General features: G+C 46.9%; 2 protein-coding genes across 3 annotated transcripts; both read left to right on the top strand.

Annotated features, from left to right (window-relative positions):
• The first annotated feature begins 41,475 nt into the window (after positions 1–41,475).
• On the top strand, positions 41,476–101,571 carry Myt1 (myelin transcription factor 1). Of its 2 annotated transcripts, XM_005409901.2 has the most exons (23): positions 41,476–41,747; positions 60,840–60,940; positions 67,363–67,417; positions 68,247–68,277; positions 71,103–71,165; positions 71,943–72,190; positions 73,750–74,628; positions 76,945–77,079; positions 77,715–77,805; positions 78,974–79,087; positions 80,972–81,186; positions 82,573–82,697; positions 83,262–83,531; positions 85,980–86,134; positions 87,104–87,166; positions 87,278–87,346; positions 91,075–91,137; positions 91,557–91,640; positions 94,810–95,031; positions 96,507–96,598; positions 97,223–97,326; positions 99,647–99,790; positions 100,156–101,571. In XM_005409901.2, the coding sequence occupies exons 3-23, from the start codon at positions 67,363–67,365 to the stop codon at positions 100,294–100,296; spliced, it is 3,363 nt and encodes a 1,120-aa protein (XP_005409958.1). In that variant the 5' UTR covers positions 41,476–41,747; positions 60,840–60,940; the 3' UTR covers positions 100,297–101,571. The 2 variants fall into 2 exon arrangements, with proteins under 2 accessions (XP_005409958.1, XP_005409960.1); XM_005409903.2 differs by lacking the exon at positions 71,943–72,190.
• Positions 101,572–123,540: 21,969 nt separating this feature from the next.
• Pcmtd2 (protein-L-isoaspartate (D-aspartate) O-methyltransferase domain containing 2) lies at positions 123,541–141,838 on the top strand. The gene is made up of 6 exons (XM_005409899.2): positions 123,541–123,662; positions 127,437–127,767; positions 129,689–129,791; positions 130,720–130,891; positions 136,254–136,377; positions 139,418–141,838. The coding sequence occupies exons 2-6, from the start codon at positions 127,461–127,463 to the stop codon at positions 139,792–139,794; spliced, it is 1,083 nt and encodes a 360-aa protein (XP_005409956.1). The 5' UTR covers positions 123,541–123,662; positions 127,437–127,460; the 3' UTR covers positions 139,795–141,838.
• Positions 141,839–142,162: the final 324 nt, after the last annotated feature.

Raw genomic sequence — 142,162 nt, 5'->3', positions numbered from 1 at the left:
TGGCGTGAAGAAAGAACAAGAGGTGAAATAGAGGTGCAGGCAGGGACCCAGGATGACCAGGTATTCTTGGGGAACAAAAGGCCACAAGGTACCCAGAACTTTGGTATTTATTGATTACATCTGAGTCACGGATGGTGAGTGAAGGGCAGTGGGTGTTTCCGGGAACAGTGATGGTGACTAAGGTGGGCTAGGAAGAAAAACAAAGCAGAGGCTGGGGAGATAGTTCAGTGGTGCTGCGCCTGCCTGGCAAACATGAGTCCTGAGTTCGATTTGTGGTAGAAGGAGAAGAAGGAGGAGGAGAAGAAGGAGGAGGAGGAGAAGAAGGAGGAGGAGGAGAAGAAGGCAGCATTCTTGCAAGGACAATAATGAGACAGGGGGGCAATGAGGAAACTCTGGTTTTCCCAGGTGCCTCTCGTCTCAGGAGGTCTTACCTTGCCCTGTGAGCCCACAGCAGTCATTAGCCCTGGGGTTTCCAGTTGTGACCAGAGAAGAGCAGGGAGTTTCTGCCTTCCAAACTGGCTCAAGGGCAGGACAAGGACAAGTGTGGATGTCCGCTAGACTCAATTTGTAATTTGTGGTCCCCAACACAGCTCCAAAGTGAGTCTGTCTGTAGTGAAGGGCAGGGCAGTTCTGAGCTGAACAGATGCCTTCACCTGTGCTCCCCTGGGCTCTTGCTTGTTCTGCTGGGCCCTGCAACAGAGGGGTCTGTGATGACAGTCCTGTTGTGCAGGGCCCTGGCCACCATATTTTTTGGTACCCAAGGAGGTGAGGCACAGTTTGAATCTGGAACTGGTCCACTTACTGCTCCACCTCAGCTAGTGCCTTCAGCCATTAGTAGACACAGCCAGGTCACGGGGGCGCTGGGCAGTGTCCTCTGTTGATCCTGTGGTTTTTAAGCTGTTACCCTGAGCTAGAGAAGAGAAGTCGGGTAGGGGGACATTGCCCACTTCCAACAGCTCCTTGATCCTGGCAACTGTAGCATTTACTTTTAATAACATGTGGCTATCTTTTTCACTTCTGGAATCTTGAGCTGATGAGGATCTGGGCTTATTGGGGTTATTATTGAACTCAGGTTCATCCACTTGTTGTTCACAAAAGGCTTTTGACTCAAGGATAAGTTATTGGGGCAAGGAGAAAGGTTTACTTGGAAACCAGCAAACCAAAGAAGATGGGAGGCTACAGGTACTAAAGGCCATTATAGGGGAATCAGGTGCAGGGAAAAAGGCTTTATAGGGAGGGAAGGGGTGGGGGGAGGAAAGAACTGATGACTGGAGACTTAGATAGCGCTCCAGTGGCTTGGAGAAGGACATTGTTTTGTTTACTCTTATCCTGATGTCTTCAGCCTTGATGGGGAGGAGAGCAATGAATTAAGTTAGGTCAAATCAATATTATGTTATAGCTCTAGACAAAATATTTCTTAAATGATAAATATGTCTACATGTAGAGTTGGGCAGAAATCTGACCCCAAGGCTAGAGCAGCAAGGGAGACAGACACAATATGGAGGCAGAGCTTGGCAGCCTTTTCATTCTGCTCCAGTCACCTGTGGGGGGTCTGTAGGCTCAAGCAGAATATTAGTGTTTTTAGCAAAAGTGGCCCTCAAGTCTCTAGAAAGTGACTAGGCCACCACTGTCATCATAGCCAAGGCTTCAGGGACAGCAAAGCTAATAATATATTGCTTGGGTATGTGATCTCCAAAATTAGGTTTTTTTTTTTTTTTTTTTTTTTTTTTTTGTCTTTTTGAGACAGGGTCTCGCGATGCAGTTCAGGCTGCCCTTGAACTCACTTTGTAGCCCAGGCTGGTCTCGAACTTGCAATGATCCTCTTGCCTCAGCCTCCCGAGTGCTAGGATTACAGGCGTGCACCACCATGCCCAGCTCCAAAATTAGTTTTTTTCTGAAGTCAACTAAATGGAAATGAAGCTGGAAGGTTTATTGAGTTTTTACCCTGGTTACAGGGTGATGTAGGCTTTCATTTGGCTAACCCTTCTATGGCCTGAGGAGTTGGGACCTCACCTAGAAGTAGGCTTGGAACTGGCATTTATTGGTTGATTTAAAAGCGGGTAGGCAGACTTGGGAGGGTGTGAGGTGGTGGTGACAGGTTTAGCTTGACAGCTTTGATGCAGAAGCCAAGGCCACAGTCTGGACCAGGCTGGGAAGTAGGCAGCACATGGATGAGGGTACCTTGCTGATTGTGGTCTGGCTGGAGAGGATGCAGGACCTGGGGCTCAGACTGGAGGTTCCCTGAAGGGAGACAAGTGTCTGCAGGAGTCATGGGAGCAAGAAGCTCATGTCTGCTGTCTTGGAAGGGAGACAGGGCCAGAGGATGGATGGGCAGGAGGTCAGCATGGCCCGTTTCATGGGTCCCTAGAAACCCCAACTTGGCTCCATGCCTTAGCTTAGTGGTCACCTTCTGTCCATGTCCAGCCTGCATCACCGCCCCTTCCTTGCCCGTTGGAGTTGGCCTGACCACACAGCCCTATGTGTGTGAACTGCTGAGCATGGCCAGTGTGTCTTCTGGGCTGTGTGTAAGCCCAGGACCCCAGAGCTCTTCTTTCCCAACCTCCCCTTGGAGCTCAAGGACCTGAGTGTCCTGAAGGAGGCTGTGTGTCCTCCCCAAGTCCTTGCCACTTGTGGACCAGTAACTGCCTGGTTCCCTTGGTGCAATGGCAACTGTGTCCAGGAACATTGTGGACACAGGTGTCCTGCCTTGGCTGTACCCTCTGAAGAGTCTGACCCTGATGGTCTCATAACCTCCATTGTCCTCTGTGGAAAAGATGCCCCTTGGTTCTGGACAAACCATGTGTCAGTGAGACCTGTCTTAGGTACATGAGAGGGCACCACCCCAGGGGAAGGAGACTTTGGTAGGCTAGAGAGACTCCTTGTGGCCCAGGCTGGGGGTCTGGGCTCACTTGCTTCCTTCCACCACCACTGTGGCCAGTTCCTAAGACATGGGTCTCTCTTGCCTGTCTCCTTTCTGAAGTCTGCCAAGTGCAGGTGCTGACAGCCAAAGACATCTATACTTTGTTTTGTTCTGTACCTGAATAAATGACCTGGATGCAAAGCTGGCATGAACTCACTGGTCCTAGAGCAGCAGGAGGCTTAGCTTCCCATGGGAGCTGCCACCAGCAGCTGGCCCTAGGGGACTCCCTAGACACCCTGAGCCTGTGGCTTCCTTTCTGGGCTTTAGAGGTAGTGGGTAAGAGGATCTCCCACTAGGGAGATCCAGGCCCTGGGTGTCTCCTGGTGACCTTTTCTATCTGTAGGGACTCTTTCCCATGTCTCCAGCCTTTCAGGGGACACTCAGGACACTGGAGGGTCAGGCAGAATTCTGTCCCTCTTCCTGGCCCTTTTGTTGTTACTGTTTTCAATGCTGGGGATTGAACCCAGGATGTTTGTGCTGAGCTGCATCCTCAGCTCTTGTTTTTATTTTTTATTTTGAGACAGAGTCTTGCTAAGTCATTAAGTTGTTCAGGTTAGAGTGGAACTTGTGATCCTTCTGTCACAGCCTCCCACAGTGCTGGAGTTATAGGCCTGCACCACCTTGTCTGGTGTCCCTGCCCTCTTGTGTGTGCTGCAAGGCATGGCTTATGAGTGTGTCCGGGTGCTGCCTGTGCACCAGGCCCAGAATGCTTCACCACACAAGCTGTGCTTATAGCATGTGGCAGGGGCTATTGTGTGAAGCATGGGGGAAGAGCCCATGAACCTGTGCGCAGGACTTGGGCCAGTCAAGGGTGCTTAGTGGGGCAGACCAAGGGGTGGTCAGGAGTTCAGTGTGCAGTCAGCTTTGTCCTTGCTGTGTTATCTGGATTCATTGACCTCTCTGAGCTTCTACTTCCTTATTTTTCATAATTTTCTTGAGTCAGGGTTTGAGGAGGATGAGAAGATGCGAGGGTGCAGGTGAAGGGCTTGGCTCAGTACTTGTATACATGTGTGTGTTCTGCTACATCCCCCGCCCCAGCTGCTCTGTACCTGGTCTAGGGTGGGGTTTCAGCCTGGAGGGAAAGCTGACCTCAGACTGGCTGGGAGTAGGGCAGGAGGCTGGCGGGCTTGGTGTGTGTGCGGGTGATTTTCCAGCTGTGCAGGGAGCTGGGGAATTGCTGGCCAGACATGTGGGGCCTCTGCTGTGGAGGGGAAGCACTTTGCAGCCCACCCTCTAAGAAGGCCCTCCCTAAGGAGGCCAGTTCCACCTGGCCTCAGAGGGCCCCATTTTGCCCTGGGCTGGTGGATGAGGGAGACCCCTGTGGATCCAGCCTGGGCCGCCTCTTTCTAATGCAGCCTAGCTCTGCCCTCTAGTGGCCAGGTTCAAGCAGTGCTGCAAAAGAGACGAGAGTTCTGATAGGGGTGTCCAATCCCTGGGCCCTTGCTGGAGGACAGCCAACACTCAAGGAAGGCCCTCAGGTGGAGATTCAGGCCTGGACACACAGCACATATTTATGGGCTGCTGTGTGTGTGTGTGTGTGTGTGTGCGTGTGTGTGTCCTTGAGAATTTATGCCCCCAAGGAAATCCATTCTGGTGTTGAGACCCATGCACACAGTATGACCCTCATTATGTCGGCCCCAACCCTGATAGGGGTCAAGGCAGGGTTCCTGGGCAGGCTATCTCTTGAGCTGAGCTTCTAGGGCATGGGGTCTGCAGTGGAAGGGAGATAGGGAGAACTGGGGAGGACGGAGGGTCAGTGGGGGTACAGGCAATTGAGTCTAGTATGATCACTGTTTTGATTTAGACCTAAAATGTCCTCCAAAGGCTGATGCATTCATAGGTGTAGCTTTTGGAAGGTGACCGGATTATGGAGGCTTGCAGCTGACTTGCTGTTTGGAGGTGGGGTCACCGGGGACGTGGTAAAGAAGGGTTTATCTCCCTGGCTCTTCTCCACATGCTCTCTGCTTCTGTCTGTGTACTGTGAGCAGCTCTCCTCTGCCCTCCCTTCTGCCATGCATTTCTGCTTTGGAGGCAGCTGACTGTAAGCTGAAACCCCTACAAACAAATCTCTCTCTCTCTCTCTCTCTCTCTCTCTCTCTCTCTTTTTCTCTTTCTCTCTTTCTCTCTCTCCCTTTCTCTCTTTCTCACTCTCTCTCTCTCTCTCTTCCTTCCTTCCTTCCTTCCTTCCTTCCTTCCTTCCTTCCTTCCTTCCTTCCTTCCTTCCTTTCTTTTTTGGGACAGGGTCTCTCTATGTAGTACAGGCTGGCCTCAAACTCTAGGTGATCCTCCTGCTTCATCCTCCCAAATGCTGGGATTACAGGCATGGGCCACCATGCCTGGCTCTTTCTTCCTTTAAAATGTGGTATTTTGTCCCATTTCAGAAAGGCTGGAGTCAGGAAACCCTGAGATTGAAGGGCTGGTGGGCTAAATTGTAGGATGTGGGACTTTATCTGCAGGCAGTAGAAACTACAGAAGCTTTCAAGCAGAGGTGTGACACAGTCGTATGTGCTTAAGAACAATCATTTTGGGTGCTGGATGGAAGGTAAATGAAGGCAGGTAACCAGTGAGAAGTGCAACTGCTAAGACCCCAGAGCTGGCTGTGTGAGGACAGACTGGGCATGGTGGGGTGTGACTTGGACAGGAATTAGGGATGCTAGCATTCAAAGAGTGGGGATGCTGAACAAGTAGTTCTGATGCTGCAATACCTGAGTTGGAGTTTCATGTCTGTCAACTGGGCAGGTCACTTCTTTTTTCTGAGCCTCATTTTCATACCTGTACAATGGGGAAAATAATACCTTGTCTTTTTTGAAATACTGATGGGTGAGAGTGCTTTGGAAGCAGGAAAGGACTATCCATCTATTCATCCACCCATCCATCTGTCTGTCCATCCACCAACCTATACATTTACCTATCTACCCATCCATCTATCATCCATCCCACCCAGCCACCAACTAATTCACCTATGCACTCATCCATCCATCTACTCATTCACCTACCTACCACCCATCCACAAATCCACCCACCCATCCATCCATCCATCTATCCATCCATGTGTCCATCTACTTATTCATGTACTCATCTGTCTACTCACTCACCCACAGTCTACCCACCAACCCATCTACCAATCTCCAATCTGTCCATCCACCTATTCATCCACCCACACTAGTCACCAAACCATCCATCTATTCCGTCCATCCATTCATCCATCCATCCATCTATCCATTCATCTGTCCATCCATCCATCCACTAATCTATCCATTTATCTATCTACCCATCCATCTGTCATCCATCCCACCCAGCCACCAGCCAATTCAGCCATGCACTCATCTATCCATCTACTCACTCGCTAACCAACCACCCATCCACCAATCCACCAACCCACCCATCCATCGATATATCCATCTACTTATTCATCTGCTCATCCATCTACTCATTCAGCCACTGTCCACCCACCCACCCATCTACCAGTCTCCAATCTATCCATCCACCCACACTATACACTAAACCATCCATCTATTCCATCTATCCATTCATCCGCTCACCCATCTACCCACTCACTCACCTATCCTTTCACTACCCACCCACTCATTCATCTGTCATCCATTCATTCACTCACTCATCCATCTGTCCACTCACCTACCTACCCATCTATCCGCATATCAATCATCCATCTACTCATCCACCCACTCAAATTCCCTCACCTGGGCATTTCTATGAGCCCTGATTCCTTTTCTTTTTTTCTTTTCTTTTCACTCCTTTTTTCTTTACTTATTGTTTGTTTTTTTGAGACAGGGTCTCACTATGTAGTTCAGGGTGGTCTTGAAATCACTATGTAGAACTCTAGGCAATCCTCCTACCTCAGCCTCCTGTGCTGGGATTACAGATGTGCACCACCACTCCCGGCCCTGGTTCCATTCTCAATTTCATCTTCTGGTTCTGGGTGCACTGGGAACATCACTTGTTTTGAGTGGTGGGGCCCTGGTCCAGGTTGATGATACCTGTCCAGGTGTACCCACCTGTCAGTGGTGCTCGATGGAAGCTGAGATTAACCCTTGGGGTTTTTACTGTGGACTAAAGCTGAAGGAACAGCAGGCTCTGGGCAAGGTGATACTTGCTTTTTGGATGTACTGTGTGTGGTCCTGTGGGCTTCCATACAGAGCACCCTTTTTGTTGTTGGATGAGGACTGGAGGTCCAGAGGTAGAGAGTGCTCCTGGGTAGGTGAGTGTGCTCTCCTGGGGAGAGGGAGAAATATGAGGCAGAACCCAGGTTAAGGAAGAGGAATCCAGGGGAGTACTGGGAAGAAGCAGCCCTAGGGTTTGGAAAGGACTCAGGAGAGCCTGGTGGGGCTGTTTGTGTCCAGGCATGGGGTTGGACAGGCTGCAGAGTGTGCAGAGAGGGACATAGGCCAGCTTGGGAAAACTGGTGGAGTGAGAGTGATATGAGCAGGAGGCTGGGGAGCAGGGTGAGCTTGGCCTTCAGCCACTACAAAGAGTGGGAAAACACAGACTTGGTGGGAGCTGTCCCTGAGCTGGTTTATGTGACTGCACCACTGATACTACACCTAGCCTGAATTAAGTGAGTTTAAATACCAAAGTAATATGATAATCACAGGATTCAAAGCAGCAATTTATCCCCAACTTGCCAGTAATTTGTTTTTTTTTTTTGGTTTTTCTCTGGTACCGGGAACCGAACTCACGACCTTGCGCTTGCCAAGCAGGCACTTTGTTGCTGAGCTAAATCCCCAGCCCCCCTTGCCAGTAATTTGCAAAAGAAGTAACTTGATTCTACAGAGTAAATTAGGCTCAGGGTAAATGTGTGCACATATATTTCAACAGTAGCCAAATAGCCTTAATGGTGAATATTAAACTTCTGTTACAACCCTGTGTGCTAATATAGATGGAATATTCGTACCTATGGTTTTTCATATTGGATGCACATTAGGATCACCTAGAATGTTTTAATAAGCCATGGGAGTGGTGGCACATACCTGTAATCCCAGCACTCTGGGTGGATGAGGTGGGAGGATACCAGGTTGGAGGCCAACCTGACAATTTAGCGACATCCTGTCTCCAAAAGGGGAGGGTAGGATATAGCTTAGTTTCCCCTGAATTCGATCCCTAGTACTGGAGAGAGGGAGAGAGGGAGAGAGAGAAAGAGGGAGAGAGAGAGGGAGAGAGAGAGGGAGAGAGAGAGAGAGAGAGAGAGGGAGATGGAGAGGGACAGGGACAGGGAGAGAAACACTGGGCTCTGATTGCTTGGGGAGTGTACCTGGGCATTGTCTTTTGATTTCTAAGTGCTGCTAATATGTGTTTGGGGATGGAAACCACAGGTTTATATTTCAGATATGGCTGGAGTCTTGTGTTTTCTACATCAGAGAGCTTCTTTTCCAGAATTCTCCATCCTTGGGGCTGGTGACTCTTTCTAGAGTCCAGTGAAAGCTTGGTGATCTCTCCTATATAAGAAAAGAAGCATTCCCATATAATTTTTTTTGGTCTTTTTGAGACAGTGTTTCACTCTGCAGTTCAGGCTAGCCTTGAACTCACTTTGTAGCCCAGGCTGGCCTCAAACTTGCAGCAATCCTCCTGCCTCATCCTCCGGAGTGCTGGGACTACAGGCATGTGCCACCACACCTAGCCTTTCTACATAATTTTAGGGGATTCTTCAATCCCTAAAGCTTCTCTAACCCTCCTCCTCTGCAGATTTCTTTTGTGGTTTCATAATAGATCACACTGTTAACATATGATGATTGTCACTGTTCTACTTGTTCTACTGCCCAAAACTTCCATGTTTTAAATTTATTACCCACATTGGGAGACTAATAATTTGTTAAGCCTGAAACTGCTATCTTCCATTCAGTCCAGATCACATGTTCTGGGTTTGCCCTGGCAAATCAGCTCTGTGTCTTGGTTTTCTAGTTTGTGAAGTGGGATAATGATTGTACTGGCTCCACAAGGCATACAGGAGTGGACAAGCTCTTGTGGGATGAGCAAAGAAAAAGGGGTCTTTAGGACCCAACCTAAGTATGGGAGAATTCCTGAGCTCCACAAGGTGCTGGAGAGCTGCTGAGGGAACAGTGGGGGTGGCCTGGGTCCCCTCTGTTTACCCAAAGCAGTGGCCTCACCTTGCCTGGAGCTCTGACCACCTCTTATGTGCCCCCTTCCCCCACAGTGATTGACCTGACACAGGGCCTGGACAGCAGGGCCTCTTGAGGTAGGAGGAGGGGACAGGGGCTGCCTGGCTCTTGTTGGGTAGAGAGGAGAGGAGGTGGGGTGACCAGAGGTGATCTTGTGGAGCTGAGTGAGGAGATCAGGGACAGTCTTGGTATTCCTTCTACATTTTTATGCTTGAATTTGTTTTATCAGGAAAAATTGCAAAAGACTTTGAAATGTCAAAAAAACCCTGTGGTCTTGTTTTGGCTCCCTGTTATGGTTTATACCGAGAAGTCCCCAAGAGCCTCATATGCTCATAGGCACCTTCTGGAAGGTGACTGGGCTGTGGGACTCATAGCGGACTTGCCCTTAGGAGGTGGGGCCTGGTTGGAAGCCACGGGTCAGTGGGGCGTGGCCTGAAGGGTTTATTTCTGTGCCTCCCTTCTTCCTTTGTTCTCTATTTCGGCCACCATGAAGCCAGCAGCTCCTTTGCCAAGCTCCTTTCCTGTGCTCTTTCTTCTTGGGAGCCAGCTGACTATGGACTGAAACAAGTCAAAATAAACCTCTCCTTCTTTAAATTGTGGGTGTTGAATTTTTTGTCCCAGCGATGACGAACATCACTAAGATGCCTCCCTTTCCAGATATTGTGTGTCTTTCTGTATTTTTTTAAAATTAAACTTATTGGTACATGTTAGATATATATAATGATCATACTCATCATAGGGAATTTTTATCCATACATGATACATTTTGATTTCTCTTTTTCCCAATCCCCCTTCCTCCCTTCAACCCATCTTCCTCTCCCTATTTACAAAGCTTCTTTCTGTACCTTTGAACTATTTTATAGCTCTGTAATTGTAGAAAAAGGATAGTGATGCAATCAATTCTTGTTCATAAACATACAAAGGAGCTCTGCCAGGAGAGTTCAACTGGGAAGTGTGCTGTGCACACTGATCAGTTCTGTGCCTGTTTACAAATCCACTTCAATATCTGTTTTAGTCTCTTGTCACCGGGACACAATATCTGACACCCAAAAATTAAATGGGCAAAGGTTTGTTTGGAACACAGTTTGTAGAGGTTTCGGTCCATAGCTGGCTGGCTCCAAGGCAGGGCTGCGTGGCAGGGTGGCACTGCAGAGGAGAGCTGCTCACAACATGGCTCAGAGGAGCAGGAGGAAGGGCAGAGCCAGGAGGGATATGGGCCTTTCAGGTGCAGCTTCCAGGGACCTGCCTCTTTTGGTCAGACCTCACCTCCTAATACCAAGCCATTTGTAGCCTCCATAACACAATCACTTTTTCCAAGCACTGCCTTTGAGCACATGAGGCTTTAGGGGGACATCTAGATGTAAACCATAGCAGTATGCTTGACTGTGTAAGCATGTGTCTGCTTGGATTCTCCTTTCGTGCTGGCTATAACCTTTGATTGGCTCCTGCGTTGGTGAGTGTGTGGCCTGAACTATCCCCCTAAATGGTTCATGGAAGCCCTAGGTCCCAGCATCTGTGAGGGTGACTTCGTTTTGAAGTAGCCTCTCTGAAGATATAATGAGCTAATTTGGGGCTGTGTTTGGTTGGAGTGTCCTACTGAAGAGGAAAAATTGGATATAGACACCAGGGAGACTTTCATGTAAAGACACAAGGGAGTGCGGAGCAATGTGTGTTCAAGCCAAGGAGTAATTCCAGCACCCTGGAAGTGGGCAGAGAGGAAGAAGCATTGACTCCAGCCATTTAAAGGAATTTCTATGTGTTTTCTACACATAAGGGTTACATTTGTTTGGGGGAGTTGGTGTATGTGCACAACACATCTTAATCTTTTTTTTCATCCCTTACCCTTCCCCATGGTCCCTGCTGCTTCCAACTATTAGTTCCCATTTACAAAAGCTCTATTTCCATTTTTCTTCAATTATCTCTTTGGCATTCCCTTTTGTTCCCTTTCTTTCTCCCTTGATCTCTTGTTCCTCTTCCCATTTGAGAAAGACCTTCCTCTTCCTATTATCTATCTTTTATTTTGCTCTTCATTTATACTGTATTTGGGTTTTTATCAGATAAGAGAAACCGTGCAATATTTAAGCTGGTGTGTCTGATTCACTTCACTTAATGTCATGGTCTCAAGATACATCTATTTTTCTACAAATGCCTCAAGTTTATCCTTCATGGCACAGTGGCACTCCATTATATGTAAGTACCATATTTTCTTTATCCATTCATCTGTTAATGGACATATAGACTGCACCCAAGATTTAGCTATTATAAAGTGTGCTCTATAAACATGAGTGTCCCTGTATCATTATTCTATGATGACTTTGTCTCTTTGGGGGAAGATACCTAAAAAAGGGATGGCTGGGTCAAATGGGATGTATATTCTTAGTTTTTTTGAGGAATCTCTATACTGACTTCCCTAGTGGTTGTAGTAGTTTACATTCCCACTAACAATGTAGAGGGGTCCTTTTCCCCCACAGCCTTGCCAGCATTTGTTATTACAGTAAAACCTTGGCTTGTCAGCATAATTCATTCTGGAAACATGCTTGTAATCCAAAGCACTTGTATATCAAAGTGAATTTTCCCATAAGAAATAATGGAAACTCATATGATTTGTTTCAAAACCCAAAAATATTCGTATAAAATGGCTATAATACTGTAATATAAAATAATTAAGAAAATATAAACAAAAATATACAAATTAGCCTGCACTTATCTTTGAAAACTTTCATGGCTGATGTGAGGGAGACAAGAGAGGAGGGTTATTGTGTAGGAGAATTTCACTGTCGCTAAAGGAATCACTGCTATCTATTGGCTCGATGGGATCTTTTTTTTGTACAACTTTTTTTTTGTTTGTTTTTGAGACAGGGTCTCACTATGCAGTTTGGGCTGTCCTTGAACTCACTTTGTAGCCCAAGCTGACTTCAAACTCACAGCAATCCTCCTGCCTCAGCCTCCTGAGTGATGGGATTACAGGGATGTGCCTACATCCAGCTTGTGCAACTTTTAACGAGGAACCTAACCAGTGACACTTCCTTTTGTTTCCTTTTGAAGATTTCGTGGAAACATGACAGTGCATTGTTGTTAAACAGATTTATTGCTTGTTCTGCTACAGACTTATTCAGGTAGTGATTTCCTAAAAAATTTTGCAGTGTTTCCCACATTTTTACACATTTCCTTCATCTCATTTGAAGTGGGGAATTCCTGTGCTTTTTTTCTCCTCCTTCTCTGCAGATGAGATCTCCAGTATAAGCCCTTGCAGTTGGGAGATGACCACCCACAATCCCATAGAGAGACAAGGAAGGAGGAAGGAGAGGGAAGGAGGGAGAGAAAGGGGGAGAGAGAGAGAGGGAGGGAGGGAGAGAGACTATTAGCTCAGTCGTGAGCATGTGACATTTAGCATCGCATATTACTCTACTGCAAGACATCCCTGACTTATTAAGCTAAAATTTATTAGAAATGTTTGCTCATCTTTCAGAACACTTGCAACCCAAGGTTTTACTTTGATTTCCTGATAATGGCCATTCTCTCTGGAGAAAGATGAGTCTCAGTGTTGTTTTAATTTGCATTTCTGAAATGGCCAGTGATACTGAGCATTTTTACATGTATTTTTTGAATTTCTTACATGCATTTTTTTTGCCATTTGAATTTCTTCCTCTGAGAAATGTCTGTTTATTTCAGTTGCCCACTTTTTGATTGGGTCTCTCGTTTTGGGTTCCTGAGTCTCTGGAGAGGTGGCCCTGCCAACACCTTGATTGCTGGTCTTGGCCTCCAGAATGGCAAGACATGCCCTTCTGTTGTAGTAAGCCACACTGTCTGCGGTTCTTGCTACAGTCACCCCAGAGAAGGATGCAGCACAGACAGGAAGGGTCTCAGGGGAGGCGTAGGAGAAGGTGGGGGTGGCAGGAAGTGCCATCCACAAAGAGCAGTTTGGGCTTTTTTCCTGAAGTAGGAAGCCTACAAAATGCTAAAGGCACATGCTTTAGGGTAAAATCATGTTATGTCATTGTGTCCCTGGGTAGAGAACAGGGTGTGTGGCCTTGGAACTGTGCCTCTTGGAAGACTGGTGGGGCTCTGGGCCTCCTGGAAGGTCTATCTATGGGAAGACACGGACTAAGAAGACCATTGGGAGTTGAAGGTGACATTTTAGTTCATTTTCCCTGGACCGTGGACACTTTATCATTCGGCCCACAAATGTCAGTGGAAGAGGCCAGCAGGCCCTTGCTCCAGGGGTATACGTGTATGCACTGCGTGTGGGGAGACACTGCAGTGTGGGTGCACTGGAGGGTGGAGACACTGCAGTGCGGACCCTCAGAGCAGCACTCCGAGAGCAGGATGGGGGTTTTTTGGTCTGCATAAGCCCGCCCTGAGGTATTTGGCTTGTGGACAGGTGTCCACAGGGCTGTGGGCTCCCATAGTAGACCAGGGTGAGGGCGGCCTGGAGGGTGAGAGGGTGGGGCAACCTGCCTGGTCATGTCCTCCCACCATGAGATGCTTTCTGGCCCTTTATGTCCTGCAGAGACTGCTGCATGTCCCCATCCCTTTTGGGACCTTGGGGCAAGGAGGTTGGGCTACCTCTGCACTCCAGAGTCCCGAGACTTGAGCCGGATCTTGATCCATAGCCACGACGAAAAGAGCCCCATCCTATTGCTCTGCGGCGCCTCTGGAGAGCATGGTAATCAGTCCAGGCAGATTGGGAGGGACTAGCCCTTGGCTATTTATTTATTTTGAATCAAAGCACAACAAACACACTGACCACAAGGGTGTGGGCCAGTGGACACTCTCAGCAAGCCCCGGCTCACGCAGAATTTGGTTCTGGAACGTGGCAGAGGTTTTAACCCAGTCTTCAGGACCTTCCAGCTTCCTGAATTTTGTGTCTGTTTCCTGTCTACCAGCAGGAGGCAGTGTCTGCTTAGGCTTGCCACCTGGACACCCGAGGGATTGTTTTGTGTCAAGGTCTTGCTAAGTCACTCAGGCTGGCCTTGGGAACCCAAAGGAAGGTTACTGGCTATTCCTTTCCCCGCTGCACTTAAGAATCACTCCGGAAGCTCCCCCAGGCCTTCAGTCAGCCTCTCTGGGGTGGGCTGCAGGATCTGGAATTTGGAAATGTATTTTAAATATTTTTTTCTTTTTTGAGGAAAAAGATGTACATATAGATAATTCAAAAAGCAAAATACTTAAACATAAATAGTTTTAGAGCAGACCACAAAGGAGACACAGTAAAAAGACGGGCCTCTTCTCTGTGTTCCTCAGAGGGATTCTGGGGGGTGACAAACATACCATGCTCCCAGCCTGGGTGCTTTCCGAGAAACACTGTGGCTTGAAGTAGCTGGGGCATAGACCACCTGCTCGTAGGGCCCTGCCCTTGGCTGGCTTAGCTCTGAGCAGCACTCACCCCACTTCCAGTCTTACTCTTGGACATGGTGTGATGCGCCCTTGAACTAGTGTGCTTCCCACATGGTGAGGCTCTAAGGGGCTGCTCGGTGTGACTCTTGGAGGAACTGTGGCCACACCACCCTCCAGAGCCCATCCTGACCTTCTCCTACAGCTCTGACAGTGCCCTTTCTCCTGCACCTCCTGACGTATCTGTGGTGCCACATCTTAAGGTCTTTGCCAATAAGAGTGAAACAGGGAAATTCCCTACAGTTTAAACCTGCATTTCTCCCACCATGAGTCAAATTGAACAGATTTTTATGTCTTATTTTTTGCTTTTTGCTCTTTTGAGAGAATCTTACCATGTAGTTTAGGTTGGCCTTGAACTTACTGTGTAGTCCAGGCTGGCTTCAAATGTGGGATCCTCCTGTCTCAGCCTTTTGAGTGCTGGGTACAGGGGTGCATTGCCTTGCTTGGTCCCAGCTTTTTAAGTTAAATAGTCATTTTCCCTGTTCTCTAAACTATATCCTTAACCCCTTAGCTTTGGGTTGTTGGACTTTGCTTTATTGATTTGAAAGGCTCTTTACACATATAAAGGCTTCATTCTCTAAATGACTGCAAATATTTTTCTTGGTTTGTTACTTGACTTTTGCCTCTGATTAAGGGAATTTTGCCACATAAAATTTTTCTATTATGTGAGATAATTACTCTTTTATGGTTTGTGCTTTGTGAGCTCATAATATTCCTTCTCTCCCATGCTTTCTTCTAGTACTTCTGTGTTTCTTTGCAAAACTTTAAAGTCTTTAACCCATGTAGGGTTTATTTTGGTATAAGATTTGAGTGGGGAGTCTAGATCAGTTGGAGTCTAGATGTCACCCTCAAACTGGGAAATCTGAAGAGAGCTGAGTAACAGGATTAAGGTGTGGTCAGGGTAGAGAAATGCCCACAATTAACTACCAAGGACGATGCCTTGTGGGTCACCCTCAAGCTTAGAGGAGCCGGAAGGGCTGTGTGACCCATAAAGCTGAAACCTGTGGCAGGGACCTGCAGAGAAGGTGGGAGGGACCTTGGCCACTTGCTTCTTCTGCTTCTAGGGTGTGGACAGGGTGCACATGGCACGGGTGCCTCTGGCAGATGATGAGCCAGTTGCTGAAGCAACATGATACCCTAGTGAATGGCTGCTTCTGAGGTACCTCAGGGGCTTGGATGCAGCTCCCTGAGTTGCAGGGTGGGGTTGGGAGCCGGAAGGCTCAAGCTTGGCTTGGGAGAGGTCAAAGGGAAGGGCCGCTATGGGACAAGTCAGTGGACCTTGGTCTTGGGGCTAGTGATGCAGCAGGGCCTGTGGGGTGCAGAGGGTGAGTGAGGCTGTTGGTGTGCATGAAGTCCCCAAAGATGCACCCCATCTGCTCATGCATTCAGCAGACACCATTGAGCCCTGCTCTAGCCAGACCCTGGAGCAAAACCATGGGTGCTTAGACACCAATGGTTGTTTTTAATGTGCACTTACTATTTGCCGGCCTCTCATGTTTATTATCTTCATGAGTTCACAGCAGCTCCACCTTCTAGATTAGGAGATGAGTTCAGGGAAGTTAAGGTGCCAACTCACATCCCATTGAGAAGCCAAGAGTGCCCAGCTCCAGGGTCAAAACTCCCTCTGCCCAGTTGTGCTGCAGCCCTGCAAAGTCTTGCTGAGTGAAGCTGGGCTGACTCCACTTTAGGTGCTCGTTTACAGTGGGCGGGATAGTGAGGTTGCAAGGACAGCTGAGAGGTGGGCGCTAAGGTAGAGACAGCACCCATTCATCATCCACCTATCCATTCTGTGGTCCGTTCATTCCTTCAACACATTGTGCTCAGCCCTTGCCAAAAATTTATGCTGCTCCTTGACATAAAATGAAGCACAAAGGTGTAACCCTAGCAGCCAGGAGGCTGCATTAGGGGGATTGCCTCAACTTTGAGGCCAACCTGAGCTACGTAGTGAGATCAAGGCCAGCCTAAACTATATGGAAAGACCCTGTCTCAAAAGCAAGAAAAACAACCCCCAAAATTAAACATAATGAGGAGTAAGAAGAATTAAGTTGCATTATGTACATGGGCTACAGTGAATATAATGTGGTGCAAACATGTAGTAATAAAAATTTTAAATTTTAGAGAAGCAGGGTCAAAAGTCCAAAACATCATTGAGTTTCCCCAGGTTGACTGAACAACTCTCAAAATGACAAATTCTTTAAAAAAAAACTGTTTTTGATGTCCTACTCTGATGCTTCCCTGAACTCTTGAATTGACTGTGAGAGTCAGTGCCCAGTGGACAGGCAGATGCGGATGAGATTGCACACCTGGTGAAGGGTGTGGCTGTGTCCTGCAGTCACCAGGTAGAGAGGGCGGGGGAGGGGTAAGGTGTGCAGAAGGCATGCCCCTCAGCCCTGTGGCTGGGTTGGGGAGCCCAGGAGAACTGTCAAATGTTCCTTTGAGGCACATAGGTGAGGGGATCACCTATTTTAAAGGGCAGAAAGAGGGTGCTTGGTATAGAGGCCCAAGTGGGGACTGGTCTGGGCCAGTGTCTGGGTACACTGGACTGGCTAGGGGCCAGGGTCCACAAGAGACCCCCACCAAAGCCCTGAGCCCTGGGCAGGGGGAATCTGAGGACAGAGACCAGTATACTGTGGGTGAGTTGAATTTGGAGAGTTTTTGAGGGCCTGGACACAGGGAGTGTGGTGCAGATGGTGGTGAGGAAGCCTTCCTATGGGTGGCCTGGTGCTGACCCATTGCTTGTCCAACCTTGCATCTACCACCCTGGTTTTCAGGACCCTCATCTGGCAGACTTGCTGAGCTTGCTGTTGTGTGTCTGCTCCTGATGTGCTGGCTGCTCTGCAGCTGAGAATCCAAGGCAAAGAGAAACTTCTTCCCTGCCTCAAACTGATGAGCTGAGAATAGAGTTGCTCCTGGGAAGGCAACCCCTCCACCAGGTGCCCCTGGGGCACACACCCACCCACCTGCGCCAGGTCCTGCTCTGCCAGGCTGTCCGGTCCCGGTCTTCCTTTGGTTCCTAAGTGAGGGGAAGGAGCTCTGCAGCTTCCTCTGCCTGGGTGAGGCCATCTATCCCTGGGCTCCACAGGCTGGGTAGCGCTGTGTTTCATGGCATGTTTGCTTTCTGAGGTGTTGTGGAAATCTTGAAAGCAGAGAAACTGCATTTGCACTGTCATCTCTCCTGATGTGACAGGTCCTATAAAATCTATTAAAGCCTTTAATGAAACCCTTGGTCAGAGTTGCTCTGTGCATGAATGTGGAGTCAGAATTTAAATTAAAATGTTGTTTTGTAATCCAGAGGCTTTGCCCAGGAAGAAACTGAAGGGATAGCTCGCCTCGGTGCTGCTGGAACCCAGTGTCCAGGTTTCCTACCACTCAAAGGCCATTGTTTGGGAAATGAGCATTGAGAAGGAACCAGGGCCAACGGAGGGCGGGTTCACATGAGGCAGAAGGAGGGGCTAGGTACTCCAAGCTCCACTGTGGGCATCCAGGGCCAAAAAGGACTTTTATAGGGAGGGAAGGCAGGAGCAGGACTGGGCAAATACCTGTCCAGTGAGGTGTTTGTTGCCCAGTGATGTGTTTGTTGTTATTTGTTGTGTAACACTACGAGGTTCTTTAACCTCCTGCCAGTAGAAGATAGGTGTTACAAAGGCTTGTGGATGTTCTGGACTCTGTGAATCTAAACTTAACCGTCTAGTTGGGCCTCTCTTTAGAATGCTTGGCAAAAAGGAGATGTTAAAGGATTAGGGAGGGGTAATAACCTCACAGAGCTCTGCTGTGGCAGCTCCCTGAAGAGTTGCCCTGTTACACTTGTACCTCTATTCTCAGGCTTGTGGTGCCACATAGGGAGGTCTTCCAAGTGGTGTTGGGGGGGCTGGGGGTTTAGCTCAGCGGCAAAAGCGCCTGCCTGGCATGCGCAAGGTCGTGAGTTCGGTTCCCGGTACCGGAGAAAAACAAAAACAAAAACAAAAACAAAAAAAACAAAACCAAGTGGTGTTGGGCCTTGAACCCACAGCTGTACCCAGGACCTAGCCAGGTGAAGAGGCAGTAATTGTGCTTTCATTCCTAAAACTGTTAACACCTCAGGCCCCACAGAAGATGCCAGGCAGAGGTCTGAGCAGATATACTGGAGTGCCATGGGGCTACTCAGGACCAGAGTATTTTCTTTCTTCTCTTCTGTTCTCTTGATCTCTGTCTCTGTCTCTCCTCCTCCTCCTTCTGTATCTCCTTGAGGGACAGAATCCCAAAGCACTGTGATTGGTTAACTAGTAGTCAGCTTGTAACACCCAGCTGAACTGAGTCAACATGGTTCTGGGAGTGGAAGGTCCATCTGAGGATTGCTGCCAACAACATAAAAGGAGAACTGGAGGGGAAGATAGTGTGCTGTTGATTCTCCTGGAGAAGCTTGCCATCGTGGTTCTCCTGATATGAACTTAGCCATTCCCACTGTCAGAGGAGCTTGGGTCCTGGCAGTCACTGAGGATGGCTGCTGTTCACTTCTGGGGAGCATTGGTCTGTCACTTCCTGGTTCCAGTGCAGATCCCTCAGTGCAGATCCTTTATCTTGCTGGTGCAGACTTTCTAGCTTCCTCCATTGACCTTTGTACCTTCCCCGGGCAGATCCTTGATATACACTTGAATGAGACATTGTTGTGGGCTCCAGGCTTCCAGCTGGACTTGTGGAAGATATTGCCCTGGGCTCTAGGTCTTCAGCTGGACATGTGCAGGCCATTACCATGGGATCCAGGCCCTCAGCTGAATTCTTTGGGTCTCTAGTACGTGGACAGATCTCTTATGCTCTTCTACATTTGAACTTTTTGAGTGTATATTATAAAGTGATCCTTTAAATCTTGTGTCCTGTATTAAATCTATTCCATTATAAACCCCAACTACAACAGCATCCTTCCTGGTGGGAGAGATGGATACACATGGGATGCTTGGGGAGCTTGCTGTTCCAGGCTGCTTGGAGAGGTGATATGGAGGCAGACCATGCAAAGCTGGGGTAGAGAAAAGTGCTTTGCTTTCCTCCATTTTTCAAGTTGATGACACTCCTCTGTCCTTTCTATGATGAAAGTGAATTCTAAAAGAAACTATCTGAAAATGTGAAGCAGCGAAGGGCTGCATTAGGGAGTGGCTGGGTTTCTTTTCTTGTTTTTTTTTTTTTTGGCTGGGTTTCTTAAAAGAGGCCTGGAGCCTAGTGGGAGGGCTGGGATGGTATCACAAGCAGAGAGAGGAGGTGCAGGTTCACATGCAGTTTCAGGGCTTAAGGTGCAAAGGTCCTAACCGAAGAAGGGGGAAGAACCACAGCTGGGTGTGGTGGTTGTAATGCACACTATCAGTGAGACCTAGTCCCCAAATAATGGGGAGAAATGGTCATATATCAGCAAGAAAACCACAACTAAATAAACACAGTCACCAGGGTTGAGCAGAGATGAGCTTCTCCAGAGTAATGGAGGTAGGAAAACATTTCTGGGGACTCCTGTATGCTCTTTCCCTGAAGAGGTGGCCCTGCAGGAACAGAACTGTGTCTGAGAAGCAGGAGACTTTGGCACTGGTGACCCTTCCTGAGTGGGAAGAGCCACAACAGTGGGATTCCTTGCAGTGTCTGTGGAGAATGTCCCAGGCCCCAGGGGCCCTGGAGAGCAAGAGCTCCCTCTCTTCTACCTTTTCACCCTTCCTGCCTGGAAGTTCCAGGTTCTTGGCCACCAGATGAGGAATGTGAGTGTGTGGCATCTCCTCCTCATCCACAAGGCTGTCTCTGCTCTAGATAGTATGAAAAGCCATCCAATCTCATGAGTTATCTCATGACTCTCTGGAGTCTGAATGCTTCAAGCACTGGTGAGTCATTGAGCAGTGGTGTCCCTCAGCTGTCCCTCAGTGGGAATGACCACAGGTGCTTTGGAGAGCCTGGTCTGAGGCACCCAGCAGCAGGAGACCCTGCCATCAAAATGTGCTTGGAATGACAAAAAGGTGCACATCTGTATCCCCCAGAAGGAAAGCACAGTGGTGTGCTTTGTTCCTGAGTCCAACACACGGGTTAAGATCAGTCAAATCAACTCAGACAAACTTCACTATTGATATTGAGTGATAGATGCAGCTTGCAGAGGTTGTTCTGTATGATTGCAGTAGTTTAATTTAAAAAAAAGTTCAGTGTTGTCTCTTGACAGGTGGGTAGATGTCAAAACTCTGAAAATATACAGAGATGATACAAACCAATTTCAGGGATGCTCCCTCTATGTGTCTGAACATCTTCATGCTTAAAAATTAATCAACAAGGCCAGGGATATAGCTCAGTGGTATTGTGCTTGCCTGGCAAGCATGAGGTCCTGAGTTCGATTTCTGGTACCAAAAAAGAAAAAAATTAACCAACAAAAGATTCTGGGGATATGATGAGAAGGCAGTGTGTGGAAGGATGCTCACTCCAGATCAAGTAGACAGTGAGCTGGGAGGGGAGCTGGGCAGAGGAGGACTTTGAGGGCTCCAGCAACATTTTGTAGGAAGAAGAAAGATCCTCAAAGAAAGGTGCAGTCAGGGAGTGGCTCCATGCTCCACTTCCTCCTTCCCTGCTGACCAGATGAGGCAGGTGTTCCTATTCTTTTGTCCAGGCTGGGCCAGGGCTGAGTGGTTCTGGCTGACAGAGGACACTACTTGGAGCTAGAGCCCAGCTTGAGACATGCACAACAGTGCTACTCTACAGTGACCGGGTGGCAGAGGTAACACGTGGACTGGGAGGGGTGATTCCCTCTCCTTCCGGGTTTCAGGAATCAGGTACCAACTTAGGAACATTTGGGTTGTGAACCTATACAGACATGAATGGACCCTGCATTACATAGATGTGAACAAGTCTTGGAAGTAGCTCATGTGTCTGCTGGACATCATGTCAGAGTTGTGCTGCTGTATGCTTACTGTTTGATGGTGTACAGTAGTACACTGCTCAGTCAGAGCCCAGAATGTCCAGAAGCAAGAGGAAAAGTGGTGATGATCTGGAAGTTTAGTTGTTTTATGCTTTACATTGTATATTTGTGTCAAAGGTGTATAAGAGTCACTTTGTCGGACTTATAAATGAATCCCACTTACGAACGTTCTCCCAGAAGGGAACTCGTTTGTAAGTCGGGGGAATCACTGTAAATGGACCAGAGAAGCTGCTGAATCAGGCATCAGTGAAGCTGTTTCTGAAGTGCACAGCAGCAGAGGCCAGCTCAGCGATAAAGTGCTGTTTCGTGGGGCTTAACCAGTTCACAATAAACAGAGTTAAAGTTTTATTTATGGCACAGCTGCTAATTGCACCGTAAACATTTTTCATCAAGCAATTGCTGTTTACTTGTTTGCCAATCAGCTCATTATCCAGCTACCTCTCTCCACCTCCTGCCTTCCCACTTCACAACCTGATGCTTTGATGACTCCCCTGCAGCTGTCCTCCAGGCCAGGCAGCCTATGCCACCCTGCTGGGCTCTCCTGACCATGTTCTGTCCTCTGGCTCCCAAGCCTCATTGCTCTGGCAGCCTTGTCTCCTTCTCCCCACCTTTGTCCCAGCCTGCTTGGCTTGCCTAGGTTTTTCTCACCCATGTCTTCACAAAACCAGGAATTACCTGAAAGAAGCCTGTGTCCCCAGGGCTATTCCCTATCTCAAGTGAGAGCATCTTCCTTGTCTTTAGCACCTGCTGCTTGTGTGTTGGTGTCCACCTGGCTCCTTGCGAGCTCACAGTGCCTCACAGAGTATTGAGACAGGGATTGTACTCATTCATTTGTTTACCAGTCATGGCCACCTTCCTCCCATGTTCCTGTGGTGGGGTGGTCTTGTGGAGGGGTAGCCTCAAGGGTGGAAGGAAGTCATACCCTGAACTCAGTTCACTGGATCCCTGACACCCATGTGACAAGACAATAGGACTTTAGGTGGGTGGGGACCAGAGACTTTGGATTCAGGTTTTCTGTCCTACTTAGTAACACCCACCTTTGTGACATAATCACTAGTGGGCATGTGTGTTAGTGCGCACATGTGAATGCGCACATATGTGTGCCCATAGGCACATGAACATGTGTGCACATGATGAATTCACATGTGTAAATGCATGCTTGCAGTGCACGTGCATATGTATGAATGGTGTATATGTGTGTATATACATGTTTGTGTGTATATACATGTTTATGTGTATATGTGTATATGAATGTTGTGCATATGTGCATGTACATGAGTGGTGTGCATGTGTATTCATATGTGGATATGTGTGGTGTTTTCATACACCTATATGTTTATACATATGCTCATGTGTATACTTTCACATACATGTGCATGTGTATATGTATCCACAAGGTCTCTGTGTGTGGTGTGTGGACATATATGCATATATATGTGTAGGAGTGGTGCACTTGTGTGTGTACATGTGGGGTGTTCATGTGTGTATATGTGCATATGTGTGAAAGTGGTATGTCAGTGGTGTGTATGTTCATGTAGAACTTGAGTCATGCATGTGTATAAGTGGTGAATGTGATTGTGTGTGGGTCCCTCTGAGGGGGGCCCCTGCTGGCTCTGGGGAGGAAGGCTGGGGAGACATCATCAAAGTTTGGTAGCAGGCTGAGGTTTTGCTCTCCATTTGAAAGAGCTGCCTGTTGTATGCGCAGGCTCTTTTGCATTCCCTCACTTTTTCTGACCAGGAAATAACTCTGGTCATAGACCTGGACTTCTGGCTTAGGGGTATTGGGTTACACTTGGCTGCATGTACTTGTATTTGTGTTTGTGAATGCACATATGTGTGTGTTACACATTCGTGGTGTGCTGTGTGCAGCTTTGAATACAGGCAGCTATTTTGTGGTGCATCTGTGTGCCAGAGTGTCCACTGGGGCATTGGAGGTATAGCAACAAATTAAGTATCTGGGAGTCTAACCTCAGCTATGCTTTTGGCTGGATCAGCCTTGATTTCTGTACCTGTAGGTGAGAAGGTAGGAGAGAGAGGGGACGATTTGAGGGCACTTCCCTGCCTCTTAGATTACTTAAGGGTAGTAGGTACCCCAGGCCTTGGTTTCTGATCTCTCTGAAGGTGACTAATATGGAGCCTTCTCTAGTGTCTTAGTACAGAGAAATTGGCTGAGAACTTCCAGAGGACAGAGCCCCTCAAATGTCCCTCAGGGACCCCCCTCAATGCTTAGCTCTGCTTGCCCCACCAACTCCTCCATTCTTTTTTTTTTTTTTTTTTTTTTTTTTTTTTTTCTTTCCCGGTACCGGGAATCGAACTCATGACCTTGCACTTGCCAGACAGGCGCTGTGCCGCTGAGCTAAATCTCCAGCCCAAAGTCCTCTATTCTTGAGGTCAAGCATTGTTACAGCTTTTGTGATGGACTGTAAGTGTCTTGATGGACACTGGCTGGAAAAAAATGACATTAGGGTGTCTTCCCACATAGATGTACTCCAAGGAAAGACTGAACCCAACACTGGGACTGGAGGCTTGTGGGTGGGAGACACTGGACACTGGGGCCAATGACAGAAGTCTCCAGTGCTTTGGATCTGCATCAGGCTCAAGCTGATCACCTTTGATCCCTGAGGCCCTGTGAAAGCCTGGAGGGATGGTCAGCAAAAGTGCAGAGTTACTGTTCAGAGTGCTGTTCAGGGCCAGTGTCCAACAGGATCCTTGTGGCAGCGACTGGAGCAATGCTACCCAGGCCTGTCTGGCTTCTCCCAGCTGTGGGAGCAGGATGTGCCCTCCACTGGACTAAGCCAGCAGTTCTGGACATTTGGTATGTGTTGGAGGAGGCTTCAATAGGACAGTGTAGGCTGTGTGCAGGCAGAAGGTTTGGAAGCTTGCACGCTGCTCAGAGAGTCAAGACCGCAGGACCTGCTTTTGTCTGGAGTTGGAGAAGCTTGCTTACACTTTGTCCTTCTCTCAGGGTCCGGAGGAGGACTTGGTCCCAGCCTGTGTTGGGGGTTTTCTGGCTGGCAGAGAACATATGTGTCATAACTACAATGAGAGGCAGCAGGCACACAGGAGCTACCTCCAGTGTTCCTTGTTCAGTGGAACTCTGGCACAGCAAGCTGATGTTTGTGGGATGTATTGGGACTAGCAGCCTCTGCAGCTGGCAGCCTGGGGGCCTGGTGGTGGGCGTGGGACATGATGTAGATTCTATGTATATAAGTTAGCTGAAGGCTCTTTCTACTCACACTTAAGTTCTACCAGTGTCCCATCCTGTGGTTGGATACTTGGCTTGAACTTAGCCTCTTTTTGCTGTGTCTACCAGCTCCAGCCTCAAATCTGGCAAGGGGCTCGCTGGGCCCATCGGGGCACAAACAGCCGCCTTGGCTGGGGCCCTGGGCAGCTGGAGGGTTCCACTCTGCCTTATCTGCTTGAGTTGGAGGATGGGCAGCTGGCTTCTAGGACCCTCTCCCATTTTCAATCAACTCAATTAGTACAACTTTAAAGCAATTAGGGAGAAGTAGTGGGAAGGCTACTGAAGGCAGATGCTGAGTGCTCTCCCTCACCCCCGCCCCCTACTCCCCCAGTCTGGCAGCTGCTGTGGGGACCTCCCAAGCCTTGTCCATCCTTCTCTTCCTACTGCACTCTTTCTCCTAGAGAAAGGCCCAGGCTGGCCTTTTCTCAGAGGCCCTGATACTGGAGGGTCTTGGGTCTGGGCTTGGGGCTGCTCTGAGGAGACAAATGCTGGGTGCTAGTTAGAAGCTCAGCCTGAGTGATAGTGCCAGGTGTGAATTCCGAGCCTTGAGCAGTGGCATCAATTGGCCTCTGTGTATTGTAGCCACCCACAGCTCTGGTAAGGGCCTGGTACCCTCAGTGGGGCAGGGAGCCACTCCTCAGGAGATCTCAGCACACCAGGGGGAGATAGTGCCAGTGAGACTGGGTTTCTGCTGCCTACAGCATGTCATGCCAAGCTCTTAAGCTGCACTGCCCCTCTGCCCAGGGGTACAGACCCCTGGCCCCTCTTGAGCACCCCAGACTGTTGCCTGGGGTGGGCTCCCAGACTTGCTCACTTGGGGCTCTGGGCAGGTGCAGACAGCCCTTTGTGCAAGACTCTATCTTCCGGCCCACCCCTCCCTACTCCCCCAGCCTCTCAAAGAAGGCCTGTTTTCTGAGCCTCCTCAGTGACACCCCCGCCAGCCCAGCCTCCCCGAGATGTGGGGGTGACAGCCACCCTTCCTGTGTTCTTCCTTCCGGATTCAGCTGTAATTTTCTTACAGGCTCTGAGTGAGGCACTGGAGGGGCAGACCCACCTGGCCCCTTGCCTTGGCCTGTATTAGGCAGATGGTGACTCAGTGACTTGTGCTATTGTAGCTTTGACAAGGGCCACCAAGGATCTGCAAGGAGTTTCCCAAAGAGCAGCAAATCAGGATTGGCACAGGAGATAGCAGGAGGGGATGGAGAGAGGGAGTGGTTCTGACTGTGGTAGAACTCAGGGAGCAGAGGGAAAGTTCTACTGCCTTCTTCTTGAAGTGAGGGACCTAGCAGGAGGTGCAGGTCAGAGCAGTGGCAAATGTCAGTGTAGGAGAGCACCTTTCCCCAGGCCCTAGCAGCTCACATTAGGAACCATCACTGGCCATCATGTAGGGCTCAAGTTCCTGAAAGTGTCCACACTCTGTGCCTCACCAAGCAGTGCCCAAGGGGTCTCCCAAGGAGTGGGTGCACAGCAGGACAGGCAGGGACCTCCAGACTTGTGGAGTCTAGTTCATGCAGTCTAGTTCAAAACATACAGCTTGAAGATGTCCCAGCTGGAGGAACGTCATTTAAGATCTCAGAAAACCTTCACATTGGAGACACCCAGCTCCATAAAACTCTCTCCCCACCCTGTGTGCCACTTCCTTGTTCCTTGGTTATGAGGCCAGGGTCAGCCTTGCTAGGAATCCCCCTCCTCCCTTTTTCTTCCTCTGGGACAACTTCTTGCACCTCAGCTCAGCTGAGAACTCTGCATAACCAGGATCAAATGAGGGGAACGTATAGGATCTCTTCTATCAGAGTGTTCACTTCCTGACAAAGCTATTTCCAACCTAATGGCCCCACATTGCAGGATAAATGTGAAAAATCACCAGAGGCAGGAAGATGAATACAGGTTGGATCCTCATTTGCAGAGGGCAAAACAGTGGCAGCAGCTTGCAGTGGAGAGATTCAGTGAAGTGGAAAGAGCTGAGATAGACTGGGCCTTACGAGGGCAGCTTGGCAGGGCTCTGTGGAAAGGGCACTTGTGCAGAGCTGACAACAGCAAAGGCCTAAGTAAGGGGGGTCCCCAGAGGCTCTGATCTGGGACTCTACTCAGCCTATCTTGAGGGAGCCTCACAGTTTGAGAAGGGGTTTAGGGGAGCATGACTGGCTGGGCTGAGAGGGTGGTGGAGACCAATGGGTGTGAGGACACCACCTCGGCCCAGGTTTGGGCACATTTTAAGGAGATGGCTGCTAATAGGGCTGATCTGAGGGGTCTGTTGTGGGAGGGGCTGGACCTGGAGCTCCTGAACTTCCTCAGCCCCCTTTACCCTCAGGGTGCAGGGACAGTGTGTGCATAAAGACATGGGCACACTGGGCATCTGTTGGTTCCTGCCTTGAAGCTGAAGATCCAGGTAGACAAATGTTTGCTCTCTGGCAGCAGAAGGCCTGGGCTCAATTCCTGACTCTTCTCTGGCTCTCAGTTTTGTGGTGCATGGACTTTGGATTTTAATTTTGCTCAAGGTTGCAGGAGGAACAAGGGTTCTGGTGTCAGCCTTGCCCCAGGCAGGGGCTAGTGCACATCCGGGAGTACTGTATGGTGACCTTGTGGCAGATGCTGTGGGGTCTGGGGATAGGTGGGGAGCTCTGCTTTGGGTGTGGGGGACATCTCCTCAGGTCAGTTGGCAGTGCTGCGCACAGAGCCTCAGAAAACAGAGTCCATAGGGAGCCTGAAATGTCCAGGGGAGTTTTATGGGACCTCTGGTCAAGAGGGGCGGTAACTAAACAGGGGAAGTGTGAGTAGGGGGGCAGCCAGGCAGGGTCCCACAACCAAGAATGTCTATCTCTGAACCTGGTTGTGGATGAGCTCTGGGAAATTGTGGCTGGGGATTGGGTTCCACCTACTTGGCCCACAGTGGTGTTCTCACTCATGCTTCTATTTTCATCTCAGGACCCCAGCCCTCAGGTACAGCTATTTCATGTACCTAGGCCAGAGATACTGAAGTTGGAGATATACAAAGCAATTTCAACCTGAAAGCACAAATCACATTCTCTTTCCTACAGAAGCCACTGGCACCTGCCTTCTGTGTAACAATGGGAGAGATTAGGATTATTTTTGCAAACATGGGACTGATGAGCATGCAGTGAAAAAGGGGAGACAGTGGAGTGGTGTGAGGTGGTGGGCTGCCTCCTCAGTGAGGCACCTGTGGGGCTGTCTAGGACGTTTTGTGATTTGGAAGCAGGTGGCAGAATCAGACAAGTTGAGGGGAGCACAAGGCAAGAGTGGCCACAGTGAGGGTATGGTGCACGTCTCAGTTACCCTCGACCGTGGGTGTTGTGTGGACCTGTGGGTCTCAACATGGGCTCTATGGAAGGCTCTGGGTGTTCCTGTGCTTTATGTGATGCTGCAGGGTGTCTAGTGGCTTTGAGCCTCTAAATTCTTGGTGAATGGGGAATAGGGCCTGGGACTTGGTGCACAGGGATGGGGCTCCACTGTGGCCTGATTCCTGCATAACTCATGTGTGGGACCTCAGAAAAGCCCATTAACCCCTTTGAACCCATAAAACAGGCACAATCACTACCTCAAAGCTCAGTGATGATCTGCTGAGACACTTGACAGCTGCTGCCCACCAGAAGCTCAAATGATGGTCACTTCCTCTGACACGATTGCTCACCATTACTGTTCCATGCAAATTGAAAGCTCTACCACCTTGGTTCCAAAAAAGACTTTACTGCTGTGTGAACGTAAGGATCAGCACACAAGCATTACACAGTGATGAGCTCAGCTCCACTGCAGGGCTATGCTTGATGCATCGTGTTGGCAGCTCCCGCTTCAGAAGAGGGCCGTGGGCTCCTAGGCTCAGGGTGCAGGTTTTTCCCCTGCTTGCACAGGCCTGCTCTCCAGGTCCTGCTTATTACTCTGGGGTGGGGACCTGTGGCCACACTCAGCTCACAGCTGGCACCCTGAAGTCATCTCCTGCCTGCTCTTCTCTTCAGCACCCTGCTTGGGTCTGGTCTGCTCACCACCCCCCACCCCCACCTCCCACCATGGAATTTGCATACAGGTGTCTAGTATAACAGAATGAGTGTGGGGGTGGCCAGGGCTGGAGGTGCAGGTGGTAGGACAATGGCAGCTCTGAACACAGGCTTCACTCCCTGCTGCCTCCTTGGGGTTTCTGTCTTGCTTCTGTGCCAGTGCATGAGTCGGGGGAGCCTGTTCTGTCAGTTTTCCTTCTTCCATCTAGACTCAGAGAAGCCTTGTGTGCGGGGCTGGGATGACATCATTCATGGATTTGGGAAGAGTGGAGCAGGATCAGGGAGGGAGAGGCATGCAGGGTTCTTGACTAGAGGTCCTCAATGAACCGTACCCGACCATGGCTACTGCATTTTCTTAGTTATATCAATAAACCTGATGTGCTCACCTGCCTGAATGCAGGTGCTCAAGGCTGTTGTGTCCCATCTCATCTTCATCCAGCAGGCTCAGGTTCTTGTATGTGGGCATGTGCACGATGCATGTGCATATCCACACATGCCATGTACACCTATTTACATGTGCTGTGTACGTATATGTGCACACATGTGTGTATATTAGCATATATATACATAGTATGTTTATATGCACATGTGGTAGGTGTATTTGTGCACATATATGAGATCTATGTGGTATGTTTAAGCATGTACCAGTGTATATGCATTGTGTATACGCATGTCTATGTATGTGGTATGTATATATCTATGTACATGTGCCCATGGTATATATGTATGGCATGCATATGTGACATGTAACTATGTATATGTGTATACACACATATGTATGTGTGCATCTGCAGTGCATATCATATGTGTATACACCTATGTATGCCATATATGTGCATGTACCATATGTGTGTTGTATACATATGTATACAACACACATATGGTACATGTATATTACGTGTATGTGTATATGTATATGTAGTTGAGGTGGGAGGGCTGTATGGGGCTCTGAGGTTTTTATTTTTTATTTTTTTTATTTTTATTTTAAAAATAAAAGGAGGAAAACATTAACAGACAGACAACCTTTTACAAAATAGCAAAAGAACAGTACAGACAATACAGAATTACAAACAAAGTGGAAGGAAATCAACAATGCTTGTTGTATTACATATTGATATCTTCAAAGTGCTTTCTCATGAAAACAGATAGAGACATGCAATATTGATCAATCAAAGACTCATTGACAGTTTCTTTCTGCAAAGAAATAGAAGACAGTAGAACAACTATGTTAACTACCCTGTATACACATACATACAAAATTTCTCCTTCTTTCCCTTCTCTTTTCCCACATCCCAGTTGCCCTTTACCCTTGAGCGTTTTTCTATCATTTCACAATGTCTATCATACCTCCGAGTTTAAATGAACTCTTTTAGGTTTTACACTAGTGAAACAATGTGGTGCTTGCACATGCAGGTCTGATTTATTTCACTTATGAGTATGGTCTCTAGTTGTGACCATTTACCTATAAAGGCCTCGAGTTTATCTTTCTTTATAGCTGAGTAATATTCCATTATATAAAAGTACCACAATTCTCTTATCCAATTCTTGGTGGATGGACATTTGGGCTGCTTCCACAATTTAGCAATTACAAATTGTGCTGCTATGAACATAGGTGCACATATATCACTGTGATATGATGTTTTTAGATCTTCTGGGAAAATACCCAGAAGGGGAATAGCTGGGTTGAATGGGAGCTCTAGACCTAGTTTTCTGAGGAATCTCAAAATTGATTTCCACAGTGGTTTCATCAGTCTGCATTCCCACCAGCAGTGGAGAAGGGTTCCTATTTCTCCACAGCCTCGCCAGCATTTGTTATTGGTTGATTTCTTAATGCTAGCCATTCTTACTGGGGTAAGGTGGAATCTCAATGTTGTTTTAATTTGCATTTCTCTAATGGCTAATGATGTTGAACATTTTCTCATGTATTTATTTGCAATTTGTATTTCCTTATCTGAGAAGTGTGTGTTCATCTCAGCTGCCCATTTTTGGATTGGGTCTTTGAATTGGGGGGGCTGATATTTTTTAATTCTTTGTATGTTCCAGATAGAAGCCCTTTGTCTGAGGGACAGTCAGCTAAAATTTTTTCCAAGTTTGTGGGTTTTCTTTTTACTCTGCTGGTGATTTCTTTAGATGTGCAGAAACTTTTCAGTGGAATGAGATCCCAGTTGTTGATTCTTTCAAGTGTTTCACGTGCAATTTGGTTTTTGTTCATGAACTCTCTGCCTACCCCTATGTCTTCAAGGTTTTTACCTACTTTCTCTTCCAATAGATTTAGCGTTTCGGTTTTAATATTAAGATCTGTGAACCATTTTGAGTTTGGTGCATGGTAATAGAATTGGGTCTATTTTCAGTCTTTGGCAGGTAGCAAGCCAATTTTTCCAGCACCATTTATGATCGGAGGTTTTTAGATTTTAAGGTATTCTAACATGAAGGCTGGGGTATCTGAAGTTTTTTTTTTTAAAAATGGGGTCTTGCTATGTATTCCAGGCTGGTCTTGAACTCACTCTTACTTCGCTTTCTGAGATTATAGGTATGTACTACCATATTTGGTTTGGAGCTTGTATTGGCTTGGGATCTGGGGAAGGTGTGGCCTTGAGGCCCTGGATAGAGCTATTGGGCTTGGCTTAGTTCAGACCCACTGGACAGTCTGGGCTGTACAGGCTGACCAGACCCAAGGCTCTGGAGGCCTGAGACCAGTTTCCCTCTTGTTCTGGTGGGTGTGTCCTTCAGGTACCTGTCCAGAGAACCCTTCTGCATCCCAGCTCACTCTGAACTGTGTACCATCAGATGCCTCCTGCTCAGTTCAGGGTTGAGCCTCTGTCTGGTTCTGACCTTCCTTGGAGCCTAGAACAGGACCCTTTCTGACCTGGGCCCTTACTGCCTGAGTTCCCAGTTGAGGAAAGTGCCCCAGGGCCTCTCTCTGGTATAGAACACAGATTCAGCTTTGGTGCTAGGCAGTCCTGGTCTCCAGTCCTAGCTCTGTCTCAAGAGCTATGGGCCCTTTGCCCTTCTGAGCCACACAGCACGTTGAGTTGTAGGGTCACTTTGTGGGCTCCCTGGAGAAAGGTACCAGGTAGATGTGGCAGTATTCTTGTCTTTCTTCCTTGATGGCTGGCTATGGGTATTGTGATTGCTGGGATGTTGAACCTGGCTCCACATGTGGGCTTTATAGGTCTCAAGGTTTTTGGAGGATGACAGAGCTGGCACAGCCCGTCATCTTGTTTAGGGGCTACCCCTTCCCTCTCTAGACTTTCAGCCCAGCTGGGAAGGAAGGTCCTGAACAGGGTCTGGAGTTGTAGGGTCACTCCTTTACAGATGCTGGTGGCATCCTGGAACTCCAGCAGGCTGCATGGCCTCATGCTGGCTCTTGGGTTGGTTCTATGCTGGGGATGGCTGGAACCACGCCTGTTCAGTGTGTCCCAGGATCCTGGCACCATGGTGGGAGATTTGGAAGAGGCTTTTCTCCTGACATGGTCAGGTCAGTATTGTTGTCCCTGCACCACAGCCTGGCGCCCACTGCCCAGCTTTATTCTTGATACTATGGGGTCATGCAAGTGAGGGTCTTTCTGTCCTGGGCTCTGCAGTGGGGTGCCCCTCCCCAATTCGTCTTGACTTCTGTGGGCCTCACTCTGCCGGCTAATAAGCGCGCTCTGCCAGTCCAGCCTGCCATGGCAACGGTCTTCAGCTTGCTTTCCATCCAGGCGCCTGGCGGCTTTATCTCTGAGGCCATCTGTTCTGGGAGCACAATTCCAAAGCTACTTAAACAGAGCCTGGAGTGGGGCAGCTCTCTCACATGTGTGTGTACATACACATGTACACACAAATGTGGTGTGATCCCTGCAGGGTGGAAGGTGATGACAGGGACAGTTGGGGAGATTCCAGGGGCTGTTCATTTTCTTCCTGACCTGGAGGGGATTCCTAGAAGCCCTGGAGGTCTGTGTATGTGTGTTTGTATGTCTATGTGTACCTGTCAATGTGTGTGTGTCTGGATATTGTGTGCTTTCTGTCTGTGTGCCACATGTGTCTGTGGTATTCTGTTCTGTGTGTCTGTCTCTGTGTATATTGATGTGTCTGTGTGTCTATGTCTGTAACAGCCCTTCTCCTTTTCTCTCTGTTCCTTACTTCTCTCTGTCTGTCTGTCTATTGAGCTCATCTGTGCTTAGCCTTTGTCTCTTCTCTGTCCCCAGGTCCTCTGCTGAAATACCTGCTTTTGTTTGGGTCCATTTCTGTGTTAAATCTTCCAGCCCCCTCTGTGGTCATTGCTCTGTGTATCTGGTCTTTATCTTTGTCCATCCTCCTCTCATCTCTCCTGCTGGGCAGTTGCTCTGTATGTCCTGATTTCTCTGTCCTGGCGGAACAGGACAGTTCCCAGCTCCCCAGTCAATTCTCTGAGCACACCCGATTTTCTTCTCTTCCTCCCCTGCCTCTGTGGCCAGGTCACGGGAACTAATGGACACTGCTCTCAGCTTTCTGGCTTCCTGACACTTGTGTAGTATGTCCTCAACTTGAACCTGAAGTCCTTATTCTGAGGCCCTGTCTGACCCTAGACCCACTGTTCTCTGAATGTACCCCCCTTGCCAGCTACACAGACTTTCCTCACCTGAAGTCTCTCCTGAACATCCCCCAGGAGACCATGGGCAGATGTAGCATCCGGGGCCCAACAGGTTCCTTGTATCCATGTGTGCCTTGCTTGGCTGTTGCTGCTCTGCAGGCTGCTTTGTGCTCCAAAGTACCCTTCATCAGCCTCTTATGCAGGGGACTGATGGGAAGAAAGCTTCTCTGACAGTGCTTCCTGATGTCTTACCTACATTGCTCATGCTACAGGATATACCCCTTCTCCGGCTGCAGCATACCCTTCTGCTGATACAGGTACCCTGCACCTCTGGCTAGTCCTGGGCCTGGGCTGCTGCAGAATCTGCTGTGGGCTGCCTATAGACCCTAGGATCCTGGGGCTGGGTGCCTCAGTGGCCTGAGGGCTTCTGACCAGTGTCCTTGTGTAGCTTCTGCATCCCAGAGCAATATGATCAGTGGTCTGGCTGGTGGCCCCTCAACTGTCTCCCTTGCATCTGCTGTTGCTGCAGGTGCTCATTCCCAGGTGCTCTCCTCTTCCGCTTCAGAGTAGTGGGCTAGCCTGCTTGTGGCTTGAGTCACAGCTTCTGCAAGCTCTCAGCCTTAAGGAGGTAAGGCTGAGGCCCAGGCAGGGGAAGTTTCTGGGGCTCTGTGCCCTAGGTATGTCAGGGCCATGAAGTTCTGAGAGGTCCTGGGTTGCAGCAGAACTGGCACAAGAGCCAAGTGGGCAGAACAGAAAGGCTTATTTGTGTATGTTGGGGGTGCCTTACTGAAGCACCACCAACCATGAGTTCTAGCCAGAACCACAAAGCACAGTGCTCCTGGGTGGCCAGTGGCCCTTGGAGACCACTCTGGTCTGATCACTTCCCATGTAAGCCAGTGTGGTGCTGCATGCTGGGGCTCCTGTGCAGCTGGGAATAGAGCGGTAACCGGTAGTGCCTAGATACTTCCCCTGGGTTGGATGCAGCCCCTGCTTGCAGTTGATGGTAGGCAGGTGCTGTGGCTACTCAAATCCTGGAGTGAGCTTGGGGTAACAACTACCTTTCATAACCACAACCCTATTTTAAACACAGAACTGGCCTCTGCCAGGCAGCAAGGCAAGCTCCTGGTCGTGCGGCCTGAGGTAAATGCTTCCAAACTCTGATAGGCACACAGACTCCTGGGTTCTGACATGGTAAGTGGCAGGCCCCACTGGTCCTCGAGCTTGGGGCTTGAGGACCTCCCAGGAGTAAGTAGACCTTCAGAGGCAGCACTGATTAATTCTTGACTGGTTCTGAGCATGTCCAAGAGCTTCATCCTGTGATAGATTTCCACCCTTTTTGGTTCTATTAAAAGGAAGCAACAGAGGAGTTTTCTAGATTTCCCACTAATGTGACTTCAAATAATCAATCTTAATTTATGCCACCCAAGGAACATATTTCCCCAAGGGCAGGGAGTCTTGGTCAGCTGAGCAGGTGGATGTGCTAATGTAGGCATAGCCTCAGCATTGAGTGCTAGCTGGCTGGGTATCTACACCTTGGAGCGGGATGTGAAGGGTAGTGACTACCTGCAGTATGGCATGTGCAGTGATTCCATTTGGAGTCCCTGTGCCCTCATTTGACACATGAAGGAACTGAGTCATAGGGACTGTCCATGGCCACAGTTATGGTTTGGATCTAAAATGTCCTCTAGGGTCAGGGATATAGCTCAGTGGCACAAACACCTGCTTGGCAATTGCAAGGTCCTGAGTTTGATTCCCGGTACAAAAAAAGAAGTCCTCTACATCAGTTAGAGTTCTCTAAAGGATCAGAATCAGTATAAGATATATGTATAATTATACAAAGAGACTTACTGCCTAGGCTTACAGGATCAGAAGTGGAAGAGTTATGACAGTCACCTGTGGGGTGAGAGAAGGAAGAATCCAAAGTTGCAGACTGTATACCAGAGAGCCGGAGGGACCAATGTCAGTCTAAGGCTGCAGGCCCAGAAGCTCACTGTAGAGTCACTGGTGCGAGTCTGAGTTGGAAAGCCAAAGAAGCAGGAGGCCAACATCCTCAAGCAATGGCAAAGCCGAGTTTCTCCAAAAAAGGGATATTTCTTTCCTCTGTATTGAAGGACAAGGTGGAACCCCAGGGCAATGTGGGACTCCAGAACTCCCACTGAGTTCTTCACCACTCAGTTTGCTGGCCTGTATGTCAGTTATCCACAGACACACTCAGAACTCTACTGGTTGGCTCGGTGGTTCTAATCAAGTCAAGCTGACATACCACAATTAATGATCACCCACTCCCCTAAGACTTGGTCCGCAAAGCAGTGATGTTACAGGCCAGACTGCAGTAAGGTGATTGGATCTGGAGGGATCTAAATTCATCAGTGAATTAACCCACTGATGGAGTCATAGTTTGATGGCATTATCAGAGAGGATGGAAACTTAGGAAAAAGGACCTAGTTAAAGGGAGTAAGTCCTGGGGTTGTGCCCTTGTGGACAGTATCTTATTCTCAGCCCCTACCTCTTTCATTGTCTCCTGTCCACTCTGAGGTGATTTGCTTTGCTCTACCATGTGTTCTTTGCTATAATGTCTGCTATACCACAGCCACAGAACAATGGAGCCAAGCGATCATGGGTCAGAACTTCTGAAACCATGCACCAAAGTAAATCTTTCCACTGCTTCATTGTTGTACTTAGGAGTTTTGTCACAGTGGCTGAAAGTTGATTCATGTAACCCCTTTGCCTGGACACATGGGCCACCACCCGTGAGGGAAAGTGAACTGATGGGGACATAGCCTACCAACAGCACCTGCCTCCCCATTTCCCCTTCTGCCCCTGAATTCTCCTACCTGCCACTTCCTCTCCTGTTCCACTTCCCCTCTTGCCCTACTTCTCCTCATTCTTTACTTCTCATTTTTCTTTTCCTTCCTGCCCCCTCTTCCCCTCTTGTCCCCACTTCATTCACTGCCCCCTACTTTCTCTGTTGCCTCACTTCCCCTCCTCCCACACTTCCCCTCCTGCTCCTACTTCACCCCTACACCATTTCCCCTCCTGCTCCCCACTTTATCTCCTGCCCCCTCCTTCCCCTCCTATTCCCTACTTCCCCTCCTGCCACTGCTTCTCCTGTCCCACTCCCTTCCTGATCCACTTCTTCTTGCTCCCCACATCTCCTTCTGCTCTACTTCTCTTCCTGTTTCACTTCCCCTCCTGATCCACTTCCCTTCCAGTCAGTCCCACTTTCCTATCTGCTCCTGGACTTCTACCCTACTTCCCCTCCTGTCCCATCACTGGCCTTAGCACTGCAGCCCACCATGTTCTTCTGTAGGTGAGATGACCCATCATCATTTCTAGTCTCACCTCTTGGTCCCATTTGGTTGACATTGTCCCTCAGTGACTAACAGGCACCTAGACATTGCATAGCTATCAGTTCACATCCCATTCCTTCCTAGTCATCAATGTCTCAGGTGACCCTGGGGTCCCACGTTGTCCTTGCCAGGCTCCACCACACATAAACTCCAGCAACCTGTTTGCCAAGTGTATCTCTTAACTTCTACAGGACCATCACCCCTGAGCCTCCTGGGCTTCCTCCTCACTGAAGGCCTTCTGGGAGACGTTGTACAGCTCTGAGAGGCTGTCCAAGGCTCTGTCCTACCCACCTCCTACAGAGCTCTGAAATTCTCCGTGACCTTCTCTCTGATAGCCGATGCCCCCTGGGATGGAGATGACCAGCTTGGACTTAGCCACAGGCTGTGAGAGAGGTACAGTGTCACCCCAGCTGCCATCTGTGGGGGCAGTCATCTCTGCCAGCACCAAGGAGCCTGGTAGAATGCTCAGCATGACCATGGTCACTATTCCAAAGGATTCTGGATATGGGGTGAGGCAGAAAACTCATTCCAGAGGAGCCCTCCCCAGCTTCCAGGCTGCTGCCCTCACCCTCCATCTGGAGGGAGCTGCTGGGAGGTCCAAGTCCCCAGGGTCCTGCTCCTTTTGCCTTCTTCTTACACAGCTCCTCCTCTGCCTACAATGCCTTCTAAGATATCCAGGGAGTAACATCACCTCCCATGGGTATCCAGTCTCCCCACCTCTTCCCCTGTCCTTGAAGCTTCTTCTTGGGACTGGATGGGGGCCAGTGTTCAGGGTCAGAGGGAGATTAGGGCATGTAGTCCATGGTGACTGATCCCACCTGGCTTCAGGCTTGACGTAGTCTGACAGCCCAACCCCCACACTGCCCTCTCTCACTGTTAGTGTGGGGAGGGGCACTCTCCACTCCCTTTCCTCTGGCCTGCAGGCGGGGCCCATTGTCTAGGGCTGAGGCCCATTGTGTAGGGAAAGGATCCTCATTGGTAGGCTGCTGGGCATCAATTTGTGATTATCTGCTCCAGGTTTTGATTGGCTGGCTTGTGGTGGGGGCTCTGGGCCCTGGAATACAGAAGTTTGTACAGCAACTTTTCCAGCACGAAGTGACTTGTGTCCAGGTCTTGGAGAGGAGGTTCATCCATCGGGCCAGGATGACGAGCTGTGGGAGCTTCCTGGGTGCGTACCACCCCCAGCCCCTCACACCCTTCCCTGGGCCTGTTCACATGTTTCTGCCTGAATGCCCAATCATTATTCAGTTCTCTTTTCTGGGCAGCCAGGAAGTGACAGACACATGCTCCCTCCTGAAGGCCAGCCAGGGGCCCTGGGAACCAACTGTGCTCCTCCCTCAGGACCTCATGCTTACAGAAGTGCTGCTGCACAGAGCACTGGGAAAGCTGCTGGCCTTGCAGAAAGCTGGGAGGACAGGGCAGTTGGGTTCCTCCTGTTAATTTACTCACCCTCAGGTTTTCTGGCAGGAAGGCAAGGTGGGCAGTAGGTGTCAGCAGCCCTGGCCAGCCGGGAGTCTGTGAGGAGGTGGTGGAGGGTGTGTGAGTGCCTCTTTGTGTGGGTGGCAGTGTCCACCTGGGACTTTTGTAGCAGAGGGTCTCTGGCCAGCTACTACCGTTGCAGCATCCTTATCATCCTCACAGTTGCCGTGTGTGAGCGTGTATATGCACGTGTGAGCCTTACAAACTGGATGCCAAATGTTTCCGAGTGTGAGACAGGCACACAAAGTCAGCCCACAGTGTGGTTAAAGTGGCTCCTGGTTTTGTTTGCTCCATCTGCCGGGGCCTGCCTGGGGCAGCACCCCCCAGCCCTCAGCTGTTCTATACAATATTAATGCTGACCATCTCGGCTCCACATACAACGCCCTAATTGTCGCCGGCAGCATTAAGGCAGGCGCCCATCTGCGGGGAAGCTTTCAGAAGGAAACAAGAAAACCTCACCCCCAGCTGGCCACCGGAGAAGGTGGTGCCAATTACAGATGCAGAAAGTTTAGACCAAAATTACTTGAAAGAGTTTTTATGAAGCAAATGAACTGACACTTGGAATGTCTGTGTGCAGATTTGCACACATAATTACACCTTATTTAAAATGATTTTACCAGTGAAGCAATCATTCAGCCTGCTTCCCCTACGCTCTCACAAAGCACTTTCTTATTAGCGAGGCCACAGCCACAAGTCTGATTTTGCAGTTTCCCCTTCCTTCCAGCCTTTCAGACAGCGGTTGTTTCCCTGTGGATCTTCCCAAACTTAAAACCAAAGAGACACATGCAGATCCCGCTTTGATTTTTAATGAATGAAAGCTTAAAGGAACAATGTGCTCCATACTTGGCTAAGGAAAAGAGTTTATGATTTAAAAAAGTCCCAACCCCGTGTAAGAAAAAGTTTTAGGTTATACCTTGCTGTTGTCACAAGCAGGGTCTGTTTGGTTGGGAGCCTTGTGTTGGGAATTGCCTCTCCCAGCCGGAGTTCAGCGACTGCAGACCTGGTGCGAGCTGAGAGGCTTCTGTGAGCCGAGAACAAAGGCCCAGCGCGGCGGGGGCGGGGCGGGGGACGCTGTCCAAAGTGCTGATCAGACTGCCTCGCTCCTCCACCCGCTCAAGCTCCCTCCCTGGGCGGCTGGGGAGGAAGCACTCCTGCGAAACTTGGCGGCAAACTCCTCCCTGCTTCTTTCCAGGATCCCCTCTTTGTTCTCTTGGCAGTGTCAGTGAGAGATTTTGAACCTTTATTCATCAAAACTCATCTTCTGAAATGGTTGTACAACCCTACCCTTCCAGTGGGGCTCCTAGCTCTAGATTCTACCATCAGGCGTTGATTTGAAGTTTCTGAGCACATTCTAAGTGCTCCTCCTCGCAAACCCCAGGTGGAGTTTGGGCCCCCATTCCTGACCACCAGAACTACTCTTCCAGAAGCCCTTGGTCATTGCAAGGGGGATATGAAATGCTGGCAGGCTGAGGTTTATGCAAATACAATTTACATCCCTTGAAAAAATAATGATGCTCCATCAGATTCCTTTTGTTGCACATATTGGTTTCTCCCTGTTGTGGCCTGTGTTTGTGTTGTTTCTTAAGTTAGACTATTACATATATGAAGTTAATGGCTGTCCCAGAACCTTGCATGCTGCTGGGGAGTAAGGCTGATTCAGCACCAGCCCTCCTTTTGATTCCACCTTCTTTGTGGAACAATGGCACGTAGCACTGCCCTGAGCCTGCAGCTTGGCGATAAGAGTTGAATAGAATTTCTGAATGCCAAAGGTTTGGGATGTAAAATATCCAGCACACACAGCATGTCCAGAGGAGATAGACACGGCTTTTCAGGATTGCTCTCAGCTGAATGTGTCCTTTTTATGCTAATGGATATGAGTTTGTGAAAGAATAGAAAAATGGTAGGCAGTCACTGTAGAAGCCTCAAACTGTTCTCATTTGGCTAATTAATATTTCATCTTCAGTTTGACCACTGCAGGCTTTATTTATTTCCTTTCCTCCACCTGCATAATTTTCCTGCATGCGTTTTGCATTTTATTTGTTCAGATTAAGTGTGTGAATCTAACATACTTGTTTTGGGGACGAAGTGACTTGGTTTGTGTGTAATGTGTGGAAGACAAACTGCATGTTAAAAATAATGGCTGTGTAGAAGAGGGGTTTCAGCTAACATTGGCCAAGGTTTTCACAACCTGTTCTCTTTGGAGAAAGCTAAATGCTCTAACTTTGTCTCATTCACACTTTTGCAGCCCAAGCCCTTTAGTGCTAATCAAGTAGGGTGCTATGTTCCTGCACGATTTACCATAAAAAGATATTTGCTGTCTGTTGAAACCTCCATATGAGCTTCTGAGCTGCCAGTGCTGTTGGCCTTCCAGTTGGCAGTGGGGGGGGGGCAGTGTTTTTACAGGGGTCTGAGTTCAGTTTTCACCCTGTGTTTCCAACATTTTGATTCTGATTTGTCAGTATAAGAAAGAATTTGGGGTCCAAACAAGCACATAGAAAAATGATAAGCAATGTTTGCCTGTAACACTTACTGAGGAAATTCCTGCTTTCATCCCTGATGTGCAAAAAACCCACAAATAGGCAGATGAGGAAGTAGATAGGCAGGTTGCATACAGACTGGAGAGCACTACTGGGATATGTGTTACCGTGGCTTCTCTTGTTATTCATTTCTCTTCTCAATGTTCACTGTATAGCTCATTGCAGATGGTTCAGAGAAGAGTCAGAAAAAGACAGGACACAAAACTTGAGTAGTGTACTTCCCTCCGGTTGGAATGAATATTATCGTTTTTAGGGGTAGAATACTGGTGTGCAAGGATTTCTAAGTTCTCTTTAGGAGGGGTTTGTTATTTAAAAAATTTGAACAAAAAGGAGAGTTTGAAAGAGAAAAATATCATTTTTGATCTGTTCTTTGTGTATATAACTTTACTTTTTTGATCTGTGGCCTTAGGTACCTTTTATGAACTCAAAAAATATCAATTCAAATTCCTGGTACTTGAATATGCAGATGAACCCATATGTAATACTTCTGGTTTGTTTGAGTAATAAATTCTGCAGCCTGTTCTTTATGATGGGAGGTCATATTCCTAACCACCAATAAATATTGTAAAGCACTTTCGCTGGAGCCATGCTAACCCAGGGCATCTGTCATTCCGGTCGTTGCTATTAGGAATTATTGGACTGAACCACTGGCAGAGAAAGCAGAGGGGGATGAGCATGATGGTTGTAATGCTCTCTGCCCTTTTGTGTGTTTTGCAATTTAAAAAACCTCAGTTGTGCTGCATATTGATTATGGGTCAGTATGGGCAGATGTAGGCACCTTCTATTGGTGTGGCTTGGAGCAGTGGACAGGGACTCTACTGGGCTGGGACACCTCTCACCCTCAATTTGGCAGATCCATCTTTCTGATGCTATACTGTAAATTTATTTCACCTCAGAGAGTAAACAGATATATTGGAGCCCCAAGGGTTCATGGGTAGCGTATTTACAAAGGAGGCTCCTCCGCCAGCCCGTGCCACCGCTGCTAATGAGAGCGGTCATTAAGTAAATGAGACATCGCCTTTAGCTGGCTTAGGAGTTCGCACACGGAGGGGAGAAGATATTTAATTGAAACCCGTACACAGGCTTCCCCACATGTGACCGCTGCGAGGGAGGCAGCTGCCTTCCCCTCCCCCAGTCCACCCTGCACCCCCCATGTAAATTTCATGATTGCTTTCCGTGATGTCATTTTGAAAGAGGACAGACAATAGCTGTGAGGAAAGGTAAGTCAATGTTATGTTCTTTTGCTGACAAAGGCAGACACCCAGTGCTTGGCTTTTCCCCTTGGACAGAGATGGGGGAGGGCGAGAGCAGAGTTGATTTCTAAGAAGGAGGCTCTCTCTGCAGGAAAAGCAGGTCAGGGTATGGCTTTTTAAACTGTTCTGAAGGATGAGGCTTTCTTCCCTTCCCAGTCTGCTCGGTTTCTGTGTTCCTCCTCTTTCTCTGCCCCTCCTGCATCTCTGAGATTCTCGTGGACATGTTGTGCGTCAGATAGAAAGGACATTATTGGAAGGGGATGCTGTGGATAAAGACAGGAAACTTTATGTGCAATTCTGGAAGAGGAACACAGAATGCCTCCTCTGTGTTTGGTCCATGAGTCTCAGCAGCTCTGTTCCTGGGAAGGATGCTGGTTCTTTAAGCAGAAGATCTCTCTGAAGCAGGGACCTGGTGATCAAATATCTCATGTGGGACCCCCACCCAAGGTAGTGAGCAAGATGCTCCCGGGAGCACTTTGTGTTTGCATGTCACGTACTTCCAAACTTCAGTAGTGATACTCAGGGTGTGTTTGCCTGTGGGACTGATGTGCAGAATTAAGCGTCACTTGGCTCTTAGCTCCTTCTTATGTTGTGGTTCGGGGCTTGAGGAGTGTGGCTGTGCTGTCAGTGTAACTGAATTTGCAAATTTAAGACTAAGAAACAAATTTGAGGTTTGAACATCATAATGCCATTTCCAGCCAGATAGCATATTCTGGGGCCATGGACTGGGTTCTGTCCATGGAATTCTTGTTCTTCTTCATAAAATAGGAAAATAAACAAACACTTGATGGTTTTCTGTGTGGTGTTGGGTGCTCATTGCTGGATCCTTCTGAGTCACCAGGCTTTTCTTGTCAGCTTCACCTTGTAGTCAGTGGACATCATTGGCTGGTAAAGTTGATGTTTAATTTCTGAAAGAAAACATCTAAAATGTAGGTCAGTGGCTACATGTAGCTTGGTTCTGAGGCATCAGACTGTGTCATTGTAATGACAATAATGACAATGATGATTTTAATTATCCTTTTGGGAGGGGGGGGTGAGGAATTTTGCCTCAATAGTTAAAAAATAGAGAAACCCTAAGATGTCTCTGAGACTAGTGGCCTAGTGAACAAAAGGCAGGAGGGTGCAGGGGCAAATATGAAGGGAGTGAGGGGAGCGCTGAGCTCTTGCTGAAGGGCACACTATGCTCCTAGGAGGTGCCAGAAAGTGGGGGTGCTGGGCCCTCACCCTGGCTAGGGCTGGCTGGGACAGGCTTCTCTCAGCCCCAGGCTCCATGCCACCAGGACTCCCCTCCCATTGGTCCTTGACTGTGATTATCACCTCCTTCCATATGGTCCCATTAATTAATGGTAAACAAAAGAGTGGAGAGCAGGGATTGCAGTCTTGTGGTGTCTGGCTGGGATGCTGCTGTCAATGGAGGCAGGACCTGCTTGGCTCCCTGGATGTGCTCCTGTGCAGAGGAGGCTGGGTCAGTGCTCAGAGATAGTCAGTTTTGTTTTCTAGGAGAAGGAGGCAACTTCATGAACTCTTCTGTCCCGTGGACTGGAGGCTGAGCCTCCTACAGGGTTCCACGTGGAGAGTGCTAGATCTCACAGGGATGTTTGCTGTTCCAAGTGGTTGAACAGATCCTCCAAGGCTGTACAAGGCTGGCTGGTTGGCAAGGGCCTGGCCTGCCCACAGATCAGCTCACAGCCATCAGTCCAGCACAGCTCACTGCCCCCCTCAGCTCTGCCAGCTGGACCAGCTCCCTCCAAGAGTTGGGGTTAGAGGCCTTTATATCCTAGATGGTCTTCCCTGTGCCTCATGAACCATGGAGTCCAGATGTGAGCCAGAGTGCTCCCCTAGGACAGGAGGCTGCTGTCTAAAGTATGGCTCACAGTGTGGCCCATGTGTTTGGAGGAAGCCCTGAATGTTTAGAGCTGATGCTCTGACCCCTTGCCCTAAATGCCCCTGGTGCTAAGCTGGGAGCACCCATTTTGAGGAGACCCCTTTAGTCTTGGGACTACAAAGTTGCCGTGTGCTGAAGTTGGACAGCCTCTGCTTGAGAGTCCTGAGTCAGAAGGGGCTTGCAGAGGAGGTGCTGACATGGGGGAATATGCTGGACACTCCAGGCAGCTGACTTACACCATGCCCATCCCAGAATCAGTCTGGGCATGGCTGGAGCTTGGCCTGTCCTTGGCTATGGAGGGGACTCTCCCTCGTGCTACCTGGACCTCCACCCTCTTCTCTCTAGGCCCCCAGTCCTCCACTCGGGATCACTAATGTGCAGATGATGACGTGGGTGATAGCATATATGAGTTAGTGGAATAGGGGCAGAGGGCCAGCTGATCACTTTCTTGGTGTTGCTTGTGCTTGAGAAGGCTGGACCATTTGGCGTGCTGCTTCCCTGGCCAGCACGGATGGGGTGAACCAGGTGGTGAGGGATCTGCAAACTGACCAAGTGCCAGAGACTTCTTGGGCCTCCAACAACTGCTTGCTGGTGCTGAGCATGCTGGTGGGGCCTGAGCCCTTTGGTACATCTACTCTGCAAGAAGGTGATCAGGGACTGGCTTGACCTGTCTTGGATGTGGGGGTGGGTCCAGGAGCGACCAGAACACCTTGGTCAGCACTGGGCCTGGCATGGATAAGGAGGCAGGGAACTGGTCCAGCTGGCAGAGCTGAGGGGGGCAGTGAGGTGTGCTGGGCTGATGTGGGTCAGCTGATCTGTGGGCAGGCCAGGCCCTTGCCAACCAGCTAGACTTGCACAGTCAGGCATCTTGTCAGGCATCTTGGAAATGTGCTTGGTATTCTGACACTGGAAAATCAGTCCAGAGCCCATTTTTATTGGCGCCTGTCTTGTGGCAAGCTAGGGAGGGTGTTTGCTTTCTTCTCCTTCCCATCTGCTTCTCAAGGCTCCTTCTTTTAGGGCCACCCCTCTGCTCGCTTCTTATGGACTAACTCATGAATAAACTACAAGTTAGTTCTCTACAGATGTAGTTTCAATGGGAATTTTGTAGTATGAGCTTACAGGAAAATGGCCTTTGGGAAACAGCATCATTAGAACGTTAGTCAGATCAAAAGTGCTATGTTTCCCAGAAGGGTGCTGTCCCTGAGAGCTTTCTGCTCTGAGAGCTTTCTGCTCTGAGAAGACCCCAGGGCCCACACGGGTCCACTGTCCAGCCTGGAGTGTGTGCTGGCCTCAGGCAGAAGGTACCTTCATGGCCTTTTGAAGTTCTCAGCATATTTTCTGTTGTCTCAGATGCTGAATTTCCCCAAATGTCACTTTAGGAACCCCAAACAAAAGTGAACGAGGGACATTTTCACCAGATTTCAAATGTTTTTGAGCTCAGGCTTCCACTGAGCCTGCTTCACAAAGAATAGATTAATAAATACTTGTGAGCAGAAAGTGCAGTTCGGAGACACTTTCCTTTTTATCTTCAGTGTTGCTGGAATTCACCAGATACAACTCTAAGTCCTGTTCCCCTCTGTTAATGCTGTTAAGACCGTGTGCACTTTTTTGGTGAAAACTTTGTCCCTTCATCCCTTTCTAATTTTTAAATTTGCACCTTAAAAAAAATGCAATGTCATTTTAACCTGAATGAAGATGACTCAGAGGACATTTAATCTGCCTTGAGTATATCTGTCTTGCTACGTTTAGTCCTGCCCTTTGGAAGAGGAGAAGTTGTCAGAAACAGTTGTGGTTATCTGTATGTGTGACTGCTCCTCACCCTGCAGTGCTGTGGGCCTCTGTCCAGCACCTGCCTTTGGGAGCATGGGTTTGTGCTCAGGCAGCTTCTGGGTTGCTTGTTGTAGTTTGGACATGATCATGGTACATTGAGCTTATGAGGAACTGTGGCTAGGAGCATGGTCTGTGCCAGGTGGGCTGGTGTGCATGGTGAGGAGACTGGCTTGTGCCTATATTGCAAGGTGGGGGCGAGGTAGCCAGGCAAGGTGGGAGATGTACATTTGACCCAGGCATAGGAGAAGGGAGGTGCATCACACTTGTGCCTTGTTGCACCTCTTGGTCATGTTTAGCATTGTGTTCAGTGTTGGTCTGAGGTCTCAGGCAGGCCCATGCATTAGGGAGCATAGGATGGGGTTGGGCAGTGCCTGCTCCTCTCGCCTGATCCTAAAACCCAGGACCCATAGCATAGCTGAGGTGCACAAGTCTAACCTGTTTATGCCCTTGCCTGGGGTAGGAGGGACCTATGTTTACTCTGTGGGGGCAGGAGCTTGCATGCTTTGTGACACCGCCAAGGGCTCCTTTAGGAGCCCCTGGAGGATCTCTGGTTCTCTCAGATCTAAAATTGACAGTGTTTCAAGTTTCTTTGGATGATCTCACAGGGAGGGATGTATAGCTCTGAGGTCCCCTGGGTGTATCCCTGATGTGCATCCTGATGACTTGACTTGACTTTTTGAAGTGTTTGGGTCTTCCCTGTGGGACTGTTGAATTCTGAAGGTGAATAGGCCTCTGCAATTGTCTTCTGTGGGTAGCCCAAGTAGTCTGTGACTGAAGAGCGGCCTGCTTTTTTACTAGGCTTACAGCTTTGTCTATGATGAAGTTGCCTGGGGACAAGGAGGGCATCCATCATCCTAGGGACCATATCTTGGGTGGTTCAAATTGGCCTGCTTAGTGCCCAGATTGCTAACTGAATAATTGGTTGGTATACCATCACTTTACACATGGAATTGAACAATTTCTTACACATTTTATCCTGACCAAACTTTTATTTCAGAGTAAATAGGGAATTAAGAAATCAGAAAGGCTTACAATATTCAATAATATTTCCAGAGAATGGGACCATTATCCATAAAATGGGACAAAATATGACCTAGACTGTGAGGGGCAAAGAGGCACATTAGACATTGTTTTCAAACATTATGCCCTGTAGGAGGACTCATAGGCCCTGGATGAGCTATAGGCAGGGCTTGGGGACTCTTTCTAAGGAGATTCCTCTCAAGGCCGCACCCAGCCTCACCCAGCCTCACCTAGCAGTCCTGACTGTGGGTATTGGCCTTAAGGCCCCTACAGCCTGCAGCCCAGTCCTCACCACACTTCTTGACTCTTCTTCACAACCTAGAGACATTCTTGGTCTGCCTGTCCTGTCCTTACTCTCCATCCTAAACCAGGTTATTCCCAAGATCCCTGGACATGACCCCATCTCCTGTCATCTCCTGCCACTGAATTTTTGTTTCTCTTTCAACACTCAGTACAGATACCATGATGGGTTTCTGGGCCACTGACCTGTTACTCTCATGCACTGACTCTGCTCTCATGTCACAGACATGAGTGGGTTTCCTGCCTGCCTCAAGAAGAGCCTGACCACCACTTGCTCGAGGGCAGAGGTCTCCTATTCAGGGCCTTCCTGGCACAGGAGCCTTAGTGTGTGGCTTTGAGATAGGAGGACCTTGAGTAGGAAGTCTGGGTTCCACTTTCAGCTGAGGAATTTCAAATTTAGGGTTTTCCACCATCTGCTGCTCCCTGAGGCAGGCTTTTGTAGCCACTAGAGACAGTGTCCACCCACATAATGCACAGACTATGAATCCGTGTTGAAGGGTACCTCTTGTTGTTTCTTAAATTTTTTTGGAGGGGGAAGATAATCTAGATTTTCGTGATACTTCATTTTATTTCTATGAGATCACACCTATCCCTAGACTTGGTGAGTCACAGCCTAGCCACCTAGTCATCTCCCAGATCTCATTGTTGCATCTAGCAGGTTAGCTGTGGGGTTTTCCCTCACCACAGAGATAAGACATCTCCCCAATTTTTAAGAAATGTGAAGAGTTATCAGCTTGCTTATCCAGTACTAAGTCAGGATTCTACTTCTTAGGTACATTTGTCCCAAAGGGAAAAATAAAGTGGGTTTGTTATTCGTGTTCCATCTAGCAAGGTTTTATAAGAGGCTGCAGTGGATCATGAACCTGTTGTGTAGAACTTGTAGGTAGATGCAGGTCTCCCTTTTCTCCCAGGATCTGGGCCTTTCTGTACTTCCAGCATCCAAAGGAACTAGAATAAAGTCAGTGTCTGAATTCCCATTACAGAGCCCTCTGATGGCTTTGGGCACTTATGTCAGTGTAGAATATATGGTCTTAGGACCTGGTAGGACTCTCTCTGTTGGGCCTTCATGCTGAGCAGCCATGACTTGGCCAGTCATTCAGAGACCAGGCAGCCCCTGGTATTCGTAAAGTTGTGGCATTTTCTCCCAAATCTATCATATGTTCTTTGTGTAGTGAGCACTGTGCATTCTGGCTGGGAAATAAGCACACCCCAAGCCCAAGGTTTCTAGGCCTGTGGAATAGCAGCAGGCTATTGCTGATGGAACTGTCACTCTGGGTTCACACTGGGCCTGAGAGTTTAAGCTGCAGCTGAAACTGTCTGGGAGCAGTCACCTGAGACTTTCTCTTCTCTACCCAAACAGGAATTTTGGCAGGGTTTTAGGATCAACAGACTAGGGAGGAGAGAAGGAAATGAAGTTGTTGTTTCCAAACCATCATTACCAGTGTTCTGAGGCCCCAGGATCTTCCTTCCTCACTGTGGGGTTCTTGGGCCTTTTCCTTTCTGAGCTGGAGATGAGGTTAGGTGTTAGATTCTACAGGGACTCTGGGAGGGCTCTTTCTGGTTGGATTCTCAAGGCCTTAATAAAATGTGCTTTTAAGGAAGAAAGAGTTGCCCATTTCCTTTTTTCCTGGACTGGGAGCTGGACAGTTCTGGCTAAGAAAGTTTCTTGTATTCACTGATAAGAAACAGTACAGCAGAGTTCCTGAGGTACCAGTGTGTCCTCTGAGGAGTTCCTGGCCTTGCCTTCTTAGTTCAAGGTCAAATCTGCCTCTCCTGTACTGTGTAGAGGGCACTGAGTGGGAACACACAGGTGAGTTCAGGTGTAGTTGATTTGAAATCATTTTGATCTGGTCTCTGATTGTGGTCCAGTGAGGCAGGCAAGCTGGTCAGTCTGTCTACCCACCCACCCACTTGCTTTCCTGAGCACAGGTCCAGTACTGCTTTGAGGGATAGCAGCAGGTGGGTACGGCTGACAATGTGGGCACTGTCCATAGGCTTGTCCTGATACAGGAGGCTGGGTCAGGGCAGGCAGGGACGCCCCACCCAGTGATTCTGCCTGCATGGCTGCACCTGTTTTCCTCCCTGACATCTCCTTTAGTACTTTTGTTGCAGCCCCATGTAGGCTCTTGGGAGCCCACATTTCTAGACTCAGCCTCTCCAGTTCTTTGCTGTGGAGTGGGGTGTGCATGCTGCCTCTCGGGGCACCAAGAGTGTCCTGGGGTCATGCCCACCACCAGGATGGGGGTTGGGGCTAGGATCTTCAGAAATGAGATCCTGTCTGCATCTGCTTGGAGCAGGTTTGCTTGGTCTGCCTGGAACCCAGGTGCCTCGCGTGGGTGGGGATGCTGGTCATGTGCCTGTGCTACTTGCTCAGCTGACCCTGGGGCAGATGCAGTGTGACACTGTCTGTTCTCCTGCGACACTGCCACCCCCGGCTGGACACCCTCCTCCCCCGCTGGCAGCCTCAGATGACAGGCTGCCTGAAGAGCCAGTCCTGTGATTTGGTTTGGAAAGTCATTATTACTGCCTAGCAGTTTAGCGGCTGTTTTTGCAGCATTGGGAAGGTTAAAAGAAATAATGATAATAATATAAAAAAGACTCAGCCACAGTAACTGCCTGTAATGTGCTATTTGCATTTTTAAGGAAACACTTCTTTGAGACAGCCTGGGTGAAAGGTCACTATTTGCATATAAATGGAAATACATCTGTATTATTACATCTGTATTATTACATCTGTATTATTTTCTCAGCAGTGAGCTGCTGTTGGAGAGATTAAAGGACATGGCTTGCATTTGGCTTTTATTGAATAGAGAAAGTATCAACGAGGCCGATTTAGAAGCAAAATAATGACAGAAATGTGCAAAGCTATGGAATTGCCGATTTCCCCTGCCCCCGCCTCTCTCTTCTCTCATTTTCACCTAAACTCAGCAAAAACAGGTCTGTCTTCTCCACTCAGCAAGTCTTAATTCTACTTCTGTATGGACTCCAGTTTAAAAAAAAGAAAGGAAAGCAAAAGAGCAGAACTTGCCCTCATTTTCTTCGTGGCCCTGTTTGTATTTCCGGTCAAAAGCAGTTTTAATAGGCATGGCTGCCAGAAACTTAGGGACAGAAAGCCCTTCTGTAATTGTGCACCTCCAGGGGGGAAACCAGGATCTTGCTGGAGGAAAGGGCTGCAGTCCTGGAGCTGAGGTGGGGGGTGCTGTCCGTAACCCTGTAGGGAAAGGCAGGAAAGCCAGAGAATAGAGCTGCCTGCAGTTCCCCAAGGACACCCTGCTTCTTGGGCACTGGAAGACTTTCATGGAGATTTTCAGGGTGTCCAACCATCCCAGGGCCTGGTGCCTGGCTTTCCCTAGTGGCAAAGCTTGTCATCCCAGAGAGAAATTCCAAGGGCTGGGGCCTGCGTGCTGGAAGGAAGGGAAGGAAGAATTTTTTTGGGTCAGGGACATGGGGTGTCCTGCCCAGGAGGAGACCTATGGGGCCTCTTTCCACTGCTTCAATCTGTTCTCATAGAGGTCTCCACTGGCCACTCCCTACTTAAATAACTTCCCCTACCTTTTTTTTCTTTTGTCTCTTTGAGACAGGGTTTCCCTATGTAGTTCAGGGTGGCTTTGAACTCAATGTGTAGCCCAGACTGGCCCCCAACTCACAGTGAATCTCCTGCCTCAGCCTCCTGAATGCTGGGATTACAGGCGTCCTCCACCATGCTCGGCCTTCCATCCTTATTTTTTAAGTATTATTTTGGAAACAACCTCAAACCCACAGAACAGTTTTAAGTGCAGGACAAAAGTGTTTTTGAGGGCTTGTCACTGAGATGCCATTACCCAGAACACAGGGTGGATATTTCCTACAAAGAGGGCTCTTTCCTGCCTTTACCTGCCTGTTCCCAGACCCTTCAAAGGATGGGTTCAGAACACTTGCTGTGCCAGGTCCTGGGGTCTTATCTTTATCAGTCCAGCTTAGGAATGATTGTGTCTTTGATGATTGTGAGTTTTTGAAGAACACTGATCAGTTATCCTGTAGAATAACTGTCCTTCAATCTGGGTTTGTCTGACATTGCCTGTGATTGAGTTTGTGTTACACAGTGCCCAAGTGTGAGGTTCATTGTGTAACAGGATCTCAGAGGCATACAGATGCCCAATGGCCAACTACAGCAGGAAGAAGCTTGACATCCATTTTCCTTTTGTGCTTGTCTCCTTTATGACCTTGGCTTTTTTTTTTTTTTTTTTTGGTTTTTGGTTTTTTTTTTCCGGTGCTGGAAATCGAACTCACGACCTTGGGCTTGCCAGGCAGGAGCTGTGCCGCTGAGCTAAATCCCCAACCCGCTCCTTTATGACCTTAAACTTTGGGTCAGATCGCTGTTCGGCTCTCCAGGTAAACATGTTAATCACAGAAAGAACCTCTGCCCGAAAACTGATTTATTAGCCCTACATTTACACTAAGATAAGAGTAACTAAGGCATTTTCAAGACTTACAGGGACACTGAATTGCCGGCCTTCACAGATGTCCTGTTCTAGACTTCCTAGAACAGTGCCTAGAAGACTCTAATCATTGCCATAAATTTATAGTCACTTCCGATTTCAGGAGAAGCAGAGCCTTACAGATAGCTCATTCTATGATGAGCCCTGCAAAGTGGGCATAATCACCCCATGATGGAACTGAGGCTGCCCTTCTAAGTCATCTCATGGGAAGCCATAAGGACTCCTCCAGAGCCACTTTGGAGAACCAGTCCTGACATAGTAATCAGATCACAGCTTACCAAGACTACTTATACCCCCTCCCTGTGAGCTATACAAACACCAACTTTTACCTTTGCTCCTCTTTTCTATAAAACTCCAAATTTTCAGCTAGGTGTGGTGGTGCATGCCTATAATCCCAGCACTTGGGAGGCTGAGGCAGGAGGATCCCCAAGAGTCTGAGGCCAACCTGAGCTACATAGTGAGTACAAGTTCAGCCTGAATGACATAGCTAGACCTTGTCTCAAAAAACAAAAAAACAAAACAAAAACCCAAAGTTTCTGTCAGACCCTTGAAGACAGATCTTGAGCCACTGTATTTGTCCTTCCCAGCACGGCCATGCTGATGGAAGCTCCTTCAACTCTGCTTGGCTTCTTGATTGGTGTTTTGGGATGGGTGGCTGAGCTTGGGGCTTGTGCCCTAAAACTCTGCTAATAGTGTCCCCAAACCTGATGCTGATGGTCATGTAGGTGATGAGCTGACTTTTCACTGAGTTAAATGGGCCATCCCAGGGTGTCTGCAACATCCTTTTTTTCCTTTTGCAGTTACTAAGTGTTAGAGAGAATACTTTGAAACCATGATGCATCTTCCTCATCAAACTCTGTTTGTTTATTTTTAAGGACTTCTGTCTAGATTCATGATCTCTTGTTTTATCTAGTGGGTTATTGGCTTTACTTTGATCCTTGGATTGTCCCTGATTGGCTTGGAGCTGGGTGCTCCTCACATCCCCACCTACCTCCCTCTCTGCCTCATGCCTGCAACCTCGGTTCAGAGAACAGAGGGCAGCCTGTGACCTGGAGCTGGGGAGGAGAGATGTGCTGTGCACACGCATGCATGCATGTGCTGTACTCACGTCTGTGTTTATGTTCTTTCTATTGAGGCAACTTGAAACCAAGCATTCACACTGGCACCTCTGATTCCAGTCCCACACTTCTTCCAGAGTTTTGCCTTTCTGTCACTTCTTCCTCCCACCTGGAGAAGCACGGCTTCCATCATCCTTAACATAGTTGCTGCTTGCTCTGCCCCGTTCCCTGTACTCCTGCACCCCTCATTCCACAAAAGTTCTGGCCCTGTGTGATCTTGTTCTGACCAGGCCCCTTTTGCAACCCACCCTCCAGCTGCCTTCTGTGACACCATGTCCTGCTCCCAGCAAGCCAGCTTGACAGGGAATACCTTCTCACCCTACTTGGGCTTTGGCAACAGCGAGACTCACAAGGCCAGTTTGCCCAGGACTGGGGCTCATGGGATGTGGGGTAGGACAGTCCTGAGCATGATGGGATGTTTGGCGTCTTTGGCCTCAGGACTACTCCAACTTTTTAACAAAGTGATCTGTTGCTTTGTAGTATTGCTTTGTAGTATCCCCAAAGTCTTTGTAGTATTGAGTGTTGTGTATATGTATGTATGTATGTATGTTGTGTGTATGTATGTATGTATATATTATGTAAGTATGTGTGTATGTATGTATATAATATGATACTGAGGATTCAACCAAGGGTCTTCACACTTAAACTACCACCCTTCTCCTTTTTGATTTGTTTTGCTTTGAAACAGAGTATTGGTATGTAGTTCAGGGTGGTCTTGAAATTACTATGTAGTTTAGGCTGCCCTGGAACTCACCTGCATCAGCCTCCTGAGTGCTAGGATTATAGGCGTGTACCACCACACCCAGGTTCCTTTTTAAAATTCTTTATTTTGAGGCAGGGACTTGCTAATTTGCCGAGGTTGGGCTTGAACTTGGGATCTTCCTGCCTAAGCATCCCAGAGGACTGAGATTATGGGTGTACACCACGAAGCCTGGCTTACTTATTTGTAGGGTTTCACTGCTGGATCAAGGAACACATGCCCGAAATCTTTCTCCTACAAGTCTTTTTTTCTCTTGTAGATGATTATCCTCTGCCCTACTCCCTTATGAGGGTCAGTGAGCAGTTTTTGAGGCAGGGTGTATCTGGAAGTGCTTTGATTGTATTATTTCCCTGGGTTACTATTTTAATGTCTGACATACAACTACATGCTACAGTTGGAAATCAGTCCCTTGGTTTGGAAGGCCCTCATGGCCCACTGAGCAATGTGGTGCTGTGACCTTCCCCCCTTTGGAGATATTTAATGCTCTTTTTTGTACCTCATGTTTTAAAATTTTGCAGCACTGGGCTGAGTTGAATGCGGGTCTTTTTTCATTCACTGTGCTAGGCATTTATTTTACTTTTTAAAATTTTTGTTTAATCCAAGTTTTGATTAGTATATGCTTGTAATACATAATAATTCCACTTGTTTGGGGGAATTTATTCATTTGTTTTGGGAGATCTTGATCATTTTATCTGCCATACTGTTCCCTCTCTCCCCTTCTTTTTTTTTTTTTTGGTTTTTCTCTGGTACCAGGAACCGAACTCACGACCTTGCGCTTGCCAGGCAAGCGCTTTGTCGCTGAGCTAAATCCCCAGCCCCTCTCTCTCCCCTTCTTCTTGCCCTCCTTTCCCAGATTCCTTTCCCATCTCCACAGTCTACCTATGCTGAGCATTTGGTGATTCTTTTGAAATAAAAATACAATTTCCTTTAGTTGTGGGAAATTATTTTTAGTTATTTAATTTGTACCACATCCTCCCATTTTTCTTGTTCTCTGTTTCTGGTGCTCCTAGGTCAGATATTAGGTCTCATTTTGCCCTTCTTCTTTATCTTTTCTATTGGAGTTTACATTTTGGTTTTAAAATTTATTTCTAGATTAGGGGATAGAGACACCATGGTGGTCTTAAGCCTTCCCAAACAACTCCTGTCTCTTCCTAGGCTGTTTCATCTGTTCTGTCATGGACAGTTTGCATCCAGCCTCCCTGGCCCTTCTTGTTCCTGCTGTAACCATTGTCTACATGGGCAGTGGGAGGAGTTCCTGGAAATTTCCTCACTCTTAGTGGTCAGGGAAGGGTCTCAGGTTGAACTCCAAGGAGTGCTAGACCTGGCTCCCCCTGGGCAAATGGGGGACAGGGTGTGGACCTGTGTGTCCCCAAAGGCTTTGTCTTCCTGGAGCCTGGACCTCAGAGGCCTGGGTGTCAGATGTTTTCTGAGTTCATAGAGTAGAATTCTGGACTGTGGTACCCCTCAAGTCTGTTGCAACTGTTGTTGGTTTTCTGGGTCCTTCCATTAGTTCTCCATTTTCGTTCTCATCTTTCCTTTCTATAGACCTGGGCAGCAGCAAGAAGGGAAAGGGGAGGAATTGAGATAAAAGGTAGGAAGATTTTTTCCTTTCAAGTGGCAAGATGTAATTTTATGTTCAGTTCTGGGGCTCTGCCTTTTAATTTTACTCTGTATAAGTAATGAAAGCTGAAGATGCATGACCTCTCCAGGGCAGTGGAACTCCACAGGCTATTGGCTGGTGGGATTGAGGCAATCCTTGGCCCAGCTGTAGGTTAACACTTGGCCCATCCTCTTGACCATCCTGATGTGGCCCTAGAGAAGGGGAGGTGTGTTTTTGTGTTCCCAGAAGCAGCTGTCTTGGTCTGTGTTGGCTGAATGCAGCTGCAATGGCCCCGCGGCAGGGGTGGGGTTTTGAGGCCTCAGCAGCCCTCCATGGCCCATTCTTCATTGCTGCAGAGACTCTGGATCCAGCCTTCCATGGGAAGGGAGATTGAGGTAGCAGTTAATATTTGTGTGTGGTGTGAGAGGGGCCCAGTTCCTTTTGACTGTCCATTTCTCCTAGCACATTTGTCCCAGCACATTGAAAAGACTGTTCTTTCCCATTAAATTGCCTTAGTGCCATTGTTGAAAGTCAACAGACGTTGGTGAGAAGTCTTCTGCTTTGAGGATCTGAGTCTGAGACCATATCTATGACACTGAGGCACAGATTTCTTGTATGTGCCACAGCGTTTTTTAAAAAATAGCTTTATTTGCATATAATTTATATGTCATAGCATTCACCCAAGAGAAACATATAGTGCAGTGGTTTTAGCATATTTATAGAGCTGTGCATCCATCACCACAATCTAATTTTAGAGCATTCTTATCACCCCAAGAAAAAGCCCCTACTAGTAACATCACTCCTAATTTGTACCTTTTCCTCTAATCCTAGGCAGCCATGAATCTGCTTTCTGGTTTTATGGATTTGCTTACTCTGGATGTCGTGTTAATTTGTAATTGCACAATATATGAACTTCTGCATCTGATTTCTTCAATTGATCATGCTGTTTGTAAGGTTTATCCACATTGTGGCATAGATATGCCTCATTACTTTTTATAGTGCAATATTCTGCAATTGTATTTTAACCCAGTAGTTGATGGAAGTTTGGTTTTTTTCATTTTTTGGCTAGTATAAATACAGGTGGTGTAAATAGCTGTTTACAATCCCTTGTGTGAACATGTTTTCATTTCTCTTGGGCAGCTATCTGGGAATTGCTGAGTCAAGTGGAAACTCTGTTTAACATTTTAAGAAACTGCCAGATTGTTTTTCAAAACGACTGTGCCATTTTACATTACCATCAGCAATGTGCGTGGGTTCCGGTTTCTCCGTATCCTCACTCACTGCTGTTATGTTCAAATTTTCAGTTATAACCATCTGAGTGATGATGAAGCATTGTCACATGGTTTTTATTTGCATTCCCACAATGACTAGATGTTAAGTATCTTTCCTTGGGTTTGTTGACCTCTTATGGAGAAATGTCTCCGTAGAAATTCCTGTTCTGATCCTTTGCCCATTTTAAACTTGGGTTATTTGTTTTATTATGCAATTGTAAGTGTTGTTTATTCTGATTACAAAGACTTTATCAGTCGCAAATATTTTCTTTCAGTTTGTGAGTTTTCTTTTCACCTTATTGATAATATTAAAGTACAAAAGTTTTAAACTTTAATAAAGTCATATATATCAATTTTTTCTTATATGTCTCTTATTTTTGGTGTCATATCTGAGAAACAACTGTCTAACTCCAAATCAGAAAGGCTTACTCCTGTGTTTTCTTTCATTCATTCATTTATGTATGGTGCTGGAGACAAGCACAGGGTCTCAAGCCTGCTGTGTAAGAACTCTTCCACTGAGCACCGTCTCTAGAACTTCTAATCTTCCTGAGGATTGTAGAACTTATATTTTGATCTGTGACCCACTGTGAATTAATTTTTTTGGCCGTCCATTTGTCCAGGGTGTTTGTTGAAAAGATATTTTTCCCATTAAATTGTCTTAGCGTCTTTGCTGAAAATCAATTGACCATAAATAGAAGTGGTTATTTTTCAGCTCTTAAGTCTGTTCTGTTTTTCTGTATGTCCATGCTATGCCAGTACCAAATCATTTTGATTATTACAGTTTTGTGGTAAATTTTGAAGCTGGGAAGTGTGAGTCCTACAACTTTGTTCTTTTTCCAAATTGTTTTGACTTTTCTATGGTACCTGAATTGCTACATGGATTTTAGAATCAGTTTGTTGATTTTTGCAAACCAAACAGCTGGAGAGACACAAAGTGGTCAGATTCTGGTGAGATTTGGAAGACAGATTGGCAAGACTTGGGTGAGAAGAGGGAGAGAAAATCACACATCACCTGAGAAATAGGCTTTGTAGTCAGAGAGGAGAGAAGAGGGCATCTGATGTTGGATGGTCAGGTGGAGTAGGACGAGCCTGCATGGAGACCTGGAGAGGCTGATGGGATAGGGTGGCCACAGCATTCCCTCCTGTACAACATGGACCCTCTCTTTGGGTAGTATCTGACTAGGAAGGGAGTAGAGGGGTGAGGTGTGGGGTGCAGACAGAGTGCTTTGTAAATATACCTACCTCAAGCTTGGTGAAGGTTTGAAAAGAAGGGTGAAATGCTTTAGAGGAATGAGAGTGGTGGTGTTCAATAGCTGTGAGGAGGATACCAAGCCCAGATGGACTGGTGGGCTCCAAGGGAGGGAGGCACCCCCTTTGGGGATGGAGGAAGGTAGAAGGTTGATGTGTCCCACTGACATATCAGTGAGCCCTTCTGTGGAGTGTGTTGGGTGAGGGTACCATTCCCTTCTTTGCATACTAGGGTTGCAGTGGTAATGGCTACTGACCCCAGAGGTAGCCCATAGCCACTAGAGGTACAATATGCAATGAAAACTGAAAATATTTGAATTTCCATACTCATTGCCTGGCCTCTGGCTCAGCTCTTCTGCTCTTCATTCTTATTTTGGGGATGGGAGTATTTGCCAGTGGAAGGACTCTGCTGATGTTGGAACAGGACCAGGTCTCCCAGATGGGGCACAAAGATAGTCCCCTAGCAGGCTGGATTGGCTAGAGTGAAAGTGACTGTGGAAAAGAAGACAGCTCCTCTATCAGGCTGTGCAGTTGGGAGTAGCCACAGTGCTGTTGTCCTTGCCCTGTGACAAGGGCACCATGAGTTAGGTCAGCAGTGCTTCCAGGGACTAACTGGTTCTGGTGCTGGGTCTTGTGTGCTCTTCCTGGGGATGTTGACTCTAGTGCTTGTAGGGTGGCTGGGCTCCAGGAAGTGGGCCTCGTTAGCAGGATGGCAGCTGGGTTGTGGCTCAGTTCTGAAGGTCTCTGGTTCATTGAAGAATGAGTCCCTTCTCTGTGGCCAGGCTGGGCAGTCTTGGTGGCTTTGCTGAGCTTGTCTGCCCATTGAAGCCTCACAACAGTGGATCTGGGTCACTGTGAGGACAGACACCATTGTGACATTCAGTAGGCAGGGCTCAAAGTCCCGGAACAGGACCCACAACTAGCACCACCATCCTGGCCCCAGGGACTGCTGCTGAGTGGCTCGTTATTTGAGATGTGCTTGGGATGCAGGGCCCCTGTGCTTCATTGAGCAGGATTCAGATGAACTCCTCAGAGACCTCAGAATCCAGAAGGAGGGCTGGTCCTTACTACCCTAACACCCTACAGCCAGATTCTAGATGGGAAAGGTGGTGTGGAGCCAAGAACAGTGAGAGCCATGTGCCTCACTGAGGGCTCTTTCATTTTTCCAAATAGTTTCCCTACTTTGAATGAAGAAGTTAAAGTTTCAGAGGGGCTGGGTGACCCATGGGATGGGTCTGCATGAGCAGTGAGGCCCCTTGGCTGTAACACTGGGTGGCTGAGGAGCAACAAGGCCTCTGAGTGTGGGGTGCCTGGCTCCTGAATGTGACAGTGCAGGTCTTGCCTTTTGGCTGGTGAGTCCTGCACATTGTGGTACCTACAGTTTAGTGTGCTACCAGGGATGCAGGTTTGCAGAGCATCAGAAAGGGGGGTCTTGTCTCCTGACAGGAGCATGAAGAACATGGATGATAGAGAATTCTACAGGGCTAATTTCCAGATTCCTAGGGGTAGTGAAATTGGAAAAACTGAAGTGACCTGATCATCTCCCATCAGAGAGAATTAGAGTTAGGCAGTTCCTTTCACAGGCAGTTTCCACCTGCCAGGACTCTGAGAAGCAGGAGAGACTTGAAGTAGGAGCTCCAGAGGAGATATCTTGCAGGGCATAGACCTTAGGTTCTTCCCTCTAGCTGTCAGCAAGCCATACCCAGTGACCTTGCATATTCCCTGCTACATAAATTTTGCTTAAGCCATGCACACTAGCCAGTGTACAGGTGTCTGCAGCTTCTCTTCTTCTAGATGGATGCTCAGAAAGGAAGACCTGAGCACTGCTGGGCCTGGCAGTTTCCCAGCTCTCACTGTCACAGTGGCGGAGATCCATAGAGGACCTTCCACCCCAGCTCCAGAATGTGATACACACCTTGTGACTGCAGACAGTATGGTTGTTGTCTTATTCACATCTGGAATCTTCCAAGCCTATTCTTCCTTGTTGTGTTCTCAACAGGGTGAAGTTGACTGGCCTCATCTCCCCTATGCAGGGTCTTCTTCTTAGACCCCTTACACTCTTGGTGGCATCTGTCCTGTGAGTTTTGTGTTTTGGATGTCCTGCTCCTGCCACAGGCTTGAGGACCTACCTATCTGTGGAGTAGGCTTGGTTGCACTTAGAGAAACCTCATACTGGTTCAGGATGATGACCACCAATATTACATTTCAAATAGGGACTTGGTGTTCTGGAGACCTTGGGGTGGGAAAGGTTGTGTAGCCATTCTTCACCATTCAAAGCAAGGAGGTCAAAGCCTGTCCTCATCCATACCTTGCAGTTGACTCACAGCTCAGATGGGGAAGGCACTTAGTTGGGGCTAGCAACAGGTACCAAGTCCTGGCGGGTGGACCATTTTTTTGGACACCTTGCATTATATTGTCTCCTTGATACCCAAACTACTTTCCTCTGTGTCTAGGCTCCCAAAGGAAACCTAAGGCCGTTTAATGGAATGGAGACATTTCCAGGTATCAAGATGATGCTGTGGTTTGAGCCACAGGGCTACCTGGGGCCAGGAGTGGTAGAATTCCAGAGAAAAACAGTATTTGGGGATGTGTATCAAAACATGAGTGGGAGAAGAAAGATGATGTTTATGACAACAGTGTGACTGACCTAGCTTGCAGCATTATCTAAACTCATTTTCAAGGAAAAGCAAAAAGCAGAATGTAGGAATATTCATTTCCTGTTTTTATTGTTGGTTACTAATGACCTTCCTTTGAAACTCCGCAGTTGTAGAAAGCAGGTTGTCATGGAAACAAGGAGTGACGTGCAGGGAATAGGTACACAATGCATTTCTTTGTCATGTCCAGTTGATGTATTCAGCCTTTGCTTAGATGTGTGAATTTATGTGAGGAATTAAATATTAACTGGAGGCATTGCCCTGGAAAGAAGCAGAACATAGGGAGAGAAAAGACTCTGAAAACTGGCAAAGAGTGATGGTGGAGCAGAGTTCCTTGTAGGAGGCAGAGTTGTCAGAGCTGATTCAGGGCCATGGGTGGACCTCTTTCTTTGATCAATAGGTTCCAGAGAAGTTGAGTAAAGCAATGTGTTTTTTTCTTGTTCTTTTTTGAAAAGGATCTGGGCTGCAGATTCTTTTGGTAACAGTGAGGAGTTTAGTTGTAACTGAGTAATTTACTCACTAGTCATCTAATCTTCAGTGTAGGAGAGCTTAAATGGTAGGCTATATCCAGGTGGGTCTTACCTGGTTTTCCTCCGTGCCCTTGGTTGGAACTACTGTGTTCATGTACTTCCGTACCTTACTGACATTTGTCCCTCAAAGTAGCTGCCAGAGCTGGGATGCTGGTGAAGAGGCCTTAGAAGCTCTCAAAGCGGAGGAATTTCCCTTGTCCCTGAAACAGTCATAGACCAGGACCTTGCCCATCCTCCTGGTGGATTTCAGAAATAAGAAGATTATATAAATGATGAGTAAAGTATCTCAAGTCTCCCTTTTCTGGAGCTGGCCTGCTTGGTTCTTATCAGTACTTCCTTTTCTCTGTATCTTTTTAAACTCTCAGAAAATGAGTTCCGGGGTGAATTGCTGACCCAGAGGTGGACACCTGGAGACAAGGCCAGCAGCTACGGGACCTCAAGACGCCTCCTGGGCAGACATAAGAAGGTGAGGACTCTAAACCGCAGGCTGCCTGTGCCAACATCTTCTTAGCTGCTAGGCATGAAGCACAGAGGGGATGGTCATCATTAGAGTGTGGACTGGGCAAAGAGTAAATGAAGAGTAGGACCATCAGTCACTTTAAAACAAAAGGAAGAAAAGTGAATCCATATAGTAAAACTAACATATGACAGCAGAATCTCACCTTCCAGTAGTTCTCTGCCTTGAAGTATGCTCCTGCCTGGGCTACAGAGACCCTCAGATTCTGAGAGTTGACCCTGCAGCAGGAATTGATGAGGCCTGCTGACCTTGTTTTATTGCCATCTTTCTAAGTGTGGCAGATGGTACAGCCCTTCTGAGGCCTACCCAGATGTATGATGGAAGTGATTCAGGCTCTCCCCCTCCCAGGGCCCTACCACAGCTCCAGGATAGGGCATGTGCTTAGGAGTACTGTTTCTGCTGCCAAGCCTCTAATTCCAGAACTCCCCACTAAACTGCTTTAGGCAAGACCAGCTTCCTGAGGCTGGGTGACCCCAAAGCTGGGAGTTGAGGTGGACAGTAGTTGGGAGAGCACTCCTTCCCAGAGGTTAAATACTGATCTCTAATCCTGACATATCACCCTTTTCCATGCCAGCTACCACCCAGGGCACAGTCACCAAGATGGAGACAGCCCACACACTTGATGTAAGAACTACGTTGAGGGTACTTTCACTTTATTGTAAAAGCCCAACATTTTTCTTTTGAATCTGGTGACAAGAAGATGCATTTTAGATCTGTTGTGGTTACTTTGCCAAGCACCCCCATTCTTCTTGATTCTGTGAGGTTGCCTCAGGCTTAGAATTACTGATCTTGTCTTGATCTAGAACTGTGATGTTTTGTGTGTTACAGACTTAAAAATATTATTGTTGATATTATAAAATATTGCATTAAAATATTCTTTATCTTGGCTGCTGATTTTTGGCCTCACTCCCCTCACCCCATCCTAGCCTGAGCTACACAGGAACAAGACCATGTAACCATGAAAGTGATCTGACTTGAGGCCAGGGACTTTGGGTGAAGTGTTTTCTATGATTGTCTGGCACCAAATCAGGGTTAGGTAAGAGAATTTTACCTGCCCCCTCCATGACCCTGATATGGAGCCCTCAGAACGCTTGGGATCTGGTGTGGATTCCAGGTGAATGTCCAAAACGTAAATGACATGAATAAGCCTGGGCCCATAGTCAGGCCCCGGCAGCACCATACATTTCCTGGCAGCACTAGCCATTTCTTAAGTGCTCCACTGAGAGCTGTTTGCCCCTCTTTTGGGCAGCTAGGGCCTGAGCTGCCCTTCTGATGGAAAGCTAAGATATGGCTTGGGCCAGGCATGGAGGAGAATGTGAGAGGGCTGATTGCCCAGGAACGAGGGTGCCACAGTTGTTATCTTCTGCTGAAGGAGGCTGAGAAGGAGCAGCACAGGGCAAAAGGTCCTAAGACATAGAGGGTGGGATGAGAAGGCATTGTGGGTGGTGAGTGGAGCAGGTGAGGCCTGTGCAGGAGGTGGCTACAGCCTGTGTGTCTTTGAGTTTAGCACCAAGCATGTGGACAGCTTAGCCCCTCTTGGAAGGGGCTGTCAGACAGGGTGGGAAGTGGTGTGTTGGGGAAGTACAAGCATTGACGGCAGCCTTCTGAATCCCTTCCTGACCTGTGGAATGAAGTATTTGGGCCCAAATCCCATATTAGTGGATACCCAAAGTTATGGAACTGAGGAGAAGGTGAACTGCATCCCTTCTTCTGCCCTATGGCAGTCTTGAGTGAGAATAACTAGATGGAGGCACTTGTAAGGTAGGGGGTACCACCCTGGCTGTGGCTTTTCTGACCCACCTCACTTGATATTGTTGGGTTCTACCCTGGGTATACAGAAATTCCATCTAAGGCAGAGTTTTTAACTGTTACATAGATATGGCTACTTTATCAAAGTGTCCATTATGTAGCTGTAATTTTTCATTTGGAGGTTAGAGTGAGCCAAGAGCCCATGCTTACAGCTATAAGGAGATCTCTTCTTAATGCATATGTTAAATAATGCCCAGTGGGGAAGTCCTTTCTACACCCAAAGAAAGGCTGGCCTACTCAGCTGCAAGTGAGAATGCACAGTGCGATGTCCTCCAGTGGGGACAGAACTGTCATGAAAAGAAACAGAAGGCACTGAGATGGCTCCCAGGAGAACAGCCACATGGTTTGGCCTCAAAAGTCCAGAAAATGGGAAGCAGAATATGTACTGGGCTTCTGAGGGAGCAGAGCTTTGCATTGCTGTGTGTGCTGACCTGGTTTAGAGCTCATGCTCAAAAGAAAAGGAAACTGAATTTGCGCAGGAGGGCAGCAAATGAGTTGAGAGTTGTGGGGTACCCCACTGGAATGCTTGAGGAGGGGAACAAGGCCTTAAATAGCTGCTCATTATTTCTTAAGTGGAGCTCCTCCCTGTTGATAAGAACTGGACCAGGTTAATAGTGTTTACTGTCAGAGATTTGCAGCAGTGACAGCAGAGCTGATGTCCCTCTTGGCAGCACATGAGGAAAGAAGAAAACAAAAATGAACCCTTCTCCCCTCCCTAGGTGGGTGAAGTGCTGCCAGGACCAGCAGGATGGGAGATGGCCAGTTCCCTGCCACTTCTCCACTTCAATGGCTTCTTCCCCACTTCCTTTAGGGGTGGGCTGCCCATTATCCCAGGAGTCATCAGACCCCTCCCCCAGGTCTCTGTGAGGAAAAGCATAGTACAAGAGGCTCAACCCTTTTGCAGGCCCCTGTAATCCACATAAGCTTATGGATTTTTAAAATTCTAAATCCACTCTAATTTTTCTGGAGTGCTGGCTGTTGGACCATGTTTTAAACAAAATAGAAAGCTACCATGTCACTCCTCCAGGGCTGGAATGAATTACCCTATGGAGTTGGCAGGCCCAGAGCGCCCATTTCAGGCTGTTGTGCTGTCTCTGCTCAGCTCCCTCTGCCTTTGCCTCTCCATCTCCCATTGTCAGAATTTCAGAGACAGTTCTGCCTTTGCCCACTCACTTCTGCATTCACTCAGCCATTCCTTTCTCTGCCCATCCCAGTGATGGGTACTGGGCAGCTTTCTGCAGGAGAGACAGTCACATCTGCAGGAGATGACCTCATATCTATGAAAGGATGAACTCATCTCAGAGATGATAATGGAGAGAGAGAGAGACAGAGAGACAGAGAGTGAGAGCGAGAGCGAGAGCGTGAGAGAGAGAGAGAAAGAGAGAGAGAGAATGAGAGAGAAGAGATAGAAGAAGCTTGGCCGTGGACATAGTGCTGGCCACCCAAAGGTACTCCTTCTCTGCCTCCCTGGAGTGATGTGCAAACTTTGGGGAGGCCCATTCTGGCATTTCCTGAGGCCAGGACACCTGCTGGGGACAGGCTTCAGCACAGGTCCTAGCCTTTGACCAGCCCTCAGCCATTGGCCATCAGTGCAGAGGGCAAATGTTGTGGGTGGAGCTCTTTAGCAAGACAGGGATCCTTCCAGGGGCCACCATGATGCCCCTGAGCTTGTGCTGGAAGAGGATGGGCAGTTGTAGTCTCTGGGGTGAAAGTGAAGTCAGCATAAGTCTGTTGGGCTTAGGTGCCCATGATTTCCTCTTAAAGACTAGACATGAGTTGTTTGTTTCAGCTGTGTGTCAGGTTCTGAGTGTATGCCTTACAACTGTCACAGAGTTAAGAGAAATTGCAGAATTTACTTTTAACTGTTTTGGTAGCCAAGTTTGTAACATCCAATTCAGGGGACTTGGTTTTGCAGATGGATCTAAAGGAGGGTGGTCATTGTGAGGCTGTATATGTTTACAAAGAGCTCATGTGATTGCTCTTAACTTTACTAAAAAGAAACACAAAAGAGAATAAAGCAAAAATACTCTCTTGAATGAGACTACTTTTATACATTACCAAGAATGCAAGTTGAGTGGATGGGTGAAGAGACAGTTCTCTCCAGTTAATAGATATGGCAAAACATTATGTGTTTCATTTGTAAATTATTCTCTTCCTCACAGTTTTCCTGTAGAAGGCAGAACTGTTGAAGTATTATTTAGAGCTGTAAGATGTGCTCTAGGTGGCAGAGCAGATATTGCTCTTGAGTGAGACTGCTGGGTTTGCAGGGAGTGGGGAGTAAGTTTGGCCTGTTTTGACAAAGGGTGCCTTTCATGCTTAGGGCAAGGGACCATTGAGTTATTTGTGGGCTGTGCAAAAACAGGGACCAGGTTGTTTCGTGCTTTGGACAAGTAAAGAGTTTTTAAAAAACAGATCAAAGAGAAATTGAGAAGTGTCTTGTTGCTTTACATCTTTAGAGCGGGAATTATCTCTGTGGAGAGGTCACAGGAGGTGCTGGGAGCCAATGGGTAGGTGAGGCTGGGTGGTGCCCTATCCGTGGCTGCCTCATGGGGACACTGTCTCAAGGAAGAGGAGAGCAGATCCACCTTGACAGTGCTTTGAGTCCTGAAAAGCAAAATGATATGAACTGAGTGGGGCTGGTTTCTTCACACCTTTGCTAGATACCTCAATAGCCATTATTACTGCTAGTTTCAACCGGCCCAGAGGCCTTTGTGCCTTGTTTGGTGTTGAGATCACAAGTCATTGGGCTACAAATTTGTTCTCATGTTAAAGATCCTGGCTTTTCCTCCAAAGTCCAGGTTTTCCCTCTTAAAAATCAAAGCTACATGCACTGAAGAGAACTTCTTACTTATTGATCATTTAATGCAGATAAATTGCAAATGGAAAGGTGCTCAGCAAAATGAATGCCACAGCTGTTAGCTTCATCAATGGGAGCTCACAGTTCACAAGCACTCATTACACATCCCTGCAACTGTCTCTATTCTCCGGACTTTGAATAACTTATCCGCAGGAAATCCAAATTGCCAAGGGCCACTTTAACCTACCAGAATGCTTGCCAATTTCCTTGGGAAAACTGACCAAAAAAAGCTATAGCTTGTGTTTCAGTGGACGCAGGCGCCCAGCAATCAGATGCATCAGCTCCATTGTGTGGCCTGCGTTGGAAAGCGCCGCGCAGTCCACATTTGAAGGCTTATAAATGTAATGAAGTCCCTGTGACACCTGCTCCTCTCTTCACTTTAAATGTGAACCGTTGGTCCATGGGGAGCCTTCACTTTAAAAATAGAAATTACAGTAATTGTCTTCTGTTCTATGGGAAGACTATAATAAATGCACAGCTTCGAGCACTGTGCTCCGCAGCCTGGAGCCGACAGGTTGCATATATTACCCAGGTTTTGATTTTCTTTCCTTAATAAATCACGTAAATCATTGTAAGTTAGCTTGCTGCATGATGGTGGCTCACTTTGCGAATTTCACCCTATGAAGTGGAGGGATTCCCTTTTTTCTCTTCTTAAGTGGGAGTGTAGATATTTGCCTTCTGTTGACTTTTAGTACCTAAAAGCCCCATTTAAGGCAGGGCTTCTGGGCCCTGTTTCTGTCTTCCTTGCTTTCTTTCTTCTGGGACTTCTTCCCCTCTCTCCTGTCTCCTTTTGACAATCACACACACACACACACACACACACACACACACACACACAGAGCCCTGGCTGTCAGTGGCCTGGGACATTCATGAGTTCAGCCCCCTGCTTCTTGACCTTAAGGACAAGTGCTGCATCCCAGACCAGCCTGTTTTCCTCCTGTTGTGTGCACCTGACCTGTTTAGTCTCATTCCCTGGAAAAGGGTTGTTTTGCACACCGCGGGATGTGCCAGGATTTCACCTTCAGATTTGCTGTGATAATGTAGGATGGAGCTTCTGTGTGATGGCCTTTACACTCAGGCAGGCCTTTCTGTGATTGTCACCCTCTGAGGGCTCTTTTTTCCCTCCTAGTAGAGCCACATGTGGCCAGCATCTCCAGGAGGCTGGTCAGGTGTTAGGGTTGTAGAGGGTGGAAACACGATGGGCTCAGGCAGGATAGCCAGACCCCTGAGGTCAGAAGTCATGTGGCTAGGGCTTCCTTAGGCTACCAGTTTCCAACAGTGTGACCCTAGAGTGTTAAGGGCATTAACACCTCTGCTGAGTGGCAAGGAAGAGTCAGGCCTACGGCACTTGGGGCTGACCCTGCTCCATGGGAGGTGGGCAACCTGCCCTGGTGCTGAGCACCTACTTGGCCAGGTGAGCATTGGGTATTGTATCCCGTTGTGCCAGGAGTCCCTTGTTACCAAAAACCCAGGCCTGACGATGGAGGAGGGCAGACTCTGTGTTTTGGCTTTCGTGGGCTCATGTGAACCTGGTTCAGAGAGGCAGACTTGCTGCTTGTAGTCCCACTCTTGTTATCCTGGGCCACAAATTCATCCTCACTGTCAAAGCCTGAGCTAGAGAATTGCCAGATGCCCCTGTAGTTCTGGACATGGTAGGTGCTGGCTGTGGCTTCTTATTAACATCACAGTTGCTTTTTGCTTGCAGATGAGCTTAGAAAATGACGACAAGCGAGCCCGCACGCGATCTAAAGCCCTCCGAGGTGAGTGTCGCTGCCCAGACTGAGCTCCTGGCATTGGTGCTCCTTCTTGGAAGTGCTTAGTGCCATCCTTCCCAACTGTCTTCAGGAGAAAAGCCCCACACCAAATACTCAAGTGCCTGGGGGCCCATCACTCACACGGGGGACCTGGGAGCCTCTTCATCCTTTTCATCCCCAGGGAAGTACCTAAGGGGGCTGCTGAGGGCCTTTGGTCCAGACACCTACCAGCGACAGAGATGTGGAGACAAATACAGCTCCATAGAGTGGGTACAGCAAAACTTAGTCCTTTTGTTTAGATGTGAATGGCCATTGGCCTGTCACCAGCCTACTTCCCTCCCAGAGATAGGCCTTGATGCTGGTAGGGACTGAGAGGTTGTTGGGTGGAACTGGCAATAGGGTGAGAAAGACAGGGACCCATGTTCACTCTGGTAGCACTGAACCCCAGTATCTCAGCTGGGGTGCTTCCTGTCATGCCGTACACAGGCTGTTCAGAACCTGGCATCTCAAAGATGTCTTCCCTCATTGGAGCTCTGTGCACCTTTGCAGCCAGTGCCCATCTCTTGGGGAGGCAGACACTTGCCCACCTGTCCTCTGACCAGTGTGATCTGGTGGGTAATATCTCCTGCCTAATGCTGACATCTATCTGCAGTTAGAGAGAGAAATAGTGCCTGGTCCTTGAGGATGCAAAAAGGATAGGTCCACTCTGCAAAAACTCCTGGGGAAGATCTAGATCAAACACGTGGCTGAGGAAACAGCTTCCTCCCCTAATCTTGGAGGACAGTCTTTTCTATGTCCCACATGTGTTTCCCTGTTTTTCTTTTTTCTTACTCAGGACCCCCAGAAACCACAGGCGCAGACCTCAGGTAAGACAGTCTTCCTGTTAGCACCAGACACCACCCCATGCCTGGAGATATCCTAAATGTCCCTTGTGAGCCCCTAATTTCTCTGAGGATTCTGTCTCTGTCTGTGCTGTGTCTCTGCTATCTGCACCCCAACTAGCCCATCCTTAGCTCTATGCTGCCCCCACTATAATACCATGAGTGGTGTTCCAGACTCATGTCAGCTACCCAGGCACTGGTCACCACCAGGACCTGAATGTCACTGTGGTCCCCAAATCAGCAGCAAGGTGCTTTCTTGGTGAGTTTCACAAATGCTTTATTTACAGCCTCATATGGAAGACAGGGTCTGCACAGACCCAGGGTGCACATGGTGCTCTTGAGTACCGATGATCTAGAAGTGGCTGGGTACAACTGGCAGCTCTGTGGCATTTCCTGTACTTGCTTAGGGTACAGGTTTCCCAGAAGCTGAAAACTATGTCCACTGGTGCTCACATGGCTCATAAGTGGCCATGGGTGTTCACATGAGCTCTTGGGTGCCCATGTGTTCTCATAGGTAAGCCTGTTTAAATTGTGAGGTTCAAGGCTGATGTATGCTCCACTTCAGCCTCTTGAGGACCAGACTGGATCTCATATCAGCTGTGCTTGGCACTCCTTTTGTTGCTGTGTCTCAGGAGTTTCTAGCTTCCTGCCCCAGAGTGACCCTGCCAGTTTCATCCACTTGTGCTCACAGCTAGGTCTCTCAACCTTGGAAGCTGGGTGGGAAGGCACTGGCCCACCTGGCTGGGGACCAATACTTTGAGCTGGGCTGGAAGAGTTGCTTGGAACAGGTGATGTGTTTTGGGGGCAGTGCCAGTGCCCCACAGGCCTCCATGGCAGCTGTCGTCTAATTGCTTGATTAACTCAGTGATTAATCGACTGATTGGGACCTCAGCTTTGAATCCTCAAGAACAAGGAGCTTTTTGTGAAAAGTCCCAAAGCTAGTTCTGTAGTTTTCTTAGTGAAAGCAAGTGTGCACCTGGATTTTACAGTAGGTTGGCCAGGGGAAGCAGCAGTTCCTCTGTCTGGAGAAGAATCACAGTGAAATCTTTCCCTGTACCTTTCCTCTTCCCCTCTTGCCTGCTGTAGTCCCTCCTTCCTGCTGTAGTCCCTCCTCCCTCCTCTTCTCTCTTCTTTTTTTTTGTGACCCCAGGGAATCAAACCTGGGTGCACTCTACCACTGAGCTATATCCCCAGCCTCTTGCACATTTTAATTTGAGAAGGGTTTTACTAAATTTCCTAGGCCGGCCTCCAACTTACGATACTTCTGCCTCAGCATCCCAAGTACCCTAGCTGGGATTATAGGTCTGTGTCACCATGCCTGGTTCTTTCTTCCCTTTTAACACACTGAAAATCAGGACTAGGAACAGACATGGTGTCCTGTAGGGAGAGAGTACCCCATCAGAACTCCTGTCCCTCATCACTGCTGCTGAACTTGTGAGGGTGCGAGTTGGCTCACAAACAGTTCTGGGTATCCCTGACATGGTCAGTAAATGTGACCTTCATGGCCAATTGGACTTCATGATTGTTGGCAGTCAGGCCATGGTCAGTCACAGCAGAAACCATCTAGTTGGGGTGTCTAGTTGTGGATAAGGGTGATTTCCTTTCCTGGGTCCCAGGAGCTGCCCACACTTGCCAGCCTTCACAGGCTCGGAGAAGATGTGCTGTATTTTGTGCTATAAGATGTGCTGTGTCTTAGAGGAGATATGCTCCCATTCAGGAGCTCAGATCCATAGCAGCAATCATGTTAATATAGGTTCTTCACCCTGGCCAGGGAGGTCTGGGGCCTCCCAGGGGGACTTGCACAGTTTCCCTGTTTTGCTGGTGTGCAGTGATATGGGGTGGTGGCAGCTTCTTGCAGCCCTTGACCCGTGGGTGTGTCTCAGCCCACGGCAGCCTGAAACAGTGTGGCCTCACTCACCACATAAGCCCCTCTGTAGCTGCCCTTACCAGAGGACTCTTAGGAGCACTGTAGTCTTGCTGCTGTGGTTGCAAGGCACAGTCATTGCCCAAGATTGAAAGTTTCCAGAGCTTCCTACTTGTTTGGTCACACTGGGAGACAGGTAATAGTTGAGTAAAAGAGCTCCTAGGAAGTCTTGCCTATGTCTCCCTTATTCTTCCCTGCCTAGGGTTTGGAGCTGCCCTTGGTCTAGTCAGTTCCTCCATCAGGTAGGTGGGTTCTTAGCTCATTGTCCTCCTGGCTTCCCTTCCCTCTGTGGAAGCTGGGATCGACATCAGACTACAGGTCTTGGAGCAGAGTGTAGAAGACCTCCAGCTATAGGTGCTGGCTTGGGCCACACAGAGCCTTTCCTGCCTGGCAGCCCCAGGTCAGTCTGCCTGGCAGGTACTGTAGTGTGCTGCTGTTAATGGCAACAGGTATCACAGTATCACTGATGGGCATGGAGAAGCCCAACTTTTGAGCTATAGACCTAGCCAAATGAGCAATGAGCATCCTTTAAAGAGGATGCTATGTTCTGTGGAGACTTCAGGGTATCTTGTCTTCAAAAACCTGGAAGCCTAGTGGCAAGTGGAGGAGTGCCTGCTTTGGGAAAAGGAGATGGTCCAGCAGATGCTGGCACAGAAGTCTTGCTCTTGTACACATAGATCTGTGATTAAACACTCAGAGCTCTGTCTAGCCATTGATTTATTTAAATGGAGCAAGCTATTTTGCTAATTTTTAAGCAAACTGCCAGCAGCTGTCCTGTGATAAACTATTTGGAGACCATCTCTTTCCCCCACAGGATGAGGATTAGGATAAGTCCCAAGCTCTAAATCCTGTTGCCTAAGGTGACCTCTCCTGTTTGTCTCCTCAGCTGTCCCACCCCAGGATGCACAGGCTCAGGTCATGTCCGGGGAAAATACTCCAGGCATCGAAGGTAAGAGGCTCGTTGGCTCTCTTAAGTTTCTGGGAAGGGAGTACAGGATCCCCTCCCCTGCTCTGGGCCCTTTTGTGAATTAAAAACTTTCCACTTTTGTCCTTGGCTGCTGAGGCTAGGCTGACCCCTTAGTGATCTCCTACAAGGCTATGTCCCTAGGGTGCTGGCCCTGGGTGAGCCTGGCTGGGAGTGTGCCACGAGGGAACAGCAAGATGGCCTGTCAGGGACACCTTGGTTTTCCCACTAGAGCTAGTGTAGGGACTGGATGTGTCCACGTGGCAGTGGCCATAGCAGGCCTGGTGCCATGTCTGGGCCAGCAAGCTGCTGCTCTGGTTGTCAGTGTGATCATCCTGTGATTGTCAGCTTGACCTTTGTTGTTCGTCTACCTTGTGGCGCTAGGCTTGTGGAGGGGGGCGGGCTTATGAAGAGGGAAGAAAGGGCCCCAGGTGAGAGGAAGGGGGCCAAGATCTGATGGGGTTGTGTGTGGTTTGACAGGGCAGGGTTTGACTGGCTGGGTTTGACAGGGCAGTTTGGAGAAGAATAGCCTGGCCTGATGGGCCCAGAGGAGCCAGGAGTCCTCTCTCTAGGTGTGGGCTTGGCCCACTGTGAGGTAATTTAAAACATAATCAAGAACTTTTAAATGTATATAATTAGGTGTAAAATTTTAAACACACTAGCTACAGAGGAGAAGAGGACCTTGGGAAGTGCTCCCAGGTGTCTGAGGCCTCCCATGCCCTGGCTCTGTTCTCTCCATGGCCTGTCCTCCCTCCCTCCCAGTTTACAGAGCTGCCCTCTGGCCAAGAAGAGGAAGCTGGAGGGTGCTGAGGCCGAGCACCTGCTGTCCAAGAGGAAGTCGCACCCCCTGAAGTTGGCTCTGGATGAGGGCTATGGTGTGGACAGTGATGGCAGTGAGGATGGTGAGGTGAAGGATGCCTCTGTTTCGGATGAATCGGAAGGAACTCTGGATGAGGCCGAGGCTGAGATGTCAGGACAGGAGGAGATTCATCGCCCGGAGCCAGCTGAAGGTGCTTTGTTGCTCTTTCTCCTCCACATAAAGGGCGCTTCAGTGTGGCCCTGGAGAATCACAGCCTGTGAGTGGGAGGGAGCGCATGCCGAGTGAGGGAAAGCCTTCCTGAGAACAAGGCATGTCTTGTCCCTACGTGTGCTGGTTTCCTGGAACAGAGGCCTGTGCAGGGTGCATGATCTGTGGCATGTGTGGACACTGTACCATGGGAGAGGCAGAAGGCAGATTCAGACTTGAGGCTGACTGGTGTGTGCACACAGAAAGTGTGGTACTTCCACAGCACGTCTGTGCATGTGTGAGAAACACAGGCAGATGATTTGGGGCAGTGTCTGTGGGATCTGAGATGGAGCCCTGTCGCCTAGCCCTCTGGGAGCACTGCAGGGTTGGGGGATGGTGTCTACTTGGCCCTGACACACTCAGGCGGTTGCTGAGGAATTACCTTGGGTAATGGAAGACCATGAAGTGGGTCTCCAGGAAAGCCAAGAGGGAAAGAGAGAGCCTGTTAAAGACTTAGCCCTTGGCAAATGTAGGTAAAGGTGACCCCTAAGTCCCAGGGAGGGTTCTATGTCATCCCTAAGAGAACTGGCAGACCTGTAGGTTCCTTGGGGTCAGACTGAGGCTCAGCTCCTGCTACCTGCTCCCAAAGCTTCTGGAGTCAGCTGACTTGAAGGGCTGAGATGTGGGTGTGGCTTGTTTTGGAAGCAACCTAAGCTGAGTCCCTTGTACTTCCCTCCCTCTGGAACTTGAGTGATTCTACAGCCCATGGAATGGGCCTGTGTTCCAGTTGGAAAGCTGGGCCTGTGTTTCAGCTGGAAAAGTTCCCAACCTGCCTGCTCCTTGACACAAGGTCATAGGGCTCTGAGACTCTAGGCCTCATCAGCCCTTGCTGTTGGTGGGAGTGCTGGCCCACTAGTCCCACAGGGCCTGTGGGTAGGGAGCACACCTTTGTTATTGCAGTTAAAAGATTTAAATTTGATTACTTAAAAAATATAAATTCTTTTCAGTTATGAAATAATTTTAAAAACTGACTTATTCTTTAAACTCTGTTATATAAATACAAGTTACCTGATCTGAGGTGTATAATGGAGGAGCAAAGTAATTTTTTAAAAAATCAAAGTAATTTGCACCTTTAAAAATGTAGCAGTGGGCCTGGCAAGGTAGTGTAAGCCTACAATCCCAGTGCTTTGGGAGGATGAGGCAGGAGGATTACAAGTTGAATCCAGCTGAGGCAATTTAGTGACTTGACGAGACCCTAACTCCAAAGAACAAATAAAAAGAGATTGAGATGTATCTCAGTGTGAAGGCCCTGGATTCAATCCCCAATACTGAGAAAGAAAAGAACATAGCAGTGACCCATGACCTACCTCCTAAATAAGCTCTCCAAGGTCTCTTTGGATAGAGGGCTGATGGGAACAGTCCCACTCATTCCTGCTTCTGGATTTTCAAGTCTCCTGAGCTGTGGTGTTAAAAGAGGGCAGTGGGACAGTGGGGGGAGGATAGACCTGGAGATACACCCCAGGTTGTCCTCTAGCTCCACATGGTATTTCTGATTTTGTGCAGGAAGGAGCCCCATTAAGTCCCACTTTGGATCCAACCCTATCAGCAGCCCCACCTGCTCTTCCAAGGGCAGCTACAGCAGCTACCAGGGAATCATTGCAACTTCTCTCCTAAACTTGGGCCAAATCACTGAAGAGACTTTGGCTGGGGAGGACTCGGGCCAGGTAGCCAAGCTGGGCCCCAATATTGTGCACCTGCTTCCAGAGGAGGCTGCAGAGGGGGCCACCAGTGATGAGGGTGAGAAGGACCTTTTTATCCAGCCAGAGGATGCAGAAGAGGTCATTGAAGTCACCAGTGAGCGTTCCCAGGAGCACTGTTCCCAGTCTATGGAGGATGTGGCTAAGGAGGGGTCCAGCAAGCAAAAAGGTGTCCTGGGTCATGAGGAGGAGGAAGAGGAAGAGGAAGAGGAAGAAGAGGAGGAAGAGGAGGAAGAGGAAGAAGAGGAGGCAGAGGAAGAGGAAGAAGAGGAGGAAGAGGAGGAGGAGGAAGAGGAGGTGGGGGAGGAGGAGGCAGCTCCCAGTGTGCTGTTTGAGGAGGATGCCTCCCACACTTCTGTCCAAAAGGCGCCTGAGCCCAGTCACCCAGAATCATCCAGTCCCAAGCCTGAGTATTCTGTCATTGTGGAGGTTCGGTCTGATGATGACAAGGATGAGGACATGCACTCCCAGAAGTCAACAGTCACAGATGAGTCAGAGATGTATGACATGATGACCCGAGGGAACCTGGGCCTCCTAGAGCAAGCCATTGCCCTGAAGGCTGAGCAGGTTCGTGCTGTCTGTGAGTCAGGCTGCCAACCTTCTGAGCAGGGCCAGCCAGGCCCAGGTGAGCCAGGGAAGGTGGCAAAACCCCTGGATACAACGCGGAAGAGCTGCTACAGCAAAGGTAAGCTGGAAGGGGCCTGCCCACACATTCACCGCATCTTCCTACCATACAGGGACATGCAGTCTTGCCCAGGTGTGAGATGCACACCCTCACATGCTGCGGTGGGTGGGGAAAGAGAAAAATACGGGATGAATACACACGACTGTGGTCAAAGACTGAGGAAGTGAGCTTATGCTGCTTCACATGGGGTGGATGGATGGAGAAGAATATGGAGATGAAGTGTGTGGGCTGGGACAGAGGACAGTGGGCAGGTTGGTGGTGACCCAGACATTGTGCCACTCATTCTGTCACTACAACTTGGGCTTAAAACCACAGGGTTGTGTGATAGCAGACCTGGCACTTTACAGCCTTTAGCCTTGGCAAGCTGTTTTCTGCTTGGAGTCCTGAGACAGACATAAAGGATGTCTGTCTGTCCCTTGCTAATGTGGAGGGAACCTGTGCCTAGATTTGGTCCTAAAGTGTGCAAAGCCTAGGGGCATTGTCCAAAGGCCCCCCTGAGAGGCTGATGTCCAGGTGGGAGGAGTTAAGTGGGCTGCTAGCAAGGGTTTGTGTCCATTTGTGTCTGGGCTGGTATGGGATGGGGCTGGAGACTGGAGGTCAGGTCTAATGGCAGGCCCTGAGCAAATGGTTGTAGCTACCATGGGCATTGGGGTCTAAAGGACAGGCTGTATGTGCACTGCTGTCTTCCTACCTTAAGCACATCCTTGGCCCAAGTGCAAAGCCTGAGTTTCCCCCAAGTAAGAGGCTCATGATGCTAGGGGTCAGGCCTTAGATCAATTCTGATTTTTCTTCTGGGCCTGATGCTTCTATTTTTCTAAGACCAGGGAGCTTCCCTAAGCCTAGTCTCTTCTTTCCCTGTCCCAGGTCAGGTTCTCTTCTTTGTGCCCTTCTACAGCCTCCTTCCTGGGCAGCAGGAGTCACTGTACCCTTTCTGTCCTGCTTCCACATTGAAGGGTTAGCTGACACCCAGGAAGGGGCAAATGAGGGAAAGCAGGGCTGGGGGTAACTTAGAGGCTGGAGTAAAGACCAAAAGGGTAGGAGACACATATGGGGGCAACCCTTGGGGGAGATACCTGGGTCATGGGGGAGACAGATGGGGGTGAGGGCTAGTCTCAGGCACCACAGGCAGGAGACTGAAGACATGGTGACACATTCTAGGAACATGGGTACTGAGGGGATATGTTGGGGCATGGTTCCCAGGGAGGGTGTACCTGGAGGGCAGCTCTTAAAGGGATACCTTTAGGGCAACACAGACAGGGTGGCTGTTTGGGGGCCCTGATGTAGGTCATTTCTGCCAGGTTTGGGCCTGTAGGGCCATGAGCACCAGGATACGTAGGCTGAAGGTGAGTTAGATTCAGGGACAGATGTGGGGAGTTGGGTTTGTTAGCATAGACTTTGGTGGGACACTGATTGGGAACACAGATACTCAGAAACAGCCTAACGCCCAGGTGTTTGGGGAACTGTTGACAGACACCGAGAGGCCAGGCACAAAGCATCCTGCATTCATGGCTAGATTTTGGGGTCCCAGACTCAGCAGGACATGGGCTGCTGAGCACAGCAGGCAGCACTGTCAGGCCATGGGGAACACAAGCATCCAATGTGATGGACAGTGGGACTGATGCTAGGGCAGATACACTGGGAGTCCTGGGCACAGGCAGGTGTCAGGCACAGATGTGGGAGTCCTTTAGCGCAGCTCTGCCCAGATGGGTGCCTGGATGCTTGGGAGTCTGACCTTCTGCCCTTTTAAATTTGGAGGTGCAGAGCAGGGGATCTTTTTCTCTGGAGCTCTTGGCTGAGCCTGCCTCTCTTTGGAGCTTCTGTACTCATTCTGGAGTTTCTCCAAGATTATGGCTGTGCTCTGAGGATCCTCCTTGTCTTTCTGGTTCCCACACTCAATGGTGACAGACCTGGGCCTGCAGAGGCCAGAAGAGATCAATGACTGAGATGTGAGGTGAACTTTCTGCCCAGATGTTAATTAGTTATGCCTTCTTGGATAGGTACCTAACCTCTGCCCACCTCATTCTGTCAACTCCCCACAACGTCTTCTGGCAGAGGTGTTCCCAAATACCTTTCCTGCTCTGTGCAGAAGGCTGGCCTACCCTGCTATTTGAGGTGGGAAGAACAGCCCCTGGGCTTTGAACCAGTTTCTTTACTGTTGTCTCCCTGGCCAGCTCCTGACCCTCTTGGGTTCCTAAGAAGTCTCATTTGTCTTCTCTCTGAACAACTGGAAAGGGGGTGAGAAATCGTCCCACCTCTTCCTGTCCTTACCCACTGTCCAGCCTCCTGGTTCTATGTGATATGTCTTGTATGTTCTAGATCCTTCTAGAGCTGAGAAGCGTGAGATCAAGTGTCCGACCCCTGGCTGTGATGGCACTGGCCATGTTACTGGGTTGTACCCTCACCACCGTAGCCTGTCTGGCTGTCCCCACAAGGACAGGATCCCTCCAGAGAGTGAGTAGCTACATGCAGTGTTAGCTTACCCAGTGATGTTCTGGTGTGTGTGGTATTTGGAGTTGTCTTTGGTTTTTTGCGGGGAAGCCTGCCCAGAGCCCTGACTCTTTGGATTTCCCAAATCCCTGTCTTCCCCTCCAAACGGTCTAAGCCTAAGCTTGAGCTTGATGAAGCTGGGGACACAACCTGCCAAGTTGACCAAGTAGAGATGCCAGCCTGGGTCAAAGCCCCTGGAAGACTACAGATGGGTGGGAAGGAATGGTCTGTGCCCTGCGAAAGTGGAGGTCTTTACACAGTGTCTTCTATGCTCTAAAGTCTCAGGGAGTAGACCTCTGTCCTTATCCTGAGGCTGAAAGCAGAAACTGAAAAATAAAAGAGAAAAATGATAGGTTTTAAAGTGGAATATAGTTTTTGCCTTGGGAAGCAGAGGCCACATGGAGAGGGGTCACATCTGACTGGTAGAGGATGATGCTCATATTTGCAGGCTCTAAGGGTGGTGCTACCCTGAGCTAGCTACTTCTCTACCTACAAAGCCGCAACATTTGGCTGGGCTTCTGGGTCCTCCTTAGGCTGTTCCTTGACACCCTTTTAGTCATGTGAGCACTCACTGTTTGACTTCTCTTGTTCTCTTACAGTCTTGGCCATGCATGAGAATGTGCTGAAGTGCCCCACTCCTGGCTGCACAGGTCAGGGCCATGTGAACAGCAACCGCAACACACATAGAAGGTACTTGGGTGGAACGGGGCCTACAGTGTGTGTCCCTGCCTGGATCCTTGAGCCCTCATCTGGGATGGGCTCTGGCCTAACACATAGGCTCCAAATAATGCCTGCTTCCCTGCTGTCACCCTGCATGGTGGGCATGAGTTCAGGGCTGATGGGGAGAAAGGGGCCTTTGTGTGAGTAGAGGCCAGCCTGAGGTGTCGGTACCTAGTGGTGTTGCTGAGGGAGACCCTGTAAGTTTTGGTGAGCCTCTTCTAAGAGGTCTCCACCTATGTGGAGAACCAGGTGGAAGCCTTGGATACTATCTATTTTCAGAAAACTTCTGCCCATCATTGAAGGGAAACATATGGAGACTAACAGGGACCTCAATAGCTAGGGCCATGTCAGGGCTGCCCAGAGGGTATACTGAGACCAGGTAGACACAGGGTTCCAGGCCACTGTCCATATTCAGTGGTCAATTTGTCTACCTTGATAAGAAGGGCCACATCCCCAGCCTCACCCAACCATGGGTGGTCGTGCTTTGTGGGATGTGCCAGCAGGAGAACACTCAGCTAGAAATAATGCCAGAGCTTCTGAAGTTACTTCTTTAGAAAAGATGCCAAGGTCCTGAGTAGCATGATTGTATCACCTTCTACGGCCTAAGAGCAGGTACCTAGGCTTATAGTCAACTCAGTTCTGATAGATAAAGCTGCTTTTTCTTACTTTTGGGTAGGCACTTTCTTGGGAAGCTCTGAAGTCCTTCACGGACAGTGCCCAGGTTATAGCCTGAGTCAGCTAGCAGAGCATGAGCCAGAGATGATTCCAGAATCCTCCCCAGGACCTGGGAAGGAGAGAGGAGGGAGATGAGAAGTGAGTGTGGCACCTAAATCCACCTAGAGGAGGCATCTTTGACCAGGTTTTGCCTGCCTGCAGGATATAGATCAACTTTGAGGGTCACTGGCTTAGAATATCCCAGAACAAAACTGACTGACAGCTTGTACTTTGAAAGCTGAGGACAGAGATGGGGAGAAGACTCTGTCCTGTAGGAATGTCGGGGGTCTTCCTGTCTCTGGGCCTCACATGCTTGGAGCTTTCATGTCTGAATGATGCTGCTATCAGACCCCACAGCCAGTCACTTGGGACAGGGCTGGCATTGGGGAGAAGGCTCAGATGTTTCACCTTTTCCTTCCAATAGTTTGTCTGGATGTCCCATTGCTGCCGCTGAAAAATTAGCCAAATCTCATGAGAAGCAGCAGCCGCAGACGGGAGATCCTTCCAAGAATAGCTCCAATTCAGATCGGATCCTCAGGTAGGTGAATGAACCACTGAATAGAAGGGACCACATTTAAGTGCTTGCAGGGTTACAGTCTCTCCTGGGCTGTGTGTGGTATGAATACTTGGTAGAACACTGAATAGTCTCACCCCTGTTAGGCTCACCAGAGCCTCAACCAAGGTATAAGCAGCTTTGAGGCTTCCTGGGCTTAGGCACAAGCAGCTCAGCCTTGCTCTTCTCTAGGGCATCTGCTATGGTCATCGTGACTGCTTAGGAACCCATTGTGGAAACACTGGTCCTATCTAGAGAGAGAAAAGTATACCAGCAAGGCCAAGGCCATTCAGGAAGCACCATAGCCACAAAGCCCTAGGTACCCTATCTCTGTCTCCCCCACTCAGGATAGATCCTGAGTCAGGGAGGGGTGCTATGAGCCTTGCTCCCAGAGGGGGGCAGACAGCAGCAGGCCTGTGTGTGTGCAGACAGATGTGTGTTGGCATGCCTGTTTATGTGTGAGTACATGAGTGTGTTTACACATGTGTGCAAGCATGTATGTGTTATTGTGTAGACAATCTCTCCTCAATGAAGAGCACTCTAAGACCCCTCAGAACACATCTGCTCAGTACTTCTTCACCCAGATGATGCTGGAAAGTAGTCCTCATAGATATGGGCAGAAGCTCAGGGATGTGCCCAAGGTCAACCCTCTGAAATGGCTTGTCTTCAGAGTCTCCTTCTCTACACAATCCTCTGTGAAGTGGGAAGAGGACATGAGTCCCTGGACCATGAGGAACCATGAGGAACCATGAACCAGGACACTTCCTCCTGCTCCTGTTCCCATCTCCTATCTCACTCAGAGGACATCCTGCTCTCTTTGTCTTTGGAGAACCAGAACTCACATCTCCCTCTGCCTGGTTCTTGGACCCTGTTCTATGGTAGTATGGGAGACAGAACAGGATGGCTGCTTCCTGGCAGGCCCACAGCCATCACCCTCTATCTCCTCCCACAGGCCTGCAAAGCCCTGGCCAGAGGATCCTAGCGTTGTTCACAGGGGCTCCTCTCCCTCTCTCCTACACTCTGAGCATGCAGACAAGTGTGTGTTGGTGTGCCTGTTTGCTTGGGCTCAGCCACATGAGTCTAGGAGTCCCCATGCATCCTGTGTAGTCTCAGCCCCCACAGTTCACTTTCCTTTCTGCCTCCTGTGCCACTGCTGCCATTTCCCAAGAGTTCTCCCTGAACTCTGCCAAAGGCTTCCACAAACTGGATCCTTGGAGTGGCCTTTTCATTCCCATTGCTAACCCTCCAGCAGCCTTTGGATGGAAGAGGCTACCTCCACTCAGCTGTAAGAAAAGGACAGCCGAGGGCCAAGTCCTGGGCTGAGGGAAGTGTTGGGTCCAGCCTGACCTTGAGGTCATCCTTTGCCATCACCTTATGTTCCCTCCATATACCCTGACTCTGTCCTTATTGGAGCACCAGGTATTCTGTCTTGAGAATCCTGCCTCGCCATGGCTAGCTGTTGTGCTAGGCTGCATTGCTGTTGGGCTCCCTGTCACAGGCTTGCTCATTGCACCTGAACTGTTAGAAGCCTGCTCTCCTTCCTTCTGAGTTGGGGAGGTCTCAGGCGCTTGCTCCTCTGGCTAATGCCACCAGGCTGGAGACATGCTGTTGTTTCTTCCAGTTTCCTATTGCTTCTTCCTTCCTGGCACTTCTTCCTCATATCAGTCACAGGCCTACCCTAGGGGCCTTTCACCCTGGGAGGTAGAACTCTGACCAGTCTTGAGGAGCAGAGTATAGGAGTATCTCTCTGGGACTCTTTGCTTACCAGGCTGTATGAGGTCCCTGATGGGGCTCTTGGATGGAGTTGGGGGAGGGTAGCATGGGGTCTGAGTCCCCTCCTCACAGATTGCATCTCTGCCCACACCCCAGGCCCATGTGCTTCGTGAAGCAGCTTGAGGTCCCTCCTTATGGGAGCTACCGGCCCAGTGTGGCTCCTGCCACACCCAGGGCCAACCTGGCCAAGGAACTAGAGAAGTTCTCCAAGGTCACCTTCGACTACGCAAGTTTTGATGCTCAGGTTTTTGGCAAACGTATGCTTGCCCCAAAGATTCAGACCAGCGAAACCTCACCCAAAGCCTTCCAATGTAAGTTGGGGAGAATCATTATTCCCTCTCCTTTCATGCTGCCTCTGAGGAGCTGGGGGAACTGGTGTGCAGGCCTGAGGTCTTAGTGGGTTCAGTTTTGGCCTCTTTGGGGCTTACATCTCACCTTGAGCCCTTGCATGTCTCCTAATTATTTATGAAGCAAAACCCAGGTCCTTAATGGGTGTGTTTGTCCAGAAACTGAAGAATAGCTATACTGACCGAGTCTGCCCTGAGAGCCTCCTCCCCCAGTGCAGTGGGTATCTCTCCTCACACTGACACTGGGGAGGGTTAGACCGGGTGGAGTGGTGCCCTGTCAGGAAGCATTTTGCTTTTCTGCACTGGGACCATCTAACTGAAAATTATGTTTGTACTATTAGCAACACATTTCCTGAGTAATTGCACTGGTAGGAATTACTTCTGCAAATCTTGCAGAACAATCTTCCCTGTCTTGTCAATTATCTCACAGATTTGTGGATTGCAAGCCCATTAGCCTTAGAAATGCAAGTGAGATGCAAAAGCCCCCAGTGCACACACAGGATTGGGACGAACACCTCCCCGTGGATGTCGTCAATCCCACAGGGACAGTGCTGAGCTTTCTATCTGAGGATGCACAGTGGAGTCTTACTGACTCCTGAAGATCCTTCTTGCCAAGGCTGAGGCCTGGCTGTCTATAAGCACACACACCTGTCTAAATGAAGACACACAATGGTGCCAAGAGGGAGGGGACTTGCAGTGAGCTTTCCATATGGGTAGATCTTTCTGGGAATGCTGAAGATTTTGTGGTCTCTCAGAATATAATGTGAGAGTAGTTTTACAGCCATAGCATGACCACTAGAAAAGATGACATTTGCAGTGTTCATCTGGGTGCTAAGTCTGCTTTATTGAGATAACAACTGTTACTGGGGCTGAAAGGCCAGCTGAGATATGGTAACACCTTTTGAGATGAAGTGGCTAAACTTTCTATGTGAGTGATATTATAAGCACTCATCCTATTTACAGAATTCTTTAGTCTCTCAACAAGCATTTGCTCATGACAAATTATTTTGTTTGACATATCAGGACTACTAGAATGTCTTTAGAGGGGTTTGATCTTTCTGTCCAAATTTTGGTAAGGCCAGAAATGTGATGTCTCCTCAGTACTTGACAGGGGCATGGAAAGAGGGGTGTATGAGGATGTGGCAGTGGGCACACAGCCTGGCCCGATGTTCACTTTGCCATAGCTTTGCCCCCACTCTCAGTACTCCCGCCTACCATATGTTGCCTCTGTCTAGTGTTTGTCAGCCTGGTGTTGTTCCCTTTTTGCAGCCAAACCTTCCCCAAAGGCATCCTTCCCCCAGGGATAGCCCCATCCAGTAGTTATGAAGAGCCCTTCACCCTCTTCTGCAGGCTTTGACTACTCACATGATGCCGAGGCTGCACACATGGCAGCCACCGCCATCCTTAACCTCTCTACCCGCTGCTGGGAAATGCCTGAGAACCTCAGCACAAAGCCACAGGACCTCCCCAGCAAGGTGAGTGTCCCCCTAAGCTCTCCAAGGAGGGGTGAGTGTGTAGAACCTGCAGCCAGCCCTGGCAGTTTACTGGGCTTGGTGTTGCCAGGAACAACTAGGGTCCTGCTGGGATTGTCCATTCTTCCCTTTTCTCTCTCCTGGCCCAGATGATCGGAGAGGGTGAATGACTCCTCCCAGAGAGTGCTGTTTTGCAGACAGGGACCAAGGACCATGCTGTGTTCCCATGTGTTTCCTAATGAGTCTGAGGGCCAGGTGCACACCATGTTCTTACTGCTTAACACTGAGCCTGGTCTCGACTGACACATTCTGGCTCAGAGCACTTAGTCTTACTCATGCTTGCACATGTCTTAAGGGACTGGCTCTGTGCTGCTGGTGGTAAAGGGACTTTGGGCTCCTTCTTATGCAGTTGGGAAGTGGCATTGGTTTTCCTTCTTGGCACCTCTCCCCTCTGTTAGATTCCTTCTGCGGAATCTGTGTTCTACACTTCCTGTAAATCTGATGAAAACATACTAGTGTGGGAAGCAGGTAGATTCTCTAATGCTTTCTTCACTTTTGCAATTGCAGTCTGTGGACATTGAGGTAGATGAAAATGGAACTCTGGATTTGAGCATGCACAAACACCGCAAACGGGAAAATGCTCTCCCAAGCAGCGGCAGCTGTAGCAGCAGTCCTGGGGTCAAGTCTCCTGATGTCTCCCAGCGCCAGAGCAACACAAGCGCCCCCAGCAGCTCCATGACCTCACCTCAATCCAGCCAGGCCTCCCGCCAGGATGAATGGGACAGACCCCTGGACTACACCAAACCCAGCCGCCTGCGGGAGGAGGAACCTGAGGAGGTGGGTGCAGGGGCTGAGCAAGCACATGGTGGTGATGTCTGTCTGCAGGGCTGCTGTGAGTTGTGCTTCTTCTCTAGGCAGCTTCTCCTTAAGAGAGGTGCTTGGCAGAGCCTCTGGGGTCCAGTCTTTTCATGTGAGCCTATTATCATCTGGACAGCTAGGACCCAGGGCCCTGCTTCATGAACCTGTCATGAGGAAGCTGGTCTTCTCACCTCCATAGAACAGGGTGGCGGATACCAATGTGGGAGCTCTGAGAAGAGGGTGGGGATTGTTTCAGCTTCCTGCAGATGATTTGGGAGAAGCTCAGATTTTTTTAGTTTTGTGAGCCTCCCACTGACCCTGTAGGGCATGGCTGCTATCGAGACAGGGCCTAGTTCCTTGGTGCTTTGGGCTAAGGTAGAGAGCAAATGCCTGTCTTGGGCTGGCAGTGGTGGCAGTGGCTTGAATTCGTAAGACCAGGACCAAACTGATAAAGAGAAGCTAGCCAGGGCATTGGCATCAGAGCTGTGAAACAGTCCCTTTCCAAGTGTCCCATCTACCTGACCTATAAAATGAAGAGGCCCTTTAATGTGGGCAGCATCGGACTTTTCCCAGAGGAAGATGAGTCCCAAGGAGCAGAGTCCAACTCTGAAGGTATGTGGGGTGCAGGCAGTGTGTGTGAGGCCTGCCTACTCCCTCTTCCTCTCCCTCTCCTAGGCTCCTCAGAAGAGGACCCTACAGAGGAGACAAAGCCAATGCCAAGAAGGATAGGGAGAATAGGAGCCAGGTCCCCCTATGGTCTCTCTCCACTGGGACCAACTTCTTTTCTGGCCTGCAAGCTACTCTCATGTGCTTTAGGATCATCTCTTTTAACCGAGAGGTGAGCTGGGCCTCTGGGTCAGGTCACACAGCCTAGTCACTAGCCCTCCTCTGGTATTGGGTCCTGGAGGAGGGGTCATCTTAGCTGGGTGGAGGGAAGCTGCCCCTGAAGCTGTGGCTGCCCAGGTCTGCTGAGCACAGTTCCTTTCTATAGCTGGCAAGAGCCATGTCTGAGACTGAAGTGCCCTCATGTGTGGTGTGTGCCCTGTCCGCTCTCATCCTTGGGTCTAGAAGCTCCCAGGACTAAGCCACCCATCACTTTCTTCATGCACCTGGGCAGGTCCTCCCAGCCTGCCAACAATGCCTTCTTGGTGCCCGTGGGTGGTGTCCTGGGACCTTTCCTTGGCCCTAGCTTGGTGCTGGACTACCCAGACTACTTAGACCCTCCTCTTCTTCCTTTACACATCCTTTTGGATCTGTCTTATCCCCCTGGAAATAAGCTGCCATCTTTAGGGAGATCCTGATCTAGCAGTTCTAAGATCTCCTCTACTGAATCCTACCTCTTGCTGCGCTTGACTGCTGGTGCTACTGGTTCACTTTGCAGCCAGCAGCCTTGGCTCATCTCAAACCCCTTCCCTTTCCCCACCCACCTCCTAGGCCAGTCACTTTCCAAAATGCCTCCAAGCCAAGCACGTCCCTGTGCCTCCACCTCTACCCTGGCTCCTACCCTGGCCTCCTCCTTAGAACCTCCTGCCAGCCCTTTCTGTGGACTCACATTTTGGGCAACAGCCCTTCCTTAGTGTTCCTGAGCACTCTAGGCCCTTGTATCCATGGGCCTCTGGAACAACAGCAGCACCCATAGCACCAGCTAGATCCACTGCTGAGGTCCTGAGTCACTCCAGGGCTGTCCTCAGCACCTCTTCATTTAGGGGGTGTTCTTCAGCTCTAGAGATGTGATGCTTCAAGCACTTACTGGGATCCATGGCGAATAGGTGCCAGCCTTGGAATGTGACCTCTACTGTAGCCTCCTGTGAGAAGTCGACTGTTCTGACTTTGTGGTCCCTAGCCCTTCATGGGAGCAGCTTTTGCTTGTTCAACAGTGTCCACAGCTGAGCCTGTGTGCGAACAAATGCCCTCTAGACCCAGTGTTCAGTTGTTAGCATTGTGAAGTGCCTGCTGTAGCCAAGGCATCATGCAGGGGGTCAGGCCAGTGGGTTTCAAGGTCACTGTGGTTGCCATAAGCTGTGTTATTATGCTTATTACTCAGCTACATGGCAACCTACTTAATGCCTGCTGATGACTGAACACCATCCCTGCTCCAAAGGGCAACACTAGGTGTGAGTGGTGTGGAATGAAGTGGTGGAGGTAACCAGAGGCCACAGTGGGCATCAGAAGCCTTGTTCTGGGCAACACAGACTTATGTCTTTGAGGTAGTCCCCTCAAAGGAGGAAACTTCCTACCTGTGGCCTGGGGGTTGTCTTCTGTGTCTCATTACTGGGGGAGCAAGCCCTTCCTTCCTCCCCTGGAAGGCAAGAGGCTCCAGGAAATACATCATGGACACTCTTCTGAAGGGTCCCTTTCCCTCACCCACTGGGTTGGGTGCCCAGGCCTCACCAGCTGTTAAAACATCTCCCTGCTGGTTTTTTGCAGTCAGAGCCAGCAGCACATTCTTTTGCTTCTTCTGAAGCAGATGACCAGGAGGTGTCAGAAGAGAATTTTGAGGAGCGGAAGTACCCAGGGGAAGTCACCCTGACAAACTTTAAGCTGAAGTTTCTCTCCAAGGACATAAAGAAGGAGCTGCTCACGTAAGTGCCGCCACAGCTGGCACACTCCCAGTCAGGGAGGAGCAGGCCTGGGCCCAGCCCATGGGAACAGGATTTTCTCTGTCCAGGGCCTCTCCTGTCAGGTCTGACCACCTTCAGCCAAGTAGCCCACATGGTGACAAAGTTTTCCTGTGATCTCTATGCTGTGCTGGGGTTAATGCAATCCTCTAAGAGCAACTGAGAACAGGAAGGAGCCCCTGGCCCAACCCTCAAAGATGGACAGAGCAGCACAGGCTGAGGGCCATGGAGTCACGAGTAGAGTGCCTGCCAGGAACCCTCAGGGATAACAGGCCCAGCTGGACACCTTCTGCCTGGCTCAGCGCCAGAGGGCTTGAGGTCACTGCCTTCTGACTGTGTCCTCAACTCTGGCAGCCTGAGCCCCACGCCACCCCTGACCTGTTCTTTGTGTGGCTGAAACAGGCAGAAGCTCTGGCCTCCCCTGACCTGTTCTTTGTGTGGCTGAAACAGGCAGAACCTCTGGCCTCCCCTGCTGGCAGCCACCTCCCCAGAGAGCTATGAGGGCTTGTGCCTGGCATCTGTGCCTGGGTGATCCCAATGGCTGGTGCTCAGAGGTCACTCCTGGGAGGAGAGGATCCTTCCTCTCTCTACTTTGAATCCCACTAGTTTCCTCCTACATTGGGGCCCAGTTGTCCTCCTCAGGGGAGGCCATGCTGCTCTGGAAGCTGGAGAGAGCAGGAGCTCCCTGACTACGTGTGCATAGGCACATACATGTGCACATAGAGCATGCAGGCTTCAGAGCATCCTTATGTGCAGTTCAACATGTCCTTCTTGAGTTCAGATGCACGGGAGGAACTTCCCATCTGAGAGGAAAGGGCTGTGCTCCAGGATGGTGGGGAGGAGCTGGGAGTGGTCCTGGTTGCAGGCTGGTCCTGGGGCAGGCCTGAAGGCATATAGCAGTCCCTGTTCTGACACTCTTTTTCCTTTGTCCAGCTGTCCCACCCCTGGCTGTGACGGCAGTGGCCACATCACCGGGAACTATGCCTCCCACCGCAGGTTCGTCCCCTGCCCTGCTGGCCTGGCCTCAGTGCTTTGTGGGGGGTCTTCCTCCTCTTCTCCTCTGCTCCCCCTCTTGGCTCACCCCATATCCCATCTCTTCTCTTTCAGCCTCTCTGGTTGCCCTCTTGCTGACAAGAGCCTCAGAAACCTCATGGCTGCCCACTCTGCTGACCTCAAGTATGTTTGCGCTCCCTGACCTCCTGCCTCTTGGGCAGCACCTTTGCTTTGCTCTCTCCTCTGTGAGGCTCCTGCCAAAATCGGCCTTCTCCAAGGTGCCACCCCAAGCTGGCCCTGCTCTCCTGGGTGGGGACGGAGGGGCAGGGCCAAGGAAGGGCCGATTCTGTGTGGCTGAAGCTGCTGCTGCTTCCTCTGCCACCTGTGACCCCTGCCCTGAGCACTGTCATCCACTCCTCACCTTGGGCTGAGTCAGGGACTGCTCAGGCTCCTGCACAGCCTTCATTCCTCCTGTAGCTTCTCCTGAGGACCTTAACAGGCTCTCTGGGCCTGCTTTGCCTACTGCCTTAGAGATTTGGGAAAAGCCTGAAATTGGCTGTGACTCCCGAGACTTGCCATGGCATGGTGGCTGCAGGCTGTGTGGCTCTTGACATGTGAACTGGACACAGATGATGCAGACAGCTCCTTGCCCTCCCTTCTCCTGCACCCCTTGGCTGCTCTGCCTCTACTTTGGCATCCTCCAAGTCAGCCTCACTCTGTGCTCCTGCCTTCTCTTTGCTGCCCCCTTTCTGCTTCTGTGTCTCCCTGACCCTAACACATGAGTAGGCAGGCCCTGTGGGCCCCCACTAGCCTGCTGTATAGCCCCACACAAATGAGGTGCAAGCACCTGAGGTTTCTAGGTGTCTGTCTCTTGGGGCTGGAGCTGGAAACTGCCTTTGCCTTTTGTTCTCAAGTCTTCTGTTGAGCTGTGACAGTACAGCCCTGTGACCCCTGGCTGCAGGGACCTCATCCTGGGCACTAGGGCTGAGTAGATGGAGGAGGTGCCACTCTTGTTCCCTCAGTTTACAACCTTCTGGGCTGGCTTTCTGTGCTGTGGGCCTTTGTTTTACAGGATCCTGAATCCAGGATAAAGGTTCCTGGCCCTGTTTTGGGACCAGAGAAAAGTGGGGTACTAGGGCCTCTGCAAAGAAGAGGCGAATTTTGAAGTTTCAAGGCACCTGAGCTGGTTTACAGCAGGGAAGAAATTCTTGTGGGTCTCCATTTCCCACCCTGGAAGTCTCTTCTCTGGCATTCTGTGGAGGAGTGCATCACTGTGTGTCCTTACCATAGAGGGCCAGAGAAGGGTTGCTCTCTCTGTGTGAATGCATAGCATGTTCATACACTCACTCATTCCTCTGTTGCCCTCCTGCTCCTGACTCTGAAACCTGAGGTTGGGACACTGAGTCCTGTAGCCCTGGGTAGATCCTGCTTCCCCTTTTTTCTCTTGCTATCTTTCTTGCATTCTTATTTTCCTATTTCCTTTTCCAATTCTGCTATTTTCTAACTGCTTTCTTTTCGTGATTTTCCAACTCAAAAGCCTAAATAATTTTAGGCAGTGGTGTGGCCACATGTACATTGTGGCCCTAAAGCAGATTCTCAGGGCTGGCAGAAGGAAACGCAGCATGATGTGGTCAGAGATATGGCCAGGGGAGTGCTGGCACCTTTGTAAGACTAAGAGACTGAAGAAACTTAACCCCAAATATCTGTAGAAAGAGCCATGAAAAGTTTCAGCCTTGGCAAGGTGTGGACAGGTGACCAGCCTGTGCCCTTCTCCCTCTGTAGCTCTTCTCTGCCCTGGGCCTCATTCTGGAGAGCCCGTCTCCTCGCCTCACTCAGGCCACAGCGGGCAGTCATGGGCAGCTCCTCTACATTGCCTGGAGTGCTGATGCTCCTATTGCCCCCTGCCCTCCTCCTTTCTGAGTGGGTGTCAGGAAAGATGAGCTGGGCAGACAGGGTTATTTGGTGGTCTCTCTCTTCATGCTGGGTGCAGAGTCTCTTGGATGAAGTGTTTTCTGTAATTGTAAGCAGGCCCCAAGGGCATTTGCTGTCTTCTGTGTGCCACTGTGTTTAGGAACTGCCTTGGGCTCCTCAATTCCCTGTGCCTGTGGGGAGTCTAGGTGCACCCACACACTTCTGGGTGTGAAGGGCTCTACACAGGGCAGGGGTAACCTCCCAGCCCAAGGGTAGGCTCAGAGCGAGACCCAGTGTGCGGCAAGGCAGACTGTGTCCCTTGGGCACAACTCTTTCTTCTGCTCAGACAAGGTACACAGAAGCAAGTGGTGAGGGGGTAGAGAGGTGCCAATCCTGTGCACCACAGGCTGCAAGAAGCACAATGGGACAACTGTTTTTCTGCTTACATGAATACTGTCCTCTCCTGGACACAACTCTTGGGAAAAACCATTGCATCATGTCTTGATGAGAAGTGCAAGGTAGCCCACTCATCTTGGGCCAAGTACCTGTTGGCCCTGTGAGAGTCAAAGATCCACCCAAGACTCACCGGTGTCTTCAGAGGTGTCTGTACCTCATGAGTGGTGACATTCATAGCTTGGAGCTGTGGTTACTGAGAGACCACCACCCTCAGTGCTAAGCCTGAGTTCTGCCAGATGCTTCCCTGATGCTGATACAAGGAGCCTGAGCCCTAGGCCTCTTCCTGAGCTGCTGCAAACCAGGAGTGGAAGACATCTTCAGTTCCCTAGTCTTAGGCTTCCAGAGAGCAGGGACACCTTGACGGTGACAGCATCCACAGGTTCACCAGATGACAGGCCAGCAAGGTATCCAATGGATGACACAGGGCAGGGATGAAGAACCTGAGATACCCCAAGAGGACACTTCAAGAAAACTCCAAAGGGTTGGGGAGAAGGCTGCATGAAATAAGGCAAGCCTTGTCATGTCAGGGGAGTTCTTTGGTACTGTGCCGAGCTTCTGTTCTCCAAACAGGGATATGCTTTGTCCTAAAGGCTAGGCCTTGCTTCTCATGGTCCAGAAACAGAGGAGGCCTCCAGAGGCCTGAGGTGCACAGAACAGTGCTCTGAATAGTGGGGTGTTTAGATTGCAGCACTAAATGTCTGCCTGGCTTGTGTAGACTTGCCCCATCTTGAGGGGCAAAGTGCAGAGCAGCAGATCCAATGGGGAGACATCCCCCTGCAGAATCAGCCTCCTTACCCATCCTAATACCTGCAAGAGCTGACATGGCTTTCCTTGGTGGACATTTTGAAGAACATTCATGCCTCTAATATTGAACTGTGATTTTTGCCACTGTATGTGATACATTCATTAAGAATTTTGGGTATATAAAGTTGGAGTTCTGTGTTTTGTGTCTCTCCTCCTTACCCTCTGCTGATGTCCACTGTTGGACAAAAGCCACTGCTGTGTGAGTTCCACACTCACTACCAGGGCCCAGACCTGCAGCATCCAAGTAGCAGGCAATTGATAAATGTCTGTTCACTTCTCAGCCACTGTGAATCCTCTATGTAAGCAGGCTCCTGGCTATGACTATGAGGACCAAGTGGCCTCAAGTGCTAGGTGTGCCATCTTGAACTCTCATGTCTAAAGTCAAGACTCAGCTATATTCTGAATGTTTCTAGTCCAGGCTAGAACTGGGAAGAAGGCTGATCAAGGAGCCTCTAATCTCTTTAAGATGCAGTGGATCCAGCAGGGCAGGCCTGGCTTCCCTAAAGCTGCTCTCCTTTTGGCTTTCTGGTGGGGTGACTAGACAGTGCTGAGGCCCTGAGATGACCCCTTCAGACAGTCAGTGGTAGCAGCAGCAGGCTGTGGTGCATCAACAATGATGTTTTTCTGCAAAGAGATACTTAAAGAAGGCAGCTGTTTGGAAGACCACAGGCTCACAAGGACTGAGGTCAGAGGGTCAAACATCTTTGTGGGCTCTTGTCTCATCCAGCTTTCCTCTGCAGGTGCCCCACGCCTGGCTGCGATGGCTCCGGCCACATAACAGGGAACTATGCTTCGCACCGGAGGTGTGTGGGGCCCGGGGTAGGGTGGGGGTTTCTGTCTTAGATAAAGTTCTAAACTTCTGAGTGAGACAATACTGTTGCTTACATCTAGAGCCCATTTCCATCACATCTGCATTATTGATGCCTCCAGAACCTAGTCAGGTGGCTTTTTGCAGTAAGATAAAAAGACAAAGTTCAGAGTTAGAGGCTCACAGAGGTGTTTCCCATTCCTGACTCTGTGGCCCTGATGTAAAGGCTCTCTCTGTATAGATTCTGTTCTGAATCACTAAATAACTAATTATGATTGACTGATGGGTCAGTCTGCTTTCCCTTCCTCCCATCCCTGTGGGGATTCACAGGACTTGAGAGGAGAGCAAGAGGAGATAGTTGAGGGAGCTGCTGCTCTGGGACTGAGGTGGCACTTTTTTCTATTTCCACACCAGCTTGTCAGGCTGCCCACGTGCCAAGAAGAGTGGACTCAAGGTGGCTCCCACCAAGGATGACAAGGAGGACCCCGAGCTGATGAAGTACGTTCGGCCATGCCGGCTCCTTTATTGCTTTGCAGATTTGAGGTCTTTCTGTGTTCTAATTAAAAACAGAAATGAAAACAATGCAATATCCTTTAGATTCCCTTTTCATCACAGCTGACCACCAAAATGATCAATGGCAATCCTCATTTTTACAGAAGTGCTCAAACCAGGAACATCAATGCCTGGGTGTTGTAACCAGGACATGTGTGCTGTCCCTTCTCTGGGGTCAGGTCAAAAGTGTTTGATAGGGCCGGGGGAGCCTGAGTGTCCTGCTACCTCAGGGTGGCCACAGCGCACCCACTGGTCTTGCAATATGCATGGCTTTTACCTGCAAGGAAAGGTCAGGTGCTGAATCCAGCTCTTTTCACTGGGGTAGGGTGAGGGTTGATGTGCCTTTAGTGCTTATGGGTGAACTCTCTGTGTAACCTACTGCATGGTATTAGTATAAGCTTGTTCCCCCATAGGGAACTAGTCCCCTGCACTGCCTACTTGCGTGTGGGGGCCATGCTATGCTACAGAGGTAAGCAGGATGACTCACTGGCTAATTTGCCTAGGACAATAGGATTTCTCTGGATATGGGAGTGTTGGAGCTGACACCCAGCAAAGTGGGTGGTGGGTTCCCCAGTGGAAATGATGGCTCAGGGCCTTAAGGCCAGCTTCTTCCCTGACTGTGTCACTTGATGGGCAAAGAGAAGCTAGACATTTACCTTGCAGAGAGGCAAATTAGCTCCAACTGTGCCTAGACATATACTTGGCCACAGAGGAGGGGCCTAACTAACCAGCCTTAACATCCTTCGGTAGGAGATATCCCACTCAGCTGTTTGGTCTGGTATAATTTATTTGATTTTTACAACAAATTAAGAATGAATGTAAAGTTAACAATGCAAAATATGTGATTGCTGGTATAATGAATGCTGCATAGTAAATGCTGGGATGGGCAAAAGGTGTGTTTCCTCCTGAGAATCCAGGAACTTGTTGGTGATCAGATAAATGCAACGCCTTTGTGGATTTAGCACGAATCCTGCTGACAGGGATATTGTAAGTGAATTGTGCTGCATTTGCAAGCGATTATGATCAAGATCAGCACTTTTCAAATTAACTGGAAAAATGGTTTCCTTCTTTCAAATGTGCTGTCACCTTTGCTCTGAAGAAAGCAAGAGTTCTGCAGCCAAGTGAAGGTTGTGCTCTTTAAAAATTGTCCACTGTTTTCAGAATGGACAAAGTTCCTAGTGGTCCCATGGCACTTCCATAGGGCTTCTCCTCAGCTGTAAACTTTTACTATACTTACAGTTGATTAGTGTCTTTAAACAAGTGCAGACTGAAGCAGAAACTTTAATGGATGCACCAGATCCTGCTGTGGAATGGGCTTCTGTTAGCAGAGAGGAGCTGTGGTTTTACAGGGGCTGTTGAGGAAGAGTTCTGTTTTATGTCTCACGTTTGCGCCATTTGAGATTAAGTCATGGTTGGAACTTTATGGCGAATCTCTGTTGCCACAACTGTATAACTGGCTGGGCTGTAGAAGTTGACAGTGGTTCCAGTGTAGGGGTCAGGGGCTGATGTTTCCCTTGCTCTGCTCACTAACCCTGGATGCTCATGCTGCCCTATTGCCATGCTGCATCTGACCCATGAAACTCACCTGTAGTCCTTGTTCTCCTGGCCCCATTTCTCACTTCACTGCACAGTTGCTCCAGGAAACACCAGTTCACCTGAGGAGCTAGCTCAATCTCCTTGCACGTGTCAACATAGTATCATCTGACAGTTCTGAAGATTCAATGCTGGCTTTTAAGAGAGAAACCGTGCCTGAACTACTTTCCATGAATGCAATTGCAGGAAATACCAGTAGTTGCTCCTGTTGACAAATGTTAGGGTTTTGCAAGCAAGTGAGTAAGAAGTGCTCAGATTCAACTGCATGGAGTGACCAAAGGCAGCCTCTCATTTGGGTATTTGATCTTGTGATGTTGAGTCTCAGCAAATGCCTCTTCCCAGCCCAAGCTCTCATCTCAGGTGGCTGGGAAGTATCTGAGGAGCTGGCCCAAAGCTCACACAGTGTCCCTGAAGTGTTCCTGCTCTGAATGAGACTGAAATGACCTTGCCCTGGACATTCTATGCCATCTGAGGACTTGGTGGGCTGAGTGAGAAAGAAAGGGAGGAGAGGCAAGAGAGGGATGGTGCAGACAGAAGAGGAGGTAGAGGTCCAGCTGAGCTGTTTGGAAAGTATCTGCAAGGACTCCCTTTGAGACAAGGCCAGAAGAGTGTGGTGATGGGCTGCCTTTGCTGACTTCCTACTAGGGCTGACCTCACTGACCTCCTATTAGGAGGGCTGCCCTCACTGACCTCCTAGGTGAGATGGTACCACACCCCAACCTCACCCCTTACAACAGGAGCCTCTGCTTATGGCCCTCTGTTCTCCTGAGGGTGTCCTATCCCTGACTTCTGTACTACCACAGACTACTCTGTAAAATTGAGCAGCAGTGACCCTTGGGGTCCTATGTGTTTGCTGGGTGACCAGTACACAGTAAGTATGTGACAAATGGTGACTTGGGTTGGTTCCAGGAGAGGTAAGACTGAAAGCTTGCAGACGATCTTGTCTTGGGTCATATGTTGTATCCAGAGAGACCAGGTCCCCAGATCTTGCTGGCCTAGGTCCCTTCCTAAGATGCAAAGACAGAAGCATAAAAAAGGAATTGCACACACTGCCTGGAATGTTTATCAGTCTGTACTTGTACCATTTCCATGAGGGCTCCTGTTCCTCTTCTTGAACACCTGAAACAAAGGGAAATGACATTCTTGGCCAGCCTCCTTAGGAAAGGTGATGGGGGTGTCCATGCCAAGCCCCTTACCTGAGTTCTGTGTTTCTGTGACACCCATGGGTACCAAGGCATGTGTAGCCTTCGCCTAGAGGCTGGGGAATGACAGGCCCCTTTTGCCCCTGAGCTGCCTGGCCCACGGTGTCCCCGTCTTCCTCCTGATCTGCAGGCCTCCCCACTGTGAGACCAGGGGAGAGGAAAGTGACCCTAAGGTCCTTGCTGCCATATGTCAGGCTTTTCCTGAGGTTCTAGGTCTCATCTCTGCATGTGACACTGGGATGCCCTGAATCAGGCTGGGTAGAGTCTCAGTTCTTTCCACTTTGGTGACCCTGAAATCACCTTGGCCTTTCTGTGTCCAGGTGCCCGGTTCCAGGCTGTGTGGGCCTCGGTCATATCAGTGGCAAGTACGCCTCACACAGAAGCGCGTCTGGCTGCCCTCTGGCTGCCCGGAGACAGAAAGAGGGCTCCCTCAATGGTTCTTCCTTTTCCTGGAAGTCACTGAAGAGCGAGGGACCCACCTGTCCCACCCCGGGCTGCGATGGCTCTGGCCATGCCAATGGGAGCTTCCTCACTCACCGGAGGTAACTGTCACTACAGGCCCTGCCATCTCTGCCAGTGAGTAGGGACCCTGGCGTTGGGCCGCGACATGGCTCCTGGGAGTGTGAGTGAGAGTGGGAGTAGGGGAGACATGGGCTTAGTGTGACCATGGGCACTTACCTGGCAAGTTGCAGAGGTGCTGCTGGTGCCAGATGTTTCAATTTTCACTATGTGCCTGTACTCACCAGCCTTCTCTCTGCCCTGCCTGAGTCCCTCTGGGCTGGCATTAGGCTGGCCACATGTCATACTTTTCCCCTTGGGGTCTCTTTGAACTTTGGACAGAATCCCCTGCCTGCTTTGCATAAGACCTTGGGACTAGGTCCCTCCTCTCCTCTGTTTTGTTCTCCTCTTCCCTCTCTTCTGCTCCCTTCTCTTCCCTTCTCCTCTATTCTCTCTTCCCCTCTCCTCCCCTCCTCTCTCTTTTCTTCTTCTGTCCTCCTCTACTCTCCCTTCCCCTCTCCTTCCTCTTTTCTTCCTCTATCCTCAAGATTAATTAGTGCATTCATTCAATAAAAGCATTTACTGAGAGTCCATCATGCACCAAGTCCTGGATATAAAGCAGAGAACCAAAGGACAGCAAGCTCTTGCTCTTTGAGGGGAAGGTAGGGAGAGAGAGACTATAAACGAGTTATTGAATGGTGAACGGTGGTCAGGGCTATGGGGAAGGCAGCAGGGAAGGGGCAAAGAGGCCTCCTAAGAGGGTGCCAAGCGCTTGCTCTAGCTGATTAGGGGACAGATTGTGGGCAGGTCTGGGAAGGGCCTGGCTTGCTGCCAGAGAGGAGCAGAGAGTTGGAGCCAGGGTCTCACTGACTGCCTCTGGCTGAGAGCAGAGAGGAAATGGAGGCTCACTTGGGCAGCTGGGCTGTAGCCACAGAGGAGGCTGCCAGGGCTGATGAGCAGAGGAGCCCTTTTCTATCTTCTTGAACACCTCTCACTTTGCCTCAATCTTTACTCATGGTGCAGATTAAGTCACTGCACCAAAATAAAATCATGCCGGAGAATCTACATATTTTTATGCATTTTTCTGCTTCAACATCTGTATCTAAGGGGTCACATGCTGGAGGACCTTAGGGTCAGCTTATGGGGCTTGTTCAGGAACTCTGCCTGTGTGGACTTCAGAGACAAGAGGGAACAGTGCATGGAGCAGTGATGCCCTGCTCCGTCTAGCTCTTGCTGGGGCAGCCGGGGCTGTGCCAGACAGAGTGGCCTCAGAAGGTCCTGTCACACCCAGACCATGGACTCTTATTCCTCAGGTTGGGGAGGCAGCTGATGAAGAGCAGTCCTACCATGTGACACTCTCAGGGTCACTTGGGTGCAAGGGGATGTGCTTTGGATTGGCCATGGCATGACCTGGACTGGCAACATTGTGTGGTCCTGGACAGGTCATGGTGTGTGACCCTGGACTAGCCCATAGATTGTGTCTCTGGACTGGTCAGTGATGTATGACCTCTGTTTTCAGTTTGTCTGGTTGTCCCAGAGCAACTTTTGCTGGAAAGAAGGGAAAACTCTCAGGGGATGAGGTTCTCAGCCCAAAGTTCAAGACCAGCGATGGTAAGGATACTCTTCTGGGCTGTCCCTATTCACTAGCCCTTCTCTGTATTGGTGAGAAGAGGGTGGGAGGCCAAGCCCCAGGAGTTATGACACAGGGACACAGGGACAAGAAGGTGACCAGTCTTTGGTCCTGAGCCCACAGACTTGCTGGCCTTGATTCTGAAGTTGTCATTACCTATGTGTGGGATCTGGCCCTGTATCGAGTAGTCATGTTTGTGCTGACCTGAGGATTTGGTGGCCACTGGCATTGGAGAGCCCATAGAAGCTCCAGAGGCCATGTCCATAGAAGCTTGTGGTAGTGTGGCTCACTTCCACCTAGGCAAAGACCCTCAGCATTTTGGGACACATCTCTCTTTTGATCTCAGCGGTTACCACTTCTAGGGAGACCTGTGCCTCCCACTGGAGCCCAGGCCAGGAGGCAAACTACAGTCTTCATCTTACAGTTTCCAAGACAGATTTCCTGGGGTGAGGTGTGAGACTCAAGCCCAAGGCAGGAGCTTAGAGGCCATGGGGGAAGGCCTCTGCCCCACAGGGACCCCCTTTCACCTTGAAAGTAGGCCTGAATCCCATTTGCTAGTATGGGCTTCACATCACAGCCCCAGCTGAAGTTTCTTTCTGGGGTAGTGTTGGAGAATGACGAGGAGATCAAACAGCTTAACCAGGAGATCCGAGACCTGAATGAGTCCAACTCAGAGATGGAGGCCGCCATGGTACAGCTACAGTCCCAGGTAGGTAGAGCCTCTCTGGCCCCGGCTCTATGCTTCCACCTAGAGGCCATCCTGGCACTGTGTGGCGAGTTTCAGTGCTGTGGGGCTGAGCTGTTTGAGAGTGCAGCACCCAGCCAGGTGGCAGTGCTGATGGGGTCTTACTCTGAGGCCTGCAGTCCTACTGAATCAGTGTCACTGAAGTAACTAGTCCATCAGGGTTAGGACCCTTCTAGTACTAGTCATCCTGTCTGTGTTTCCAGTTCAGTTAGTGCTGGTGGCCTGTCAGCATGGCGCCTAGTCTTGGATAGAGCCAGGGCCCCCACAGAGCTGTACACCAGCAAAGTGGCCTACACACCTCTCACTCTGTATGCTTCTTTTTTTTTTTTTAAATACTGAGGACTTAACGTAGGGCCTTTGGCCTTTGTATTGATCTACATCCCTAGTCCTCTAATTTTGAAACAGGGTCCCACAAAATTGTCTAGGCTGGGCTCGAACTTGCAATTCTCTTGCCTCAGCCTCACCCAGTGTTGGAATTATAAGTGTGCACTCTCATACCTGCCTTGCATTCTTCATCCTTCCTTATAGACTGGAGACAAGAGACGGTTCTGTCCCTTGGTTGATGGTTGAGGACCTCTCTGAGGAAAGCTTTTACACAAATACCTGGCAACAGCACGTGTGTCACAGACACAGCTGTGGCTCTGTGACAGGATTATGTATTACTTAGATGCATGAGCAATATTTCCCCTAAAACGAGCATTTGTCATAAGAAAAGAAGCAGGAAAGGCCTTACTTTGAAAACAAAAACATGTTCCAGCCTCTGGTTGTTGACTGGGCAAGAATAGAGCAGGCGGCCTGGGAATAGTGCCCCCTTGTGGCTAGAGGAGGCACACAGGGATAAGAAGGTCTTCAGAGGCAGCAGATGCTGAATGTGTTCGATGTCCACGTGCAGGTCTGTTCTTTCTCCCCAGCAAACAGGCTCACCCCACCTACTGCTGCTCAAGAACCTAGATACAAATAGCACATGACTCTCAGGTAGGATTTTCACTGTGTGCTCTAGCATCAATGCAGCATCCCCCAGGTCTATAGGAGGTAACAATAACATCCTCCCCTAGTCCGCCAGTGACATGTCTGGGTTGGAAACACAGCATGTGTGAGCATGACTCTGTGGTAAGTCTGTAAGTCTGTAAGTCCTCCCCTCTCAGAGGCCCCAAGGCCCTTACCAGGGTCAGTGGCCTTAGGACAGCACCTTTTTTTTCTCTGTATTTGACAAAACCAACTTTTAAGAGCCAGGTGTGGTGGTACATACCTGTAGTCCCAGCTACTTAGTCCTGGCTTCCCTGAGTTCATGTGAGCTTGCAGTTTGAAGGCCAGTCTGGGCAACACAGCAAGACTCTGTCTCAAAACCAAACCAAACCAAAGTAAACCAAACCAAGCCAAGCTAAACCAAACTTACCCTTTAAGTGGCAGATTGATACCTTTTCCATAGCATCTCTTCAGAAGGCCTTTGCCATCTTTTGAGGGAGTTTGGTGAGTCATGGTGGCTGCAGAAGGGTCAAGGCAAAGGGAGCCCCCTATAGTCCTTTAAAACCACAGGCTCACACCAGAGGACAGAAGTATGCTTACCACTCACTCTCCCCTCTTCTGCAGCCACCTAAAGGAATTCACCATCCCTGCCTAGTGGCACATAGTGCCCTCATGTGAGCTCAGCCTCTGCCGCAGGGTTCCTTGGAGATGTGCAGTTATACTGGGGGCTGTCCCTTAACACTAAAGACCTTAGGGTCCATGTAGCCTGTACAGGCTCAGGGGTGGGGTGCAAAGGGGAAGAGACTTTCCTGTGCATGACCTGGAGACCATGTGCTTGGGAGGCTAGAGAAGCAGTTTGTTGGTCTTTTTGGTGAAGGGACACCTGATACTCTCAAGGTGGGTATAACTGTTCCCATGTTACAGACAGGAACAGGAAGCTTGGCAGTGTTAAGTGTACAGCTATTGTGGGCTGGGACTGAGCCCAGGGTGTCACAGAGTCAGTCTGTGTACTTGCTTTGCCCCTAGGATGGATGACACACAGAGCCCATGGCCATGTGCAGTCCCTGGAGCAGTCACTGAATCTGCTCCTGTCTTTGCAGGGTTCGGGTTGTTTCCAGAGGACTTTGCTTCCTCCATGCCAAGGCAGGGCACTGCCAGCTTGTTTCGTGAGGCAGGGATCCCATAGGGAGGCAGGTCCCTGTCTCTTGCCCTACCCCTGGGCTCTGTCTTCTCCCAGAGGGATGTGAGGTGTGACCAGTGCATGCCCAGTAGGACGAGGCCAAGGGCAAGTGGCACTTCCCACCTTTCTCTGGTCCAGATCTCCTCCATGGAGAAAAACCTGAAGAACATCGAAGAGGAGAACAAGCTCATCGAGGAACAGAATGAAGCCTTGTTTCTGGAGCTGTCTGGGCTGAGCCAGGCCCTCATCCAAAGTCTCGCCAATATTCGCCTTCCACACATGGTAGGCCCCTTACTCCAGGGATTCTCTGGAGAGCAGGGAGGGCAGGTGCCCCTTTTACATCTGCTTCTGGGTCTTGCTGGAAGGCTCGGCTTCCCTTTGTTGGGGCTCACTGTGCTCTGACTGGCCTGGCAGCTGTTTGGCACAGAGCCTTGAGCTCCCTGAGTAGCTCATAAATCCAAGCAGGTTTGGTAACTGGGACTGTTGCAGACAGAAATGCCTATGGGTGTTTGGGGGTATCGGGTGGGGCAGCTGCCAGCACTGCTCATCATGGGTAGGAGTGGGGATGGAGGCTCTTTCCCTACAGACTTCCTCTGCATGGGGCCTACTGCATGGGCAGGGCTTGCTAACCTGGCTCTGTTTCCTAGGAGCCAATTTGTGAACAGAATTTTGACGCCTATGTGAGCACCCTCACCGACATGTACTCCAACCGGGACTGCTACCAGAACCCCGAGAACAAGGGCCTCCTGGAGACCATAAAGCAGGCTGTGAGGGGCATCCAGGTCTAGGCTGTGACGATCTGAGGAGGACCCACCTGGCTCCTGTGTTTACCTCCCTCGCCCTGCTGTACACGGCGGGGACCCCTAACTCACAGTGACTTCTAGTTGGTGGGGTGGGTGTGGCCTCAGGCAGGTTTGTTGAAATGGTGCCTGGAAATTAGTGTCTCCTGTGATGCCCCTCCTCACACGACTGCTCCGGACACTGAAGTATTACAAAGTGATTTTTTTTTTTTTTCCTGAAAAAAATCTGAAGAGCAGCTCAAAGTCTCCAGTGGAAGCTCATGGACAAGGTTCTCAGGGAAGTTTTGGAGTTTTGCAACCACAGTATTTCTTTGTCTGTTGAGACTGGGAGGGCAGGGGTCTCCGCCTGGAGGACACGCCTCGGGCTGTGTGTCTTTGCTCAGTGAGGCCCATGTGGCAAGTGTGTTTTCTGTTTTCATTTAATTCAGCTTTGTGTTAGGATGGGACAAAGCTCTGTTTGAGAGGTGAAATTAGGAGTAGGCCTCCCAGAGACAGTCCCACAGCTGCAAGAACCCAGCTCACTCAGCTCCAGGGATTTTAACGTGCAAGGCCCCTGAAAATCAGCCTCCTATCTAGGGCAGCTGGCACCTTGAGGCTGGCAGGCCTGTGTGGCTTGGGTTCCCTCCTGAGCTACAGCCTTCAGGCCCCTGAGCTGCCCACCAGGCCACTGAGCTGCCCCTGCCCTGGTTGGGGCTGGGCTTGTCCTGTGTCAAATGTGGGGACAGCATCCATGAGGTCAGGGGTGAATTCCTCATGGGAGACTGCTGAGGCTTCACTTTTGTTTAGATCATTCAAGATGCAAAAGAAAAGGTAAATTTTAATTTAATGTGTTAAAAACACAATGTTCCTACCATGTAAATAGAGTCCAAGTCAACTGTGACTGCAATTACGAATTAGTATTTAAAAGTAGAGAAATTGCACTTCCTGGAAGACATTGAAAGTAGTTAGTTTAATTATTCTGTAAATTATTTAATTTTGTCAAGATGTAAGTATTTATATTCACACCCTTTTATGTTAACTTTTGCTATTTATTTAACATTTTTATTTATTAATTTTTTATGATGTCAACTAGACCCCACACTAGGGTACCATAAGAGTGAAATAAGGAAAATCAAAGCAAAAGTAACTATTTGACTATAAGATAGGCCACAAAAAATCTTGATATAACTTCTAGTTATAATTTTGATGCAACCAACTTATTTTTTATATATTTTGTTATTTATTCTTTTAATAATGGAATTTTTAAAGAAGTATTTTGTAACTGAGGAATTTTGATAATTTGGGGATTTTTTTCTTCCCCTTGGTCCAATGGAGAGAAAGCTGTCTTGGTTTTTTTTCTTTTTTTTTTTTTCTTTTAAACTTTTTGGATTTCTTTGTTTCAGCCACAACAGCAAGTGGAATTTTGTATTTATTATTATTTAAGTGTAGCGCAGCCGTGTGTGCTCCTGCGTGTTTCTTGTGTTATGTTTGTGGCAGTTCTCCTGGATGAGTCCCATGCTGTGTGGGGGCACCAAACGGTGGCCCAAACTCAGGGGCCACACTGCTTTGGGCCCCTGGCAGCCCTGATACTGTGACCCTCCTTCCTCAGGAAACGCACTGGACCCACAGCACTTCGTTTGTGTTTGGAGGGTGATTTCCTAATAAAAAATCTGACTGTGAGTTGGTGCCATGGTCTGCTCCTCGGCCTCCCTGGAGTATGTGGGTGGTGGTCAGGATGGGAGGGCTAACCCAGCCCAGATATCACAGGTGCTCAGCCAATATCTCCCTCAGGAACTACCTTCCCCCAGGTGTGTTCTATAAGTCTCAGTCACCGTATGCTGCCTTATCTCATGGATTCAGACATGTACAAATCAGAATTCTTCCAAGGACTTTTCTCTTGGGTCAGAGAGAAAAGTATTCCTATTGAGGCTATTGGACTGGGGTATGTAATGCCTCTGCATCGTTTCTCTAGCCACAAGTGGTAGTTCAGACATTCAGGAGAGAGACAGTGCTGGGAAATGAGGTGGAAAGGAGAGGAGGGCGCATCCTGATGAAAGCTTCAGAGCACCTGAATTCAGCGGTGCTTAAAGACAGGGTATTTTGGACTCCCCATTTATTCCAGGCAATGGAGTCCTTTCTTCTTCTCCTTCTCCTTCTCTTTTTTCTCCCCGACACCCTTTTTTTTGGTTTAAGCTAAAGTGCATTGGCTTTTTGGTTTCTCAGAGGCAACTTTTTGTTGCTACACTTTTGTATCAGGTCTCCCACGGACAGACTTAGATTTGAGGTGTGTAGTCACATTCAACCTAAACTGAACTGTCACTATGACCTTTCTGGGAATCTGGCTTTGAGGGCAAACATTGAGCTCCCTCCTGCATACAGACACAGGACTTACCTTCAGTGCTAAATTCTCAGAAATTTGGTGCTTCATTTCTAGCCTTTGCTCCAGACAGGGTTCAAGATACTGGGGGAATTTGCTGTGTCCAGAGAGGGCAGAGCAGGTGCTAGCACACACTAGGGGGTGATGCAGAACCTGTGCAGCTGTGAGGAAGGGCTCTTAGGGTTTTTTTTTTTTTTTTTAACCCCATTTGGGGCAGGGAACCCATGGTCTAGGATTGTAAGACAGATGCTGGGGTGCAGGTCTGGGTTTGAGAAGAGTGATTCTCAGTGTCCCTGCTGCAAGCTGAGGTGAAAGAATTCTGGAGGCATGAGAGTTGGTCAGACAGTGTGGGTTGTGACAGCTCTTGCTGATGACAAGGAACAAAAGGGAGCTGCTGGAGCCCTGCCTTGGTTGCCTAGTGGAGGTTAGGAGCCGAGGCCAGCACCGTGGAAGAATGAGACACCACTGAGTCTACCCCATGTGAGGGCAGCCAGCCAGGGTTCAGTTCCTTAGTTGTGCCACCACCCCGATCATGGTCTTTTCTTCTTTGGCTTTTGGAGGTCTGTCAGGCCTCTTGCCCATCCTAGTTTAGGTCCCTCTAACCAGACCCTCTTCCTAATGACACCCAGTCATGGATGCAAGACTTACTTAAATTCCCAAGAGTAGAAACAGTGAGAACCACTGATGCGTGGGAAAGGGTGTGAGGTGCAGATGTTATTCCTCATCACCAGCAAGCTGTGTTGGGGTCTGCTGACTCATCAGTCTGCCTTTGCTCTCTGTGCAACTTCTAGCTAGCCTAAAGAGCTGTGGACATGGTGTGGGTGGGAAAAGGGCCCCAAAGGGCAGCACAACAGCTGTGGCTGGGTGTGCAGTGAGGGCATGGAGGGCTTCAGAAGTGGGGATGGAGGTGCAGGGGTCACACCCCAGCAGAGATCTCTGCTTATAAGCAGGGGACTGCTTAGCATCTGAGGAAAAAGCAGAACCCAGTCATGGGTGGGTTCTAAACTGAGTCCTGGCCTGGCCCCAGCTTTTCTGACCAGGCCTAAGGCTAGCAATGACAAAGTTGCCCCAGCAGGCAAGCACTGAGGGCTATGGCAGTGTGGGCAGGGGTAGAAGGGGTCTTCTGGTGGATCTCTGAAGACTTCTGAGGGATCTTGGAGAAGGGGATGCCTGGGGCAGAGAGGACTTTTTTGTCTTTAAAGAGCTTCATATATTAAGGAGACTGCTTTGATCCCATATTACCTTTGGGTTTCCCAAAGTCTGTTTCCCTAACTCCAGGATTCTGGGAGGTACAGGGAGCCTAGGAGTGGGGTTCTGAGTCCTTCACATCTTCCAGATAAATGTACTCAGCCTTCATTCACCTTGATCACTGGGCTTCTGATGTTGACTTGACTGGATACATCAGGCCTGGGCTTGTAAGTGGCTCTGTATAGCAGAGATGTATGGCAGCCGCTCCATCCTTGAGAAGGTGGGACTGTGGCTGTTATGATGTTAGACAGCTGCACAGCCCCACAGATAACAGTAGTGTGAGCTGATCATCCACGATACCCTTTCCTTTGTAGAAGAGTTGGCTGGGCCACCAGTTTGCTGGGTGCCAGGGTAAAGTGCCTTTCAGTCACTAGTATATGTTCTCTCCAGGGTTACTTTTGGTCTGGGACTGCTATCCACAGCTAGGCCTTCTCTTTCCACCTGCAGACCCTCTTTTTGGCCCTTTATAGAGAATAAAACTCAAGGCTTTCTCCTTGAGTGTTCCACTGGCTCCCAGGGTCAGGGAAGGGATCTGGAGTATCTACTGGCTTCTGAAAGTTCTTTCTACCAGTTGTCTTTGTCCCAATGCTTGTCCTCCAGCAGAACCTTGTGCTGCTATTTCTTGGAGGTTGTGGGATATGGACTGTGTTGGTTTCGAGCTTCCTATACTCTAGCTAGAATATAGTGTTTTGGGTCTCCTGGGCCATTGATCTTGCATATGTAAATTTTCTGGCTTCTGAATTCTTCTTTACTCTTCCTACCAGTTTACGCCTTAAGAGCTGTCATTTTGAGAGAGAAAGGAGGAGGGAGGGAGGGCGAGGGAGGGAGAGAGCACTTTCAGGTAGAGATGTGCATTTCTGCTTTCTTTATTTGAATGCTGTGCTTGGAGGTGATGAGTGTAAGACCATACAGAGGGGAAGCCAGCTCCATGAGGTCTGCATTACTCCATGAAATGCAGGTAAGACTCCTGTTAGCTCCCAGGGCCCTTACAGGGCCCCTGGCAGAACTGTGCTCCAGGCTGCTGGGCTCAGGCCCTTGCCTCATGCTGCTTCTACTGTCCTTGTCTCAACACTCTCCTCCCAGTGTCTGCAGTGTGTAAGCCTCCATGAGCACTGGCTCATCTAAAGCCTGATCTGTCTTCCTTCCCAATTTCTGCGCCTGTTTGTCTCTCTCTACAGCGGCCCCTTGGTGCTCCTTTGGGGGCTTCCTTGGCCCACATTCTGGCCTTCTCTTCATCTCTGATTATGTCTGCTGTATATGGAGAGCTCCAGAACATTCCCCAACACTACCTTTCCCAGCTCTAGCACCTTCTGCTGTTCTGTTTAGATGCCCCACGGGCATGTAGTTTAGTGGTCATATAGTCACTGGCTTCTCCCAGCCTGGCCCTTCCTTTTCCCAGCAAGGCACCAACCCCCAGCTGTTGGTTTCATGGCCACACAACTGTGCTGACATTGATTGCCAACCTGGTGATATGTGCCACCTGAATAGGTCAACTAGAAAGCAGCTCCAAAGAGTGTAGAGGAAAAATGGATGGTTAAGGGGTCATGTGGAGAGCAGTGCAGGGATATGTGTGTTAGGGCATGTGCTGTGCCCTGCCCACAACGTAAACTCAGAGACTCTCCTAAACTCCAAGGGGTTCTTTCCCGGAAATGGAGTGACAATTTAGCTGAGGTGTCTGCTCAGGCTGGTTTTGGCTTCTGACAGCTAACAATACCCCTGGAATCTTGTGAGCCAATGTAGACCTTGAGTAACACACTTGGACCTTTCTGAGGTTGGAGGAGGTGGTATGACTTCAGCCCTGCAGGGCCTGGCTGGAGTACCCACCACTCTCAGTGTTAGGGGCTTTGCAGAGGACAGAGGAGCGTGCACAGCCTTGCTCTGCTCACAGCACCCCAGGAAGGAAAAGCTGAGCAAGAAAGTACAGCCATCTCTCCAGCACCTGCCAGTGAATACCCCCCTTTGGACCTATTCAACCTTGCTCCATGGGTACTTTCTGCCACATTAGACACTTATCTGTTTCTTTCACATCCTGTCCAAAGTGTTTCCTTATCTTTAATTCTGCTATAGCTCTCTCAGTAAAAGTTGTCAAAATAGCAGATAAATCTGGTAATGTTTAGGTCTAAAGATTGTGAAGAGCCATTTGACACCCACTCGACAAATTGTAAAGACCAAACATATGTGCTTGTGAGTTCCACCTGTGACCCTTGGGACTACTGCTTGGGACCCTCAACTACAGGATGCTAATCTGAGACCCTATCAAACACCAAACCTAGAATGGCCCCACAAAAGCTTCCCCAGCTCCCAACCCACACAAAAGCCTGACTTGGCTCAACTCTGAGTAGGTACAGGAGAGAAAAAAGGACTAAGTGATCTCGAGCCCTTTTTACATGTACAGCCTTCTTTCATTACTTAACCTCCTGTGATATAGACTGTAGGATTACCCTCTTCACACAAATCTGGAAACTGAGGCACAGGAGGTTGATCCAGATCACATAGAGAGTTGTTGTACTGACAGAGTCTACCCATAATCCCCTAACTGCAGGGCTGGTGCCTCAGTTGTCACATGGGGATGCCCCTGGGGTCTGTCTCTCCAGAAGGAGGGCATGGTAGCATATCTGCCAGATTCCCTGTAAAGCAGTCAGACCCAGTGGGTGTCTGAGGAGACAGAGAGGAAGGAGCTGCCATGGTCCCTAGGCCAGTGGAGGCCCTGGGTGCAGCAGAAAGAACTCACAGCTGGTTTGCTTCTGCTCAGCAGAGTTGTCAAGGAGTCCAGGCTGATGTCCTGCCTCTTGGTTGCTCTGACCATTCCCCAGGACAAGTGGGACTGGATGGAGACACCAAGGTGGAGGTGAAATGGAGGTAGTTTCTCCAGCCCATGTGGAGCATGACACATTGGGTGTGAAGAGTTATAGAGAAAGCCCAGAGGGTGGCCAGGGGATGCTCCCTAGTGGATTTTCATTGGACCTGAGGAAAGTGAGGGCCAGCCCTGTGGGTGTTCAGAGCAGGGCCAGGGAGTCTGCTGTGAAGGAGAAGATTGGGGATTGAGGGTGAGCCAGAGCAGGGCCAGGCCAGAGTGGAGGAGCAAGGGATGAGCAGGGTTCAGGCACGCCAGATTCCAGTTGTGTGAGATATGAAATTCTAGAGTGTGAGCAGCAAGGTGACCTTGACAACTTGTTTTCTGGCTTATTGTTGGCTTAAGGTCCATGAGGTCAGGGTCCTATTACACTAACCCTGTATCTCTGCGTCCAGAGTAGGATTGACCCTTGCAGACAAACCACACACAGTACTGAGTGCATAGGGGGCATAGAGAGAGGTTAGGGGGCTTCAGAGCCAGCCTTGATTCACTGGGGACATGTGAGTGGGTGCTGGGACAGGATAGGGGGCTTTTACAAGGTGTGTCTTCACCCAGACCCTAGCACTGTGCTGCCTTGGAGGAGCCCATTTGGAGCCAGCCTCTTAACACTTGGCAGCTCGGTGCGTCTCCTGGTGCCTGGCACCCCCACATACAGGCAGTGGGTCCAGGCCATCACCACCTCTGACTCTCCAAGGACACCCTCAGATCTGTCGTCCTTTCTCTGAACTTCCCGTCTGTGGTGGCCACCATGCTCAGCCAGGGTTTGGAGTCACTAGCCAATGCCCTAATGCCTGTACTCATAAGTGTGGATGCCACCCACTTGTGCCCAGGGAGTGGATTCATCTGCTGCCACAAGCTTCTCCAGGACAGGCAAGCTATAGGCAGCAGTTTCTGGCATGTTCCCTACTTCTCCAAGGCCACATTTCTCTTGGGTTTCCCTCTGACAATTCACAAGAGACAGCGAGGAATGAGCTAGGGCAGGTTGAGGGACTCTAAGTTCTTGTCAGTGGCAGCAGTGTCACCTTGGGTTCTACCTCCCAAGGAATGTCACTCCTCAGAGCAACTCTGCCTCTGTGTCCTGACAGCCTTGGGGCCTGGTCTGACACCTGCATCAGCAAGGTATCCAATACAGGCCCAGCAGCTCTGATACAGGCCCAGTTCAGGGAACATAACTGACACTCTCAGATCCACTTCTGGTGCCCGTGTATGGTTAACTTTTTATTAAAGTTTAAGATGAGAGCATATTTTTAAGAACTCCTTTCCAATCATTCTGCACATTTGAGCTCAGCAGCATGTCTGGTGAATGCTCATCAAGACTGTGGTATGCACAGTGGGGAGGACTTGGTACCTGTCTGAAGACTGTTATTTACATTCTGTGGTTACAAAGGACTTAAAGTGAGAAGGAACTACTTTTTGCCTTTTCAGATGATCTAGTTTGTCTCCTTCCAACACAGCAGCTGTGCAGTGGTGACACCTGCTGGTGGTTTCTGCATCTTATTCCTGTGGCCCCAGCTGAGCACTGACCCTCCAGGTCCTTCCTTGGATGGCATTGCCTGCCTCCACTTCAGCACCAACAAACCCAAGCAGTGTTTGATACCTGTGGGCAGGAATGGCAGAGGCCAGGACATGGAGACTGGAAGCAAAGAGCACGCAGCGATGTCAATGAATGGGACAGGGAAGGGATCTGAGGACAAGTTGTGGTTGCCAGAGGGACACTGACCACATGTTCACCCACTTTCTTGGCAAACAGAAGTGAGAGGGACTTTGGGCAGCATTTCCTGTGGAGCATGGGGGAGCATGCCAGTGCATCATCTGTGGAGCCTGTCTCCAGCCTGCCCCAAGGCAGCCTTCTTGCCACCACCAAGTCCTGAGTAGGGCAAGACCTACAGGTGTTTGGACAGGAAGTTTACTTTAAGATACAGTGTAGGGCTGGGGATTTAGCTCAGCGGCAAAAGCGCCTGCCTGGCAAGCACAAGGTCGTGAGTTCGGTTCCCGGTACCGGAGAAAAACCAAAAAATAAAAAAAAATAATAAAAAAAAAAGAATACAGTGTAGTTTTAAAAACTCTTGGAAGATAAAAACACTTTTCCATTATTGTGAAGCAATAGGCATGTACTGCTTCACAATAATATGCCTATTGTAAAAACAGTCACAACACAGATATAAATAAAGTGGTGTCTTTGGCCAGGACTCAGGAGCACTAAGATGTGTGGGTCTTACATGTTGACTCATGCAATTGCAGTGGCCTTCACACCTTTGTGTAGATCTGTATTTCTATCTGTTATCATTTGCTTTCTGCCTTAAAAAACTTCCTCTAACATTTCATACTGTGTAGGTCTGCTGCTGTATTATTTTAGATTTTAGATGTCTGGCAAAAACTTTCACTTTGAAAAAAGTAATAAATTTTATTTCTGAGAGCAGTTTTCTGTTTACAGAAAGTCCAGAAAGTCTGAGCAGATAGTACAGGACCCTTCCCCACAATATTTTGTATGGTTCCATTGAATGACATTATGGGAAAGGAAAAACGGTAGAAAGAGTAAAAAGTTTAGAGGTTGGGAGTGGACTGGGGAAGGGAATGAACAGGTGCATCATGGAAGATTTTTAGGTGATGTGATTCTGTATAATGTAACAGTGAACACAGCATTACACATTTGTCAAAACCTACAGAATGTTCAGCACTAAGAACATTAAGAAACCCTAATGTAAACTGTGAACTTTAATTAATAGTAACGTATCAGTGTTGGTACATGAATTGTAACAATGTACCACACTAACATAAGCTGTTCATAGCGGCCTATGTGTGCACTCTGCGGCTCATTCTTTTCATCACTGATTAATACTCTATTTTGTGGACATACCACAACTGGCTATCATTCACCTATTGAATACTACCTTTGCTCCTTCCAATTTTTGGAAGTTAAGAATTAAGCTATTATATATATCTATGTGTGGTTTTTGTGTATATATAGTGGTCATTTGGTCAAATTCTTAGGAGTACAAGTGCTGGATTTCATGGTAAGACTATGTTTAGTTCAGTAAGAAACTGCCAACCTGTCTTCCAAATTAGCTTCACCATTTTATATTGCCACAAGCAATGGATGAATGTCCTGGTTGCTTCCCATCTTGACCAATATTTGGTGGTGTCAGTATTTTAGATTTGGGCCATTCCATTTTTTGAAAATTTTAAACTTTATTAGTACATTTACAGTTCATGTGTTTACAATCATCTTGTGGAGTGCTTACATGTACATACCACAGCTTTTTTCTTGTTTAATTCATTTCCCCTTCCTTCTCCTCGCTCCCTTCCTCCCTCCTCCTCCAAGTCCCCTATCCCATTTTTCATTCATGTTGATATCATTAATTTTAGCTCATGTTATAGCATATCACATTTACAGTCATTGAAGATATTAGGTTTCTGCATACGGCTTATCTTTTTTTGTTTTGTTTTGTTTTGTTTTGTTTTTTCTGGTACCGGGAATCGAACTCATGACCTTGTGCTTGCCAGACGGGCACTGTGCCGCTGAGCTAAATCCCCAGCCCCCCATATGGCTTATCTTTATTCTACTTATTTTCCTCTTCCCCTGCTCCTTACCACTTGTGCTTTCCTCCTTGGACCAGTTTCCTATTGCGAGAGATCTATCTCCTTGCCCCCTTCTATCCATCTTTGTCTCTTTGTTTGTATTCTCCCTCACTCAACTGAGAGACACCATATGATATTCAAGCTTGTGTGCCTGATTTATTTCACCCAACATTGTATTTTCCAGGTGCAGGCATGGTCCTACAAATGTCTCAACTCTGTCATATATGTTTATAGCATAGTAGTATTCCATTATATCTAGATACCACATTTTCTTTATCCAATCATCTGTTGATGGTTATAAAGTGTCTTTCCAGGATTTAGCTATTACAAGTTGTGCTACTATAAACATTAGTATTGCTGCAGTATGATATTTTAAGCTGTTGGGGGGGGGAAGCTACCTAGCAGGGGGATCATAGGGTCATATGGGATTTCTAATTTCAGTTCTTTGAGAAATCTCCATACTGATTTCCATAATGGTTGTACTGGTTTACTTTCCCACTAAAAATGAAGGAGGGCTCTTTTTCACCACACCCTTTCAAGCATGTGTTATTTTTTTATTTCTTAATGGTTGCCATTCTTTCTGGAGTAAGATAGAATCTTAGCATTGTTTTAATTTGCATTTCTCTAATGGCCAGAGATGTTGAGCATTTTTCATATATTTGTTGACCATTTGTATTTCTTCCTCTGTGAAGTGTGTGTTCATTTATCTTGCCCATTTCTTGACTACACCTTTAATCTTAAGTGGTTTAATTTTTTTAGTTCTTTGTATGTTCTGTATGTTGGTCCTCTGTGTGAGGCATAGCTGGCAATTTTTTTCCCCATTCTGTAGGTTGTCTCTTTACTCTACTGATTGATCCTTTTGCTGGCTAGAGCTTTTTAGTCAGGTATAATCCAGTTTGTTGATTCTTGCTGTTATTTCTTGTACAGCTTAAGTTCTGTTTAGAAAACCTTTTTTTTACACCCATATCTTCAAGTGTTTTACCTATTTTATCTTCCAGTAGGTTTAATGCTTCTTTTAATGGTTAGCTCTTAGATCCATTTTGATTTAATTTAGTATATGGTGAGAGATAAAGGTCCAGTTTCAACCTTCCTCACATAGATAACCACTTTGGCTATCTTTCCTCTAATATATGTTTTTGACCCCTTTGTTAATGATCAAGTAGCTGAATGTGTCTGGGGAAGTTTCTGTATCTTCAATTCTGTTCCATTGACCCACATATATATTTTTATTCTATCATGCTGTTTTTATCACTATTGCTTTGTGGTATAGCTTGAAGACAGATATTGCAAAAAAGACTTTCAACAAAATCCAACACCCTTTTATGATTTAAAAAGAAAACAGTATAGAAAAAACATACCTTATATGATAAAAGCTATATAAGACAAACCAATAGCCAGCATCATACTAAATGGGGAAAAATTAAGAGCATTCTCCCTAAAATCAGGAACGAGATAAAGATGTTCTTTATCTTTACTCTTGTTGCCCAATATTGCTTTTGCTATTCTGTGCTTCTTTTGGCTCCATATGAATTTTAGGATTGTTTTATCTAGTTCTGTAAAGTATGCTGCTGGTATTTTGATTGGGACTGCATTGAATCTGTATAACAGTTTTGGGAGGATGGCCATTTTAATAATATTGATTCTGCCTATCCAGCAGCAGGGACATCTTTCCATTTTCTTCTGTCCTTTTCAATCTTCTTTTTCAGAGCACTGTAGTTTTCTCTGTAGAGGTCTTTTACTTCCTAGGTTCATTCCTAGGTATTTGTTTTCTTGAATCTACTGTGAATGGTATTATTTTCATAATTTTCTTTTCATTTTATTCATTGTTGGTGTACACAAATGCTAATAATTTTTGTGTGTTGATCTTGTGTCCTGCTACATTGGTGAAGTTGGTTATTAATTCTAAGAGTTTTTGGATATGTCATCTGCAAAAATGATAATTTGAGTTCTTCCTTTCCTATATGTACCCATTTTGTTTCTTTCTCTTGCCTAATTGCTCTGGCTAATGTTTCAAATACTATGTGAATAGAAGAGATGATAGTGAACATCTTTATCTTGTTCCTGATTTTAGGGCGAATGCTTTTCATTTTTTCCCATTTAGTATGATGGTGGCTATTGGTTTGTCTTATATAGCTTTTATCATATTAAGTTATGATAAAAACATACAAACAGAAAAGAGAGTTTACAAGTTGTGCTACTATTTTTTTTACTATTTTCTTTTTAACTCATAAAAGGGTATTGGATTTTGTTGAAAGCCTTTTTTGCATCTATTGATATGAGCACATGGTTTTTGACCTTGCTCTTTGTCTTAATTACTTTTCTCATGTTGCTGAGACAAAATACCCAATATCCAAAGTTAAGGAAGGAAAGGTTTACTTAGCTCACAGTTTGTAGAGGCTTTAGTCCATAACAGCTGTCTCCAAGTCAGGGTGGCATGACAGAGGGGAAATCATTCATGGCTTCAGGAGACAGCAAAAACAAGAGCAAAAGGGGAAACAAGACTCTTTCTGCCCCTTTTATCTTACCCAGACTGCTGGGATCAGGGCAGTGGCAATCCAATCAGTGAAGTGATCCAGCAATCACCCAGCCTTAATCCCAGCACCCTTAATCTCAGCATTGCACTAAGAATCAGTCACAAACTCTAAGTTCAGCTACATCCAAAAAACAGCCTACCCTCCATGACTGCATGAGGCTTTGGGGGGACATCTAGACACAAATCATAACATTCTTGTTTATGTGATGTATTACATTTATTGACATACATATGTTGAACCATCCTTGCATCTCTGGGATGAAACCTGCTCGATCAAGATGTATGATCTTTTGGATAATATGCTACACTCTTTTTTGTTTGTTTGTTTGTTTGTTTGTTTGTTTTGTTTTTCTCCGGTACCAGGAACCGAACTCAAGACCTTGCGCTTGCCAGGCAGGTGCTTTTGCCGCTGAGCTGAATCCCCAGCCCCGCTACACTCTATTTATTAATATCTTGTTAAGGATTTTTGCATCTCTGTTCATTAAGGATATTGAGTTATGGTTTTATTTTTTAGTTGAGTCTTTATGTGGTTTGGGGATCAGGGTGATACTGGCTTCAACAAATGAGTTTGGAAGTACTCTATCTTTTTTAATTTCTTTGAAGAGCTTGAGGAGTATTGGGTTATAATATCCTTAAAAGTTTTTAGAACTCAACAGTGAATCCATCAGGTCCTGGGCCTTTTTTTGGTTGGTAGATTACTACTGTGTCAATTTCCTTGCTTGTTATTGGGTTGTTAAGCATGTCTTCTTGAGTTAGTTTTGGTAGTTTGTATGTTTCTAGGAATCTGTCTATTTTTTCAAGTTTCTAATTTGTTGGAATATAATTTTTTGAAGTAGTTACTATCTTCTGGATTTTAACAGTGTCTCTTGTGATTTCACCTTTTTCTTTTCTGTAGGTTTTGTTTGTTTGTTTGTTTGTTTGAGAAAGGGTCTTGCTATGTAGCTCAGGCAGGCCTTTAAGTCACTGTGTAGTCCAGGCTGGCTTGAATATGTGGCAATCCTTCTGCCTCATCCTCCCAAGTGCTGGAATTACAGGTGTGTGCTACCACATCCAGCTCCTTTTTCATTTTGAATTGCCTTGATGTGGATCTTTTCTCACTTCTCTTGGTAAACCTGTCTAGGGGCTTATCTATTTTATTTGTTTCTCCAAACAACCAGCTCTTCAATTTTTCTTTTTGTTTCTTTCTTTCTTTCCTTTTGTCTCAGTTTCATTAATTTCTGCTTTCATCTTCATAATTTCCCTCCTTAATTTCAGTGTGGGTCTGGTTTGTTGTTGTTTCTCAAGTAGCTTAAGATTTCTCATAAGGTTATCTATTTGAGCTTGCTCTATATTCCTAATGTGAGCATTGATTGTGATAAATTTTCCTCTTAGAACTGCTTTCATAATGTCTCAGAGATTTCAATGAATTGTACCACCATTGTCATTAATTTCCAGAAATTTTTAAAATTTCCTTTTTGAATTTTTTCTGTGATCCATTGGTTGTTTGGGAGTATATTGTGAATTTTCCAGGAGCTTTTGTCTTTTCTGAAATTTCTTCTGTCACTGATTTCTACTTTCATTGCATAGTGGTCTGATAGTATGCATGGGATAATTTCTATTCTTTCATATTTACTTAAGCAGGCTTTGTGGGCCAGTATGTGATTCATTTTGGAAAAAGTACCAAGTGCTGCTGAAAAGAAGGTATAGTCTGTTGTGATATGGGAAAGAAAACTAAACCAATGCCATTTTGTGTTCTAGTGCCATTTTAAAGCTTGTTTCTGTTTCCTAAAGTTTGTTTCTCATAAATGTTGTCATAGTTACCTAACTTGATACCACCCCATGCTCTGTCTTAAAACCACTTGTCCCCTACATGAAATGTTAAACACCTTTGTTCCTTTGTCACAAGTTAAGCACATACTTTGTAGTCTTTCTATAGCTGTGCTAAATCATAGCAGCGCCACCCCCATAGACCCAGAACTAGACCTGGAACTAGAATTGTATAACTATTCTCCCCCTCTGCACTTTGGGGTTGGTGTTCAGTCACATACAAGGTGCCCACACTGTCCTCCAATAAACTTGCTTCTTTCTGCATCCAGCCTCAGCAGGTGACTCAATTAAATCAGCGCATTTGCCACAACAGTTTAGGGGGTGGAATGCTCTGTATATATCCATTAAGTCCATGTGTTCAAGAGTGTGGTTCAGCTCTGAAATCTTTCTTTCTCTCTCTCTCTCTCTCCCTTTTTCTTTCTTTCTTTCTTTCTTTCTTTCTTTCTTTCTTTCTTTCTTTCTTTCTTTCTTTCTCTTCCTTCCTTCCTTTTTTCTTTCTTCCCTTCCTTTCCTTCTTTTTGTTTAGTTGATCTTTTTGTGAAAGTGGGGTGTTAACATCCTTTACTATGGTTGTGTTAGTGTTTATTTGATCTTTTAACTTTAACAGTTTTTATGAGGATAGGTGCTCCAGTATTTGGTTCATATATGTTTAGCAGTGTTCTCTCTTCTTGTTGGATTATTCCCTTTACTAGTATGTAGTGACACTTTTTGTCTCTTCTAATAAGTTTTAGCTTGAAGTTTACCATGTGTGACATGAGAATTGCTGCTCCTGCTTGTTTTCCAGGTCCTGGCTCATGAAATGTTGTGTTCCATACCTTAATTTTTAATCTACAAATATCTTTCTTTAATACATGAGTTTCTTGAATGCAATTGACCGTTGGATTCTGTTTTTTGACGCAGTCTGCCAGTCTGTGGCTTTTGAGAGTTGAGGCTGTTAACATGGAGAGATATTACTGAAATGTGTCGATTATTTACCATCATTGCCTTCTTTATCTGTTGGTGTATCATTTGTTTTTCTTTTCCTGATTTTTTTTGTTGCTGTTTATCCACTGATATCACTAGTTTGCTCTGTGTTTTTACCTGTCTCCAATTTGTTGTTTCTTTCAAGAATATTCTTTTTTGTTTTTTTTTTGTTGTTGTTGTTGTTGTTTTGTTTGTTTGTTTGTTTTGTTTTTTCTTTGTTACCGGGAACCGAACTCACGACCTTGCGCTTGCCAGGCAGGCGCTTTGCCGCTGAGCTAAATCCCCAGCCCCTCTTTCAAGAATATTCTTATTTGTTTTCTCTAGAGCCAGTTTAGCACTCAGATATCTTTCGAGCTGGCCTTTTGCCATATTCAGCATAGCTGTCCAAGTTCCTGGAGTGGGGAAAGGACAGTGAAAGGATGGAGAAATAAAGATAAGAGATAGAAAGTTGAGGTTGGGTGGAGCCCTCTTTCCACAGGGGAGGAAAGGAATTGCTCAGCCACTGCAATGCGTTTACTTACACATTTGTCATATGACGCTCCTCTACTTAACTAGCTCACCTTTTATGCCCTGTGTTCTTAGGGCTGGAACACGTGTTCACCTGGGGCACTGCATACTCTCAGGGTGCTCCTTGGACGCTCTGTGCTTTCAGTGCCACACATGTGAAGGATCACTAGCTCAGCCTCTCTGACAGTCTTTTTCATGGAAAAACCTTATTTTTCCATCTATTTTGAAGGATAGCTTTGTGGGTAAGTTAATCTGGGTTGGAAGTTGCTCTTAAGGCTTGAAATACTTCACTCCAAGCTCTTCTGGCCTTTAGGGTGAGAGCTGTCTTCTGTGTTTCTAATTGTTTTACTTTTATTTCTTTAAATTAGTTTATCTTTATATGTGATTTTTTATTTTTCTCTGGCTGTTTTAAAAATTTTGTATTTTGGGACTGGATATCTATTAATTTAATAAGGATGTCCCTTGGTGAGCTTTTTTGTTTGTTTGTTTGTTTGGAGACAGGGTCTCATTATATAGTGCAGGCTGGCCTTGAACTCGCTTATGTAGCCCATGTTGTTCTCAAAGTCATGGCAATCCTCCTGCCTCAGCTTCCCAAGTGCTGGGATTATAGGCATGCAACACCATCCCCAAGAGTAAGCTTTTTTCATAATTGTTTAGTGTTCTGTAAATGTCACTTATTTGTATTTTAAGGTCTTTTCTTATATTTGGGAGCTTTTCTTCCGTGATTTTTGAAACCATCTTAGTGAATCCATCTGGGTTATCTTCTAGTTTTTCTCTAACTCTGACTAGCCTTAGACTGGTCTTCTTATTGTCATCTAGTAGCTGCTAGATGGTCTTGCCTTGTTCTCTTGCTGTCTTTTTGTCTTCTTGAGCTCTTTATCATAATTCACTATTTTGTCCTCAACATCAGACACTCTGTCTTCGCATTTGCCATTTCTGCAATGTCTGAATTCTATAGTTTTTTATCTCAGGTATTTATGTCTGGTATCTTTTTGAGGATTCCATATCCTTGTTGAATCTGTCATTCAAATTTTGAACTGTTCTAGTTAGGTCATCCAGTTTTTTACTTATTTCCCCCAAATTCACCATAGGTATATAAATGAAATTGCTGTGAACTTTTGGTTCATTTTCTCTTTGGACTTATCTATTTTCTTCTTCCCTCCTTTTTTTTGTTGGATTTTTTTTCTGATACCAGGAATCAAACTCATGACCTTGCACTTGCCAGGCAGGTGCTGTGCGGCTGAGCTAAATCCCCAGACCCTTCTTCTTCCCATCTATGAACTTTTCATAGATTTCTGCTACCTGATATTTGCTTTCTTCTCCCTTTGTGATCCCTTGCTCTGCCTTGGAGTGTTGGGGAGATTTAAAGATTTTCTGTTTCATTGTTTCTCCATTCTCCTATGTCTGTCTGTCTGTCTGTCTATTTATCTATCTCCTCCTTTTTGGGGGTTACTGCACATCAGGAGACCAAAGAAGTGAGGAGAATTTGTGGCTTATATGGAGATTTTTATTAGGATGTTGCTTTCCCATGAATAGTTTTCAGCTTTGTATGTCCAATACTAGTATTTATTTCTTCTCTTATTTACTTTAAGTGACTAGGACTCTTCCCCTGTGTTTTACTGAATTAATTCTGGTTATAACAGTACTCACAGATTTAATCTTACAATATTTCTATATGATAGTCCTTGCAGTTACACTTTCCCCCTTTGTCTATTCTCTAAGCACACTATGACAGATTATTATTTCTGGTTGTTCTGCAATGAGGTAGGTGAGCTGAGGTGGGGTGGGGAGAAGGGGAGGTGGTTGGATAAGGAGTGTTAGACACTAAGGTTTGAAGGGGGAATAGTGGCAGGTGAGAAGAAAAAGTTGATGTGGGGTCTGATTTTATTGGAATACTTTTAGTTGAGTTGAAGGGTTAGTATTGAGAGCTTATTGTGTGTGGGCAAGGGAGAGGTATGGGAGAAAGGAGGTTTACTTTGTGACTGAGGAATTCTATGTGGTTGTCAGAACCTGCTGATTGGCAGAACAATAAACTAGGTAAGATATGGAAAAGCCAAAGGCTCAGGATTGGAAGGATCAAAAATAGTATTAGAGAAGATAGATGTGACTGTAAGGGAACTAATTATGGAGAATTTAAAAACTTGGGAGGAGTTTACATATTTGGAAAAAGAATAAAGAAATATGTTAATAATATTGTCTCCGGGGTTTGAGGTGAAGAAGCTAGATAGGAAGCTAAGATGAGTAGAGAACCTCAACATCTATCAAATCAGAGCCAATGAAAAAGCAAATGCACAAAACTAACAACCTAATAAACACAGGAAGCCATAAAATAATATACTCCCATATTACTAAATCAATCAAGAAAACCTATGTCTGATAGGAATACATTAAATATTCCAATGAGACACAGCACATGTGATTCCCAAGTAGCTTCTTTAGCAGAGAGTCTGACAGCTCACACCCTAATAACTCCTCTGATCTGAAACTACCTCCACCACAATACTGAAGCTAACTCAGACTTAGGACTTCTTTCTGCCAGATTGCAAATTCTTGGATTAGGAATTCTTGTTTCTCTCTCTCTAGGTGTGATAGTGGATTTGGCAGACATGTTCACTGGCATAAAATTGCCCACTATGTCAAGATTATTCCTATGGAATCAAATTGGCCACAGCAGCTACAGACTAATCCATTACAATGGTACCTATCGGGGTAGTTGAGAAATAACATACTATGAAACCCTGTTTGATGCCTCTCTTTAGCCTAGAGAAGAAATATATGGTCATAGTGTAAACAACCTATGTCTTGATCCACAATTAATGTGCACTAAATGTGATGGCTGTTTCTCCCCTAATCATGAAAACAGCATTCAAGAATAATTTTATAGAATAAGTTATCTAAAGCCCAGGGGGTCAGGGACTTGATAATGCCAGAGGAGGGAAGAGAAAAAAAGCTTTTTAGAACAACATCCTCTGAAGCTGGGTGTGGTGGTGCATGCATGTAATCTCAGCCCTTCAGAGGTTGAGACAGGAGGATCATAGTCAGTTCAAGGTCACTTGGGATTACATATGGAGTCCAGGCCAGCCTGAATTACACAGTGAGATTCTGTCTCAAAAAAAAAGTCCTTTGCTCTGTGGTATGGGAAGGAGGAAATAGGAGAGGGAGCAAAGGATCCTAATGATGGTAAAGGTATGTCATATATTTAGAAGAAAGTAACAGGGAAAACTGGGTTCAAAATTGGTAGTGAGAAATGGGGATAGGAAAAGATTCTGTGACTGATAGAGAAAAAGTTAAAGGGAATCAAATTGACAGGGAGAGAGGAAAGAGAAAGATTGAGAATGAGTAAGACGAGGGAGAAAGAAATCAGGTGAAGAGATACTGATAAAGGCAGGAAGGATATAAAGGGACAGGCAGAATTCCCTTCTCTATAAACTATATTGGGAGAAAAAAGTCAAGAGGAAGAAAAGCACACATACACAGACATACTCATAAAATAAAAAAGAGTAAAATAATGGAATAAAAGTGTGGGAGGAAACGTACATAAGGGGGAAAACAGCAAAGAATAAAAAATTGTTTAAAGTAAAATAAAAAATAATACAATCAAATAAAAAATCATAAAGTTTCCTATTGTTTTGGACACAAGACTCTTTTCCTCAGCCTAGGGTTAAGGAGCAGAGTTTAAGCCAGGATGTAAGGTGACAGTCTGTCTCCAGAACTGTGCTGTGTATCTGTTTACAGTGAGAACACAGCATCAGTGTGAGCTTCCAATCCTGTTAACGCAGACTGAGCCTGGCCTCTGACTGCAGAAGCTGGCTCTGTGTTCACCAACCCCTGCCACTCCGCAGGAGTCCTTCCAGTCTGCTTTGCAGTCTCCTGGACTGTCTTTCCTTCATTCACTCTGGGAATTTGGCATTGTGAAGCAAGCAAGGAGTTACTCAGCCCTTCCCTATAATGGCATCCCTGACAACTCTTGCTCTGAGATTGTACCTGTGAGCACTTGTACCGAGGTCACTTACCAACTATTGATTTTGGAGGGCCGCTCTGGAAGCAGCCACCCATATTTTCCTTGTTGGTTCCAACTGCAGGTTCTTCTTTCAGTTCCAATGCAGTTCTCCTATTCTCCAAGAGCAAAAAAGTGTTAGTTTCACTTTGCCTTCCAGCTCTCAGCTAGCTAGTCGCTTTCAGCAGTGCTGCATGGTCTCTCCTTCACGGTGTAATCTATGTCTTCTGTACCACATAGTCCAATTTTCTTCTCCCCTATCAGTTTCCTCATGGTTCCCAGGTAACCTCCATTCACTTTAGTTCCTCTCCTAGCTATTGTTTTCCAGACTGTAGATACTCTGTCCTGGAGAAGCTGAGTTACTGGCACTCACTGCTCCGCTATTTTGGTAACCCAGAGATTGGGCCCTTCTCATAGATGCGTGTTGGTGTCTCCTTGTTTTATAAGTGTGCCATTCTCTAATGACACACTGTGTTGAAGATCTATTCACATGCTCATTTGCCATTTGTAAATTTCTCTTTGCTGAGGCATCTGTTTAGACATTTTGCTCTTTTCTTTTCAATTTAAAAAAATTTTTTTTGCAGTGTTGGGAATGAACCTTGGGTCTTTTTCCCAAAATTTTTATTAGTATATGTTTGTGATACATAATAAATATATTCACAGTGGGGGAATTGGTGCATACACATATCACATCTTGACCCTTTTTACCTTCCCTTCCCCTCTCCTCTTTCCTGTCTTCTTCCAGCCTCAGAATCTGTTCCCATCCTTTAAAAGAACCAATTCCCTGATTCATTTATCCTTTGTACAACTTTTTAGTCTCAACCTCATTAGTTTTCACTATGAGCTTTGTACTTTGTTTTCTGAGTTTCAGATTTGGGTTATTCTTATCTTTCTAAGACCTTGAGATGCGTTGTTAGGGTACTTGGAGCTGCTCTGTTCTATTTGTGTGCCTTCATAACTATGAACCTCCCTCTTAGAACTGTTTTCATTGTATCCCATAAATTCTGGCAGGTGCTGCCACTGTCATTTGATTCTAGGTACTTTTAAATAGCTTCTCTGATTTCTTCTGTGATCCATTAAGCAACAGTGTATTATTTGATCTCCTTGTGTTTGCATAGTTTCTTTGGCTTCTTTTGCTGTCGATTTTTAGCTTCATTCCACCATGATCTAATAGTATACAAAGGATTATTTCAATTCTTTTTGTTTGTTTGTTTGTTTTGTTTTTTTCTGGTACTGGGAATCGAACTCAGGATGTTGCGCTTGCCAGGCAGGCACTGTGCCACTGAGCTAAATCCCCAGCCCCTGGATTATTTCAATTCTTTTGCATGCTTGATGACCTAAAATATGGTCTATTTTAGAAAAAGTTCTGTGTCATTGAGAAAAGTTTATAATCTGTTATCATTGTAGATATTTGTGAAGTCCATTTGTTCAATAGTGTGGTTTAATTCTGATATTTCTTTATTGATTTTTTTTTTGTCTGGTTGACTTAACTGTGATATTGAAGTACTGACAATTGTAATGGCTTTTTTGGCGGGGGGTGGGGGGAGGTACTGGTGATCGAACTCATGACCTTGCACTTGCCAGGAGGGCGCTTACGCCACTGAGCTATATCCCCAGCCCTATAATGGCGTTTATATGTCCTTTTAAATCCAGCAATGTTTGTTTTATTAAGTTATGTCTGCTGACATTTGGTGCAGATACTTACAACTGTTATCTCTTTGTGCTGAGCTGTTCACTTTTACAGTGTTGAACCCAGGGTCTTGAACTTGCTAGGCAAGTACTCTACTCTTGAGCTAAATCTGCAGTCTCATGCCTATTTTTTAAAATTGTGCTGTTTACTTTCTTATTGTTGAGTGTTAGACGTTCTTCATCAGGTATATATTGATGAATATTTTCTTATAGTCTATGGCTTATCTTTTCATTCTCTTAACAGTATCTTTCAAAGAATAGGTTTAAAAATTTTTTGTGTGATACTGATGATTGACACCAAGACCTTCAAATTAAGCTACATTCCAAGTTTCCCAGATGGAGGTCAAACTCATGATCTTCCTGCTTCAGCCTCCAGAATGATGTGATTACAGGTATATATGACTTGGCTTTGCTTCAGAGAACAGAAATTGTTAAGGAAATTTAACTTGCCAATTTTTCTTTCATGAATTAAGGCACCTAAACAGTTATCACTAAACCCACTGTAACCTAGATTTTCTCCTATGTTATCTTCTAGAAGATTTATGTTAAAAGTGTGAGACCTGTCTCTACATTATGGTTTTTTTTGCCAATATCCAGTGGTCCTGCATCATTTGCTGAAGAACTGCCCTTTGTCCACTGAATTGTTTTTGCTTCTTTATCAAAGAAGAGTTGACTATACTTGTGTGGGTCAAATTCTGGGGATTCAGTTCTGTTCCATTGATTTGTTTATTTTTTTCATCAATATCACACTCGATTACATAATTTTATAATGTTATGAAATCAGGTAGTGTTAGTTTTCAAATTTTGTTTTTCATCATTATTGTGCTAGCTATTCTGGGTCTGTGCCTTTCCATACAAACTTTTTAAAGAGTATAATCATTTTTTTCTTATTCACAGCAGAATCCATTGCAGGATAAGTGACTCTCTTACAAATGTAGACTCTTTCTGTCTGCGATATCATTGTCTTCAGTGCCTACTCTCCAAGGTATCAAAAAAGAGAGGTTGGAGGAGTGTACAGTGGAGATGATCATGAATAAGCCTGTTTCTCACTCAAAACTGGAAGGACAAAATTCAGAACATTCTTGACAGGTGTTTCTGAAGGACACTTAGACTACAATTCAGTCCAACTGCCTGTTTTTCTACTGAGACCCAGAAAACAGTGGAAGTGATTGTAGGTATAGGTGTGGGATGAAGCCAGCCACCAGAGCGGCCAAGTGCAGGCCGGAGGTCTGGCAAAGATGGGTCGCTGCTGTGGTCACTACCGGCCCTGCCCACTTCTGCTTTGCCCAGGCCTGTAGCAATTGGTTCTTCTGGTCCTGCAGATGTTGGCCCGCCCCCTCCTGTCCCAGGATCGACCCTGTCATCCTGCTTTCTCACTTCATCCTCGTCTGTAGTCTAGGGTGTCCCTGGCCCCACAGGGTCTTGTTCGGGTGGCCCCGCGGTTCCTCACCGCCAGGGCGATGACCATCTCCGTGCCTGCATCTCTTCTTCGAGTTGTCTACCCTCACAGTCACTCGACCGCACACATCCTTCGCAAAGACAGCGCTGCAGGGACCCAAGCGTGGCGCTCAGCGACTGCATGGCAGAAAGGGGGCCCACTTTCCCGGCTCACCATCGCCCTTTTTAAGTGTCGTTGCCCTTTTAAGCGCGAGCTCAAGGGGCACGCGCAGTCTGCCGTAGTGCGCAGGCGCAGAAAGCCGCGGCGGATGTTTACAGCGGCCAAGGTTGGAGCAGCGGCGCAGGGGCCGCGGACGCGGGAGGACAAGCGGGGGGACCTGCGCAGGTGTCCTGAAGCCACGGGCTGCCGAGTGCGCGCACTGAGGTAGCGCCCCCTCACCTTGGTTTCTGAGCTCCTACGGCCCTCTCCCCTCCCCTCGTCCCCAGGGCACTGGGCCATCCCTGAGGGAGGTGCGTCCTAAGGCACCCCCAGCGTCTCCTGTCCCCTTCTTCGGGAACCCCGCCCCCAGCGTCGCCCCCAGCGTTTCCCCCAGTAAAGCCCCGCAGCGTCTCCGCTGTCCTTCCCCGTGAGCCGCGCCCGTGGCATCTCTTCCCAGCACCCCCTCGCCCCCTCTCCGGGAACCCCACCCCCAGCGTCTCCCCAACGACTCCTCTCACCTTCTCCGGGAACCTCAGCCCCAGCCTCTTTTCCCAGCGTCTGACCCGTCTCCGGGAACCTCGCCCTGGCATCTTCCCCAGTGTCTGCTCTTCCTTTCCCCCGGGAGACCCGCAGCATTTTCCCTCTTACTCTGCAGCATTTTCTCTGTCACCCTGCTTCACTTGCAGTCCCCAGATCTGACTGGCACTGTATTTCTAGGTAGGACATTTTCCCAGCTAGCTCTCAGGCAAGTAAGGAACTGACAAGGTTTGAAATAAATTCTATCTTCCTTGGACTTTTTTAGAAGTCGCCTACAGGGGAGAAGAAAATAGGGTAGAGCGCTGTGAAATGATCTTGGGCAGCGCGGGGGAGGAGAATTTGCCTGGGCTTGGCCCCTGTGGGTTTTAGGGGCTGTGCCTTTACCCTCAGATTAGCTAACTGAGTATCTGACAGCTGCATTCTTGTGCCTGCAGGGGTAGACTTTGTTCCTGTCAGCAAAGGAAAGGCTAAAACAGATGACTCCGTTCTAGTTACTTGGTGGGCTGTCATTCAAGAATGAGGAAAGTTGAGGCGCCTGCAAAAGCTGAAAATTGTGATTGCAGTTGGGGGAATAGAGGGACCCTCTTACACAGTGGGATAGGCATTACCTGTGGTCAGTCCTGGGTGTGTTGTAATAGGTACTTTATTTTCGTTTTTTTCAATTGCAGTTGTTAGGAAGTCTTTCTCAGGTACTAACTCCACCCAACATGTACCAATAGTCCGGCTTTTGTCCACAAGTAGGGACCACAAATAGTATACATGTGGCAGCATTACCCTAGCCCTTATAAGATCTCTGGTTCTCAAAATGAGAAGTCTCCATTTTTCCATTATTTTACCCATAGGAGGTAGAATTTTGGGTCCCTTTCTCCAGCTCGCCCGCCGTGATATTCTCCTTAGTGACATCTAGGTTAGACTGTGGGCCTCCTTGTGCAGTCTCCCAAGCCCAACATAGACCAGAATTGGCACCCCCATTGCCACATCTTTGCTTGTATTGACACAGCCTCAGTCACAGCCACCATTTGCCAATTTTGAGACATTCCCATGCTGCTGCAGCTTTGCCCTACACACTGCAGTGGTATTGTATCATGTGGGTTACTGCTGGATGGGGACTATAGTTAGTATTACAGCAAATAGTAAAGAGCAAAGTGTAAAGGCACAGCCTAAAAGTGCTTCTCTCATTCATTACTTTGAGAAATTGTATTTGAGTGGATTACAGAGCTGGTGTAGTGATAGGATTTGGATTAGTGAGGATGTTTCTTCACTGTTGTGGGTGTTTCTGGTGGCATGGTGACTGATCAAATACATGTCAGCAATAAGCTGTGATATTTCTGTATGAGGGAGTATTAAATTATCACGCAAAGCTAGTAGTACATACCAGACTCCACCATGTTCACCTACATCCTGCCAGTGGCATTATATAGTTACCTCTGTTGTCAAAAGATTAACAGGGTATTGTGTGCAAAGAATGTTGCTCCCCCCAAAAAAGAATGTTGCTCCTTTGAACATTTTTAGAAAGCTGCTTTGATGTGTAAAAATCATGCCTTTGGATGGCACTGCTAGCCCTGCTTCAACATTGGCTGTGTTTTGTCAGGTGTGAGGTTGTGACTGGCAGCTAGCACCTGTAGAAAGCTGATAGCCATTTTACTAAAAAGCCATCCTTTTGATCTGAAATAAACTTTCAAAGTAAGGAAAAGTTAAAAATAAGTGATTCTTAGTAGAAAATAATTTGTACCCAATATATAGTTTGTGTTACCTTCTAAAGGTAAAATTGTGAGATTGAGGTAGAATAAAAGCATTCTATACAAGCTTTTGATGAACAGGTGGCACTGTTGACCCAGCATTCAGAATATGTGGCTGTAAGGTCTTTTGCTAAGTAGACCCTTAAGCATCCACACACATGACTCTACTTTTAACCAGTGACCCAAATTTTAATATAACTGTGCTAGGCTAGGGGTGTAACCTCGGAACTAAGTGGCTTATCCAAGATTAAACCCAACCACATTAACACTTAATTCCATCCATATAAGTTAACTAGCCATAGACTGTCAACAAGGGTTCTGAAACAGCTTAAAAAGGAGATGAAAATTTAATAAATGAGTGGTGATACTCATTTCTCAAACCTTGAAGATTGACTCTTCTACCATAAAATAGAAGAGAATTTGCATCACACTTACCTGCACACTTTTTGTTCATCTATTGTAAGAAGCTGAAGATTTATAGAGGTGATTTATTTTTACTGTTCTTTAAAATGTATTTTTATTAGTACATGTTTGCAGTATATAGTGATTACATTTATTGTGGGGAATTGGTACACAAACATGACACATCTCAATTCTTTTATTTTCATTCTTTAGTCAGCTAGTTGGGTAGATGGGTGTTGTGGAGCCTTTCCCTGGGGTTTCTTTGTGACTCTCCTGCTGTAGTTAGAGACCCAAAGGACTGTAAGGGAGGGCTCATGGAGCTGTACAGTAATACCATTGTAATAGGTTGTTGGGAGGCTGTCTAGATGCAGAAGGTGCATGTTTTCATAAAGTGTGGTGGCTTTTTCACTAGCAGTGTATGTCACTGTCACTGTGTGTTGTGTGAAGTAAGGTCATCACTTTGGGAAAGTCACTTGGGGTCAGTGTAAAATTGAAAAGGATGTTTAAATAGTTCAGAAAGAGTAAAACAACAGGTAAAAGAATATTTCTCTGTGCACTGGATGAGGGCAGGTTTTTTCCACTTTTTTAGTGTCACTGGGTTTTGAACTCAAGGCCTTGTGCATGCTGGGCAAGTGTTCTACCACTGAGCGGCATCCCCACCCTTTTAAATTTTAATTTTGAGTATTTTGAGACAGTATCTTTTTACATTGCCTAGGCTTGTCTCAGTTTTGAGATCTTCCTGCCTTTGCCTGTCAAGTAGCTGGGTTTACAGGCATATACCACTGTCCCAGGCTCAGAAATATACCTTCGAAAAAGCTGGTAAAACTACACAGCACACACTTAGGGCATAGTAAATTGTGATAGTACACCCTCTCTGTTTCTAATCTTTAGCCTTGAAACCAATTTTGTGTTAGAATAAAGTGTTTGTCATAATGTGTTCTGTTTGGGAAGATGTGGTTTTTTTGAAGGTTTTTACCCCAAATTTGGATATCAGGATATGCACGTCACATCAACAGATTGGATGGAATTTTGACTTGGTTTACTATTCCTGTGTATGTCAGGGTGAAGGGATCTGATTAGGGTACCACTTTAATTTGAATTGCCCGTAAACATTCAGTAAGTTTTTAGTATTAGTTGTCTTGAAATTCTGATTAAACTGGGATTTTCTTATAAATCTGTTATTTTTAGAGGGTAAGGTAGTTAACAAAAGATATTCCATCAGCATTATTGTTAGAATTCACAATTTGAAACTTGTGTTTCAAGCTTTTATTGTTCTGCCTCTTACCCTTGATACAAATAGTTCTTTAACTTTTAACTGCAGTCTGTCCTGAGTTTGATCTTGAACATGGGCGGCGCTGTGAGTGCTGGTGAGGACAACGATGAACTGATTGATAATTTGAAAGAAGCACAGTATATCCGGACAGAACTGGTGGAACAGGCTTTCAGAGCTATTGATCGAGCGGATTATTATCTGGAGGAGTTTAAAGAAAATGCCTACAAAGACTTGGCATGGAAGCATGGAAACATTCATCTCTCGGCCCCGTGCATCTACTCAGAGGTGATGGAGGCCCTGGATCTGCAGCCAGGGCTCTCGTTTCTGAACCTGGGCAGTGGCACTGGATACCTCAGCTCCATGGTTGGCCTCATTTTAGGTGAGTGTGGAAGTAGAGTCTGAACCTTGTCCAGACAGAACCAGGTTGACTGCATACCCTGGTAAGAGACTGTGGCCTTCTTTAGTTGCCTGAAGTGTAGTCATTGGGTAGTAGGTAGCTATAGGATGTGCACTTATGGGGCCAGGGATATAGCTCAGCAGCACAGCGCCTGCTGGGCAAGTGCGAGGTCTAGAGTTCCCATTTCCAGTACCAAAAAAAAGGATGTGCACTTAGGAGCTCTTGAGTTCTCAGGGAGCCCTTTCCTTTTCCCTGTCTCTTCCCACCTGTCCCTTTGCAGCCTGTTGTGGCTGATGGAAGGCCAGGAGAGAGGTGTGGTGTTAATTACTTTTCTCTTGTTGCTGAGATAAAATACTGGACGCCCAAAATTAAGGAAGGAAAGGTTTATGTAGCTCACAGTTTGTGGAGGTTTCAGTCCGTAACCAGCTGGCTCCAAGACAAGGTGGTCTGACAGAGGGGCAACTGTTCATGGCAGCAAAAGACAGCAGAAAGCAACATGAGCAAAAAGGGAGGAGCCAGTGAGCAAGCCTCTTTCCTTCCCTTATATTGTAGGCAGGCTACTCACCCTAGGATGGGTGTAGCACTTACACCCATAATCCCAACATTGGACCATGAATCAGTTACAAACTCCACAAGCCCGTCCCCATGACTATATGATCCTTTGGGGAACATCTAAACACAAACCATAACAGATGTAAATATTGATGTCACATATTTCTTGGTTTGCTCAGTCCTGTTACACGCAAAAAGGAACCTGTTTTCCTCTTGCTGCTTTTTTCGACCTAGGGTCATTAAAAGCTTGATAGTTGAAGTTCTTCCAAGCAGTTTGTTTGTTTTGTTGTTCACAAGTAATACCTGTAAACTTACATATTTTAAATACAATTCAGGGATCGAAATGATTTCAGAGGATATCTTAATTTGAAGGCATTTAAGCTGTTTTCACAGAAATTGTGAGAGTAGACATGGGAACATGGTCATTTCTGATAATCAGTAACACCAATATCAGATAACCAAAGATTTATCGAATTCTGTCTTTGTGTAAACATGGCATAATAGGAGAAGGATGTCAGCTTTTACTCTGAATAAGGTGGGATAAATTTGCCAGAAGGATGGGGATCAGTCTGTGAAGGATTTCTCTGAGTAGGAGTAGGGACTGGGCTGCTGCAGCAAGTTGATGGAGACCTGGGAAATAGCCAGTGATTTTTTTATTTTTGAGTTTTACTTTGTGTTCATGGTACAGAGTATTCAACCCAGGATCTTCATGATACATCCTCTACCCAAGCCTTTCTTTTTCTTTCTTTCTTTTTTTTTTGATGTGGTACCAGGGATTGAATCCAGGTCTTTCACACTGAGCTATAGCCCCAACTGTTTTTATTTTTATTTTTTTTTATTTATTTTTTTTTTGTTTTTTGTTTTTTTTTGTTTTTCTCCGGTACCGGGAACCGAACTCAGGACCTTGCACTTGCCAGGCAGGCGCTTTTGCCACTGAGCTAAATCCCCAGCCCCTATTTTTATTTTTTGAGATGGGGTCTCACTATGTAGTTTAGGCTGGCCTTGAACTCCCTATGTAGCCCAGGCTGGCCTCCAAATTACAGCGATCCTCCTTCCTCAGCCTCCAAAGTACTGGGATTACAGGTGTGCAGCACCATGCCTGACTCCACTCCTTTTTAATTTTTATTTTGAGACTGTGTCTTACAGAGTTGCTAAGTTGCCTAGCCTGGGATTTATCTTGGGATCCTTCAACCTTCCATAGTACTAGGGTTACAGATATGCACCACTGTGCCCAGCTTGCAGTTGTTATTTTTTGATGTTGAAACTGACGTGTTACAATTAACAAAGCAGAACAAAAGGTGGAGACTTCTTGGCTTTAGTCCTAAAAGCTTTCTTATTGTCGAACTTTTAGGTCCTTTTGGTGTGAACCATGGGGTGGAGCTTCATTCTGATGTGATAGAGTACGCAAAACAGAAACTGGACTTCTTCATCAGGACAAGTGACAGCTTTGACAAGTATGATCAGGTGCTATCCATTGGGTCAGCGAATGTGAATTCAACAAATTTTGGATTAAATAGAAGCCAGTTTATTAGTATGCATGTGCTAGCAATGTGATTAAACTATGGTTGGATGATCCAGGTTGTATGTGTGCCTGTTCTGATTTTTTTTCAATATCATGGTTTTAAGGGCTTTAAGTTTTGTTAAACATGATATCTTTGTAAAAGTAATTTTCACCAGTATAACAAGAGAAAACAAAAATTTCATTTAGTTCCAGTTTTATGTTTCTAGTATAGCCACCTTTTAATAGGTAATTGTTTTTAAAGTAAAATGGTTGCATTTGTCTGTGGACAGTTTATATGGTAGCTCATGGTATTTTAAAGTAAGGCATTAAAGTTTTTTATTTTAGAGATCACAATTTTTTGTTTGTTTATTTGTTTGTAATTTGAGATAGGGTCTCACCATGTAGTCCAGGCTGGCCTCAATCTCACTATGCAGCCTAGGCTGGCCTCAAACTCATGGTGATCCTCATGCCTCAGCCTCCAAAGTGCTGGGATTACAGGTGGGTGCCACCATGCCCAGCAGGGATGAAAATTTTAAGAGAAACAAAATGTACTCTTCTCTTCTTTAACTTATCAAGCAGTAGAACTTGGTTACTGTGATAAGCATAGTAAAACAAAGAGCAAAGAACAACTGGAAATTGTTTCAAATTTGCATTGTGCTTAAGACATTCATTTTCATTTTATTTTGCTTTGAATTTCTAAGATTCTATTTTTGTATTATAATTTTCTTTAGAAGTGTGGCTTCTAGCTCCTGGCTCTGGAAATTTACATTGCTGTGGAATTTTACAATTAAAACATAACCTGGGTTTAGTATAGATTTATTGTATAACCTTGTTGCAGTGTGATATGTTTAGTTACCGAAAGAATTTTTTTGCTTTTCCAGGTTTGACTTTTGTGAACCTTCCTTTGTTACTGGCAATTGCCTGGAGATTTCTCCAGATTGTTCTCAGTATGATCGCGTGTACTGTGGGGCTGGTGTGCAGAAGGAACATGAAGAGTACATGAAGAATCTTCTCAAAGTTGGAGGGATCCTTGTCATGCCTCTGGAGGAGAAGGTCAGATGTCCTTCACAGTTGACATTTTTGTATACTGTCTGCCAAGGTGTCTTCCAGGCAGTTCATATGTATTTACACTTGAAATAGCTTCTACTATTATATAAATTAAGAAAAAGAGGCGAAGACAGGTGTGCATGCTTGTCTAGGTAGTACAGACCCTAGGGGGAGCCAAGACCTGACTCATGTGCTTGTGGCCCTTCTCTCCCACCTCCCTTCTCTCTCCTGTCCCTTTTGTCCTTGTCCCTTCTTCCTTACTCCTCTCCACATTTTGTTTACCCTCCACTTTTTTACCCCAGCCCCTCTCACTTTGAATTCTAATTGTTATAATTGTTGTAATGTCAGAATTACATAGGAAACTATCAAAGTATTCTATTTTATTAAACGACTGGTTGAATACTTTGATGGTGAATACTTTATAAGAATCCTTGTTTTGTGGGAATCTTGTCCAAGTTTACTGTTTGGTTTTGTATGTGTTTCAGATACTGTGTTTCATTAAGCAAAATAGATTAAAATTAATTAGTAAATCAGACAGAAATGGAAGAATTTCTCTTAGTCACAAAGAATTTGGAGAAGCAGATATGATAAAAATTAAGAGCTAGTGCATTTTTTGATTTTTGGATGTTAGCATTTATTTTGTTCAGAAAATGATACTCAATTTAGAAAATACACAAAATATGAACAGTAAGAAAGACTGCTTATAATCTCTAACATAATTACTATTAGTATATGATATTTATAGTACTTTTTAATTTTGGGGTTTTTTGTTTTGTTTTGTTTTGTTTTTGAGACAGGGTCTCGCTCTGCAGTTCAGGCTGGCCCTTGAGCTCACTGTGTAGTCCAGGCTGGTCTCAAACTCGCCATGATCCTCCTGCCTCAGCCTCCCGAGTGCTGGGATTGCAGGTGTGCATCACCACACCCGGCAGTGTTCTCTTTTTTAAAGAGTATTGTACATACTAGTTTATAACTTGAATGTTTTATCTAAAAGTTCATGAATATAATTTTAAGTTATTTGATACTGAATGTCAGCTTGATGCTTATATAGTACCCTGTTGAGTTGTCAGTCAGGTTTATTAACTGGCTCTTGTTACTGAGCATTAGGCTGTGTGTTATTTTTGCTGTTAGTGTTACATAAAGATATTACTGAATATCTGTTATATTAAAAATTTCATCTATTATTTGAGAATGTAGCTGTCCAAGACAGAGGGTATTTTTTAAAAAACGTTATCAACCTAAGAAATTAATAATTTTTTAGTATCTTCAAACATCCAATTCATGTTTAAATTTTCCTTGTCCCCAGAATTTGTTTTTTGGAAAGATCATGTGTAAGGGTCAACTGTTGCATTTTTTGACAAATATCCTAAGGTGTTTTTTTTAATAGGTTCTCCTTTACAATATTTTTTATTAATATATGTTTGAGATTCCTTTTCTTTATTTCTTTATTTATTTTTTTTGAGACAGGGTCTCACTATGCTGTTCAGGCTGGCCTTGAGCTCACTTTGTAGCCCACGCTAGTCTTGAACTTGCAATGATCCTCCTGCCTCAGCCTCCCAAGTGCTGGGATTACAGGTGTGCACCACCATGAGGGCGAGATTCCTTTCTTCTTACTCTTTTTTTTTGCCATTGATTTTTTTCAAAGAATTGGTCATTTGTTCTGTAGAATTCTCCACAGTCTGGATTTTGCAGATTATGTATTTCTGTGGTGCTGTTTTGCATGTTCTTCTTTTCTTTGTATATCCTATGTATTGGTAGTTGGGTTTAGAGATTTCGTTAGGTTTGTATCTGAGATATTGCAGGGAGAAGAGCAGAAGAGTATTTGCCAAGTGTTTATACAGTCATCTGGTATCTACAGGGAATTAGTTTCAAGTACTCCCCTTCCACCCATCAGGATAGCATAATCCGCAGATCTTCAGGTACCTTGCAGAAAAATCATACTATGTTACTGATGTTTAACTTGCACACATCCTTCCTATGCTTTTAAATCATCTCTAGGTTATTTGTAATATCTAAGGTAATGCAAATGCTATGTAAGTTGTTTCCTACTGTATTGTTTAGGAAGTAATGACCAAGAAAAAAGCTGTGTCCAGAATAGCTTTTTTTTTCCTGAATATTTTTGGTACATGGTTGTTTAAATCTGTGGATGTAGAGACCTTGGAGATGGAGAGACAGCTCTATTAGCATGGGTAAGCACATCAAGTCATTGTCTCTTTCTTCTGATGCTTATGGCATAGTTGTGATCCCCAATTCATTATTTATTAGGAACAATTAGGAACAATTCTAATTCCATCATTTCTTCCTTTATCTAGGAGCTGAATTACTTTATAAAGGAAAAAAACCCTCATTACTGATTATTCTGAGGTATACTTTCTATAAGAGAGGCAGGATAAATCTTGATTTTTAACCTTTGCTTATTTTCTCAATAGTTTGGTTTTCTAGCATCTGCTAAAGGTAGTGACTAATGAAGGATTGATTCTTTTTTAGTATCATTATGAATTCATGAGTTTAAACATACTTCATAGCATTGATTTTCATGGACGCTCAGATTTTCCCATCTTTAACCAGAGCCTCTTTAGTTGACTCTTGGGTTTGATACTTCATTGGCCTGTGATAGCTTTGCTGCTGTCCCACGTGTTAAGGCATTCTAGACTTGGTTGGTATCTGTTTTTAATCTCATACTTGTAATTAGCCATTTCTCTAAGGATCCCTATTGAGAATCAGTGTTTAGAGGCCACAGTTAGTGCCAGAGAATGCTCATTAACACTGGGTTCATGTTTTCAGTGGACTTGTGGAGCAGGATGCACCTGCTTTGTTGGAGATAAAGTGTACCATACATTCATATTGGCAACTTCTGACCTAAAATAAAAACCGACCGGGGTGCTCTCTAACATCAGTTTTGACAGCAATGCTACCCTTCTCTTTTGTCTGCAGTATCACCAGTAGTTTAACTTCCAAAACTATTTAAAGATTTTACTTTTTTTTTTTTTCTGTAGAGTATCAAATCCAGGGCTTCCCACATACTTAGGCAACTGCTCTGCCCCTGAGCTTCCTCTCCAGCCAACACTTTTTTCCAGCCTTTCTTGTCCTTTTCCAGTAGGTGTGAGCAGTCACTGTGTTTCAGAGTCATTTGAAGTAATACTTCTTGTAAGCTTATACTACCAGCCTGGTATAGTGAGCTCTTTCATTCTCTTTTTCGGTTTTTAGTGGCTACCGTTCTAGGTTTTTAATTTTGTGAAATATTCACAAGGCTTCAAAGTCTAAACAGGGAACACTGAGAGCTTCTTCCCATGCACCTCTGTACTCTGTTTGTTTGTTTGTTTGTTTTTCTCCGGTACCGGGAACCGAACTCACGACCTTGCGCTTGCCAGGCAGGCGCTTTTGCCGCTGAGCTAAATCCCCAGCCCCGCACCTCTGTACTCTGTAGGTAGCTGTCTTAGTTTGCTTTTAGTTTATCTATATTTAAAAATTACACAGGCAAACATACCACTTTATATAAGATGCAGGTTTATATTTTTGTAGGTTTTATATATTTTATTTCCATATATTGGATGTTCATTAGGTCTAAAAAATTATTCTTATCCTTTTTTTTTAAATACTGTCTTTTAAAAAACCTTTTGTTGGTATGTAAGAATGTGCTTTAATGATGGGCATCTGGGTTCTTTGTAGACTTTTTGCTTTTCTAAGCAGTGTCCCCAGGAAGAACCTGTACATATATCTTTTTGTAAATATTCTTATCTCTTAATCTTTATATCTTTATAGCTTATCTCAATCTTTACAATTTCAATCTCAGAAACACAAGTGTCTACATTTGTTGCACTTTGTCGGGCAGTACTGGCAGCATCATGAGAGAGGAAGTGGTGGTCTGAGTGCCTTCTGGCTGCCATCTGCATGGCTCCTGCGGATTTTGTGGGTATAGTGTGTTATGGGGCTTAAGCAGTAACATCTTTTCCTTCTCAGAAGATAATTCTGCTTACACAGATGATATTAGAAATGTTTGTGTATTGCAATTTGCATTGGGCTTTTGCTTCGAATTGTTTTATCTCTAGATTAATTTGAGGACTGTAGACATCTTTACAGTATTGCATCTGTAAGCCATGTTGCCACACGCCTGTGTAATCCCAGCACTCGGGAGGCTGAGGCAGGAGGATCGATGTGGGTTCAAGGCCTGCCTGGGCTACATAGTGAGTTCAAGGCCAGCCTGAGGTACATAGCCAGATCCTGATTCCAAAAATCAAAAAAAGAAAAAAGAAATAGGGAATTATAGTTTTACTTAAGGTTTCATACATCATTTAATGATTAAATATTTGATGTTCATTATCACTAGAAATTGCTGCTTTTAAAAATGTTCTTGGAAAAAATTTTTCTTGGTATGTGAGTGTGATTAATTTGTTACTTACCTAGTGCATGGCTATGTAATCCTTTTACAGAACCTTAGTTTTAGAAGATTTGCTGGCTTAGATATTTTTAGGGAAGGCTGGCATATAATCTTACTTGACAGAGCAGACCCAAAATAGTACTATGGCCTATTTAGGCTGTTTGGAAACTAGCCTAGTCACACTGAACCCATGGGGACTGACTGTGTTGTCTAATTGAATCCTCTGTACTAAGAAATGTTCTGATGACCTCCCCTGCAGTGTATTAGCCACCAAATCCCAGTGTGCACCTAAGGGTGCCATTGGGGTGTATCCCTCCTGGAAGAGCGAGAGTGATTGTCTAGGAATCCAGAGAGAAAAATCTGCATTGAGAAAGTTACAGTGAATGCAGTAGTGCCTAGCATTTGGGCCTCTCCCAAACCCTGGTTGTTGTAGGGGTTGTAGAAATGTCTGTATCTTCACACTTAACAGCAATGCAGACTGGAATTCCAATTTAATTGGAGCATTGTGCTTGTTTTATGCATTCAGTTACTTTTATCTCAGAGCAACCCACCCCAGCTTCCTTCAAATCACTGACCTTTTCGGAAGAGCGTGAGAAAGTTGTCTTGTAAGAATCTCCACCTTTCTGATCTAAGTGCTGCTTCAAGTAACCCTTTAACAAATTTGTGTATCATATGTATTTCCTATGAACAGAAGGTGCTGGGGCTTCAATGCATTCTGTACTCCATGCCATGTCACATTAGGGTTCATATTACTAGGGTTTCATTTTATTTTTTTGTTGTTGTTTTTTTGGTTTTTCTCCGGTACCAGGAACCGAACTCACGACCTTGCGCTTGCCAGGTAGGCGCTTTTGCCGCTGAGCTAAATCCCCAGCCCCATAGGGTTTCATTTTAGTGTATCTGTATATGTTAAGATTTTATATAAAGGGATTATCACAAATATAAGTTATCTAATAGCCAAATATTTTGTATATTATTGTTTTGTCTTTGGAATAGTTGACCAAGATAACACGCACAGGCCCTTCTGCTTGGGAAACCAAAAAGATTCTGGCTGTTTCCTTTGCCCCTCTGGTGCAGCCCTGCCACTCAGAGTCAGGGAAGTCCAGACTTGTCCAGCTACGTGAGTACATGTCTCATTCTTCTTTTTAAACCTTACAATCTCATTACAAATAAAAAGGAAGTAAAATTTGTAAGAAACCTCTTGGCATTAAAGAGTGTTTATCTCCCACTGAAACCTTAAAATTGTACAAAGGATTTTAGGCACTTAAAAATTATAGTTTATTTTTGTCCCATGCTAGGTTATGTTAGCCTTCTTTTAAATCTACAAAGAGCTGCCACTGGTCATGCCATAGAGAATAGGAGACTTAGAAAAGGGGGAACTAGTTTGTCATGTGGAAGATCACAGACCTGTTCCCCAGAGCACCTTTTACCTCTTGCTATGGGGACATGAAGGTTAGAGAGCACATTCCTGTTCATCTGCTGGGTGCAAATGGAAGACTTTGTAGAGGTTTGCTTGCTGACCCTCTGCATGTCAGACCTTCAGGGTGCAGACCCAGTAAAGAGCTGGCACCAGGGCAGCATTCATCATAATGGTTTAGAATTTAAACAGCTCACATAGAAATGAGAATTCCAGTTGATTTGATTTAAAGTTAAACTACTTACCATTTTAAAAATTTGGAAAAGGAAAAGAAGAGGAAAAATATGATACCTAAAGACACTGGCACCCAAAGACAATATATTTTTGGTGAATCTTTTCAGAAATGTTTTTTAATTTGTGAGGATTCATTTGTGAGGTCGTCACACTTTGCTAAGTACAAGTCATGTGACGTAAGCAAGGTCCTTTAAATTTGATAACAAACCACAGTGGAACATACAAAGGAGTTAGGAGAGACCAGGGAGTGTTTGATAGAGGATGATGATGTTTGTTCTTAGTCTTTAGTGTGAAAAGTAATTCCTTAAAGAGAGAAGAAGGAGAGGAATGGTATTAAAGAATATTTACCTCCCAGTGAAGCCTTAAAACTGTACAAGGGGGGCAAAACTAAAAACACATGTTCTCCCATTGTGGTCAGAGTTGGGATGTATGCGAGGTTGGTATATAGGCTAAATTTGAGTTTATCATGTAGAGAGCCTCCAGGTGTTTATATACAGATAGAGCATGCTTGAATTCTGGATAACCCTGCTGGTCAGGTTGAGGGTCATTTTGTCAGTTGTGTGTTCTGAAAATCTTTACTGTAAAACTTTAAGCAAGTGCTACTATTGTTAAGTGAGGACATCAGTTCCCAGAGCTGTAGCAGAGTTTGGGAAGGGAATGGTTCATTGAAGTATTTATGAGCTTTTTTTGAGGGTCTAGTTGAAAATGAGTCATTCCATGTGAGGCTTGGTCAGACCTGGATGAGTCTTGACAGTATTTTGGCTGCCCTGAGATGCTTGTTTTGAGGGAGAAAGCCAGTGTTGGGTGGTAAACATTCATGTGATTATATTTAGAGTCCCTGAAGTAAATAATCAAGTTATTTGCAACTTTTATCCTACTGAGCCAGAGTTTCCTAGGCTAGTGAAGACAGTGAACACAGTGAGATAGAGAAATAGCATGAGTAAAGACAGCAGTGAGGCCTTGTTGTTATTAGTTGGGTGGTGTCCAGGTTGTTGGTGTCCTGAACAAAGAACTGGACAAGATACATGGGAAAGGTAGCAGGGATGTACACTTACTGAAGGTAGAACAGAAGTAGGCTCTGCAGAGTGAGAACGGGCTGGTAAACAGCAGCCCTGAGGATAATGGGAATGGTTCTTTTATATCCAAAATTCTTGGATTGGCTTCTTCCTCATGCAGATAAGGCATTTCGACAGTTGTCCTATGAAAAACTCACTTGGCCTGGTGCTGGATTTAAACTGTCCTATCCAAAGACTGGCTTGGCTTCCTGCCAGATATAAATGAAGAATTGAAAGTGGCACTTTTCTAAGTGGTTCCATTACAGTGCTCAGAAAGCAAAGAGTCGTCCTGGATTTTGTGTTCTGCACATGTCCTCTGGGTCTCCATGACTTTGACACATTCCTTCCGGTTGTTGGGCCACTTTGTCCCCACCCTAATCTTCCATCTCACTGTGGCTTAGGCATGCACTGTGTGTGGTCAGTTTGTAAGTTGAATGGATAAGTGTCAGACTGGAGACAGGGACGAGTCAGAAAGTTATTTGGATTTTCCAGGCAAGAGATGAAGATTGAGATGACAGTAGCTTTTATAGTGAGAAGAGTTCAGGGATACATGGCTTTTCTGAGGAAGACTGTTGGAGTCTGAGGTGTCCATTTCTACTGTAGCTGTGGGTCTGGAGGTGGCTCAGCACCTTGTCAGGATAGATGGAAACTTTGGGAGCTGGTCCTTGTTGTTTATAGCCATGGAATGGATGTAAATCAGGGACCAACAGGCATGGGAAAAGGGGATGTTGGTAGACCTTGGAGTCTTAGGGAACATGACTAGGCTGGGGGGAAGAGGAGGTTCCAGAGGGAGGGACTATGTCCCTGGGATGGTGAGGCCAGTTGGATATTCCTGGTGGTACCTCAGAGCTAGAGAGCTCAAAGCTGACACTTGGGAGTCTGATGGTCTGTGAGGGAAAGTGTTTCAGCATCTTAGAGGGAACAGTTACATTACAGGGACTGTGAGTTATTGAGGGCAGGAAAGATGGAAGATCATAGATGGGTAAGTGGCATAACCTAGGTGCTCAGGGAAGTGGCAGGACTGCAACATAGGCACTACTGGAGTTCATCCTGGAGAAGGGAGAAGGGGCGTCTTGTCCTTGGAGGCAGAAAATCAGGAAAAGAAGGTTATTGATAAAAGAGGGAAAAGGTGCTGTATATTCTCTGCCAAAACCCTTAAAAACAGGCCTGTGTTCTTGTAGAGCAGTGGAGATTGTTGGGATTCTATGCAGGCCTCCCTGTTGCTTTGTTTCCTTTTCAGAGTTAAGAATTAGTGTATCTGAAAATGTCTTTTGAAAAGTACCACATGAATGCAAATCAGTGCACTATTTAACATTTGCTTAGAATACTCTACGTTCTTGTAACATATTTGTAGATATGCTAGTGCAGTCAAATGATGTGATGGCTTTGGGTGTTGGGGCTTCATGATGTTGTCACTCATGGTTGCATTTGCCCCTCTTGCTCTTGTGTTGAAGCACCACTCGCTGTGCGCAGCCTCCAGGACTTGGCCCGCATTGCTATCCGGGGCACCATTAAGAAGATCATCCATCAGGAAGCTTTGAGCAAAAGTGGAAATGGACTAAAGAACACCCCCAGGTTTAAACGAAGGAGGATCCGCCGTCGTCAAATGGAAACAATAGTCTTTTTGGACAAAGAAGTCTTTGCCAGTCGTATTTCTAATCCCTCTGATGACAACAGCTGTGAAGACTTGGAAGAGGAATGCCGGGAAGAAGATAAGACCTCACTAGAAAACAAGCCAGATCCTCCAGTGAACTTCCTGCGTCAGAAGGTCCTGAGCCTCCCTCTGCCAGACCCCCTGAAATACTACTTGCTTTATTACAGAGAAAAATAAATCACCCAGCTGAAAAGGGGAAATGAGGAAGAGCCAGTATGAAGTCTGATTGTACTGCCTGTCTGCTACTGAGGGGTCTCCTGGGAGGAGATGCCATGGGGAAGGGAACTGCGATACTCATCCACATTGTAATTTTCCTTTTCTGGTTCTTGATTGTTCTCTAAAATTTTGATTCAATAATGGGATTTATTTAAACATAATCTGACAAGATTCTGCATAGAAGATCAAGTGGGAAGGATCCTTTCTCACTCTTCTGACACAGTGTGTAGTGGAGTCTGAAACGCCTTCACACGAGGTGCATGAAAGTCAGGACTACCCTGTGTGAAGCAAAGCACATGTTTGTAAATGTGTAAAATCCTTTGAGCTTGCAATACCACGTCCGAGTTTGAATCTTATGGTAAAGCAACTTCTCAATTACTGGCACTCAGTTCCACTGAACTTTTTTAATTTTCTGGAGGAGGAAACATGAGAAGTCCTTATTTTAATTAAACTATTTTACTCTTATGCAAATTGTCAGCTCTAAGTTTTAAAAGAAAAAAAATGTGATTAGGGGAGAAGGAATTCAAGTATCAAACTGCTAGGTGTCTTTCTAGAATTTTGAAAGTTTCCAAGAAGTGTTTTTCTGACATCTTTTGTTACTGTAAGAGAACCACAGTCAGGTGAACTCTTAGAGTTAGGTTTTTTAGAAAGATATGTGTAAGTAATAAACTAAATTAGTTTTTCCCTAACCACAGAGGTGATTACCTATCTTTAGAGACTGTAATGGATTTTAAGGGTTGTTGAGGTGATCACTTCTCAAAATTGGCAGAAAGTAGTAAGACTTCAGAAAATGGATTGGGCAATGTTACAGAGAGCCTGAATTTTTTTTTTTTCACTTTAGTTTGCTATCTTTCTGTGATCACATTAGAGTGCTGATTCATAGATTTTTATCTTTTGTAATTCTGGAGAAAAAGAGATTGCTAGTTTTGTAGGTTTTGTTCAGAACAAATACATGTATTTTAGTAGCTCCATTGCGTTAGAACAGTTTAACTCAGTGACTTGTGAAGTCTGTCTTCTCTCCATGCCTTTTGTGTTGAGAACTTGTTATCAGATTGTGGGTCTAGAAAACAAAGATTTTGCAGTCTTAATGGCAGAATGATTTGAAGTTACAGTGCTGATTCCAAAACAGTTACTCTTTTTAAAGTTAAATTTTTTTTTTAATTCCAAATTTGGAATATTTTCAATTCCAAAACAGTTACTCTTTTTTTTTTTTTACCTAAAGAATAGTGTTAGTTATTAATCATAATTCCAAACTCAAGTGTTGATGTAGGATTAAGTACTAAGATTTTATGCTTCACTTTAACCTCTCACTTTGTTACTTGCTGGGAGGGCTTTGATGTCTCTCTAGTTTCTCTAACTTAACTGGTTATTTTGTATTTCTTCTACTTATTTTTAGTAACTGAATCATTTTGCTATGAGGTACGGTCTGCATGCATAGCTGGGAAAACACATTGCCCTAGGTTGGTGAATACAAGCTATGTAAAGAAAGTTCATAATTGTTTTTGCTTGCCTTTTAACTCTATCCAGGCATTTTTGTTTCAGAGAGAAATGCATGATTTAAGTTTACTTGCTAATATTTTTAGTTTGCATATCCTTCTTGACACTATTCTAATGGATATGTGGCTTCTGCGTTACATGGAAATTTTTGAACATAATAGTAAATGAATGGTATCTGTGAAATATGTCATATTAGGTGGCTTGATTAAATTTTTTCTATAATTGTATGTGGATTGCATTTTTAGAAAACCACATTTGCCTTTATGCTAGATTAAAAAAAGTCATTACAGTGTATGAGACTTTTTTTTATTTGTTAAAATTTTCTTAGTATTTTGTCTTTACATGTTGTCAGTTTGTATAAACTTAGTTGTAATATATGTGAGAAATAGGTTGCTATTTATCTTGTAAAGGAAAACTGTGAATAAGTTTTCCTGTCACTAAGCACCTTATAACCAGAATTCAATATAGTATACTACTTCTGTTTTCAGTAGATAAATTCATAATATAACCTGTATTGTCTGCAGGATCGATATTGTAACCCCATTCTTGACGACTGTTTATTTTTTGAGTAATCTGTATGTTAACATGCTGACTTCTCTCTTCAAAAGTAGGAGCTGGGGATATAGCTCAGGGGCACAACACCTGCCTGGCAAGCTCAAGGTCCTGAGTTTGATTCCCAATACCAAAAAAAAAAAAGAAGAAGAAGAAGAAGAAGAAAAGTAGTAAAGCCATAGATCTGTATAAAGCAAATTTCAAATTTATAAAAGGTATGTAATTTAAAAATCGTATGTGGGGCCAGGGATATAGCTCAGTGGCACAGTACTTGCCTGGC

This window comes from Chinchilla lanigera, unplaced genomic scaffold (genome assembly GCF_000276665.1).
Source record: "Chinchilla lanigera isolate Chin_1 unplaced genomic scaffold, ChiLan1.0 scaffold00127, whole genome shotgun sequence".
NCBI lineage: Eukaryota > Metazoa > Chordata > Mammalia > Rodentia > Chinchillidae > Chinchilla > Chinchilla lanigera.
This window is presented reverse-complemented; position numbering and strand designations above follow the sequence as displayed.

Bases quoted from the DNA above. Each gene is read 5' to 3' on its own strand.
- Pcmtd2 (XM_005409899.2), top strand. From the start codon at position 127,461: ATGGGCGGCGCTGTGAGTGCTGGTGAGGACAACGATGAACTGATTGAT. The intron at 129,792-130,719 runs GTATGATCAGGT...TTGCTTTTCCAG, and splicing joins ACAAGTGACAGCTTTGACAA to GTTTGACTTTTGTGAACCTT. The intron at 130,892-136,253 runs GTCAGATGTCCT...TCTTTGGAATAG, and splicing joins TCATGCCTCTGGAGGAGAAG to TTGACCAAGATAACACGCAC.
- Myt1 (XM_005409901.2), top strand. From the start codon at position 67,363: ATGAGCTTAGAAAATGACGACAAGCGAGCCCGCACGCGATCTAAAGCC. The intron at 67,418-68,246 runs GTGAGTGTCGCT...TTTCTTACTCAG, and splicing joins GCGATCTAAAGCCCTCCGAG to GACCCCCAGAAACCACAGGC. The intron at 77,806-78,973 runs GTACTTGGGTGG...TCCTTCCAATAG, and splicing joins AACCGCAACACACATAGAAG to TTTGTCTGGATGTCCCATTG.